This window comes from Arachis ipaensis, chromosome B6 (genome assembly GCF_059453495.1).
Source record: "Arachis ipaensis isolate K30076 ecotype BB chromosome B6, ASM5945349v1, whole genome shotgun sequence".
NCBI classification, from domain to species: domain Eukaryota; kingdom Viridiplantae; phylum Streptophyta; class Magnoliopsida; order Fabales; family Fabaceae; genus Arachis; species Arachis ipaensis.
The window spans coordinates 16768953-16879517 of NC_142441.1; the positions used below are offsets into that span (position 1 = coordinate 16768953).

General features: G+C 34.5%; 8 protein-coding genes across 15 annotated transcripts; 5 read left to right on the forward strand and 3 right to left on the reverse strand.

Moving 5' to 3' along the window:
- The first annotated feature begins 13757 nt into the window (after positions 1-13757).
- Positions 13758-18354, forward strand: FLK (RNA-binding KH domain-containing protein). 4 transcript variants are annotated; one of them, XM_088490279.1, is made up of 8 exons: positions 13805-13892; positions 14014-14439; positions 15290-15460; positions 16326-16578; positions 16868-17016; positions 17093-17374; positions 17466-17660; positions 17866-18354. In XM_088490279.1, the coding sequence occupies exons 4-8, from the start codon at positions 16329-16331 to the stop codon at positions 18058-18060; spliced, it is 1071 nt and encodes a 356-aa protein (XP_088346405.1). In that variant the 5' UTR covers positions 13805-13892; positions 14014-14439; positions 15290-15460; positions 16326-16328; the 3' UTR covers positions 18061-18354. The 4 variants fall into 4 exon arrangements, with proteins under 4 accessions (XP_088346403.1, XP_088346404.1, XP_088346405.1 ...); XM_088490280.1 differs by having other exon boundaries at positions 14017-14439; XM_088490277.1 differs by lacking the exon at positions 15290-15460 and having other exon boundaries at positions 13758-13892.
- Positions 18355-19492: 1138 nt separating this feature from the next.
- Positions 19493-23614, forward strand: LOC107645797 (myosin-binding protein 1). Its single transcript, XM_016349913.3, has 4 exons — positions 19493-19725; positions 20082-21174; positions 21444-22952; positions 23146-23614. Exons 2-3 carry the CDS (start codon positions 20160-20162, stop codon positions 22937-22939), a joined length of 2511 nt encoding a protein of 836 aa, XP_016205399.1. The 5' UTR covers positions 19493-19725; positions 20082-20159; the 3' UTR covers positions 22940-22952; positions 23146-23614.
- On the forward strand, positions 23209-31285 carry LOC110263192 (uncharacterized). Its single transcript, XM_021104103.2, has 3 exons — positions 23209-23264; positions 30704-30976; positions 31058-31285. Exons 2-3 carry the CDS (start codon positions 30746-30748, stop codon positions 31283-31285), a joined length of 459 nt encoding a protein of 152 aa, XP_020959762.1. The 5' UTR covers positions 23209-23264; positions 30704-30745.
- An 11744-nt stretch (positions 31286-43029) lies between these two features.
- On the forward strand, positions 43030-45948 carry AN3 (SSXT family protein). 2 transcript variants are annotated; one of them, XM_088491732.1, is made up of 5 exons: positions 43030-43168; positions 43251-43496; positions 44323-44399; positions 44820-44904; positions 45112-45948. In XM_088491732.1, the coding sequence occupies exons 2-5, from the start codon at positions 43416-43418 to the stop codon at positions 45544-45546; spliced, it is 678 nt and encodes a 225-aa protein (XP_088347858.1). In that variant the 5' UTR covers positions 43030-43168; positions 43251-43415; the 3' UTR covers positions 45547-45948. The 2 variants fall into 2 exon arrangements, with proteins under 2 accessions (XP_088347858.1, XP_088347857.1); XM_088491731.1 differs by lacking the exon at positions 43030-43168 and having other exon boundaries at positions 43271-43649.
- A 12041-nt stretch (positions 45949-57989) lies between these two features.
- On the reverse strand, positions 57990-59443 carry LOC107646446 (uncharacterized). Its single transcript, XM_088490462.1, has 3 exons — positions 58923-59443; positions 58387-58730; positions 57990-58255 (listed from the first exon to the last, which is right to left on the reverse strand). Exons 1-3 carry the CDS (start codon positions 59441-59443, stop codon positions 57990-57992), a joined length of 1131 nt encoding a protein of 376 aa, XP_088346588.1.
- A 17546-nt stretch (positions 59444-76989) lies between these two features.
- Positions 76990-85769, forward strand: LOC107647992 (myosin-11-like). Of its 3 annotated transcripts, none has more exons than XM_088489740.1 (36): positions 76990-77127; positions 77218-77361; positions 77452-77597; positions 77684-77840; positions 77945-78163; positions 78248-78397; positions 78484-78620; positions 78709-78855; positions 78934-79035; positions 79152-79209; positions 79300-79401; positions 79485-79522; positions 79693-79819; positions 79900-80070; positions 80224-80355; positions 80483-80592; positions 80712-80772; positions 80924-81101; positions 81211-81416; positions 81504-81623; positions 82027-82125; positions 82244-82465; positions 82615-82754; positions 82856-82967; positions 83084-83166; positions 83254-83479; positions 83579-83734; positions 83822-84028; positions 84165-84308; positions 84418-84488; positions 84590-84689; positions 84795-84851; positions 84948-85004; positions 85086-85166; positions 85265-85347; positions 85464-85769. In XM_088489740.1, exons 1-36 carry the CDS (start codon positions 76990-76992, stop codon positions 85585-85587), a joined length of 4605 nt encoding a protein of 1534 aa, XP_088345866.1. In that variant the 3' UTR covers positions 85588-85769. The 3 variants fall into 3 exon arrangements, with proteins under 3 accessions (XP_088345866.1, XP_016207510.2, XP_088345867.1); XM_016352024.3 differs by having other exon boundaries at positions 83084-83128; positions 83225-83479; XM_088489741.1 differs by lacking the exon at positions 83084-83166 and having other exon boundaries at positions 83228-83479.
- Positions 85770-86315: 546 nt separating this feature from the next.
- Positions 86316-88504, reverse strand: LOC107645795 (F-box protein At5g03970). 2 transcript variants are annotated; one of them, XM_088489742.1, is made up of 2 exons: positions 88363-88504; positions 86316-87741 (listed from the first exon to the last, which is right to left on the reverse strand). In XM_088489742.1, exon 2 carries the CDS (start codon positions 87704-87706, stop codon positions 86495-86497), a length of 1212 nt encoding a protein of 403 aa, XP_088345868.1. In that variant the 5' UTR covers positions 87707-87741; positions 88363-88504; the 3' UTR covers positions 86316-86494. The 2 variants fall into 2 exon arrangements, with proteins under 2 accessions (XP_088345868.1, XP_016205397.1); XM_016349911.3 differs by having other exon boundaries at positions 86316-87748.
- Positions 88505-105358: 16854 nt separating this feature from the next.
- On the reverse strand, positions 105359-109580 carry LOC107645793 (inositol phosphorylceramide glucuronosyltransferase 1). The gene is made up of 10 exons (XM_016349910.3): positions 109061-109580; positions 108850-108970; positions 108378-108563; positions 108071-108234; positions 107577-107684; positions 107296-107433; positions 107075-107203; positions 106578-106863; positions 106334-106457; positions 105359-105939 (listed from the first exon to the last, which is right to left on the reverse strand). Exons 1-10 carry the CDS (start codon positions 109295-109297, stop codon positions 105798-105800), a joined length of 1635 nt encoding a protein of 544 aa, XP_016205396.1. The 5' UTR covers positions 109298-109580; the 3' UTR covers positions 105359-105797.
- Between the last annotated feature and the right edge of the window lie 985 nt (positions 109581-110565).

Consider the following 110565-nt stretch of genomic DNA (forward strand, 5'->3'; position numbering starts at 1 on the left):
CATATAAAGTTCGCTCGTGTTAACATTTTTTGTGTGTGAGTATCGGTAATTCGATGTTTTAATTTCTTCACGGGCTCCTAGTTATGATATTATTCTTCTATACCCATACATATATTTTTCTTTTAGGTGTCATAATGTCTTACCACCTTTGATTTACTACTTAAGCGTAAGGCTCTGTGTAGTAGGGTGTTACACCCAGCGGGCCAGCGTTTTTTTTTTTTTTTTTTTTGTCAGGACCATTTTTTTTACAAATTTCTATTACGTTATTCATCTAAAAGAGGACGAAGATGATAATGGAAGATGTTCTAAGTTATATTTTGAATAATGTTTTATGTTTGATTGATTATAAACTTGAAGATGTTTAATTATATATTTTGGACAATATTTGTTTTACTTTGGACAATATTAGTTTTATTATTTTGTTAAAAAAACTTGGTTTATAATTATGTTTATTACATATTCATAATTATAAAGACTTTAATGTTTATGAATTTAGAAATTTTAATTTTTTATGTCTTTATAAATTATAAATTTATTGAAATAATTGTAAAATTATATATATTGTTTAATATTTAATGATTTATAAAAAAAAGATTTGGCGGGTTTAGCCTGCTAGCCCACCATTAAGTGGGATAGGAAAAAAAATTCAAGACCGTCTCACTAGGTGAGACGGGGCAGACTTTTCCGTTTGTCACCACTAATTATGCAGGTGCTATAATGTACATCCATATTTACTCTATTACAACATCATTCATAATTTAATTATTGTGTCTATCATTGTTCTCCCTTTCCTTAGTCCTTCGATTGCCTTTTAGCACTATTTTATCTATGTCTCTCTTCTTATATTGGCTCGATTTTTTCATGCAGACCACTAATAAAATGTGTCCTGCACTCTGTATTGCAATTTCAAATTTTTGAAAGAATATTTTTAATGGTGCAAAATTTGTTGTATAAAAAATAATTTTTCTATCTTCAGTTGTTATTTTTCCCAGTTCCCACACCACCAATCTTATGCCAACCCCTCTGCCTCTGCAGCAACCCAACTCAACAAAACAATAGGAACAATAATAGAAAAGGAAGAGGAAGATAATAAAACGAGTAAGGCGATGACGACAGAAAAAGAGAAAGAAATTAGAAAGTCGGCGGCAGTCAGATTTAGAAGGCTACGCAGAGGCATAGGTGATAATGCAAGACAAATCCAAAAAGTAACACGAGGTGAAAGTAGATGTGAAAATGACTACCTGAAAAGAGGCGCAGAGAGGAAGAGGGAGGAGGAGGAGGGGCGGCGACGATGCTCGAAAACGAGAGCGGAGTGGAAGAGGCTGAAGGAGGAGGTAGATGTATGTGGAAGAGAAAGTAGCATTACACGGTGGAAGAAGAGATATGATGGAGAAGGAAAAGGAAGCAGTGACAGAGGAGAAAAATAGAGGAGAGTAAACGAAGTTAAAGGTAAAAATTGGAATTAAAATGTTGATTAATAGTTGACCATCTAAAATTTAACGGTAAGGGTAAAATTGAAAGTTTTTTTAAATGTTAAAGATAAAATTGAATTGAATTAAACGTTAAGAATATTTTTAAAAAATTTCGAAAACGCTAAACACAAAAAAATACTTTACTATAATTTATTTTTTATAAAAAATTATATTATATTAACTTATCATACTAACATCCAATTATATTTTATCATATAAATAAAAGTTAGATAATAGATAAAGAATAAAAAATATAAAATTTGGTTGTTTTTATCTGTATCTATTAATATATAATAAGAGTAATAATAGGTTAGTTAATTGACAAGTGTCATGACTAAATACTTGACAAGTGCCAGGTTTATTTGGTTGACAAGTGGCACAGATAAAACAAAGATCTAAAAGTCATTTCAATTATTTGTGATGGATAAAAATATAATATGCTTTATTTTTATTATTTTAATATTAATTCAAAACTAATGCTAAAAATGATTATTTGTTTGATTGTTTTCAATACACTATTTAAAAAGAATGATTTAGTTGATTGCAATCTTTCTCCTTTTGATATCAGAATTTGAAAACAAATTATAAGTGCTATCTTTTCTTTTTAAGTGCACAGATTTAATTTAGGTTTAAAAATCGATTCTTTCCTAGATTCTCTCTATCCCTCCTCTTTTTTTTCTTACGCTCTCTTTCTCTCTAATTGAGTACACAAATGGAGTGGTGACCAACAAGAAAGAAGAAGCAAAGAGCTCACTGCTGATGGAAGTAGTAATAGTGACTGCTGATAATATAAAAAGGAGAGAGAGAAAGAGAAAAGGAAGAAAAAGAGGTAGAACGAAGCAGAGAAGAAGAAAACAATAGAGTGACGAGAGAGAAAGGAAGAGGAGTGAGGTGGCGATGGTGATAGAGGCGACGCTATTAGATCGTAGAACAGCGTCACAGTCGCTCCTTTATTGACGGCAGCGGCGGCAGGTGCTGCGAATGCATCAAAGCAGTTCGCGGATGTCGTTGTACATTGGGAATCTGGACCCTGAGGTTGATGAGAATCTCTACGATTTGTTCGACCAGGTTGGACAAGTAGTTTCAATTTGTTTTTTTCCCACCCTTTTCTTAAAATTATTTTTGTTTTGTTTCGTTTATTTGAGTTTATTTTTTCTTTTTCTATGATTGTGTGTATAAACAAATGGAGTGTCATTTAATTAGGACTTTTATTATCATTGTGGAATAATTTCCAAGTTTTACTCTTTGTTGTTCATTTTTGAAGCTGCAGATACAGTTGATTTAGGAAGTTCTCCAGATGTTGTTGCAGAACGAAAACGGCCCATTAGATTTTTATGCTAAAAGAAGAGAAGAGAAGAGAAAATGCTTAGTCCACGGATGGAGGCATTTGGTTTAGGCAGTGACTTGACCACTTGCTGGTCGCCCAGTTGAGGTTACATTAATTTCCAGTAAGTATAGATGATTTGTGTGTGAACTACTTTGGTAAGAATAATGCCTTGAGACGAAGACAAATTTTTTGTGTTTTTATGTGTTTGAATTAAGAAAAAATAGGTTGAAAGCAATCTTTTCTGATTGGGATTGTCCATGATTCCTTTAAAAGAAGATGTTAGTGTAGTAATTTTATCTAATATCAACAAACTAGAAGAATTGATTTTCGATCATTGGAATATGCAAAATAGATCATCTGTGGTTTCTAATTGTGGAACTTAGGTAAACTTAAATAGTAAAACTCAACTCAAAATCGATTCAGTGAGTAAACATGTAAATTGAGGAGTGCTAAGGGCCAACAAATTTTGTAATTTGTATCAATGAATTAGTCATTATTAGTGTTTTTAATAGTGTGAAATTACATCTAATAGTATATGATTGCTTACTTTCTTTTTGCTGGTTAAGTGCTGGCCAGATTTTAATAAAACTATTGGCCCCATAGACTTTCTCCAATTTAGAATTTGATACCCTTTCAGTATCCACTACATCATTGTAGCTACAAGTTGTGGCTGTTTGTATATATTTCTTAATCAGAACTAATGAATGATCTAATTTGTATTGCTATTTTCAATCCAATACTAATTACTTGAAAGAGGATTTGAAGTGTGTGACTGTCGAAAACAAAAAATTGACTGAAATGCTCTTTTTGTGTTTGCTGAAATAATTTCATCTCTAGATTTATTATTGTCTTTTAATTTTCTAAAACTTTTCCTTACAATTCTAGAATTAGAAGTAGATGGCATCCAGGTTGTGTTTGTTGAAGTAGATCTCAATTTTCTTCTCTTTTGCTGAAAAACTTAGTTATTGCACAGTCATCTTTGACATAAATGTTCATAGACTTAAATATTAGTCTCCCAACTATGTTTATATATTTTTTGAAAGTTTATATAATTTTGCTTTGGCTTACTCTTGAATATTGGAAAGTTATATTTTTATTTAAGATAACAATATAAGAAAATAGAAAAAAAAAAGGACCCTTTTTTTCCTCCTATCTTTATTATGCATGTGTTCTACTATATTATCTTAATTGTGTGTTTTTACCTAAAATGACATTTAGTACAATTGATTCTGGAACCAAAATTTTAGAATTTTTGGCCTTGCATGAGAATGATGATAACACCACAATATATCATTTACTTCTCTTAACAATCATCAGGTACAAACATTACTTTTAATTTTGTTAATTTTTTTGTCTTTTAATTTATGTTATTTTAGACCATAGATTAGTATTAGTGTTATTATTATTTTGGGATTTTGAAAAAGTAAAAATTTTTATTTGAAATGCATAATAATTTTTGTATTATCTATAAACCTAAAGCAAGACATTTATTACTATTAACACCAAAAAGAACATAATAATAATTATGTGCTAAAAAATTAGGGTGGTAAGTTTAGTGTTAGTCGCAATTTTATAATGTTGGTGTTTTTTTGCTTTTTTTTTTTTATTGTATTTAAGTTTTTAGTAAATTTTAAAACTCACTTATTCCAATAGTATTTAATTATTTATGTATGTGATGGCAATTATTTATATATATATATATATATATATATATATATATATATGAACTTTTAACAATAAGTATTTAAGGTACTAAGGAGATAGGTTTTTTCATGTGCACTTATGAAAGTAATATTTTTTTATTGAATTTGGATTCTCTAAATTTTCAATTTTTATTTTAGAGGGTAAAGTGTGATCTTCTACCTTTAAATAGTTTCTCTCTCAAATTTACTCTTGGTCCTAGTGAAAGATCACACTTTACTCTTTAAAGTAAAATTCAAAATTTAGAGAATTCAAATCCTTTTTTATTGGGATTGTCCATGGTTCTTTTAAAAGAAGAGATTCACTTAGTAGTTGCATCTATAAATCAAGGACGGATTCATATTCCTGGGTAGGGGGGGGGAAGTGCCCCAATAGAGTAAAATTTTTTTAACTAATACATAGTAACAAGTTTTATTTGCCCTCATTATATAATTAAATTTGACCCCACTATAATTGAACTTCACTCATCAACTTTAATTATGTAAAAACAAATGGTAATTCAAGATTCAAATGACTTTGTTACAATAACCTTTAAAAAGGAGTGAAATAATTATAGATTTGTTATTTTATAATTGCAACTAATAAATAAATTTAAAATTTTAAAAAAATCTGTTTATATATATATATATATATATATATATATATATATATATATATATATATATATATTTGTTCAAAATAGAGGTAACTACTAATTTAGTATCCAAAAGATTTAGGCACAGATAAAAATAATTCTTAAATAATTTAAAAATTGCGATAACAATAACTAATACATATTATATTTATTAAAAGTGACAAAAAATTTTCATATTTAACAAATGACATGTCTATTTAATATAAATTGTTTTGTCAATATTTGAATAAATATTTAGAAGATTCACAAAAATATTTAAAGCAAAATTTGATCTCTAAATATTTTTTTATTTTTCAAAAAAAATTAGTCATTCACAATTAAAAAATTTTTAAAAAATTCCCTTGACATAAAATTATAAATTTTTGAGAATGAAAAGATCTTATTTTTTAATATTACTTGCAAAAAATTGCATCAAAATATGACATCTAAAGTCTTTTTTTTAGAATATATATATAATGTATATTTAGTTCTTCGAGACTTATTTGTTGTTAACACCTTTTAGAATTGTTTTTTGTTAGCGATGTAAATTTTTTAATACTATTTTGATTGTTTACTCGTTTAAAATAATATGTTTCAAAATATTATTCTCTTTTCTATAAATTACCGCTAGATTAGCATTTTTATTTTAAAATAATAAAAATATTTGGTAGTCAATAAAATTTACTCCAATATTTATTAGATTTGATTACAAATATATAAAATTATTCTGTTAAATTAATTTTAAATTAAATAAATTATCTTATTAAACTAATTTTAACATTAAATTAAGAATGACTAATAAAAATATTAATCTTATATTGACTATTAAATAAAAAATGGTTAAATAAATAATATAATAATAAAAAAATAAATTAAAATAACACTGTTTATTTATTGGTGCTTTGTTTTAAAGTTAACTTTAGTTTTTTCTGTGACAACATCAGTTGATTTTTTTTAATATGAATATTATAAAGAATCGATTTCATAATCGTATGAGAGATGAATTTTTAAATGATTATTTAACAATATATATAAAAAGAGAGATATTTAATTATATTGACAATAAAAATTTTAATTTATATATTATTATTTAAATTATTATTTTAGTATTTTAATTTGTTGGTTAAATAATTTAAAGACTAATTACATTTTTAATAATAAAATATAATTATAAAAATTATTATCATATTATTTATATGTTACCTTCACTCACAAAATTTTCATTGTTGTCTATTAATAATAATTTAATGCAATATAAGATAAGGTTATCAAAAGTGCATTAGCTATTTTTATTGTTTATAACTTTCAATTTCACCTCAATAGTATAAATGAATTAGAGATGTAAGAAATATTAATTTCCTCTCTTTTTGATAATTATTAATCATCTATGTTCGATCATGAGTGTTGATACAGTTGTTACCATAAGTATAAATCGGCTTGATGAGTTATAACTCGGCCAAGCCATTATAAGTCGTCTCTAACGTTACAAATCGGCCATTTATTCAAATAATACTACTCAATAAAAACGACAATAAAAAAGGGTAACGGTGGATACTCAGTTATAAAAAAGTAAGACATCATATCCTCAAGAGACACAAGAAATACAAAATACTGACTTAGGCATCGGAGTGCCTTTTGCAGGTACACTCTCCTGTGCTCACGCTATTTGCAACGTGGAATACCTTTGGACGAAAAGCTCAGATCCTTCAAGTTTAAAGCCCGACATTGAAGATAATATCTCGGCGATAACTTCTAGGAACCAAAGTCAAGACCAGATATCCACCCAAGAACAATTGGCGCACACCGTATGACCGTGTACGAAAAACCCTTCCTACTTATCGGTCTCAAAATTTCCCGCATTAATCCATGGCCGACGCGCCACCTCCTACCCCATCCAAACTTCTTCGGATGGTAACGAAACTTCAGCAAGCAAACCAACGTATGGCGGAAGCCAACCAGCGTATGACCAAAGAAAATCAAAGAATGGCCAACCAAATTGCCGAGCTAGCCAATGCTCGGGTTGAGAATAATAATAATCGCCGTGAACACCTCGAAGATGAAGAACATCAGTCCGGTCTGATACACATATCTGAAACCCCTCGGAATGATGAAGATGGGCAACCACGTGATGAAGGAGCTCAGCAGAATGATGAGACTCGGCACAATAGGAAAACCCAGCCAGAAAATGAAAATGCCGAGCCTGAAAACTCTGTTGGACCTTTTACACCCGACGTGATGAACTTTGAGCTGCCTAGGAGGTTCACTCTGCTGACAACTCTAACCCCTTATGATGGGTTGGGAGATCCAAAGACATACATCAAAAAATTCAGATCCATAATGATCGTAAACGGTGCTTCTGATAAAGTTTTATGCCGTTGCTTTCCTTCTTATTTAGATGGTCCTGCACTTGATTGGTTTTGTTCTTTACCTACAGATTCAATTTCTCGTTTTCAAGAATTAGCAACACTCTTCGAGGATCATTTTGCTGGCTCTGCTATTTATTTGCATGACTCTGATTACTTGAACACCATCAAACAAGGGCCGAACGAGAGCCTCAAAGACTACATGACCCGCTTCACAAAGGTGGCCATGACTATACCAGATCTCCATCCCGAGGTACATTTACATGCCATTAAGAGCGGTCTTCGGCCAGGCAAGTTCCAGGAGTCTATTACTGTCGCCAAACCAAAAACCCTAGCCGAGTTTTGGGAGAAGGCAAAAGGGCAGATTGACATTGAAGAGTTACGGCAAGCTCGGAAATCAGACAAGAGCCAATACAAGGAAGATGACAAGCCTCGGGAAAATAAGAGAGGCTTCAAATTAACCCCACGCTATGAGAACTACACCCAGTTTAATACAAGAGGGACGACATCATCAAGGAAATACTCAACTCTAAGCTGATCAAACCACCTCGCAAGGTCGGCACTTATCAAGATGCAAAAAATGTAGACAAATCAAAATATTGTATCTTCCATCAAAAGCACGGACATACCACTGATGAATGTATCATTGCGAAGGACTTGCTAGAGCGCCTAGCTCGGCAGGGCCACCTGGACAAATACATCGGCAGCCATATGCAACAACGTCCCCCTTTCTCAGCTGACAACACCTCGGCGGGACAACACTCCCGAGATAAAGATAAAGCAACCTCAAGTCACCCCAACCAACCGTGAGGGATAATTAACTGTATTTCCGGTGGTTTTACAGGTGGAGGCCCCACAAGTTCAGCACGAAAGCGTTCATACCGAGCTATGTTCTCGATTGAAGGTGGTTCTGCCTGGGATCTAGCACCACCACATCTTCCGCAGATGACATTCTAGGCATCCGACCTTAGTACGAACACTCCAAACCTGGACGACCCGGTGGTGATTACTATTCAATTAGGCGACCTTCTGGTACGCAAAATACTATTGGATCTGGGAAGTAGTGCGGACGTTCTCTTATATTCCACCTTCCAGAAGATGAAGCTTAGCGACAAGATCCTCCAACCTTCCACCGGGGACCTGGTCGGTTTTTCAGGAGAACGCGTCCCTGTACTAGGGTCTGTGTGGTTAAAAACCACACTAGGTGAGCATCCCTTATCTAAAACCTATGATGTACAATATTTAGTAGTTGACTGCTTTAGCCCATATAATCTGATACTTGGCCGCCCTTTCTTGAACAAATTCGGTTCCATAGTTTCTACAATTCATCTCTGTGTAAAGTTTCATGTGCAGGATGATATTGTCGCCACCATTCACAGTGATCATAAAGAAACTTGCCAATGTTATAATACGAGCCTCAAGTATACGAGCCTACCTACAGCAACACAAGTGAACAACATCAGCAGTTTCGGCGAATTACCAGCACTATCCAATCTCGACCCTAGAGCCGAGTTCCTTGAAAGGCCAACACCTACAGAAGATTTACAGAAAATATATTTTGACACTGGCTCACAAAAATTTACTTATGTAGGTACAACTCTTAGCCTCGAGGAGAAGAGCAGGCTCCAAAAGTTTTTGTCCCAACATGCTGACCTGTTTGCTTGGACACCCGCTGATATGCCTCGGATTGATCCCTCGGTTATCTCTCACAAGTTGGCGTTAGACCCCTCAATAAAGCCTATAGCTCAGAAAAAAAAGGAACTTGGGAGACAAAAAAAGGCAAGCCTCCTTGGAGGAAACCAGAAAGCTACTTCATGCTGGTTTCATCAGGGAAATTCGGTTCACCACTTGGCTTGCAAACGTGGTGATGGTAAAAAAACAAAATGCTAAATGGCGGATGTGTGTTGACTTCACTGATTTCAATAAAGCATGCCCAAAAGACGCTTACCCTCTACCTTCTATTGATTGCCTAGTTGACAATGCATCATGTTACCAAACTTTGAGTTTTATGGATGCATATTCTGGTTATAACCAGATTCTCATGCACCCATCCGATCAAAATAAAACTGCTTTCATTACTGCACATGGTAATTACTACTATAAGGTTATGCCTTTTGGACTTAAAAATGCAGGTGCAACCTATCAATGGGTTATGGACAAAGTCTTTGCCCACCAAATCGGCAGAAACTTGGAGGTGTACGTTGATGACATGGTTGCAAAAACTAAGGTCGGTGATGACCATCTAACTGATCTTATAGAAATCTTCGGTCAAGTCCGACGATACAATATGCGGCTGAACCCGGAGAAATGTGCTTTCGGAGTGCAAGGAGGCAAATTCCTCGGATTCCTGTTAACAAACCGGAGAATTAAGGCAAATCCAGAAAAATGCCAAGCTATATTAGAAATGGCGAGCCCACGGACCATCAAAGAAGTACAACGCCTCATAGGGAGACTTGCCACTCTCTCAAGATTTTTACCATGCTTAGCATCTAAATCATTTCATTTTTTCCAAACACGTAAAAAGAAAAACAATTTTCTTTGAAATGAGGAATGTGAGGCAGCATTTTTAAAACTGAAAACAACAATTTCAAAGCCTCCGATTTTACAAAAACCTCTTCCAGGCGAAGAGCTTTATTTATATCTGTCTGTTACTGACTGGGCTGTAAGTTCTATGCTTGTTATAGAAAGACAAAAGGTACAACAACCGATCTATTTTATCAGTAAATCACTACAAAATGCCGAACTCCGGTATCCGAAGATTGAAAAGTTGGCGCTGGCACTAATTTTCACAGCTCGTCGTCTACGACCTTACTTCCAAAGCCATATAATCAATGTACGAACTAACCAACCTTTAAGACAAGTGTTATACAAGCCCGAACTGGCTGGCCGACTTATTAAATGGTTGGTGGAACTCTCCGAGTTCGATATTCGATATAAGAGCCGAGGGTCAATCAAGTCACAACATCTTGCCGATTTCCTTGCTGAATTTACTGAACCAGATCCAACAAATAGCTCAGCTGCGTGGACACTCTATTTTGACGGAGCATCCAACTTTCAAGGATGTGGAGCAAGGGTCATTCTAGAGGATGGAAATGGTTTTGTTTTGGAACAATCCTTGCACTTGTCATTCAAGGCAAGCAATAATCAATCCGAGTATGAGGCATTAATCGCCGGTCTAAAGCTCGCAGCCAATTTGAACATCTCCGAACTAAAGGTATATTGTGATTCTTTGCTTGTCGTCCAACAAGTAAATAATATTTACCAGGTAAAAGATTCTCTATTAGCAAAATACCTGGATACTATGAAAGGGTTAATTTCAAAATTCTCTAAATTCGAGTTACATCACATACCTCGGAAAAATAATCACCGAGCAGATAGTTTGTCTAAACTTGCAAGCTCCCAAACACCTACTTCTTCTCTATACCAATCTACACTACTTACACCCAGTGTAACTTTAGCTGAGGTTTTAAGTTTAACGCAGGGAGATGACTGGAGACAACCTTACATAGAATATATACAATCTGGAATCATCCCAGCCGATATCACAAATATAACAAAATTTAAGAGACAGTCATCTTTCTTTCTTATATACGATAACTGTTTGTATAGGTGAGGTTTCTCTCGACCTTTGTTGAAATGTCTTTGCAGGAACGAAGCCGACCTAGCACTCGGTGAGGCCCACAAAGGTATCTGCGGTACACATATTGGCGCCCGAAGCTCATCCTCAAAACTACTGCGTGCAGGTTTTTATTGGCCGACAATACAAAAGGATAGCGCTGAGAAAGTTAAAACATGCCAAAATTGTTAAATGCACGGAACCATCACACATATGTCTGCGAAATTTCTGCACAGTTCTGAGGTAACTTGGCCGTTCCATCAGTGAGGGATTGATATTCTCGGCCCTTTCCCATTAGCTCCTGGCCAGGTAAAATTCTTGATAGTTGCAATTGATTACTTTTTCAAATGGATAGAAGCACAACCACTGGCAAAGATAACATCCCAACAAATGATCTCCTTTGTCTGGAAAAGTATTATCTGTCGGTTCGGCATACCTCGGCACATTATCACTGATAATGGTCGCCAGTTTGCCGATAACAAATTCACTTCTTTCTTGCAAAATCTCAAAATCAAACAACATTTTTCATCAGTTGAATACCCACAGACGAACGGATTAGCAGAAGCTGCAAACAAGATCATCTTACATACACTAAGGAAAAAGCTCGACGAGGCAAAGGGCCTCTGGTCCGAACTAATCCCTGAAGTAATATGGGGATACAACACAATTGTACATTCAACAACCGGCGAGACGCCTTTTAGATTGGTGTATGGCTCAGAAGTAATGATCTCAGTGGAGATCTCTCAATCCTCAATCCGAGCACAAATTGTCGACGTTGAAACATCAGACCAATCCAGAAGGCACGACCTTGATACCATTGAAGAAGTTCAACTCTCAGTGGCAATCCGTCACCGAGCTATGCAACAACATATAGCTCGACAATATAACAAGAAGCTTCAACCAAGAAGATTTCATCTCCACGACTTAGTATTGAGGAAAACCGAGCAAGCCAGAAAACCTTCAAGCCACGGGAAACTGGCAGCTATGATACGACCGTTACCATAAGTATAAATCGGCTTTATGAGCTATAACTCGGCCAAGCCGTTATAAGTCATCTCTAACATTACAAATCGGCCATTTATTCAAATAATACCACTTAATGAAAACGACGATAAAAAAGGGTAACGATTGATACTCGGTTATAAAAAGGTAAGACATCATATCCTCAAGAGACACAAGAAATACACAATACTGATTTAAGTATCGAAGTGTCTTTTGCAGGTACACTCCCCTATGCTCACGCTATTTGCAACGTGGAATACCTTTGGACGAAAAGCTCAGATCCTTCAAGTTTAAAGCTCGGCGTTGAAGATAATATCTCGGCCACAACTTCTAAGAACCGAAGTCAAGTCCAGATATCCACCCAAGAACAAGTGCTTTTATTTGATTCAATTTGGTACATTTTATTATATCCTACAAATATGATATATCTCTATGTAAATGTGGATTTTGCCTCAAATTTTATTTCATTTTATTTTTTTTTGTTAAAGGGTAATCATATTAATGGAGTGTAAGATTTAAACATGATGGCCTTTTTTGGAAGCAAAATCATAGTCATTTATATATGGAAAATTTTAATTTGAATGTCTTTCATTCTTGATAATTGTTGTTTTTATTTCGGACTATGAAAGTACTTTATTTATTCATGGACAATGTATTGGATGTTTGAACGTGAGCCCAAACCATTTATTTATTTTAAAATATTTTATATGAAAATTAATGTGTTTGAAATCATTGTTGTATTTTTGTTTGAAAATTTTTTTTTTGAGGTTAAAATATTGGTTATAGAATGATTTATGTTTTGTTATATATTCATATATGAGCTTCTTTGTGTATAGATTAAGAAAATAAAATAAAATAGATTTGTGAAAAAATATGCTCCAGAATTGGAGAACATATTAGAAAAATATTATGAAAAAATGTGTTTTAAAAGTTATCATTTAAAAAAAATTTTATTAAAAATAACTAAATTAATAATTTAATTTGTATATTAAATAAATTAACTGTTTTAATAAATATATTAATTTTTTTATAAAAAATTATACATAAATACAACAAAGTACATTAAATACATGATTTGTGCGTAATGCGGGCTAAACATTAGAGATATAATAATATAACTAAATATCATTTAGTTAGTATTTATTATTTATATAGTTACAATAATATAAATTATTTTTATTAAAATTTTAAACACAAAAACATAATAGCTTTTACATATAAGTGAAATTTGTTAATATAGACTAGAAAAATGATAAGATTATTTAGTCTAAAAAATAAATAATAAAATAGTTTTATATACTGTACAATAAATTTTTATGCACAAAAATTTGTTCAAATAAAAAGTAATAACTATTAATATAAATGATCATGTATCAACAAATTTTTATAATAGATTAACATTTAACTCACGCGTAGCGCGGATCTTACATTAGTAACATTATTAATCGTGAATAAATTTAAATGTATTTCATAAAAAAATTAATATTTTATGAATAAATGTTTTTATTAAGTTTGGTTAATATTTTTTAATTAATATCTGTTATTTTTTTAAAATCTTAAATTTGAATTTTAAATATTTAATCTTTCAAAAAAATAAATTAAAAAATAATTTTATACTTATTGGTCTTTATTAAAGTATTTTAATTAATCAATAAAATATAATATTGTTAGAAGAGTTCGAGAAGATATATAATAGTAATACCCAAGAATTGCGCCACACTCTCTCTCCAAAACCCCAAACCCTAGATTCCCCAATTCCATCCCTCTTGTCGTAATTCTACCTCAGCTCGTAACCAAGGTAGTTTTAAACAACACCACTCACTTCTATTCTTTTGTTGATGACAATGAGCTAGCTGGCATTTCTTTTTCTCGCATCTGATTTTTCTCCAAATTTATTTACGATATTGTTTGTGTTGTAGTAGTGGAATCAGTGAAACCCTATGGCTGATGCTGAAGTTGATCAGAACATAGAGGAACATGAGGAGGAGGAAGAAGAGGAAGAGGAAGAACAAGACCAAGACCAAGACCAAGTGATAGAGAACGTGGAGCATGAGGAAAACGAAGGGCAGGAGGTGGCGGAGGAGGAGCCCGTCGCGGAGGCTGCAGCAGCACCACCACCACCACCAGAAGTAGCAGCACCAGCAGGGGGAACTGGTGGTGATGGCGGCGGCGGCGAGAAGAAGTGGCCCGGGTGGCCAGGCGAGAGTGTGTTCCGTATGTTAGTTCCTGCGCAGAAGGTTGGAGGTATTATTGGACGTAAAGGAGAGTTCATTAAGAAGATTGTGGAGGAGACACGTGCTCGCATTAAGATTCTTGATGGTCCTCCTGGAACTTCTGAAAGGGCTGTAAGTAATCCTAATTTCCCTTCTATCAATTGGAAGTATAATAAGTTGAATGCATGCTGGTGACTCGTTAAGCTCAAGCTTCTTTATTATTGCCCTGGAAGGATGGTTTTGTTGTTGCTTAAGCTAATTGCTATTGATGGAGAACTATTGATATGGATCTCTTCTTTGTTCTTTCTGATGTTTTCCTTGCTCCATTTGGTTGATGATATTGGTTATTAGAGCAGTTGATGGGTGATGATATTATCTAATTTTTTACCATGGATTTTACTAGTGATTGTGGTTATTGCCTGCATGTTGCAATTATAAATTCAGGTTTATCATTTTTTAATATTTTTACTTGATTTAATATATATACCAGAAAAAAAGAAAGAAAGAAAAAAGAGTGTGAATTGACATGTAACTATGTAACTTTGTAAGACTCTAGATAAATTACGTAATCTGCCACCCAAACTGCTTCTAAGTACTTAGAATATAAATAATGGGCAAAAAACACAGTTCATTTACATACTACAAGCATTGTTCTTTTGGAAGAAATGGAACATTATCCAATGTGATTGAAAGTTTGCCAAAGATGTTAGAGAGGAGAACAGAGTGTGGCTCTGTCTCCTTGTCAATCTTTAATAAAAAATTTCAGTCTTATGTTTTAGTAGGTAGATGTTTACATGAAAGTATAAAAACAACCAAGAAAATTCACCAATAGCTTGCATGGTCAAAGGGGTAACCTTGCTTAAATGTACTACAATAGTAAAGAAACCAATACAAAGCAAATGAAGCGAATTCCAAAAAGAAGAATGCTGGCAAGAATCCCTAAAATATTAATTTAATTCTAACAGAAAATGAATCTGTGCAGGTTCAATGTCCCAATTTTAAAGGCAACGACTCAATCATCATTTAGATCCCAATCTTGAAGAACCAAAGATCCAGATGCAAGGATCAGCTTTGAGCGTTGCAAAGTGCTGAAAAGTTTATTTATTTGTAGACATTTTGTACCAAAGTAGCATGAAGCTCTGCATTTCATCTGGTAAATTCAGAACCTCGATGATTGATGTCTTGCCTCAAGCAGATTGCAAGCAATGAAAAAACAGCTTATTGCCAGCTCTTATACAATATTAAAATCACCATGTATTAAAACTGAAGTATTTTTATTATCATACATATTATTAAAAGAAAAGGATTAAAAAACTACCTAAGTTCTAACTATATCAATCAATTTTCCTCTTAACACACAGAGCTTCCCTATGTATTAATGATTTTAGTTTTTCATAGTAGTTCTTCAATAGAAATCCTTGCCATACTGATCTATTACAAGCTAAAATGCATTATTCTAAACCAAGACTTGGTCATTGAAGAATTAGAAGGCACTTCCACTTTGACATGTGTCTTACATCTTGTGTTATGTTACAAATTAGTGGTAAACTATAAAGATTATTTTCCACTATGAGACTTCAACCTTTTGCAAGCTTTGGATTTAGTAAAATGTAAAATATTAGCTGGTTTAGTTGATCAAACAAAAATAGTAACTTTTTTTTCTTAATGGAACATTAGGGGTTATTCCATACATTGGTAGAGGGAAGGGATATCATAAATATGGTTGAGGAAGGTTGTTCCTTCTGGTATTTTGCTGACAAGTGAGGATAGTTAAGGATTAGTTGGGAAAGAAAATATACTAGAAGGTGGATCAGCCATTGTTCTAAATCCTCTAAACTATTGAAATTTTATCATTGAAAATCGTTTCTTGTATGCTTTTGTCTTGAGATTTTAGGTGGCATGCAACATGCTTGGGGTTGGTGTGTTTTATTGTTGGTTAAAGATATATATATATTTTCCTTTTTTTGCAAGCATTGGACAGAATGTTTAGGATGATGATTTTTGTTCACGTTGATCAGGTAATGGTATCAGGAAAAGACGAGCCTGATTCATCTCTTCCTCCTGCTGTGGATGGCTTATTGAGAGTTCATAAGAGGCTTCTTGATGGTTTAGAGAATGATTTCTCCCATGCTTCTTCAGGTGTGGCCGGGAAGGTTTCTACAAAAATATTGGTGCCAGCATCACAAGCAGGAAGTTTAATTGGGAAGCAAGGAGGAACTGTAAAATCTATCCAAGAAGCATCAAATTGTATAGTTAGGGTTCTTGGAGCAGGTTCTCGTTATATTTCTTAAAATTTTTGTTAATTATTATTATTATTATTATTATTATTATTATTATTATTATTATTATTATTATGTGTTGTTGCGTAATTATGTTTCTTCTGCCCCCACCGCCCACCCAAAAAAAAAAAAAATTCAAAACAAAAGAATTCTTTCTATCCATGAACTTTTATGGTGGTTTCTCACATATTTGCTGTGTTTTTTCCTTTAATCCTTGGTTAGGCTGTGACATTTTCTAGTTGCTAAGCATATGGTTGTCTACTTGTCTTACTATTTTGCAGAAGACCTTCCTGTTTTTGCTCTTCAAGATGATAGGGTGGTTGAAGTACTAGGGGATCCCACTGGGGTTCACAAGGCAATTGAACTTATTGCATCCCATCTAAAGAAGTTTTTAGTTGATCGCTCTGTAATTCCAATTTTTGAAATGAATGTAAGTGTGTGATTTTATCCGAATAATTTATCGTTTTGACAAACTGAGGCATTTACATAAACTGTTATTTCTCCAGATGCAAATGGCAAATCCTCATCGAGTGGAGCACATGCCACCTCACCAATCATGGGGTCCACCTCAGGGTCTTCCTCCAAATGCCGGTGGAGGTCCTGGTTTTGTACCTACTCCTCAATACATGCCACCTCCGCGACCACTTGATAGTTACTATCCCCCAGCTGAAATCCCACCTCCAGTGGAGAAACAGCCCCATCACGGTATATCTGCCTATGGAAGAGATTCTTCAATAGGTGTTCATGCGTCTTCAAATACTCAATCTGCACCTTCTATAGTGACTCAGGTACCTACTAATTGCAAATTTGGTCTCTTGCACTCTCCAAAAGTGAATACATCTTTTTGTTGACCTCAATTTGCACTTGCTATTTTGTCAGATCACACAGCAAATGCAAATTCCCCTATCTTATGCCGATGCTGTTATTGGAACAGCTGGAGCAAATATAAGTTACATTAGACGGGCTAGTGGAGCTACGGTTACTATACAAGAAACAAGAGGTGTTCCGGGAGAGATGACAGTTGAAATTAGTGGAACCGCTTCTCAAGTCCAAACTGCCCAGCAATTGATACAGGTAATCCTCCTTATCCTGCATTTAACGGTTTAATTTACGCACCCAAATTCAGACCACGTGGGAGCTTTGTACATTATAGGTCATCTTTTTGGTTTCAAGTAAAAGATATTCTAAGCTTGGGGATAATCTTGCTTGATTTATAAGTATTTTAACCTAATTAATTTGCATGGCAATCAAGCAACGTGATTATGAATTTGTGGTGCAGAATTTTATGGCGGAAGCTGGAGCACCAACAGCGGCGGCAGCAGCAACAGGGCAGCAGCCACAAACAGGGGGACCTGGTGCAGATCAAGGATATAATTCTTATCAGGCTCATAGTTCTGTTTATGCATCTCCACCATCCAACCAAGGCCATACCGGAGGCTATGGCTCAGTTTATGGTGCGAACTATGGCTACTGAGCTGAGCAGTTCTACAAAATCTGCTCATTGTTGAAAGTGTAGAATGCCGGGAACTGATTGATGTAATAATTTGACGAACAAGGACGCTCTGCTAAATTATGCTTCTTTTTCTTCCTCCCTCCATTTTTCTGAATCCTTATGAATGTGATTTTTGTATGGCGCTAGCTTTCTGTTTGTAATTCTAGTCATTTGGAAATACTACACACACTATCCATGGCCTGATGTATTATTTACTTGTTTTGGAAAGTTGGTGCACCTATGACCATATGATGATACTTGCTCTGCGTCAATTAAGTGCAATTTCTTTCAAGGGGTCCATAATTACGTACTAGATAAATATAAAGTCATTGATATTTGCACTTACACAACAATAGACGCCTAAATTTAAAGCCAGAAACTCTAAATAAAGAGATACGTCATAATTCTAGAATGAGTATAATAATTCAGTAAATAAGAACATAAACCATAATTGTGATTCTTGAAAACGCCAAGTCAACAAGTTCTTCGGTCGGTATTACTATGATTAGATTAGTCACAGTCACAGCTCACATTGCTAAAGTTCACGCCGACCATCTACATATAGCCGACATATCTGATATCTAATCTCTCTCGGCTTTCACCTTACCATTACTTCCTTACACGCTTATTCATTATTATAATTAATATAAAGTTATAACACATACAAATAATAACGGAACAATTATTTAATCTCTTGAAATTATTCAATTAAACGTGTTCTTAAGTGTTTTCTGCATTTTTTAAAAAATATGGAAATATTGTAATATATTCAAGCTCACTCGCTCACTTGCATGATTTGACCTTTTTCTTTAAACCTTTTACATAGTTTTAACTAAAATATACGTGTCATGGTATGTTCTGATCTCTTATTCCGTAAATATTGATATGATTGGAATGGAAGATGGAAAGGGATGGGCCACCCGTAACTGCTTTGTTACTTTCGGGAATGTTCTCTGTTCATAGATAGCTATAGCCTAAGGTTCCTTGTTTTCTAATCTTCCATGCGCCAGAAATGAGACATTAAAATAACAAAAATATTATTCTTATATTAAAATTAGTTATTAATATATTTATATATAAATATATATTTTTTAAAATTTTTAATATATATTTATATTTTAATATATATTTTATATTATTAATTAATTTTTAGTGATAATTTTAGTGTAAACGTACCATAATATTAAAACAAATAAGATTAGAGAAGAATAAAATTGGTGCTCCAATCCTTTTTCTTTTCATTATAATATTGTTACTACTATTATTTATTTTCTGATACAATTACCAAAATGGGACATAAGAGATAACTCCTAGTCAATGTTTTTCCGGGGTAGTTCCGGTATTTGAATATCTCTCTCTCTCCCCCTCTCTCTCTCTACACTCTTGAAGACCCTTTTTGTCTTTGTCGGCTTGTTTTATTTTTCAACAAGAAAGTAAATGTGTGTGTGCGTGGATTTACGTTGGAAAGCTTCAAACTTTGTGTTTGATTCTTTTTGGTTTACTTTGTTGATTATTTTCTACATCACTAAGCTCCAACCATCGCCACATACTAAGTGTTGATACCCTCTTGATGCCTCTGAATCTGATTGGACTCAACATTTACACATACATATATGACACATAATAATTACTAATCACTACAATAAGGTATTTATCATACTTCTCTGATGTTATATTCTTTCAGTTTCTGTAATAAATATAACTCCTTTGTTGATGTGATTCTCTATCTCTCATAATTATTCATTTATCTATTATCTTGTATGTAACGTTTATACTGTTTAAAGTTTCTGCAGCTGATCATAGTTGTATGATTTATAATAATAATGACTTCTTTTTCTTCAGGGTTTTCTGGATATTGATTCGTTTGTTTCTAATTTAGCATCTCAATGGGACTGTTTAGTGTTCATTGTATATCAAATTATCAATCAATATCGTGTAATTTTGATCTTATAGTATGCTGAACAATCCTTCTATGTTCTAACTTTTTTTTTTTGTGCAATCAGTTTTGTCTTTTGCCTTGAAATTTGGTATCAAGTTTGATCTGTTTCAACTTTCAAGAAATTGGTTGCTCCCTTGATTCAATGGCGTCTTCTGGATTGTCAACTGCCATGTTATCCAGAAATTTTAGCACATCATTGGCATCGGCATTGCTGGAATGGTTTCTGATCTTTTTCCTTTTTGTTGATGCTGTATTTTCTTATGTCATTACAAAGTTTGCTAGTTACTGCAAATTGCAAACCCCATGCCTCTTTTGTTCAAGACTTGATCATGTGTTAGGAAAGCAGAAAACAGGATTCTATTGGGAATTGATCTGCAGTGCTCATAAATTGGAGATTTCTTCATTGGTTCTTTGTCGCGCGCATGATAAGCTTGTTAATGTTCAAGGAATTTGCCAAAACTGCCTCTTTTCTCTTGCTAACATCAATAAAACCAATGCTGAAAATTGCAACTTAGTAGGTAAATTTGGGGATGAATCTGCCTCCAGGTTTGATCAGGATCCATTACTTGGTGACCGGATTGAAACACGGTGTTCTTGTTGCAATGAGCAAAGGATTTTCAATTCTTATGATGAAAGATTGGCTTTCAGTAAGTCAATTGAGTCTGAAGTTGTGGATCTTGATGAGTTGGAAGCTGTTAGAGACAGTTTACATGACAAGAAAAGGAGAGCAAAACCATCAGTATCATTCAGAGTTGCAAACCTTAGAAATAGCCAGCTTGACCCTTTGTCTCATGTAGGTTATACAGAAGTCAAGGTTACTTCTGATACTGAGTCTGAATCTGAACTTCCCTTATCCGAAGATGACGATACCAATATACCAGTTTCTGTAACGGATGATACCAAGGAAGATGTAAAACTTCCATGTGAAGACATAGAGCCTACCATCATTGATTTAAATAAGGCTTCAGGGAAGCCCAGGAGTTTAGCTCCTCCACTTGAGCCATTACTATCAGAGCCGGAAATTCAGTTAGAAAATACGGATACTCATGCTATTAAATCTGTATCAGAAGCAATGGGAAGTGAGAATAATGACGAAGAACTTGATTGGCAACAGGCTGAAAAAAATGCTGATGCTACCACAGTATCAAAGGAAAGCTGTAAGTTATTCTCAGCTTTTAGTTTTCTGTACCATGGAACTCTTCTGTTTGAATGATTTAGGAGTGCATCACAATTTGTTAGCTGATGAAGGATTGAAGATGAATAGTTTATAGCCTACTTTAACCAAATCATTTTTCTGAATGAATAAAATAGTCAGTAACTCTATATTCATTTTTTATATCTAAAAGTTTTAATGTCTAATTATATTAGGCCATAAGTTCATGATTTTTGGTACTTACATTGAACATTTTGTGCAATACTTTTATAGATGAATTGACAACAAATGAAGTTGGGCTAGCATCTGATAAAAGATCTGCCATGGATTGTGAGGAAATCATCAAGTCAGGCAATAAGCAAACAACATCCGAAGCAGGTTCCGAACCAAACCCGGTTTCTAGTGACAGTTTTCAGCAAAATCCCATTATATTGGATCTGGGTGATGCTTATAAGCTAGCTGTTGGTAACAAAGGAAGACAGTTATCCGGCATGCTTGCTGAACAATGGCTTGGTAAAGATTCTACAAGAGTTAGCGAAGATTTGAAGATGATGTTGTCACAATTCTCTGCTACTCGAGGAACTGATCTGTCTATGAACGATATCAGTCCCAGATTGTCTATAAACAGCGACGAAATGAAGAATTCTGATGTTTCTAACTCTACCGGAATGCAGATACTTCAAAAGATGATATCACTCGAGCGAAATGAGTCCGGCTTGTCTCTGGATGGAAGCATTGTGAGTGAAATTGAAGGTGAAAGCGCGGTTGACAGACTAAAACGGCAAGTTGATCATGACAGGAAACTGATGAGTGCTTTGTATAAAGAGCTGGAGGAAGAAAGAAATGCTTCTGCAGTTGCTGCTAATCAAGCACTAGCCATGATCACAAGGCTGCAGGAAGAAAAGGCAGCATTACATATGGAAGCCTTGCAGTATTTAAGAGTGATGGATGAGCAGTCAGAGTATGATACCGACGCTTTGCAAAAGGCGAACGATGCTATTTCTGAGAAGGACAGAGAGATTGAGGAATTGGAAGCAAAGCTTGATTTTTATAGGAAGAAATTCCCTGATGAATCAATGAATGAAAATGTTTTGGTGACAAACTTTGAGATGAAGGTGAAGGATATTGGATTGGATAACTCACAATGTTCTGCCATCGAAAGCGAAGAAAGTATTCTTGGAAAATCAGTTACTGAAAATCCTATTATATCTGACAAAGCTCAAGAGTTAGTCACTTCTTTGGAGGGGAAAAATGTTCAACTTGTGAAAAATTCATCATTGAAGTTTCAAGAGGAAAGGCTGTATATTTCGGACCGGTTGAAGAAGCTGGAGAAGCAAGTTTACCTTTTCTTGAATATGCATCACTCAGAGGAGAAGTGCATCAATTCTGAAAGTTCTGGAAAGGAATCCCCAGTAAACTGCGAAAAGTTAGACCGCAGTGTTGTGATGCCAGATTCTGTTTCCATATTAAAAATGAATTCAGATGCCAAGGATTGTGATTACTTCTCATCCAAGGAACCTAAAGATTTTGACGAAAATGGTGATTCCCCTTTGCTCTGTGGAAATAATGATTTAGCTTCAACTGGAAATGTGATTCATAATTTCGTTGGAAGGCTTCAAATTCTTGAGGCAGACCTGAGTTTTCTTGAGCATAGTATGAACTTACTAAGCAATGGAAATGAAGGACTTAAATTGTTAAAGGAAATAGCTGATCATCTGCAACAGTTACGTCGGATCGGGATTAGAGAAATTGATCAACTCGATGCTTGATGTTGTATTTAAGGTTAGGAATTATTGTTAACTATTGCACAAGAAATCAAAGCATTTCCTTTTTATCCCTTTAAATTAGTTACATTGCTGCATACTGCTTTTCTAAATTAACTTGTGCATGGTAAATATGTGGTTTGACTTATATCAAAGTTTTAGGCATGATATAGAAAATATTTGACCCATGGTTTTTTTTAAACATTTTACAGATTCATAGAGCAGTGCTCAGTGATCAGGAGGAAGGTAAATTGTACATTAGTAAACCAGGTTACCAGAGACTGGTTGCAACTGTACAGTAACAATAGCTTGCTTCCACTCACAAAATAAGGTAAAATAGAAACAGGATTTCAAATTATATATGGAGAGCTTTTTATTTATTTATTTTGTTTCTCATTTGTCCCCTGCATTTTTTTTATTTGGGGTTAGCTTTCATGGAGCATTTTGCTCCACTGAGTTTGCATGGTTTTCATGTAGGAGAAAATTTTTATACTGCAGTTTTGACATTTGTAAAAGATAACATGTACGTAAGAGTGATCGTTTTGTGTATCTCCCGTATTCTTGTATCAATGCGAGTATTTTAGAGGAATGTGACCTAAAATTAGTATGCTATGTATTGTTGTTTTCACGTGGACAAATCATGTTAATACACGTGACACTATCGTTTGCTTTGACTTGTCAGTGTTATTTACCCACACTTTGTTCTGATGTGTCACTGATTATCTACGTCAGCATAATTCTAGGACCAAATTTAAGAAAAGGATCTTCTCCAGTTTTTTTAACAATTGATAGAATACAGTGTGATCTATCACCTTTGATTCTATGAGTGGGACCAGAAATAAATAAGAGAGAGAACAATAAATAGTTAGATTAAACACTAGATATCATCCAGTTTTTTTTTCACCGAAAAAGATCCACTTCCTCAAATTTAAACTTGAGTGAAAATTGAGAGACTCAGTTTTTGAAGTCTCGTTGCATGAAATGAAATACCAAGATTATTTTCCATCAATTGATTCGTCCAAATTCAATTTAATCAATCCAACATATGCGAGTGACAATTTAAAGTGAGAATATAAAAATGTTTAAATTAATATGCTAAACTATAATTGATTCATTGAGATACATCATTACTTTCACCTCAAAGTACTCGATCTTTTATTTTTCTATTATGACCACTGTCTCTAACTGGTCAACTCATTACTCATCATCAAAACAGTTCAACAAGTCTGTCAATTAAGCCCTATAAATATACTCCACAACCATGATAAATCTGTCGCTTAATTTTCATCATCATCCCTACTTGCTTATAACATAAGAAAGGTGTGTATTGTGTTGAGAACAACAAACACGACATCCCTTAAGTAAAGATTTTTTTTTTTGTGTTTGTTTGTTTTTGTATAAACTTTTTTTTATTTATTTTATGCTATTTTTTACTTTTAAGATTTATAAAGAATTGGACTTTAAATTTTTTGAATATAGAATTTTGATATTATGTTATGATATTATTTACCCTAAAAATTTAAACTAATAAAAAGAGGATAATATGAATAGTAATACAAGAAGCAAGAACTACTGCATACATTATTAACAGAACTGAAGAAGAAGGAATTACATGTTCCTGATTTATTGTTGTTGGAGTCAAAGCCAAGGCCCAAGGGGACCCACAGGTCAAACCCAAATTAACTTTGCAGGCCACTTTCTTCTCAAATTTGTACCACCTTCCAATTAAATTCATCATCATCATACCATAACATACATATGCATATACATACCCCATTCATTATTCATTTCTCTGTATTTGATGACAGTTTCTGCTATATACACTTTGAAGCTCCGCATAGAGGATTATGAAATATACTTATTGGTATTTGTACTTTAGGTAGGTGTCAAATTCTTCTTGCATCATGGATGATGCTTCATCCATGCTTATAATTGTAGTATGTAATTGACTTTCACTTTTAATTCATTCCTACTTTAATTTGTGAAGAAAAGTGAACGTTGACTTTCTTATATTATAAGGATGTTTTCGAGTATTTTAAAAATATTAATGTTTTAGTAATTTTGACGATTAATTTTTGTTATAAAATATATAATTGAAATTAATGATTAAAATTATTAAAACATTAATATTTCTGAAAATATTTAAAATATTTTCTATATTATATTTTATATATTATAATATAAGAAATGATATTTATACTAATTTTTATGTATACTTATATATATTATTTTATGGTATAAAAAATAATTTCTTTTCATTTATTATCAATTATTTTAATTTTAAAGATAAAAAGTCTATGTAAAAAAATATACATATAATATTTTTCGATATATATTTGAATACATTGGGCCAACTTCTCATGTAGTCAAACTTGTCAATATCTGCCTACTAATAATAAATGTTTACTACGAGTGGACCATTTCAGTTTTTTCACTCTGCCTACACTGCTACACACAAAATGTTACTTGAGGTCAATAGAACAGGTTACACACATGTATATATTTTGATACACATATTGCAGCCTACTTTGATAGTAGTAAACTAAATTAGAGGGGGAACCTGCAAGCTATACATCAAATTTGTATTGAATTACATTGATTCTATTAAATATATACTGCAGCTTATCATGGTGAGGTAATGCTGGTTGCAAATATATTAATTAATTAGGGTCAAGCTAATATAGCTAAGTAGTTATTGTTGGGGTGATAAGAAAATGTACTTGTAAATTCATATCTTGATAGATGTCATTTGGCTCCCCTAGATATTCCTTTTATGACACATGCATGAGATGAGAGTTTTCCAACAACCTAACCACGTACACAGTACTGCACTGTTTTTTTCCGTTGTACTGTTTCCAACTAATTTCCTTCACCATGCTCGGGCTAATTTTTTGTGGATATTGAAAAAAATTTGGTATAACACTAAATTATTAAATTTTATGGTGTTTTTTAAAATTTTGGAAGCGAAACAATACGCTCTTTGCATATTGTATATTTTAAGTAGGAATGTATTATTTTTGCATCTAAAATTTTAAAAACACAATAAAATTTAAGAACTAATTGTTACACAAAATTTTATCAATATCTAAAAAAATATATGCCATACTTACTGCTTTCTTTTATTATTTATAAACTATTAGCTACATTGTCAAAATGTACCTTATCGAATTTGTTACCAAAAAAAAAAAAAAAGTTCTATTAGCTAGGTAGACAATGAAGAGTGTGGACAATATGAACAATAGGCTGTACTTCAGGTCTAGTAAAACAAAAAATATTCTACCCTATTTATCCACCATAATTCTAATCTCTTACCTTCCACTTTTTTCTTCTTTTATGGCAGCCGCTTCACTCCTCCTTCCATGTCGCGCTGTCACCAATGCATCTCACCACCGCTGCGCCTTAGCTTCTTCTCTAATGCGTCGCACGCCGCCTCTGCACCTTCTTCCCCCATGCGTCGCGCCGTTTCTGTTCTCCCTGCAAGTGACGCTGCCGCTGCGCGCCTTCTTCTATCCTCTATGACGTCGCACCGTCGCCGAGCCTGAGGCCTTGTTCCGCCGTTACTCCAACACTGCACCTCTGCCCTTGCTTTCACGCTGTTGTGTTGTATCGTCGCCACTTCCATCGCGTGCCGCTTTGCTTCGTTCACCCAAATTGTATGATCCAAATAAATATCTACATTTTTTTTAAAAGAATCATCCGCATACATAGTAAAATGAACATCCTACGGAACATGTGCATGCAGAATCAAGCAAATCAAGTAACCATGAAAGATTGATTCGCTGACAAAAGTAACCATGAAAGATCAAAACTCCTCAGATACCCACAATTGATTTGCTCCGTTTGTCAAATGTGACCAAACGTTAATAAAATGTTCTTAAATTATACAATGTGTCCACATTCATTGCAACGTGGCAAAAGAATGCCTTACGTGGATTTTTTTTTGTTAAAATTAAAATTGCATTTATTTAGTTTAATAAAAAAAACGTTACTCTTTCAAGCATTGAAAATAGAAGAACAGAAAGAGGTGTTACCCCTCCCTTTTTGAGCGTGAAATCAATCATGCCTTAACAGAGTAGTTTTTCATCTTCTTCTTCTCTAGCTTAATCCCATTGTGCTCTGATTCCATTCCTGCGACGACATTGGAGAAGGAGGTTGCTGCTTCTCCAGCACCCCGTGTTTAGAGGCGATTTCTGTCACACTTGAAGGCTTTATGAGGTAATACTTTTATGAACTAAGTCATTCGATGATTGTAACCTCTAAGTTATAAGAGTTGTTCGTTCGATGTGAAAAAATTTGTTCTGTTGTTGTGGTTGTTTTTGATAGGGTTTGGATTTGTGGTAACTTCATTGTACTCTTGTTCCTCTCTTTAAGCTATATAATTTTTTATGATTCGAATATTGTGGTAATTATTCTTCTTGAAATCAAATTGATAGTGAAATTAGGTACCATGATGGTTAGGGTTTGAGTAACTTGGAGTTTGTGAGATTGCCACTAATGGTGGATTTTTTATTCTTTTGCGTAGATGGCTACACTACATATCACTTTGAAGATATATCACAGAGAAAAATTTGAGAGAACAAAAGATGGAAAAACTATGAATGTAGGTGGAGAGAAATCTGAAATTCGAAGGGTCAATGTTGATACTCTTAATGGTTTTTTATCAATGACCTCCTTAGAGATATAGGATACACCATGATCAATGAATGCTATTGGTTAGTGCCTGGAATGGAGCTTAATGGTGGTTTAAAGTTATTGAGGAGTGATAGAGACATAATAGAGATGTATGAAGCTGCATTAAGGAATGATAGTAGGATTTGTGTATACACTGAGCACCTAATAAGCTAGCCAGAAGTTGTTGAAGAGGGTGGTGGTAATGTTGCATCTCCTTCAAAGGGGAGAAAAAAGAGTTGTGCAAAGAAGACTCCAACTCCTAGAAAAAAGAAGGTTACGAAGATGGCCAACACAACTGATCATCCCAAAGCCCAGCCCACCACACAGTCAGGTACCAGGCCCAATAGCCAACTCAATCAAAGTCCCAATATACAACCCAATACTCAGCCCAATACACAAGCAAAGACATCATTATCACAAGGCAGAATTTTTTTAGCCAACCCACCACAACCATAAGACAGTCTAGTAATCCCATACAGCAACAAGAAGCCACAAATACCTTAAATTCACAACACAATTCTAGTTCTCACTGTCCTTTTCATGCTGCCCCAACAACAACACCAGAGATACTGACACAATATATACCCCAACCTTGTAATGAACTCCAATCTAAATCCTATCATGTACAGGATTCTAATTCTATTACTCAGCCCCAACCACCACCATCAACAAGTCAAAATGCTGAACACAATTAAGGTCCATCTCAATATAAAGTAAGAGAAGCGGCCAAGAAGTAGAACAAGAGGAGCACTAGCAGACCTGAACCTACTGGACAAACTTTTAAATAGAACTCAGATCCTAAAAAGGCTCCAAGTATTTTTGTGCCAGTTGATGAGGCTGAAGAATATTCAGATCTTGAACCAGGATTACACTATTATAAGTCTGAGGAGCTTTAAAGTTGTGCATATTCGGATGAGGAACAACCAGAGGTCTTCCCACAAGGTATTTACTAATATTTTTTAGTGTTCCTTTGATTATTAGTAAGTTAGAAGTTAGAATAATAATTTAATTTTTTTTCTGAATTGAGCAATTGTGTGCAAATTATTGTATGATGAATATTAACTAATGAGTGTTGTTCATATATGATTATTTAAGTCAAAATTCAAAGAAAGTTGCCTAGATCAGAGTTATACTACACATCAGTTATTATCCACTACAACTATTTTTGTGCAGCATGTTATTTATAATACTTTTGGTAATCATATGCTTCAATTTGTCCTACTACATAGGTAATGCTGATGCACCGGTTGGACAAGTTAGGCTTGAAGTAGGTATGGAGTTTGAATCTTTAGAGCAATTTAAGAGGGCGGTGAGAAAGTTTAATATCAACTTAGGGAGGAGTATTTTTTTTCCAAGAGTGAAGGTGTTGTGTTGGGATGAGAACTGTCCTTGGCAGATATACTGTGCTAAGAGGAATTATCCCCTGAGATATCAAGTGAAAACATTTGTGAACGAGCATACTTGTTGCGTGCATAATCGGTCTGCTAATGGAAAGTGGGTTGTAGATGAGTTGGAGCAGCAAATTAGGGTGCAGCCAATGATGACTGTTCGAGAGGCTAAGGATTACTTTAAGAAAGAGTATGATATTTTCTTGAGTGAAAGAAAAATTTATAGATTGATGGCAAAGGCAAAATAAAGAATTGAAGATAGTGAGATAGCACAATATGCAAGACTCCGAGATTATGCCATAAAAATTTTAACTACCAACCCAGAATCCACTGTCAATATATGCACCACACCAATACCAGATTCAACTGTGTTGTTCAGAAGAATATATATTTGCCTAGATGCGTGTAAAAAGGGCTTCCTTGCTGGATGCAGACCATTTATTAACTTGGATGGGACCTTCTTGAGAGGATACTATGGTGGACAACTGTTGACGACTGTTAGTCAAGATGCGAATAATCACATTTACCCCATCGCATATGCTATTGTGGATTCGGAAATCAAAGACAACTGGAAATGGTTTCTTCAACTTTTGCAAGAAGATTTGGGTGATCAGAGGAATAACTATTGGACATTTATGTCAGATCAACAAAAGGTACAACATTTAAAGTGTTTATACATTTTCTTGCATATAAACATGTCACCTGAAATCACAAAGTGTTTATACATTTTTTCAGGGTCTTATTCCAACTCTAGAAGTTATGCCGGGGGCACATCACAGGTATTGTGCCATGCATATATGGCACAATTTCACCAAAGCACAGACCTCAAGGTTACAGTTTGGGTGTGTGCAAGGAGCACCACCCCCAAGACTTTGCAGCAGCCATGACAACAATCAGAAAACTAAACGCACATGCTTGGGAGTATTTGAGCCGCATTCCACCAAAACAATGGTCAAGATCCCACTTTAGTGAATAGCCAAAGGTGGATAATATTACCAACAACAATAGTGAAATTTTTAACTCTAAGTGTAAGAATTTTAGGGGAAAGCCAATCATTACCCTCCTGAAAGAGATAAGGTGTTATGTTATGAGAATCTTGGCTAGAAATAAGAAGGAGTTGAGGGGATACAATGGATGGCTTTGTCCAGTACAACAGAGTAGATTGGAAAAAAATAAGAAAGATAGCAGTAGTTAGAGGCCATTCTGGACAGGGGATGATGCTGGAAATATCTTTGAGATTCAATGCTTACCTATGAAAGTAAGTGTTGATCTCAGAAAGCATACTTGTACTTGTAGATTATGGCAGCTCACTGGCATACCCTGTAAGCATGCATGTGCAGTATTGGCACATCAAAATAGAAGGGCTGAAGATGTTGCACACACGGCTAACAATTGGTGCTTACAATGCAACATACCAATTTTTGGTTCAGCCGGTGCCTAATTAAGAATATTGGCAACAGCTAGACACTATACTAATTTTGCCTTTACATTACAAACGGCCTATCGAGGGGCCCACTAAGAAGAGAGACACCACTAGGGATGCTCCCAAAGTTAACCCAGACCCTTACAGGACAAAGAGAAAATATGGTCAAATAAAATGCAAATATTGTTTGAAGGTTTGTGAAATATTGTTCACCATAACAATTGTTAGGGATATTTGTCTGTGAATATTTGTGTTGTAAACTATTATAAAATCTCAATTATTATACAGGAAGGGAACAATTTTAGAAGTTGCAAGGCTAAAAAGGAAGCCATGGCAGCAGCTGCTACTGTTGCAGATGCTACAGCACATGGTCAAAACTTTTCTGCAGCAACAATTGCACATGTACCAGTACCACCTGCTTATGTAGCACAGGATGAGGATGATGAAAGACTGGCTGAGATGTATTGGGAGGAAACCTTAGAGGATGCAGAGACAGAGGCAGCCTTGGATGCTGCAGCAGCTGAATTTGAGGCATCTTTGGGTGCTGGAACCCAACCACAGGTAAAATATAAATTTGTTAATTGCTTAAACATTTTTTGAGCTATTAAGTTTACTTACATTCATGTCTAATTTAATTTATAGGCCACTACCACATTGAATCCATCTCCTAATATACCACATATACCGCAAGTACCACCACCAATTAGGCCACCAACCACAAAAATAAAGAGAACAAAGAGATCCACCAAGAGGCCTCCTCCATCACAAGTTCAGACCCCTGTGACTCAGGCTCCAACTTTGAACACTCTTCAGCAGCCATCCAATGCATCTGTTAGGCCACCTACTGTGTCCCCACATACAATGCAATGAGCCAGTGCAGGCACAACTTCCAGGTTTGTACAGTTTATGCCAACACCAAAATCACACCTTACACCAACATGGCCAGTTCCTAGATTCAAACCACCCAGACCATTTACTACTATGCCAGGCACAGTCTATGGATTATCCAGTGGGAGCAGCAACTCAACACCAAATAAAAATAAATTGAAAATTTTTATCTTTTTTGAAATCTATATTTATGTAATTTACCTCAATACTTTACTGATAAGGATCAGTTATGTTTACTATTTTTATTTTGGATTATCATGTCATGTTCGTATGCTACATACAATACTTAAACAGTTATTGATGTACCTTTTTAGAACCTTATGAATGCTTATGAGTGCTTATGATTATGCTAATACATATTATATTATGATATTGATGTTATTATGATTAACTAATTTCTCAGCTCAGAATGCTTAAATAATGTTAGAAAAGAATAACAATTATTGAGAATAGTGATAGAATAAAAAAGCAAGAAATAACAAATATATCATCCCATTCAAACATGAATTACATTGTTCTTCATTGATAGAAAACAATCATGTACCAATCACTTGTACATGACTATTACAAGCAAAAAAAAGCGTAAATTGCAGAAACAATCCTAAAGATACGGACACAAGCCATACTCTCATAACTTTGATTTTACCTTCAATCTTCTTCTCAACCTTCATGGCCATGTTAACATTTCTCTCCCTGTGGTCTGTTGGAGCAATTGTCACATCTTGATTAGCAACACCACATTCATGCTCATTCAGTCTTCTAATCAAACACCTTGCCAAATTTTGCCTACCCCATCAATTTCATCAACCCAAACAAAATAATGGAAATCTCGACTCTACAGAAGCCAAAAAAATCAAAATATCAGAGATGCATAGGAACCCTATACTTGTCTAATTATCATAAATAATGTTTCATACCTTCGAAAAGGGGCAACGAATGAACCATCTTTCATGATTAGTAACCGTCAAAGATTCCAACAAAATAACATACTCACCACAGTGACATCTTCCATCCATAATTTTCTTCTTCTTCATCTTCGAATGTGAAGCTCCTGAAAATCTGCTTTCTTCGCTTGTAGTTACCTCTCTCCTTGACATTGCTCAAACAAGAATACAATGAAGTTACCACAAATCCAAACCCTATCAGAAACAACCACAACAACAGAACAAATTTTTTCACATCGAACGAACAACTCTTATAACTTAGAGGTTAAAATCATCGAATGACTTAGTTCATAAAAGTATTACCTCATAGAGCCTTCAAGTGTGACAAAGATCGTCTCTAAACACGGGGTGCTGGAGAAGCAGCAACCTCCTTCTCCAATGTCGTCGCAGGAATGGAATCAGAGCACAATGGGATTACGCTAGAGAAGATGATGAAAAACTGCTCTGTTAAGACATGATTGATTTCGCGCTCAAAAGGGAGGGGTAACACCTCTTTCTGTTCTTCTATTTTCAGAAGGAGTAACGTTTTTTTTTTAATAAACTAAATAAATACAATTTTAATTTTAACAAAAAAAAAATCCACGTAAGGCATCTTTTGTCAAGTTGCAATGGATGTGAACACATTGTATAATTTAACAACATTTTATTAATGTTTGGTCACATTTGACAAATGGAGCAAATTAATTGTGGATATCTGAGGAGTTTTTATCTTTCATGGTTACTTTTGTTAGCGAATCAATCTTTCATGGTTACTTTTGGTGGTTTAGTCATTTTTTTTAAAATTACTTATGTGAAACAGTTTAATCTCTTTATCACTTACAATAAAATATTTAACATATGTGTTGGACAATAACTTTCAATCAAATTATGTTATAAGACAATTAGATTCTTAACAAATGTCAATATAAAACAAATAAGATTTCTTTAGAAAAGAACTAATTCGTCTCGAAAAAGTCTAAAATAATAAAAATTTATTGAAAATCAAAATGTCCAATTTAAATTTTTTTAAGAATTAATTTGGATGTTGACTTAAAAAATATAACAAGCTTTATAAGTTAGTAAATTATAATTGGATGAAGGATTTATTAATAATTTTTTATTCAAAAATCATATATCAAGCCAAATTTAGCAATTTCAGTATGAAAAATAAGACACTTGAAAACTGGCCTATTTATAAATCACTGACCACACCTATTGTAATGTCTCAATATTTTTTTTTAAGTACACATGTCTCAACACATTCGAAATAGTAGTATAAGTGTGTAACCTCATCTCGTCATTCAATGTTGAATGTGGAAAGGAGGCAGAAAGTGTCAAAACAATGTGGGGGCATCTAGCTCCAACAAGTCACATGCCAAAGCGCAGAGCAAGTGAGCCAAAACAATGTATAGTACCACACATATATATAATTGCAACCTCATTTAAGAACAACCCTCAAATACTTACCTAGCTAGCTACAGCATAAACCAACAAGTGTGTTATTGAAAACAAAACCATATTGGCATAGTAGTAGTGTTAACAACACGAAAACGAAATGCGTCAAATAAGAAATTCAAAAAACTATTAAAGCGTGCTATCAACACTCAACACACACTCTACTACTGCCTTAGATAGCTGTCATCTTATTACAACATTCTTGTATTATAATCTACTCAACGTGTTCTTCTATTATACTCTTCACTTTTTATTTTCATTACGTGTTCCTTTGCTTTTTAAAAATACTACATACATAATTAATGCTTATACAACTTGTTCAGCAATACTTGGATTGGGCGAGGTTAATTTGTAAGAGAACGAAAGCTTCCAATCAAGTATAAGAGTAAAGTGACCCAAAAAAAATTATCAATAAAATTTTTTAAAACAATTCTAATTATGGAGATTAATTTAAAAATAATGTATTCATATTTATTATTCTGACGAACTTTACTTTATTAGTTTTTTTTAAGAATTAATTTATTTAAAATATAAATTTTAAAAAATTTATTTATTATTTTATTCCAAATATAATATATGAGTCGGCTGAAAGTGATACATGTCATCTTATATTTATAGTGTATAAGGACTTCATATATATTCTTGTCAAATTTAACGGGATGTAATCAGAATTGAATATATTACAATCCATTTAATGCATTTAGGCCTATATAGAAAATGTCTCACGTCCAAAATAAAAGAAAAAATGTCTTAGACGTAGTTGAAAATATTTAACCTTAACATACAAACTATTTTTACTAAATAAGTGTATGTAATACGTTTAATGGTTACATTATGGTAAGTAATTAATATTTATACAGTATTTTGTACAGATATTTTATTTTAGTATGGACGTACTTTACCTATGTGGTCCGTAATTTTCTGTCGGCACTCTTCTCAATGATATTGTACTACGTACAGTGCTCAACTGTTATTTAACAACGGACTTTGTAAGAATTCTTTCTTGGTACAAACAAGGCTTTCCTCTGTTCACTCAACTATTTTCTTTTTTTGGTAAACTTACCAGCTTTTTGCACCAAATGCACAGCTCAAGAAAAGTAGTAACTTTTAAAAACTGTGTCAAACCTATTTCTGTACGATTAATAATAGTTATTTTAAAATAGAAAAATATTAAATGGTTAATATATTTTTATATGTATCAGACTCGTATTCTTTATTAAGTAAAAAGTGTTGTATTTTTTGTTAATTAAATAAAAAGTTAACTACTAAAAATGTTGTTGAATTATTTTGGCGTTGACATGAATAACCTCTAGATTTTTAATGAGAAAATTATCTTTAATAATATTAAAAACATGCCAAAAGTATCCAACTGTAAAGAGAAATGTATTTTATTAATAGAATTGGCTAGTGTGGCAAATAGGCTTCAATTATAAATTCTAATCCTAATTGAATCTCAACAAGAATTCTAATTCCCAAATTAGCCTCCAATTCTCTATTATCGCGATGCCTGATGAGCGGATATTTTATACGCTTTTTGACATCATTTTCATATAGTTTTTAATATGTTTTATTTAAGTTTTATTAAGTTTTCATAGGTTTTAGTGCAAAATTCACATTTTTGGATTCTACTTTGAGTTTGTGTGTTTTTATGCAATTTCAGGCATTTTCTGGCTGAAATTGGGGAGCTGGAGCAAAAGTCTGATTCAGAAGAAGAGAAAGCACTGTAAATGCTGTCCAAATCTGACCTCCTTGCATTCGAAAGAGCTTTTCTGGAGTTACCGAAGTCCAAATGGAGCGTTCTCAATGGCTATGGAAAGCCAACATCCAGAGTTTTTCAGCAATGTATAATAGTCCATACTTTGCTTCAGAATTGAAGGCCCAAAACTGGCGTTCAACGCCAACCTCTTGCCATTTTTTGGCATCCAACGCCCAAAGGAGAAGAGATCAGCGTCCAACGCCTATAAAGGACTCTCTAACCAGCGTTCAACGCCCTAGAGGCTTCCTAGCACGTGGATCTCAATCAAGCTCAGCCCTAAAAGACTGTTTTACTCTTCTTATATAATCCTTAGTCATTAGTCTAGTATTTATTTGAGAACTTTTACACTTTTTAGACCTTTATGCCATATTTTCGAATTTCATCTTGTATTTTCTATCAGTATGAGTTTCTAAACCTCCAAGGTTGAGGGGAGGAACTCTGCTGAATTTTATGGATTAATAAAGTATTACTGTTCTATCTCAATTCGTGTTTAATTCTCTATTCTAAGATGTATATCCGTTCTTCAGCATTACGAATGCATTGAACCGGCACAAGGTTATCTCATTCTACAGGGGTTCAGAGTGAGTCTTTCATCGGACAATGATGAACCACCCGTTTGATCATACATCTCTTAGACGGCTAATTCATGACTTCGTTGGGGACTTCTCGAGACACCAGTTTAGCCGAGGTACGGGGAGATTAGAGTCTTTGTGGTAAAGGCTAGAACCAAAGGCGCAACATTTCCTGATCCGGAGGATTCGACCTTGTATGTGGCGTTTTGAGTAGGATCACCAAGAAGGATAAACTGCAAGAGCTTCACCTTCAATCAGACTGGATCCGCACTAACCCCGGGGTTCAGATCTAGAGGAGTATTAGCGATCTCTCAAACAGACGTTAATCACATACAGCCTGCCATAGAAGAAATAATTCACAGTTGAGAAAGACAATAAGACCGGATTAATCCAGAAAAACAAAGCATCTCCAAGTCTTAACCATCTTCTTATCATTGCAAACACATCAACCTAGTAACGTTTTATTTATTTTCTTTTCATGCAAATTAAACAAACAAACAACTCTTCTATCCGCCTGACTAAGATCTACAAGATAACTATAGCTTGCTTCAAATCACAATCCTCGTGGGATCGACCCTGCTCACTCAGGTATTACTTGGACGACTCAGTGCACTTGCTGGTTCAGTTGTACGAAGTATGGGATTCGTGCACCAACGCCATAGCCATTGTTGCTGCTAGAGCTTCATCTTGTTCTTTCATCAGCGCATTTATCGTCTTCTTCTTCTTCTCCCAAATATGCGTCATTGTCCTCTCCTTCTCTTTGCACCACTGTTCTATTCTTTTCCTCCCCACGCCAAAGCCACAGTCACTTTCAGCACTATAAAAAATAAAAAATTACAACACAACAACCCCGGCCCAACATAAAAACTAACAACCACCACAACACACAACCATCAACAAAAAGCCAAAACCACAGCAAGCTACGAGTCAAAGAAGAAAAGGACTACCATAACTAGAACGTGAGCACGATAGATCTGGAATGCGACGGTCAACAGAATAAGAAAAAGAGGAGTGCTAGGAGACCAGTAGGTTTTGTGATTTGTAGCCATCAATTAGTCATCATTAATGTTTTTAATGGCGTAGATTACATCTAATGGTGTGAGATTACTTTTTTTTTTGCTGGTTAAATGCTGGCCGATTTTTAATAAAAGTGCTGGCCTCATAAACTTTCTCTAAGAAAAAATCATGACATCCAGAACTAGAAGATGAGTATGACTGCTGGTGGAGGTTAGCACAAAGTGAAAACGGCAGTAACAAGAAGAGGAAGCCGACGAGAAGGCAACGACGATGGTAGAGCTTCGACAAACCGAGTGAAATCATGAGTTCAGGCTCACAGAGAGGAAGAATGACAGAACTGACGGTTGGATGAGGGAAGAAATCGAAGAAGACATCAGCTGATTGGGAGAAGATAAGAATGGTGGCGGTGGAACTAGTAGAGCAGAGGATTTGATTTTATTATGATTTGGGAAATTAATTAGAATTTTGAATTAGGAAAATTAGAGAAATTGAGAATTTTAAGAATTTTTTTAACAGGACATTCATAAAAATAAATGCCATATTTGCATCTTCATTTGCCACGTCAGCTAATTCTGTTAATGGAACACATCTCTCTTTACAGATGGTACTTTTGACACGTTTGTAATATTATTAAGGACATTTTTGTCGTTAGCAAAAGTGAAAGTTATTTATGTCAACGTCAAAATAATTTTCAGGGGCGTTTTTGATAGTTAATCCTTATAAATAAATTTTAACTTTTTATTTATTATATTTTATATCAATGATTCGAATTTAATTTAAAGAGGACAAAAAACTCGCACACACGAATATCCGTGGAGATTACCCACGACAGGAGGGGGAGTATGGGACCCGCAAACCCCCCCCCCCCCCACAGGAATGAGGATCTGTTCCGCGAATAAATGAGAACGGAAGTAGGGATTGAAGTACCTACTTTGTGAAAACCAGTAAAATCCATACGAAGAAGAGTTTACTTAAATGCCTTATATATATGTGTATAGTTATGTAATCCTAATTCATTTCTAGTATTTGTGAAAAAAATTTCTATTTTATTTTATTTTAATTTGTATACTAGATATTTTGAATGTTTGTTGATTATATTAAATTTATGTTGAAATTATATTTTAATTTAATATGTTTGGTGAATTGTATTAGATTTGTTTATGATTGTGTTAATTTTTTAAAAATTTTTCTAAGAACTTAATATCCATGAGTACCTATGGGTATGTATCCGTCTTTCGCAGGAAAAAATAAACGGGACCTATAACAGAAATGAGATGGGAACGAGATATTTTACTAAATGGGGATGGAGCGAGGGAGGGGTCTCTGCCCATGGAGATTCATTGTAATTCCTACCTGGATTTAAAGTTTAAAGTAAAGTATATTTTTGTTCTATAAATTTGTCAAAAGTTTTTAAAATACTATTAAATTTTATTTTGTTTTAATTTTGTGTCATAAATTTTTGATTTGTAAAAAATATATCCTTAACAGCAATTTTTGTTTGAAAAAGTTTATGATCAGTCTAACAAAAATGATGACAACTATATTTGGCTTGTTTGTATTGAAGATTGTTTTTGTGTAATTGTTGCTAAATTGGTCTTAAGTTTTTTGAAAAATTAGTTATCAGAAGTATTTTTTATACAAATTAAAAAAATTTAGGATAAAAATGAAACAAAATAAAATTTAGGGATATTTTAAAAATTTTTAACAAATTTTAATGACAAAAAAATTACTTTATCGTAAAATTTAAAAATTAGGATTTAAAATTTAAAATTTAGAATTTATAAAAAATTTAAAGATTAAAGTTTAAGATTTAGGGTTTAAAATTTAAGATTTTAAATTTAGATTTTAAAGTTGAATGACTGCTACACTTATATTTTTTGAAGCGCATTAGAATTACTGTTTGTATTATATTCAAAATAATATTAATAAATTCTCTATTTTTATTAAAATATTAGTCATATTTATTTTTTTTGTTTTAATATATTAGTGAATTTGAGTATTCTTTTTTTTTCTTATACAATAAACATACATGTGAACATACTATTAAAAAATAAAATAGAATAAGATTTTTTTTATATTCTAAAATATCTATGAATTTTTTTTACATAGTAACATTTATTAATGTGAAAAAATTAAAAAGTAGAATAAAAAGTTTTTCAAGAATTATTGAGTGCAGTTAAAATTAGGATGAGAGGATGATGGGGGGAGGACCTACATATACAGAGTGGGGAAAAGCAAAGAATGGATGGAGAAGACAGAATTGAAATTTAAGCAGAGAAAACAATTGAGAGTTGAGACATCCTAACCACCCATCATGTTTGAAGAACTGAAACACCTTGCCTTAGTCATCATCGTTATTTGATTCTATTCATGGTCAATACTTACTCAATACAATACAGTGTGTAGTACTCAGAACAACCATTATATTGCATATGGCATCTTGTAATAATAATAATAATAATGATAATAATTCAAAATCATATTATTTTTGTTTGGTTTCACAAGAATAATAAAATGGATGATTTTGGGAATGGAATGAGAGTGAGAGGGGCAAAGCATGCATCAAGCATGTATGAATTAATGTACATTAGTTGTTGGGGGGTTGCAGTTATATGTGTGACCCACATATGATATGTTATATGTATGGGTTCTGAGTTCTGAGTTCTGAGGGCTAAAGACGCGAGTTTGAGTTGAGTTCAGTTTGACCTTTGTATATATTCATGATTCATATTAATAATACAGTTGGATATTGACTGGACAACACTCTCTTCTATCTATTACAAAATCTATCATGTGAACCCTTTTGGGTCCCATTTTCATCTCCAAATTAAATGAAATGAAATGTAATGTGATTTTCGCCATGCTTATCCAATGTCCTTTCTGCCAAACCAACATTCACTACCCAATTATATTATTCTCTTCCCTCTCTATTCTCCTTAATCTTATTCTCAGCTAATCCACTACTGTTAATCCTGTTTTGCTATTGCTACACTACTAGAAACTCAATTTGTTAAAAGTTCTTTTAATAAACATTTCGTTTCAAACACAATGTAAAGAATCTAAATTAAAGATAAACAAAACAATAACTTCTTATCCAACCAAATTGGATACATAAATTAAAGAATGAAAAATGCTATTTGTGTGTTAAGTAGCAAGCGTGAAAAATGTAAAGAAGAGTAAAGAATTTTGAGAAAAGGACAAATAGGTCTCTAACCTTTTGTCGTGCGGATATTTTTGTTCTTGACCATTGAAAAATATTCTTAAGTCTCTGATCTTCACAAAACTTGGATGGATCAGTCCCTGACGGAGGCATTTGGACGGATCAGTCCCTGACAGAGGCATTTGGACGGAGGGACTGATCCGTCCAAGTTTTGTGAAGGTCAATGACTTAAAAGTATTTTTCAATAGTCAGGGACAAAAATGTCTGCGAGACAAAAGGTCAGGGACCTATTTGTCCTTTTTTCAAGAATTTATAAGATAAAAATTTTTTGCTAAGTTATCGTGTGCATGTGTGGAATATATTTCAGATATCGACACTCGTTCGTCTGTTGTGTGTAACTGTGTCTTAATAAAATATAAAAAAAATTATTTCGGACATACTTAAACACACTTAAATACCATCACATGTCATTGTATCCAACGTTATTCTTAACATGTATTTTTAAAATAAATTTACAAATAGTATATATTATTATTTATTAAAATAAAAAATACTTTAAATACTTTATATAATTAAAATAAGATTTTGAAAATAAATAAAAAAATTATTTTATATTTTAATATTAATAAAATATCAAAATATCGTTACGATTTATCTAAAAGACACTTTATATTTTATATATAAATGTATTCCATATATTCTAAAAAGATTTCAAAATTCCTGTGTCAATGTGTCCATTAATTTAATATTTTAAGATTTTAAATTGGTTACGATGTCTATTGTTTAACTTATTTTTAATATAAAATATTAAATGATATTATTACATTAGGTATTTTTTATACCGAATACTTTTAATTTTTTTATTATTATTTCTTATTATTGATCTATATTTCATATAAATCTACTCTTGCGATTAGATTTTATCTTTTTTTTCTTTGTATATCCAAATTATTTATGATAGTCAAATTATATATTTTCTAAAATATATATTAATATTAAATAATAAATATGATTTTAAAATATATACAAATATTTCTCATATAAAGCCTTTGTTTCAGAGTTGAAAGAAGATATACACTCTTTTCATAATAAATTTATCTGAAGCAATTTTTTTTTATATAATGAAAATCTTGAAAACTTCTCTTTTTCTTTTTAATAAGAGTAAAATATTGTTTTTGTTTTTAACGTTTGGGATAAATTTTAAAGTTATTTCTAACGTTTCAATTGTCATATTCACTCATATTTAAGTCCACAACGTTTTAAAATTGACTCAATGTTATCTTGCCATTAGGGATCCGTTAACAAAATTGACGGCGTGACAAAATTGAGACGATTTTGAAATGTTAGGGACTTAAATAGGACGAAAACGTTAGGAACAAAAACGATACATAAAAATAAATTTTAATTTAATTTTATCTTTCAATAATATTAATTTTTTACTGTACATAGTATTCAATTATTTTTTAATTACATCTAAATAAATTACACTTAATCACATTACTTTCATTTTAGATAAATTTATTTTTTTTATAATTTTAAAGAATTTTGATACATTAGAGACAAAAAGTATAATTTATATTTTATTATTTATATATTATTTTTTCTTTCTGTAAGTTTATATACTAGTCTTCTACAAACATTTCTTCATAACTAAAAATCTTTAAGAGTAAAATTATAAAAAAAATTAATTTATTTAAAATAAAAGTAATATGAAGTATAATTTACTTAGATGTGATTAAAAATAATTGAATACTATGTATAGTAAAAAATTAATATTATTGAAAGATAAAATTAAAATTTATTTCTATGTATCATTTTTGTCCACAACATTTTCGTCCTATTTAAGTTTGTAACGTTTCAAAATCGTCTCAATTTTGTCCCACCGTCAATTCTGTTAATGAATCTCTAACGACAAGACAATATTGAGTCAATTTTAAAACATTAGAGACTTAAATAGAACAATTAAAACATTAAAAACAACTTTAAAACTTATCCTAAATATTAGGACAAAAATAATACTTTAGTCTTTTTAATAAAAACCTCTCACAGTATAAACTTAGAAAGTTTCTTTTTATAATATACAGTACTACATAAAATTTCATTTTACCGTGTATATTGACAAATTAAGGGTCAACGTAGTTTGACTGCTCCCACACTCTACAGTAGTTATTATCAAGTCACATTCAAATTCGTTAAAATTAAATAGTCCTATAAAAAAGTTGAACATCACTGTATAACAAATGGTTACGTTTCCTTGATTGGTAAATGAGAAATGCAGCTGTAAGCTTAGCTAAGCTCCATTATTAACAGTTTTAAAATTTACTTTGTACTGCAATTCTCAGAAATTTATTGTAGATGGTATTGATAAGATAAGAATGTGTAGAGAGAGATAACGGAGGAGGAGAACAATGATTTGCACGAAGGTCAAGGAACGTGAGCGGAGATAACGAGAGTGTGACAGCGCGTCGGGGGAAGAGCGCGTGACGTAATGAGTGAGAAGGCATAGGAATCTGCTTACGCAAGTCCAACGTCATGTACATTAATAGGTCAGATCAAACTGGACAAATCCACCACCCTCCGCCCATTGCCATCTTTAATTCACAACGCCCAACGCCAAATATCAAACACTATCGTCCTTTTGTTTATTTATAAATATTTATTTTAATATTATATTTTTGAATTAAAAATTAAAAATTAATTATTAAATTATTAAAAGTTAAAAACAATAATTACTATAAAATAAAAAATTGAAGTTAATTTAAAACGGAGAAATGTTTTAATAAAAAATAAAAAATAATTATATTTAGAAATGTGGATTGAGAGAAGATGTTTTGAAGGGTCCATGTCTGAGATCACGTGAGGTACTTTGAGGGACACGGAGTTCAAGAGAGAGTGAAAAAGCAAACAAAAATCACAGCTCCAAACCCAATGCACCAAAACCTACCTTGTTCCGTGTGGTAGCATCAATTTTCAATAGCCGAGGTGCTCGGATAATAAACCCACTTACATTACATTACATTACATTACCACTGCGTTTTTATTTCTTTCTTTCTCTTTGCTGCAGGTGGTGGGGTGTCCCTGTGCTTCTTCTGCTTCTGCCTTTCTGTGTTCTCTGCTCTCTTCACCTTTCTTTTGGACCCAGGAAAACTAAATAAAAGAAAAGAAAGTCTTCCTGTATATATATATATATATATATAAACAAGTTAGCGGGTGTTATCAAAATAAAAATATGCAGCAGCACCTGATGCAGATGCAGCCCATGATGGCAGCTTACTATCCCAACAACGTCACCACTGATCACATTCAACAGGTTCTCTTCTCTTCTCTTGATTCTTCTACCTCCCCACCACTCAAACGCCACCTTTCTTTCTTCTCTTGTGGAAGGGGTGGCATCCCTTTCTTGGTTGTGGTCAGGTTCAGGTTCAGGCTCAGTCTCAGGAGGGTTTGTTTTGTCTCAGCTTTGGTGGGTCTTTTCTTTGTATGCCACTTTTGGTCTTGTGTTGTGTTGTGCTTTCTCTTTTAATAAATACTCTCTCTTTCTCTTCTTTATTCTGCTTCTGCTAACTTCTTTTTCATTGTCAGCTTCTGTTACCACTTACTACTTGTTGGTATTGGTTCTGCTTTCTGGGTCTTGTTCCTTCTTGCCCCCCTTTCTTTCTTTTCCACCACCACCCACCACCCTTGCTTCATGTGTTTACATATATATGACGTGTCCTTCTCTCACTCTTCAGTTTAGATCATATCTAAATCCAAACATAGACGATCATCATCATCATTAACCTTGTCTATATATCTTTGACATACCACTTTCATTATTATTATTATTAATTTGTAGTTATAATCTTTTTTACTAATGGAATGATTTGTTCTAATAATAGGACATCTACTTCATAAATACAACAAGATGAAAAAGTGAAAAAAAAAAAGGGTTTGTTACATCACATATCTTAAAAGGCTTTTTATCCTTCCTTGTGGTTTACACTTTATTATATGTATCTTGAGATAAAATACTAGATGGATAACACACATAGTAGCAACTAACAAGGACGTTTTGTTTTGTTTTATTTGTTTCTCTCCTTTGCTTCTATTTTCGCTGCATTTATATCGTATGATATCATTCTTTTGAATTCATGCAGTACCTGGATGAGAACAAGTCCTTGATTCTTAAGATTGTGGAAAGCCAAAGTTCTGGCAAGCTCAGCGAGTGTGCTGAGTAAGAATCACTAATACTCTAATCATCTATTATGTTTGCTAAGTGCTACCACCAATCTATTATTGTATTGTTCAAGAAATAACCTTGCCAACAACTAAGACATTAGCATATGATGGAAAAGTTTTAGGTATCAGTTCTTCATTCACTGTGATATGACCGATTCAATAATGGCACCAATGATGTGTTTGAAATTATTAGCATCTTGGTCGCCACTTTCTATAGTATGTTGTATATGCTGCACACCTATGAGCTACCCTATGAATATAAATGGACCATCAATTACAATTACACTATTGGTTAATTAGTTTTGGATTCTGTTTAGGTTTTTGTTGAATGCTTTCTCTCACTCTCTAGTCTCTAGGTATTCTACATAATTATTAATCTTCGTCAATCCTGTGATCCTGGTTTATAATAATTCAGGAACCAAGCAAGGCTACAGCGAAATCTAATGTACCTAGCAGCAATAGCTGATTCTCAACCACAACCACCTACCATGGCTGGCCAGGTACATTCATATTGAACTATTAATATATGTGATCATAATTTAATGATGAGTAATGCTAGATCTTTTTCAGCTAACATCACCAATTTTTTAAAAATTATTTTGTTTATCTTAAAATTTAGATTCTGAATCTATCTTAAATAATAAACCTAAACGGCAAAACTGGCTAACTGAATATTGGTTCCATGTATTTTCTCTTTAATGATGTAGTACCCGGGAAGTGGGATGATGCAGCAGGGAGGACACTACGTGCAGGCTCAGCAGGCGGCGGCGGCGGCGGCGCAGCAGATGACACAGCAGCAGCTAATGGCGGCACGCTCCTCCCTCTTGTATGCGCAGCAGCAGCCATACGCTGCGCTCCAACAGCAAGGCCTCCACGGCCAACTCGGCATGAGTAGTTCAGGTGGTGGTGGTGGTCTACACATGCTGCACGGCGAAGCCAGCAGCGGAAACATGGGAGGAGGAGGAGGAGGGTACCCTGACTTCGTGAGAGGCTCCGGTGCAGAGGGCAGGAGCATAATTGGAAGCAGCAGCAGCAAGCAAGAAATGGGTGAAGGGCGAGGTGGCGGTGGTGGTGGTGGAAGCTCTAGTGGACACACCGGGGAAGGTGGTGAAACAATGTACCTCAAATCTGCTGATGAATGATCATGGGAGTCATGGCAATTCAACTACCTAGGCTTCTTTTTTTTTAGTTTATTAATTAGTTAGGAGAAGAAGAAGGTACGCAATGAATGGAAGATTAAATTATCAGTAGTAGTAGTAGTAGTAGCCTCTAGCTAGGTTGGAAAAAGCCAAAAGACTTGTGTGTTTGAAGAAGAATGTTTGGCTTTTAATCTTTCTTGTGATTTATGGGAACTGGGAATGAAGGCTAAAAAAACAATCGACATAGAGAGTGTGTTTCAAAGACCACTTTTAATTTGCCTTGACTTTTCTACCATACTTGCAACATAAATGAAATGAAATAAATGCATGCCTTCACTGAGTTTATGTATGCTGTGCTGTAACCACACGAATTAAGATTATAAATTAAAATTTTTTTGTCCAAAATATATAAAATTTTATTTTTTGTATTAATAGTAAATTTAATGTGTTTACATGTTAGTTAAATTCTAAGATATTTTGTGGTCACAAGTCAGAAGACATAAAAAAAAAAAAAGCAAGAAAGCTGGCTCTTCCAAATTGAGGGCTGAGTTTGACTCAGCATTGAATGGGTTTGGTGTTTTCTTGTGGGAGAGATCAGAGGTGCACATTAAAAACCATTGGGTGCTACTAAAACTTTTCTGTTTCTGTATTTTGATATTTGAACCAATTTTCCGTTAACGTATATTTTTGTGGTGGCAAGTTTATGGGAGTCGGTGGTATACTGGTGTTAGCGGTGATCAGAAATATGTCTGGTGTCTCGTCTTTTTATAAGTGTTGATTTCACTAAAATATGAAAAAGCTCGGCAGCTTCATTTTGAAACTGACTTCCTTTTAAGCAACGGTAAATGTGAACAATAAAAAATCTTGAAATGAATTACATAAAAAATCTCTCTACCTAAATTTTATATGGAGAAAATCTTGAAAGTTAACCCCTCTTAACTAACATCATAGCTAATATTTATACTTAAAATTGAACAATAAAAAATATCTAAAATTAAAAACAATAAAACATCCAAACTCAAGTAAAAAAATATTTGAAAGTCAAATAAAATAAAATCAAGTTATAGAATTGAGGATTTATAAATTATGGTTTAGAATTTAGATTCATTTAGAATTTAGGGTGGCTAGAGGTGATGACCGTGACTAGCGACCACGGTGGTTAGTGGTTTATAGTAGTGGATGAAATTATGATATAGAAATTAAAGAAAAGGGAAAAATAAGAAAAAATGATAAAAGTAGTTTCAAATAATAGAAAAGTAGTATAGGTAAATAATTTTTAATTAATCAACTTTAAACAACTGTAATTAATAATTAATAATTTTTTATTTTTTAAAAATAAAATTTAAATAATTACTCATTAATTAATATAAAATACAGTTCAAAAATACTTGTTGACTTATTGTTATTGGTTATCTAACGAGATTGTCAACAAATTTATGATTATTTTTCTGTAATGTTGGATGAACTTGGCCAATTAGTTGTTGATTTCTTAGCACTATTTTTCTACATATAAACTATTGATATAAAGTATAATAAATAAAAAAATTTAGGTAACATATGTCTTAAAAGATATACGATAAATTTATTATTAATTTTTTCTAAATTTTTTAGTTTAATTTAACAAATACATAACAAAGATTTTGAAAATTTAAATTTTATATTTTTTTATAAAAGATTTTTCAATTAGTAGTTTTATTATATAACCTAAAAATACATATTAGCTAAATCTTAAATAAAAAATCAAAATTTGTTAATTGATAAAATACAATATTCTTTAGTTAGTAAATATTATTTAAGGATGAGCCAACTGAGGAGTATAGATCACCTACTATTATATGTTTTATTTTGGGCAATTTACGCATCTAAATTGTTTGATCCCCAATATTACGCAAATACATTGTTTCAGTTTTTAATACGCAAATGCATTGTTTCTATATTTTATGTAAACCGCTACTGTCAGTAGCGGTTTACGTGTGAGTGTGTGTGTGTGTGTAAACCGCTGCTGGCAGCAGCGGTTTACGTGAGTGTGTGCGTGTGTGTAAACCGCTACAGCCAGTAGCGGTTTACGTGTGATGGTTTGCCTATATAAACCGTGGTTGCAGCCGCGGATTATGTGTTTAGAAGGTTTGAGGAGTTTTCTAGAGAGAGGAAATTGTAGAGAGAAGTCAGAGCAAGTTGTGAGCGGCCCCGAGGTTCCTCAGCGGCGACTTCTGGCGAGTTATCATGGCAGGCAGGAACCTGTACCGACTGAACGGCGTTGCGCATATTGCCGGTTCTATTGGTGACGAGGTTAGTTAATATTTATTTTTTTTCTAGTCTTTGCATATCTTAGTCAGAAAAACGGTAGGTTAGGTAGACGAATTAGAATTTATAGATTAGTCGTTGTATCCTGAATTTAGGGTTCGCATGCTAGGATGTTAGTTCACTAATCTTGGTTTAGTGTTTTTAGTTTTTCTTGGTTAGTTATAGTTATGCCTAGTTACCTGAAATTTAATTCCATTCAATGAATGTTATGCCCGCTAATTAATGTTGGTTTAGTTTAGGGAACGGGATAGTTGACATTAGTGAATTATTATAGTTTGTTTAGGATATTTGTATGATATGAAGTTTTAAATTTTAAATCTTTACAATATTTTAAAATTTCTGGATGTTAATAAGTAAATTATTTGTGTTGTTATTTTCCCTATCGTGAGTAGGAAATTTTTTTTAAATATTATATAGGAGAATTTGCTGATGGTTTAAGGTATTCGTATTCGGTTAGATATGGAAATCTGTTTAAGGATAGGAGAATTTAATTGGACTCTGTTTTCGTTTGTTGTTCTGTGCAGCTCAATAGGTGTATATACAGTGTGAGGCGGCAACAGAATATGCCCATGCATGAAAGGATCATCCCGTATTTAGAGCGGGCTGGATTGTACCATTTGGCTAGGCTAAATAGCCAATGGTTCTGGTTGGATGAGCCACTCGTTAGTGCGTTCGTTGAGAGGTGGCGTCCTGAGACGCATACGTTCCACATGCCTTTCGGAGAATGCACAGTGACATTGCAGGATGTGGCATTTTAGCTAGGGCTTCCTGTGGATGGGGAGGCTGTGAGTGGTTGCCTTGGTGAGTTTGAGACATACATGGAGGGTGGCCGACCAGCTTGGGAGTGGTTTGAGGACCTATTCGGTGAGCGGCCCCCACCGAATAAGGTCAAGCAGATGACAGTACACTTTACATGGTTCCACGAGAGGTTTAGGGTGCTACCACCAGATGCGAGCGAGGAGACTGTCCGCATCTACGCACGGGCCTACATCATGATGCTGTTATCGACTCAGTTATTTGGGGACAAGAGTGCGAACCGGGTTCATATACGATGGTTGCCATTTGTGGCAAACCTTGATGGCATGAGGAGGTATAGCTGGGGTTCGGCCGCTTTGGCGTGGCTGTACCGATGTATGTGTCGGGTAGCGAACAGAAATGTGACTAATCTTGCGGGCCCGCTCCAGTTACTTCAGAGTTGGATATTCTGGCGGTTTCCGTCTCTTAGGCCGGCCGGGTTTGAGGTTTTCTCTTTCCCGCTGGCATCAAGGTATGGGTTATGCTTTTTTAAGTTTAACAAATTTATTGGGCATATTTTAAATTTTGTGTCTCATATGACTTTAATTTAGGTGGTCTGCCTACTTACCTCCTAATGATGGAAAGGAGCAGAGGGTCATTAGGTATCGGCTTGCATTGGATCGACTGACCGCTCGTGATGTAAGTTTTATAGCAGCAAGAGTTTTACTTTTTGTTTGATCTCTATTCGTGACTAGATATATACTTGTTATTGTAGTCCTTGATGAGTTCTTAAATTTCAGATTGTGTGGGAGCCCTACTCCGCAAGGTGGAGTACAACATATCCCCGAGGATGCTTTGAACGTAGACTGGCTGCATGCTAAGGACGGTAGGGGTGGCGATAGGTGGTTTCCCCACTACTATCGAAAATGGCATGAGCATTGGGAGAACCGACTTGATGCCGTCATTTCCGTTGAGCGAGTGGCAGATCCTGGCCCATCTGCAGATTACCTAGATTGGTGGTACCGAGAGGCTCAGCGGTTCCTTAGCCCTGGGGCTGCATTTGCCGATCCTAGAGGCACCCAGATACCTCCGGAGGCATATCAGAGAGGATCCTCTCAGGTTCCACGCAGATCACAGCTACCTGATATGCCGGACAACCGTCGTGTTGAGAGACGCCGTCGTGTTGGTACTAGGGACACTGGTCGAGAGTGGAGGTGGTTACATGATGCCATGCAGGAGGATGACGCAGGCGGAGATGCTAGAGATGAGGTCGATCACCGTGTTTGTCGGGCTAATGCCAGACGTGGGAGAACTCTGGATGATACACAGCACGCAGGCGGAGTTAGTGGGACCGCAGCGACTGAGGCTGGAGGGGATACATTCACTAGCAGAGCTTATTCTCAGATGCCGGAGTTCACACCGACCATGACTATGGATTTAGATGATCAGCTGGTTAGTCCACGGTTTTATGCAGACTTTGCTGAGTTGATTAGGGATGATGCTGGCACGTCGAATGTGCAGTTTGGTGGCCAGTCTTACCAGCAGCAGATGCCGGATGTGCAGATGGAGACCGGAGCTTACCAGCCACATATGACGGAGATGCATTCCCAGCCACATGATTATCAGGGTCAGTATGGGGTAGATCTGAACGTGCCTGCAGGTAGTCCGTTGGATACTTGGTTTACTATGGGGGGCACCCCCCAGTCCACGTTCGGGTTAGACCCTCCACGTGATGATGTTGGACAGGAGGCAGCCCGACCGACTCGAGTCAGACGTCCAGCTCGATGTGGGACAGGATCTCATCTCCTTGGTGACTTTCATGATGTTGCGAGGGATGATCGCGATGGTTAGCACCATGTGTTGTTGTTTTTTATTTCTCGCTATGTAGTTTATTTTCTGATTTAGGACTTTTATGTTTTTTATATTTGGATGACTGTTATTTTGGGTACTTGTTACTTTATGTTTTATGCCCGTTGGACCTTATGTTTAGTCTTGTTGGAAGGACTTTTATATTGTTCAGTTTTTACTTTATGATTAGGTTGAGACAGTCTATTCTTTATCGATCTATTAGCTAAGATGGAAATTAAGCACAATATCTCTAGAAAAGTGAAACACAACTACCGATATTATCATTAACAAGACAAAACAAAAAGACTAAAAACTCATAACTGATAAACGAAAAGACTAAAAACAAATAACTTAAAACTCATAACAAGCAGACACGCTTGTTATCACGGAAACTACGACAAACGAAATAAGTAAAGATAAATCTACATCCCACTAGTAGATCCTCACTGAGGGCAAACCCGTCGGGTATGACCGGGCTGCCTGCACAGACCACACCTCTTAGGTCGGCTGGTGTCGGCTTCGTCCATGTTGTTGCGGATGCGGGTGGACCGTGGTCGTCCTTCTCTAGCCCTTCTCATGCCCGGATCGGGTATAACCGTCGGCCCGTCATATGGTGGCCAAAGCCCCTCTGGAATACATGGTGAAAAGGACATCTCATACACCTTAAAGACCTCAGACATGATGTACACCTCATCAACATAAGTTGCCCAATCTAGGCGTGACTGCGCACAGCATGCGAGGGCATGGCAGCAGGGGTAGTGCAGCGCCTGGAAGTATCCACAATCGCAGGTGCGATCCCTCAGAGAAACCTGATAGCTACCCAAAGAGAATTTCCCGGTGGGAGTCGTCTCAGCCACAGTATAGTCAAGCTTATGCCTATCAAACACTGTCACCGTGAAGCACCTCGATTCCTTCAGATTACGCTCAATGGCCTTAACTACTGCCTGTGAAAACCGGTGCCCGGACCCTAACTGTGCCTCTGCCGTCTGCCCACGGACAACAAACAACTCGGCCAGCCGGAGATATGTCGACTTAACCAGAGACGTCACCGGGAGGTTTCTTGTGCCCTTCAAGACAGAGTTCACACACTCAGAGATGTTGGTGGTCATGTGACCGTATCTTCTCCCACCATCCTTATGCTGTGTCCACCTCTCATAAGGCATTTTGTTTGCCCATTCACACATGGCCGGGTTCTCCGTCCTCATTATATCAAACCAATAGTCAAATTCTGCTTCCGTCTTCGCATACGCGGCATTTACCAACCACCTCCGCGCATCTTGCCCCTTGAAAGTGAGGGCAAAATTTGCAGCAACATGCCGAATACAAAATGCCCAATAAGCATGGGGGGGTTGCCAACCACTATCGGGGCTCTCTAATGCAGCCTTGATGCCGTTGTGTCTGTCAGAGATCACGAGAATACCTTGCTGTGGAGTGACATGCCTTCTAAGGTTCGATAGAAAGTACGACCAAGAATCTGCGTTCTCTCCCTCCACAAGTGCAAACCCAACAGGCAAAATGTTCGAGTTACCATCCTGTGCGATCGCCAACAACAACGTCCCGCCATATTTGCCATACAGGTGTGTGCCGTCGATGCTTATCAGCGGCTTACAGTGGCGGAAAGCCTCAATACACGGAGGAAACGTCCAGAACATCCGATGAAAGAAAACTCTATCCTCGTCAACTTGGTCACCCACCCTAACCGGGGACGTCTTCAATAGAGCAATCGAACCTTCCATCGTGCATGTGACTCCAAGGATCCACCGAGGCAGATCTGCATATGACTCCTCCCAATCACCATATATTTGCGCTACTGCCTTCTGCTTCGCCAACCACACCTTTCGATAACTAGGCATGAATCCATAAGTCGCCTCCGTGGCCTCTTGCAACACCTTAATAGACACCGACGCATCAGCTCGAACCAATGGATAGATTCTCGCACAGATAACATGATAATCAAGCTGCTTGTGGTCGCTTGATATCGATGTGGCCATACACGTGTGTGGACCGTTGTACCTCCTAACCTCCCATGTGCCCTTCCTTTTCCGCATGACTATCCGAATCAACCACGTGCACCCGTTACCAAACTCCTTGCATCTCCCTTGGTATTTCAGGTTGTCGGACTCCATAACCTTGTACTCAACTCCACGCCGAATACTGTAATCCTTCACACTCAACACGGCTTCCTCTTTACTCTGGAAGGATTGGCCAATCTGAAATTCAGACATATTTGTCCCATCATGCATCCCCTGCCCCTCGAATGTTGCATCAGCATTCTGCTGTTGGCCGAAGGCTTCCAAGTTCAAAGAAGAGAGGTGGGGAGGGTACTCCTGTGTTGCAGAACCGGAACATCCATGGGCTGAACGTCCGCCTCTTCGAATATCATCATCACTGTCCCCACCAATATCGACAGGCTCCTCATCCAAATCATCGTCAAACAGTGCATTCTCAACCCGATCCGGTCTGGCATCGCATTCAAAATCAGGAACAACAGGACCTACATATGCATGAATAGCCCCAGCACGTTCGGGCTCCGGATTCGGAACTGCCACTGCTACCACAGGCATCGATGTTGAGGCACCACCGGCTGGGATCGACTGAGGATTAGGGGCCGATGCACCTGAGCTATCCACACCATCTTCCAACTTCGCAAACAGCTCAGTTACCCTCACCTCCGGAAAACTACGCCTGCAGTGAAACAAGACATGCAAGTCTTCATCCGACCCGATCACGAAGGTCTCATATCTCACACCAGTTGAGACAACATCAATGGGAATCTTGTAAAATAATTTTTTTACCCACTTCGTCCCACACACACCGAGCTTCCGTAATATGCTTTGCTTAATCTCCGCCAACGTATTCGAAGATCGGATAAAAACACTAAGTGGTTCTCTATCTGTGAATTTTACACCATGCCTTTTGCTCTTTTGAATTTTTCCAGAGCAGTGAACCAGAGCCACAAAACTATCCTCTCCCTCCATTTGTGAATAACAATCTACTTCTTCACATTTGGTCCCTCTATGGTTTATATAGGCAGCCCCATTCAGACACACACACGTAAACCGCTACTGGCAGTAGCGGTTTACACACACGCACACACTCACCTAAACCGCTGCTGCCAGCAGCGGTTTACACACGAACTTACACGTAAAGTAGCGGTTTACACACACACTCACACGTAAACCGCTACTGGCAGTAGCGGTTTACATAAAATATAGAAACAATGCATTTGCGTATTAAAAACTGAAACAATGTATTTGCGTAATATTGAGGATCAAACAATTTAGTTGCGTAAATTGCCCTTTTATTTTTATACCTATCACAAAAAGAGTTCAATTATAAAAAGTTCATTATTCTTAGTTAGCCGACTTTTTGAAATTATTTTTATCCGAAATTTTAAATAGTAAATTCTAAATCTTAAATTCTCACTATAAATTTTAAATCTATAAAAAAAATTAGAATTAACAAATAATTATATACAAAAAAATTAATATTAACTAATAAAGAGTTTATTGCTTATTATTTTATAAAAAATAAATGACTTATATTTATGTCTACGGTAAAATATAGTAGTTACTCTCATAAAAAAAAATTTATATAAAAATAATATTACTAATTATTAGATAATTTAAATTAAATATCAAATTATTTAATAATTTGTAATATTATTTACACACAAAAATATTTTTATAAAATTAGTCAACATTAAACTTTATATATCGTCAATATAAAAATATTAGTTACAATTCGTTTGTCAAAATCCCTCAAAAAATCAAAAAGCTCTTATCTTGTATCTATCACTCGCTTGAAGCTGAGATAACTTATTTCCATTGATTATTCATCTTTCAATATAGTCTTATCGAAGTACCAATTATTATGTAATGTTAATTTTGATGTATATTCCATCCTAAAGTGTTAATTAAAGTCAAGTCTCGTAATTAGTAGGAAAAGCAAAGCCAGTAGCATTGGTTATTTAGTTTGGTACTCTAAGTAGATAAACTTTTAATTCAGCGAAAATTAATATTCAAGTAATATAGAGTAAAGAAAAACTCAAACACATAAATAAGAACAAAACAATTTAATTTGAATTTATAAAAATATTATGTGGATGAGAATGATAGATTAATGAAATGTTTGTTAATGTGTTATATCAAAAATAATATTTTCACAAATTATCATTGAACTCTTCGATAAATTTAAATTCTGATCTGATTTTAAATGTCAAAAATATTATTTTATTGATCAAGTTATTAGCATATATTAGATTCAACTATTTATGTACTCAAAATTCTAAGTACAACTTGAAAAACGTATGCTATAGAAATCATAATGGTACAAATATATTTACGAAAACAAATCTTTCAAAAACTATTTTTACATTATTAGATATAATTGTAGTTTATAAAGATTTGGCAGTACTCTAGATATTCTAATATCACAATGACGCAAACGGATTCAGAAAAAAAAAAATCAAATATTCCTTTCACCCCCTCATTTCAGTTTCATTTACATCTTTTAATTTTTGGGCAAATCACTATGGTAAGCTAAGGGTAGAAGGAAATTACGCAAATCAGCCAATTGAAAAATTGGTTCATGAATCCACCAATGCACATTATTATATAGTTCGAATTAGCTTGCTTCGAACTCAATTTACATGTAATTCGAATCACATATATTCGAACTACACGCACGCACACACTCACTCATTCGAATCAACCTGATTCGAATTACACAAAACTTAATTCAAATCAGGGTGATTCGAATTACACCCAAGGACGAAACCCTAAGTAATTCGAATCAGGTTGATTCGAATTACTTGTTTGTTAGCTCTAGTAGTAATTCGAATTGGGATGTTTCGAATTACACTTGGTTCACCTATAAAAGGAGTTCGAACTACCCTCATTCGAATCACTTTTCCAAACTCATACCTTACAAAATCCCAGAGAAAACGACCTAGATTCACTCCGACAAAGGCTCGAGCAGGATACTGAGGCGATGGGGGATGATCCGGAAAGACTATATCGTTTGGATGGAGTTGCTCATATAGCCGGGGTCATCAACGACGATGTTAGTAGTTAAAGTTGTTTTTTTAGTGATTTGTTTTAGTGGTTTTGCAAGTGGTTTTGTAAGTGATTTTGCATGTGGTTTATTATATTGGTTTATGTTAGTGGTTTATGTTAGTAGTTTAGGAAGTGGTTTTGTAAGTGATTTTGCATGTGGTCTATTGTAGTGGTTTATGTTAGTAATTTTGCAAGTGGTTCTGTAAGTGATTTTGCATGTGGTTTATTTTAGTGGTTTATGTTAGTGGATTATGTTAGTAGATTATGTTAGTGATTTTGCATGTGGTTTATGTTAGTAGTTTTGCATATGATCTACTTTAGTAGTTTTGTTTGTGGTTTTGTTGGTGGTTTATGTTAGCGATTTTGTTAGTGGTTTCGGAAGTGGTTTATGTTAGTGGTTTTGTTAGTGGTTTATTTTGGTGGATTTGTTAGTGGTTTTTTTAATGGTTTTGCATGTGGTCTTTGTTAGTGGTTTATGTTAGTTTTTTCTGTTAGTGGATTATGTTGTTAGTGGTTTTGTAAGTGGTTTTAATTATGCGATCCATCATATGCGCAGCCCCAGCGATGCATCTCGAGCATGCGACGGCAGCAGGGCATGCGACTCGACGAGAGGTACGTTTCGTACTTACAGATGGCCGGATTATACCATCTTGCGAGATTGAACGATAGATGGTTCAGATTGGATGAGCCCCTTGTCAGTGCTTTTGTCGAGCGGTGGCGTCCGGAGACGCACACATTCCACATGCCATTCGGGGAGTGCACGATCACACTACAGGACGTGGCGTACCAGTTGGGGTTGCCGGTCGATGGACGTTATGTCAGTGGTTGCTTGACGGATTTCCAGATATACATCCAGGGTAGCCGTCCAGCGTGGGTGTGGTTCTAGGAGTTGCTTGGAGTGTTACCTCCTACAAACCAAATTTAGAAGTTTGCAGTGAACTGCACCTGGTTCCAGGAGACCTTTAGAGAGTGCCCCGAGGCAGCCGACGAGGAGACAGTGAGGCGCTATGCTCGTGCCTATATCATGATGCTGTTGGGCACTCAGCTGTTTGCCGACAAGTCCGGCAACCGTATTCACATTAGATGGCTACCCTACGTGGCTAGGCTTGAGGAGATGGGTGGCTACAGCTAGGGGTCGGCAAGACTAGCGTGGTTGTACCGGTGCATGTGCCGAGTGGCCAACAGACATGTGGTGAAGTTAGTTGGCCCGTTGCAGTTACTTCAGTCTTGGATCTTTTGGCGCTTTCCTAGGTTTAGACCTGCTGGGTATGATACGTTTAGCTGGCCCTTGGCCTCGAGGTACTGTTGTTGGACTTTTCTATTTCGAGTTAAATTATTTTGTTCCATGTCCGCCTATAATGTTATACTATTATATCACACTTTTCTTTCGCTATAACACCGATGTGAGTTGCAAGTGGTCAGGTCACAATCCTTCCGCTATCGAGAAGGGACCTCGAGTGTAGATGTGGAGGCTGAGGATAGACCTGTTACAGGCTGGGGATGTGAGTATACTAACCGCTTATGTTTAGTTAAATAACGTTTCATACTTCGGTTCACGAGGTGACCTAACATTGTTGATATGTATTTGCAGTTTATTTGGATGCCGTATAGCTCTCCCGATATCCTTAAGGTTGTGCATCCGGAGGTGTTGGAGCCTCGTCATACGGCGTTATGGCGGTGTGTGACTTCATTGATATATTTCGCCGTCATAGAGTGGCATCAGATTGATCGGGTGCTACCGCAGTTCGGCGGAGTACAGCCCCGTCCCAGCCCGCCCTGAACATCGACTTCTTGATGTCGAAGGATGGCAGAGGTGGTGATCATTGGTTCTCGTACAGTTTGCATTTCTGGCATCTTCATTGGGAGAGCCGTGCGGATCACGTTCTCCGGTTTGATGTTGTCGCAAACCCAGGTCCCTCACATGACTTCTTGGATTGGTGGCGTCAGCATGGTAAGATGTTCTTTTCACCAGAGATGTACCTTGGGGATCCGAGATCCGTGCCTATTCTTGTTGAGGTGATGCAGAGGGGTGCCGGACAAGTTCCTGAGATGGACCGTGTTGTCGACGTTCCAGATAGGCGTCGGGTTGAGCGGAGAGCTCGTTTCGGGACTTATGTTGTATGACTTATGTTTATAATCAATGTTGTATGTTAGCTTGCTTTGTTTATTTAAGTTATGTATGTGTAGGATCCTAGTTGTATTTTGTTATTTATGTTACGTACCTTATTGACTTATCGTGTATCAGTTACTTTGAAAATTGGTGTACCTTATTTATTTAAGTTATTTAGATATTTTGCTTCTCGTGTAGCAGTTACTTTCAAGATTGCATTATTGCCTTATTTATTTTAGTTAATTTGATATTTCACTTCAGAAACGGAACACATTGATTAATTAATAACCCACACGAAGTACATCACACTCGGAGATATTTGTTGTCATGTGACCAAATCTCCAACCCTCATCCCAATGTTGTGTCCACAATGAATACTCAATCCGGTTCGCCTACTCACACATGGCAGGGTCTTCAGATCGCAGAATATCAAACCAGTAATTGAACTCCACCTCAGTCTTAGCATAGGCTGCATTCACAAGAAGCCTCTTTGCGTCCTTGCCCTTGAAGGTCAGGGCAAAATTTGCTGCGACATGTCGAATGCAGAATGCACGGTAGGCAGCTGGAGGTAGCCATCCTCCGTCCGGAGCCTCAAGGGTAGCCTTGATGCCGTTATGCCTGTCTGATATAACCAGCAGACCGGTTGCGGGGTCACGTGCTGACGCAGGTGGGAGAGAAAGAAGGACCAGGACTCGGCATTCTCACCCTCAACCAGTGCAAATGCAACAGGCAGAATGTTGGAGTTCCCGTCCTATGCAATCGCGATGAGCAACGTTCTCCCATACTTGCCATACAGATGGATTCCGTCAATACTGACCAAGGACTTGCAATGACGGAATGCCTCAATACATGGTGGAAACGTCCAGAACAGTCGGTGAAAATAAGCTTGCGACTCGTCCACCTGACCCCCAACTCGAACAGGGCTCGTCCTAAGGACTGCAACAGTACCAGGCATCGTCAGCTGAACTCCTAACACCCACCTAGGGAGCTTGTTGTACGACTCATCCCAATCACCATAGATGTGGGCAACGGCCTTCTGCTTCGCCAGCCAAACCCTCCTGTACGTCAGCCTGAACCCAAAATGTGCTGCCGTCGTATTCAGGAGCACCTTGATGCTGACGAATGCATCAACCCTAACCATTGGCATGATGAATGCCGAGGTCACATGATAATCCAAACTCCTGTGGTCGCTGGAGATGGACGTCGCGAGACACGTATGCGGTCCGTTGTACCGTTTGACCTCCCAAATGCCCTTGCGCTGCCGGAGACTAAGCATAATCAACCATGTGCACCCATTCCCAAACTCAAAACACTTTCCAACATACTGGCGATAGTCAGACTCCACCACCTTGTACTGTACCCCGCGTCGGATGCTGTACGTCTTCACACTTAACACAGCCTCGTCTTTATCCTGAAACTCTGTCAGACCTGCAGACCCTTCGGCATCTCTAGCACCAAATCCAGCAGGCTCCCCAGGAACCCCCTTCTGCCTCATGGCATCCAAGTCCAAAGATGAAAAGTGCGGAGGGTACTGTTGTGTGCCAGAGCTAGAACCACTTCCTGCCCCAGCTGGCTCACTCGCTCCAATATCATCGCCACTGTCATCAGCAATGATATCCGGCTCCACATCATCATCGTCTGAATCATCCAACAATGCATCTCCCAGACCAGCCGGTGCAGCACACTGTAAAGAGGTCGGCACACTATCCCCTATTCCAACCTCGCCCCCTCCACTATAGTTGAGATCAGTAGCGAACGAAGGGGAGGCGACAGGCTCGACCAGAGGTTCATACACAGGGACGGATGAAGATGCGCTAGCAAGTCTGGAACTAGAACCGGCTACCATGCCTACAGTGGGGGTATTCCAGTTCGAACCCCCCGAGCTGGATACCACATCAACTAACTTCGCCAGTTCAAGTGTCCTAACTTCGGGAAACTACCGACGACAATGAAACATGACCTGCAAGTCCTCATCACTCCTGATCATGAAACAATCATACTTCACGATTTCTTGCAGCACCGAGATTGAAATGCGATAGAAAAACTTCTTAACCCGTTTCACGCCTTCCAGACCAAGTTTCTGTAGTACAAAATTAACTAGGTCATCATAGCTCGTCGTAGGCCTCATAAAAATACTGAGAGGATCCTTATCGGTGAACTTCACACCGGACCGTGTTTTTCTCTTAATCGATTCTCTGTGGTGAACCAACACTACAAAACTCTCATCACTAGCCATTTTTTCACTCTAATGAGATCAATTCACGTTCACACCTTATTTATACACGTTTGGTCCTATATAATTCGAACCAGCCTAATTCGAACTATACATTGTGTAATTCGAATCAGCCAGTTTCAAATTACTTGGGATTGCGTGCTGAGGAGTAATTCGAATCACCCTGATTCGAATTACTGTGTGTTTGTAATTCGAATCAGGCCGATTCGAATTAGTATGTGTTTGCGTGTGTGTATAGTTCGAGTCGATTTGATTCGAATTATATGTAAATGGAGTTCGAATTGACCTGATTCGAACTACATAAAAACCTGCATTGGTTGATTCATAAACCAGATTTTAGTTTTGTGGATTTGTGTAAAATTTTCATCTCCTTAATTTAATTAAGTGATTTGTCCTTAATTTTTTCTTTAGTTTTTTTTTGTAGTTTTTCTTTCGGTTTCTTTTTCTTCCTTTATTTTTCCTTTCTCTTATTCATTTTTATTTATGCATTTTTTTATTTTTATCTTTTTATTTTTATTGTAATTTTTAATTAAAATTTATTATTAATTTATATTTCAGTTCTTTTTTTTGCTTTTTTTTTATCTTAAAATTTTTTATTGATATTATTTTTTACTTGTAAACTCAATGTTTAATAGACGGTTATTTATATTGACCGACTTACAAAAAAATCTGCATAACATAATGATAATTAAAAAATTATATATTATTTAGTAATATTAAGTTTGAATTGTATTATATTGGTTCTAAAATTCACCGTGAGCAGTGACATCCAAAGAACTTTTTATTTTTAATATTGGAGTGGTAGTGGTATTTTTTTAAAATATGGATTGTTGGGGTGTTATACTTAAATGTGAAATCGTTTAATTAGAGAAGTAAAAATTAGACCGTCTAATTTATTAGAGGTACAGAAATCGGACCATCCGACTTGTGGTACATAAATCGGACCGTTCGATTTGTAGAGGTACAGAAATCGGACCGTCCGATTTGTGTTTAAAAAAATTAAAAAATTTGAGGTACAAAAATTGGACCCTCTGATTTATATACTTTCCACAATTTTAAAAAATATAAAAAATAACAATGTTAAGGTATATCACCACTTCTACTCTCATAACAAAAAAAAATTAGCCACATCCAAATTCGCACATATACTAGGAACTCAAAAAAAAACACATAAAAATGGTAAGGATGAACAGTTTTTACTAATTTCAGTTAGTATTATAAATATTAAATTATTTTTAACAATTTTTTTATTATTAATTTATATATATTTAAATTCTGATAAATATAGATATAAATTATATTAATTTATATTTATAAATTTTAATAAATATAAGTATAAATTATTTGTTTTATGTGTATAAATTTTTATAAATATGAATATAAATAATTATTAGTTAAAATCAATTAATTATAATTTAAATGACATAGTTTTTCCATTCACACTTAAAAATTTTGGATTCCTCGTTACTTTGGAAGAAAAAAAAAAGATTATTAATCAAATATTGATTCAAAATGATAATATTACTAGCTATGTAACATTGTTGAAACGACATTGATTCGATTACAAACGACATACATGTATATATATATATATATATATATATATATCCCATGGCATGATATAGAAGCTAAGTAAGTAGTGATTACTAAGTAGAATCAATTTGGAACCCAAAACAGATTCATAGAAGAAGGTGGTGAGTGGAAAAGTGATGATGGAGCAAGGAAGCAAGAATGTTGTTGTTGTTGATGATGATGATCCAAGAATATTGGCATGGCGTTCTGATCATCCGATTCGGATTTGGATTCCTTACCAGTGAGTTGGTGAACAAGTGATCGAAACTGAGAAGCATGGCATGTCCTCATCAACACCGGCCTCGATATATATGTTACCTTAACAACTCCTCCTCCTTTGCCTTTTACCCTCTTCCATGGCTCCTCCATTATTCCATAATCATTATTATTTTGTCTCACCTTTCCCATTTTTTCCTCTAAATCTATGTTAAGTGAGTGAGCAAGATACATACCACGCTTTGCCTTTATATATAGCCTTCCAAAGACGAGGCTTCCAAGAAACAACGTGTGTAGAATTTCTCCAATTAGAAACAAGATGAGATAAGACAAATGTGGAAAAACTCAATCGATTCAATTGACCTGCAAAAATAAGAGTTACATATACATCTACTTGTTTATTTGTATTATCATTTTTTAATTCTTAATATTTTTTATTTTTTAAATTTTGTGAAAAATAAAAATAATAAAATTTCATTTTTTTAGTTTTTTTTTATAACATCTTAAAAACTAAAAATAATAGTTAAAAATAAAAATAAAAATAAAAATACAAATCAAACTCACCCTTTGTTGCGTTGGACGACTACCTTAAGATCAAGCACACTAAAGTGTGATACTTAGCTAGTTAGCTTTCACTATTAATTATTATTATAATATTACATTATTATTGGAGGCTGCCTTATTTTATTTGTTCTAAAATGACTGCGGTCCAGTCATCTATATAGTCGCTCTCGGATGATTTTTTTTTATTATTAACTTTATTTACGTTTGCTGCAGTTGCTCGCTGTTTAAACTTTAAACCTTCCCCGTCACCAAAAAAAAAAAAAAAAAAAAAACTTTAAACCTTCTCCTTCCACATTGTTTATTTTTTTTTTTTGGTGACTTTCCACATTGTTTATTTGATTATATTAGATTATTATCCTCTGTAAAAATGGTTCACCTAGCGGCTAATTTTTTTTTATACGAAAAAAATTAATGTGTAATACATAGTTATTATGGTATTTTTTAATATAAAACTAATTTTATTTTCAATTATTATTGAATAAATTAGAGATTCAGATTTATTAAAATGATAAAAAAAATAAAATTTGAGAATTTAATTTGAATAAAATAAATAAATCTAAAAATTAGATTTATATATTAAAAATTTTAAAAAATTAAGGTACATAAATCTAAAAGTCAGATTTATATTTTAAATAACAAATTTATTAATTCGATTTGTATTCTCTACGTCTTGATGAAATACATCATATTCCAACAATATTACAACACATCGTCACATTTCCAATATTAAAAATAAGGAAAAGCATCAACTAGTCGTCTAGTCCCTTCCATTTATGTATGTGGTTGTGTTTTAATTCAATATTATGGGTATATATCATTTTGTTATGATACAAGCATACTATATGTGTACGATAAATAGAATGAGTAAAAGAAATTAATTTTGAATTAATTATATGAATGGTTTTTATTAGAAAATTATTTTTTAATTTAATTTTTTTGAAAGATTTAAGATTTAGAGTTATAACTTAGAGTATAAATTTAAATTTTAAAATCAAAAATAATTTTAAAAATATTAATTAATATATAAAAAATTACTCTAAAAAACTGTTAAAAAATTTTATTTACTAAAAAAATTTTAATACTAAAATTATTAAAAAAATTATTTTATATAGTATTTAAAAAGAATGACTAATTTTTTTAAATAAATATATCCTTCAATTATTTTTTATCTATCTTTTTGTCATAAACGTATTATCTTTCTAACTGCTTATCAAATTCAAATCCTTATTAATATATTCTTTCATCAATGACATAGGTATACATAGAAAAGATCTCATTCTTCTTAAGAGCTTTACAATTTAGAAAGAAAAAAAAAAGACAGTAGAATCACTGGGCTATTAGCATAAGAGCTTCCTGTATTTGTCCATTCATTCTTTCATCCTTCTCTCTTAACTATACTCGTTAGTAATAATAAATTAATTAATCAACATAGATATATAAGATGGTAAACGACTGAACGGCGGTGACATGAGAGGTTATATTAATTAATTAATTTTGTGTTTGAATGTCTTCAAGGACTTTTCTCCTTCTTTTTATTCATAGACTTCTTTGAAGCTTCCAAGGCCAAGGCCATTGCATTGTCATTGCCTGATCTGGAGAATAAGGGTTCACTGTTAAAGAAAAACACCAGATTTGGAAGTATCTTTAAAAAAATAAGTTAATTTATACAATTAATCACTCTTAATTAAATTAAGATAGTGAACTCACAAATAATAAATATTACAAATTTAAAAGTAATGACTATCATAATAGAATATAAATTAAAATATAAAATATACATTAAAAATAAATTAAATTACATATATTTATACATACATAAATATATAATAATTAATTTTTGTGTGCAAATAGAATTTTTAATTTGTCTATTTATAAAAAAGATTTGGTTTTTCTCTTTAAATATTACAAAAATTAATCTTTTGTAATAATTTTAATAGTAAAATTTTTTTTTAATAATTAAATCTTTTTATAGTTCTTTTTAATAATTTTTCCTTGATACTCAAACTAAAAAAAAAATTAACACCCTAGTTGAATTCTGATATACAATGTGATGAATATCATTCTTTTTCTACTGTCGAGTTAAATTTATCCTTAACTAATTACTAGTTAGCGTATAAGAAAAAACCAAGGTACTATATGTTATTTATTTCTTTTGATTATAGATTAAGATTACACGCGCGAGAGTAAACATTTGAATTCAATGTTGATGCACAAAATCAACATATAGATCATGGTGACTTTAATTTATATTTAGTGATGACTCATGTGAGTAAAAGTAGTAGTGCTCGTGGTGCGACTCTAAGAAATTAAAATTAAGTATGAGTTGTGTTATTTGTACTATTATTTTGATATACTTATACTTTTGTCTATATATTTTATTTTTTATTTAAAGGTGGATATGATGAAAAAAATATATAATAAATATGGAATTTTTTTAAATAAATAAAATAAATATTTTATTTATCGAAATGCATCGCTTCTTTTATCTCGTTTACACACGAGATAAGGGCAAATAGAAATAAAGTGTATATATCGTTTATAATGTAATCGAGATACGTGTAATCTTAATTCGTTTACACTGTAAACTAAATAAGAGAATAATTATGACATTTACAGTGTAAAGGAGATATGTAAAGACCAATTTTCAGCAGCTATAAAAGGATGTGCAACCCTTTGTATTCTTTACAAACATTTCATTACTTCTTTTCTACCTATTTCTTCCGAAAATAAGCCAAAATGTCTAGTAGCTAGTAGTGGATATTTGGTTGTAAGTGTGTATTGGAATTGTCGTATGAGAAATAGTGATAATAGAGTGATATTTGAGTGTGAGAATCCCATTCTATTGCGTACTCGGCCAATAAGTTCTTTGTTCAAATTGAAGAGTCTGATATTGGGTAGCATCGGTGGTAACGGGAGAAAAGAGATCGGAAGGGTGGGGTATAGGTTGCTAGCACCGATGGAAAACAGAGTTTTTCAGTTTCGTCTGTTTTGCCTCCATGGTGACAAGCATGTGCGCCTGATGTTTGACATCTATGGGAGAATCATGGCGGAGTAAGAGATGGAGCTTTCTGCGGAGGTTAGTGACGACGGTGGCGGTAGATTTGGCTTGTCAGACTTCGTCCAGGATGACCCACCTCTCGCACCACCACCGATTCGTGTTGCTAGTCTAGTGGAAGACATGGACGTCGACGGTGAGAATTTCAACGAGGAGTAAGTTGCAGATAACAACGAGTGCGATTCTTCTGAGGATGATGATGAGGAGGAGTTTGTACCAGATACCCTGGTTGAGGCATCACGTAGGTATCTTCTACCTGCTCCGCACTCAATTTCGGCCTTGTCATTTGTACCAAGTCACTACAGTACGTTGGATCTGGACGTGATGCAAGAGAAGAATCAATTTTTCAACACGGATGAAGACGATTACAACTTAGACGATGGTGTGGAGTTTAGGGTTGGCCACAGATTCAAAAACAGAGATGCAGTAATGTAAGGTGTGAAGAATTACAACATTCGCAAAAGTACTGAATACCGAGTAATGGAGTCGGATCGATTAAAGTACCATGTGCGTTGCCGATAATATGCAGCAGGCTGCTCTTGGAGTCTCCATATTGCTCTCCCACAGAATCTCGGATACTGGTAAGTTAAAATTTCTTTGTGTTCTATATTCTAATTGTCATTGTCATGCTTGTTGAACCTGTTTACCACTGTTATTCTATTTCGCTAGGGAGGTGCATAGGATAGGAGGAGCACACACGTGTTCACCGATAGTTAAACAGCAGTCTTATCTGCCATATCATCCTCCTGTTGATACAATCTAACCCATCTATCAGCATCTCTGTCCTAAAAGGCGTAATTAGGCAAAGCTATCACTTCAAACCTTCGTACAGAAAGGTCTGGATGGCGAAGTAAAAGATAATTGCGCAAATATACAATGACTGGGAGGAGTCGTACAATAATGTGTTGAGGTTGCTACAAGCCCTGTAGAGTTGTTGACCGGATCCCGTAGCACTGGATGCTCGCCATTGAATTGGCACTTCACACGATCGGCTTAGTAGAATTCCACTATGTTTAAGCAAACGAGGGGGATAACAGACATCCATGTCCCCCACTCTGCCTCCTCCTTCAGCCATAGCAGGCAGATATCCTGCAGTGCAGGGGTCATCGTACGGCGTCTACGTGAACTACAACGGACGCATTGAAAGAAGTGTTAGTGACAGTTGCTATAAAAGTTTGACTAATCTATACAACTTAACCAAATAAAAGGGTAACTCGCTTACCTCATCCCAGAGTAACTGATTTAACTCCCGACATCATCGCATGACTCTCTACTCGTGTTTGTCACTGCTCTGCTGTGTCATGCCCATCAACATGTGGACATTTACAAGATCAACCACCATTCAATCAATCTGTCATAATATTGTTATGCGAAAAATGAAGAATAGTAAAAACCAAACTAAACAGTTACCTCGCAGCCATAGGGTACATTTAAATTTGTCGTTTAGCTGGACACCACTTAGGAAACCTCTGGTATATCCAAGATACCAGCAGAGGAGTGCAGCTTGTGATGTCTGTGGTGGAGCGGTGGCCGCAGAACATAGCAAATGGTATGTTCATGCTAGCACCACAGATCTCCAAGACAGAGATTGACACCTCTGAAAGTCATCCAGTATTGGGAGCCACCAGAGATGAACCTGATTATTGGACTTATCAGTCATCAAGTAACCCCGATCATCAACAGTATGTAGCACCTCGTATACTGTCGGAGAGTGGCTGGATCATCAGTATCGAGCGGCATTTGTTAGACACACTTTCGAAGCTATGTCAGCTTCAGGGAGAAAGACTCCTTCCTCAAAGCTCCCTGCTGCTAGACTACAGTAGGCTTGATACCGAGTAGCTTCTCAACCAACTTCCAGGCCCCGGTTCCGTACCATGTGTGAAAGTCATGAAAGTAACCACCCACAGACTCTCCATTAGTGCGCAGTTCGAAGTGGTATGCGATGTCCTATAGGGTGATCGTACATTCACCCCATGTCAGGTGAAAATTGTGGGTCTTTAGACACCAATACTTAACAAATGCCATGATCAAGGAGTTGTCGAACACAAAATCTCTGAGTGGCAACGCGTCACCGAACCCAGCCTCCTTTAGGTACGGGACAATAGCATTTGGTGGTGAGAGTGTGTGACTCACTTTCCTCGGATAAAGTAGGAGAGACCTCTGGTAAACAATAAAAAAATTGACTTAGGAATTAATTTGACTTATAAGTAAATTATTTAAGCAAATAACTTCAAACATTTAAATTATAAATTTATTTATATAAAAAATTTTACTTAAATAATGAAAATGTTTAGTAAAATAATGAACTTAAACGCTTGTATGATATAATGCAAATGAAAATATTTCGTAAGATAACTAGTGACTACACTAAAAAATATCTATTTTATTTAATTTAAGTAAAATCATTTAGTTAAATAGTGAATAACAAAATTCATTTTACATCTCCTATATATGGTAGATTAAGTGAAAAAATTTACTTAAATAATCAATAAGTACACCATCAACTTGATAACTTCGTTTAAGTAGCAAAAAAATTTAAGAAAAAACCATTTACTTAAATATTTATTAAATACAAATATAAGCATTTCGCTACTTAATTAAGTTTATTAGAAATTGTTAATAACCTTAATTAATAACTAAATTAATAAATATATGCTTAATAATAACTTAGATGAAAGAAAAACAAACCTAAACAAATATTTAACTAACATCTATTTTAAAGTATGCCTAACATCATACCCTAACATTTAAACTACTCCTAACTATATATTTATTTGGTTAACATATACTATATATTACCTCTATAAAAGTACCCTAAGTATGGCAACACATCTATACTTTAAGATAAGCATAAAATGAAAAACAACACCAACCTCAAAGTCAGCTGCCCCTGCAATGTGCCAAGTCGCGTTCAGTCTGTTAATGTCTCCATCGTGATTATCAATGCGCGCCATATTCTTTAAGTAATTTGAAAATATGATTAAAAAAGGGTAAAAATGGGAGAAAATGACAAAAAATAGAAGTCAAAAATTCTTATTCAAGGCTGTAGACGAGATGCATATATATAGGCATCCTCCACTCTTTTCTCGTTTACAGTGTAAACGAGATAAGGACTTTACACAACACGTGTATAAATGTGCTACGGCCACATCGTCTCGTGCTTTATCTCGTTTACAGTGTAAACGAGATACTTATAATCTTATTTCGTTTAAACTGTAAATGAGACAAGAGAAACGACACATTTTGATAAAAATGTTTTAAATTATTTATTTCGATAAAATATTATTTTATTTATTTAAAAAAATCTATAAATATGCGCTATTTTCTAAAAAAAAAAATACTTTAAAGTGTATTTAAAAAATAAAAGAAAATATTGTAAGTATCTTATCTATTCAGAAGCACGTGAGATCATACAGAAGAAGCATCTGAATTCAATGTTCAACGTTTCCTCTTTGTCGTATGTAGTAGGAGACTTCTTTATCTTTATGCATATATAGTGTTCAAACATTTAATTCATATTTAAGTGTAGTAGTTATCTGTAACGACACAAAAGGTTAAGCTGATTGATCAACTGTGTATAGTGTGTCCCATGAAGTATGAATGATTTATTTGAGTAATTTCTAGAAGGTGTTAAATGATGGCTTTTTTTTTTATTTAAATTAAATAAATTTAATATTTACTTATAAAATATTTATTAATTTAAATTAGTGTTACATATTTTGGGTATTGGGACACAAAAATTATAAAAAATACAATCTAGTGGCTCAATATACGGGATAAGTAACCGTGTTTGAAAATAAATAAATTAATTGTATCTAAGATATATGCTCGAACAGTTAGAACTTGGTGGAGATTAACTGCAAAAAAAAAAAAGAGGACTATCTGGAAGAGATGGGACAAATTGTGCACAAATAAGAAAGATGGAGGGTTGGAATTTAAAGACTTCTACCACTAAAACACGACTCAGCTAGCAAAACAAGTTTGGAGAGTACATCAAAATTCGAAGGTTTTGTGAGTCAAGATCTTAAAAGCTATATACTTTCTTGATCAAGAGTTCCGGGAGAAGTGAATCCAAAAAAAGAAGAAACATGGATATGGGAAAAGTTTGCCGCAGGACAGAGACTTTCTAAAGAGGAATGGAAAGTGGAGCTTAGGCTCAGGTGCAAGAGTGGATATGTATAAGAAGGTGGAATTTCCCGTTTCCGTAGAATTTTCATTATAATTAAAGTATTACATACAACAATTTCTTAGGATTCACTCAATCATTTTTTTTCTCAAGTTCTTATCTAACTTGACTTGGTTATACTAATACCTAACTCTTCACTTTAAGTGCTAACCCAACTTAGAAAAGGACACCTCACAGGTATAAGACACAAGATATATAAAACAACCTAAAGAAATCTGAAATCACTCTAAGTTTTTCTCTCAAGTGTTTCACTCAACCTTTTGTCACTTATAAGCTTTTTATTGAATTCTCTCTTTCAGCCTTTTACCTCTCTAAAAAATTACAGAAAGATATACATTGAAAATGAAATATAAACTATAAAACATGAAAGAGATTGATGCATTAACAACCTCTATTACTATCAGTTGAACCGAATTCAGCTAACTTTGATTAAGTTCTTGATCTTGGTGGAACGCTTCTTTAACTTAGAAAACACTATCCAAAATGGTGAACTCTTCTCAGGAAAGCTCTCTTCAAACACTCTCCGATTCTAGTTCTTTCTCCTTGTCTTTAAAAAAATAAAATTTTTCCTTTTGTACCTCTTTTCATATTTTTCTTTTTGATTTCTTCCGAGTCAACTCTTTGAGCTGTGTGCCTCCCCAACTTGTCATTTCACTATCTTCAGTTAACCCCCAAATTAGAGATTTTAAAGCTGGTCCTTTTTGCTTGACCGAAGACCTCAGAGTAACAAGGAAAAAGTTGTTCAGTGGTAAATCCAAATTCAAATCCTTGAGATAGTGCTTTGTCCCCAAGAAACAATTTGAACCTTTGATTCACAGCAGTGATTATCAGAAAACACTTTCTCCATTTATCTCAAATTAGAGTTGCAGAGATTTGGAGAAGGAGTAAAGAAAATAAATTGCATACAAATAGAAATAAATCACATTTATCCTCTGACTTAGCTTAGCTTGCTTTGATTTGGGTGATTAGACATTAGCTTTTGTGATTTAACTTTCTCTCTCTTTCTTCTTTGGTGAATAAACAAGAAGGATGAAGCTCTCTTCTTTCTTTTTGATTCTGACCAAAGCAAGCTTGTGAGCGTTGGCCTTGGAATGCTTCTACTTGGTGGAATTTTCTTAGACTTGGGTTGGATTTATTTTTCATTCATCCCAACTGATTTCTCTGCATTATTTCTTTGAGCTTTGTTAGATAGAGAACCCATTAAAAGTCTTATTTATGTTTTTATCTGTTTGGGCTGCTGCATCTTTGATTTTGGCCTGCAACACTAATCAAATGCAATCAAAACTAATTGGGTGTTTAATCCAATATATCAATGTTTGTCATCATCAATTAAGTTAGATATGTTCTTAATTCTACAAAAATTTAGAGCCAAAACGCTATGAGGATGCTGTCACTCAACCCTGTTGGTAAGAAGATATTAAAGTTGAACTCCTTGTTTTGGAAGAAAACAAAACATGGAGGCTAACCTCTTTACCTGCTGGTAAAAGAGCTATCGGTTGCAATTGGGTGTTTCGTGTAAAGTATCACCTAGATGGAATAGTAGAGTAACACAAGGCACGTCTAGTTGCCAAGGGATTCATACAGGTAGTAGGGGTGGATTATAAGGACACCTCCATGCAAAAAAAAACTTACTAACGCAAATTGGGTACTCTAAGAGTTGTTCTGGCTGTTGCTGCTGTTAAGGGTTGGTACCTAAAGTAAATTGACGTGAATACTGCCTTCTTACATCGTGAGCTTGATGAGGATGTGTATATGAAGGTGCCTCCAGGTTTAGAAGCCACACCTGGCCAAGTTTGCAAGCTTGAAAAATTCTTCTACGGGTTGAAGCAGACGAGCAGACAATAGAATTGCAAGCTCAAATCTATTCTTCTTGAGCTGAATTTTACTCAATACAAGTTCGATTATAGCCTGCTCATCAAATCTATAGCACTTGGTTTCACGGCTGTCTTGGTGTATATGGAGTTATGGACGACTTAGTGTTGGCAGGAAATGATTTATATGAGATCGAGTTGGTTAAAAGTGTACTTCATGACAGATTTCAAATCAAGGACATAGGGATTTAAAGTATTTTCTTGAATTGGAGGTGGCACGATCTAAGAGTGGCATTGTGCTGTATCAATGGAAGTACGTCCTTGACTTGCTTAGGAAAATTGGATTCGAGAATTGCAAACCTGCTACCACATCTATCAACTATGGGGTTAAACTCAGCAAGGATGTTGGGGAATTACTCACAGACTCTACTCCAAATCGAAGGATCATAGGCAAACTTCTACATCTTTCCAATACTAGACCTGATATAAGCTATGCTATTGGGAAGCTGAGTCAATTCTTGGATTGTGCAACTACTGAACACCTAAAAGCTGTGCATAGATTACTTCGCTATGTCAAAGGTTCTCCTGCTACTGGCTTGTTTTTTTCTGTCTGATGCAACTTACGGGATTCTTTGACTCAAACTGGGCAGGTTGTCCTGATTCCCGTTTCTGCTTATTGCTTCTACCTTGGTCCTTCTCTGGTTACTTGGAAGAGCAAGAAGCAACTCACAGTTATAGCTTCTTCTTCTGAAGCTGAGTATTGAGCGCTAGCATTAGCTACACAGGAAGCTCAGTGGCTGAGCTATGTTCTTAAGGATCAGTGTGCCACTTCAAAAATCCATCAACTTGTATTGTGATAAAAATTCTGCCATCTACATTGCTACAAATAAGTGTTTCATTAACGCACTGAGCACATTGAGGCAGACTGCCATATCGTGACAAATTACAGGAACACTTGATTCATCTTTTGCCCATCTCTGCTGACAACTAAACTGCTGATATTCTCATCAAACCACTTGCTCCTGGTCCTTTTGCTGCAGTTTACTTGAACCTCTTCTCTCCTAATACTCCATCTTTACGGGAGGTGTTACTTTTTTATACTGGTTGTTGATTATTATTTAATAGAAAATTAGAAATTGTTACTGCTGTTAGTATAGCTTCTTTGCTTAGTTAGGCAGTTTGTTAATTTGTTGAGGTCTGTTATCATTAGTTTTACTGAGCTGTACAAAATTAATTAGAATAATATATCTATATATATAGTTGTTATTAGCATTATAACGAGTGTAATTCTTTATTAATGTAAGTTTATTACTCATTTTCACCTCAGTTTTTTTAGTTATGTGTTCTTCTTCACAAACACATCAAATTTTCACACATCCTTTTTGTTATTGACGAAAAATTTGTCAAAAAATTCATCCATACCTTTGTGGGATTAAATTTGTTAAAAGTATTTTTTTATAATATATAATAATGTTGTTCCATCTCACTCGTAATAGAATTAGATAAAAGCTATAACGATAATAATGATGAGAACGAAGATAATACTCAAAATTATAACTCACATTTTTTATGTTTTATTAGATATAATATCTCCAAATACATGGTTTTATATTTAGAATAGATTTATTTGTTTTTAGTATTTTTTTCCTAGATTGTTAAGATGATTAATTTGTTTGTTTTTTGAATTATTATAAATATTTTAATTTACGTTTGATTTTTATTGAAAATTAGATAAAAATTTATCATAATTAAACTTATATTTATTTTATATGAAAATATGTTTATTTTGTGATTAAAAGCCTAAAAGAAAAAATATATTCTACCTATTGAATAAATTTACTGACAAATAAAAAAATTATTAACATTTTTCTAAAATAAATTATCGACAAAAAATTTAAAGAAACTTGCTATACATATAAGTTTTTTTGGCATACAAGTCAACCCAACTCCAACAAAAATAACTTTCAATTTAAAGAGCATGTAAACATGTGCTTCCTCAACTTTGAATAGCGTGAAATAAGAAACGGTTCTTCTTCAACGTTTGTATTTCACGTTCTTCCTCCTGCTCTTTCTCCTTCTTCTTCTTTTTTGCTTTCTTCCTCATTTTTCTTCGCATTGCTTCTTCTTCTTCGGGTTTTCATCCCCATCGTAGTTTTTTTTATTGTTGTTATTATTGTTGCATTTTTTTCTCCTTCTCTTTCTATTGATTTTGCAATATTATGTATTTTTTTCTTCTTTGTTTAATTTTTTCTCCCAAGAAGAATTATAAGAAAACGAAATAAGAAGATGAGGAAGAAGAAGCAGTAGAAGATGAGAATGAGAAAGAGGAAGAAGAAGAGTTTTGAATTATGCAGAACTTATCAGAATAAAAATACACCCAAATATCTTCATGTTACACCCAAATATCTCCGTGTTACACCCAAATTTGCTGCAAATACAGAAAAATATTTTTTCTAATACTGCATTTTTTCTTCTTTTTTCCTTATTTCTTTCTTTCTTTTAGTTAAATGAATGTAAGTTCATCCTCTTCCAAGTAATTTTGTAACATTATGTGTTTCTTTTTCTTCTTTGTTTGATATTTTTATTTTTATTCTTGTTAAGAGAGTAAAATAAGAAGAAACTTGAGAAGGTAAAACAAAAAAAAAATAAATAAAAAAAAAGAAAAAAGAAGATGGTAATGATGATAAAAAAATAGTAGAAGATGAGGAGGGGGAAGATGAAGAGTTTTGAATTATGCAAAATTTATCAGAATAAAAATACACCTAAAATTCTTAAAATACACCAAAATATCTTTGTGTTGCACCCAAATATTTTTGTGTTACACCAAAATTTGCTGCAAATACAGAAAAATGTTTTTTCTAATGCTGCATTTTTTTTCTTCTTTTTTTTCCTTATTTCTTTCTTTCTTTTAGTTAAATGAATGTAAGTTCATCATCTTCCAAGTAATTTTGCAGCATTATGTATGTGTTTTTTCTTCTTCTTCTTTGTTTGATTTTTTTGTTTTTATTTTTGTTAAGAGAGTAAAACAAGAAGAAACTTGAGAAGGTAAAACTAAAAGAAAAAGATGAATAAAAATAAAAAAGATGGTGATGATGATAAAAAAAAAGAAGCAGTAGAAGATGATGGGAAGGAAGAGAAATAATTTTGAATTATGCAGAACCAGAATAAAAATACATCCAAAATTTTTAAAATATACCCAAATATTTTCGTGTTATACCCAAATATCTCCGTGTTATATCCATATTTGCTATAAATACAGAAAAATATTTTCTTTAATGTTACATTTTTTTCTTCTGAATTGAACCACACCTTAGCTACTTGATTAGATTCAAAACAATAAAAGGAAGAGAAGAAATTTCAATGAAAAGAAAAAAGGAAAAAGAGGAGGAGGAGGAAGGAGTGGTGTTGATGACGACGATAACGAAGAAGAAGAATATACAATAAAAACATAAAATGTATGAATATAAATAATTTATAAAGACTTATATAAAAAAAATATTTGTATGTGAAAAATACTTTAAATTTGAAACGTTTGACTTTATTAATTAGCGATAAAAAAATTTATCGAAAAATTTGCTGCTGGTTATCGACTATCTATCAAAAAGTTTGATGTATTTAGCCAAATGGGTGAGGCAATTATCGAAGTAAAATTTGTCAGTAACTAAAAAAATCCGTGAATAAATTATTGCCAAACAAGGCTTTTATTAACAGACGAAATCCCTCACTGATTAAAAATCTGTCCGTATATCCATCTATAACATGTTGTTTTGTGGTTGTGTATACATCACAAATCAGGTATATATTTTGTTATTTTGATTAAATAAATCGTATGTACTTACCATGCATATACCATAAATATCTCTTATAAAAACAAAGGAAAAGTACATGGAATCAAAAGGTGATCAGCCAAAAAGTAAACAAAACCGTTTAATTAGAATCATTTTTGAATAATATGTTTGAAAACTGCTCCTGGGATCACGGAGCACAAACCAAAACCCAATTTTTCATGGAATCCAAACACATTTTGGCTGGTTTTTGGCTGATATGCTTTTGGTTCCCTAGTTGTTCTCAAAAACAAATTGGAGGCTATTTATTTTATCAGATTATACAATTGCATTTACATTAAAGGGTAGCTGTTACTTGAAGCAAAATTTTGGGCCAGATAGAAAATAATTGTCAAAATATTTTTGATATGGACTCCATTTAAGATAAATTTGTCTAATCTCATCTCTCTGATTTGGGTAATATTGCCAAATTTAAAGTCGTTTTTCAAGATCTCGTTCCAAAAAATTAAGGTTAAAGTCATCAGATGTAACTTTTTGAACTTTTGAAGGTTATATCTCACTTTCTTCGTTATTCATTAAAGTAGAAGAACTATCTACATGTGTTGATATTGTAAAAGTTATATGTTCTCCTTCTTAAATATTAGCCTTTCTCTTAAAAAATGTATCAATTCTTTGATTTTTCATTATTATTTTATATAAAAATTTAAATATATATCCTGTAAAATATGTAAAGAAGTTAGAAGGACAAATATTAAAATTTATAATTATTAAATTTTTTTTATCAATTTATACAAATACAATAATATTAATACTTATTGAATATTCTATTATTTTTTATCATATAAAAAAATTAAATTATATAAATAGTAAAATATAAAATAATATTAAATTAAATAAATAAAAAATATCTAATTTTTTTATATTTGAACTTAAAGATAGAGAGAGTATTGTTTATTGAACTTATTAGATACTTTAAATCATAGTAAAGCATTTAAGTCAATTGAACTATTTTTTATCTTTTGAAAAAGTACTACTAAGTTTTTTATAAAAAAATTTGGGGGGTCATGGCCCCGTTGTCTACACTAAATTCCGCCACTGACTGTTATACTAACACATATTATTCATCAATCAAATAGTTTATCACAAAGTATACATTATTTTTCAAACTAAATTATTATTATTATTATTATTATCAACAGACATTTAATTACCTCTTTATTATCTACTAGCTAGCTAGTATGTAAAGAAATATACATATATATAAATACAAATATATGAGTTAAATGTTAAAAAGATAAAAATATAATAGGAACATAAAACATAAAAGTCAAACAGAACGAATATAATTTTATTTTAAAACTTCATTCATATTTTAATAACATATTTTCATCATAATAAAAATTCTTGTAAAAATAAATTTAAGAAAAAAAGCTAGGTCAAAAGTAAAATAGGAATATTTGAAAAAAAAAAATTTGTGTTATGTTGCTTGTATATATAAACACACAAGATTGTAGATAATTTACGCATGTAATAGATGAATATTTTAGTATGAAAATCTTATATAACAATAAATTGAATATTTGAATGGATTTATATATGACAGAGAGACGAATTATTCTGTTAGAGAGAAAGAGAAAGAGAAAGAGATCGATAAGAATTGTAGCCACAAGTTGGCGAAAGGGAAGGAAAGGGAAGAAGATCGAAGGTGGTGTTGGCGAAGTTACAGGGCCTCCCATCCTTTGAACAATGTGGCCACTCACTCACTCATTCACAATCCAAACTTACTACCACTTCATTCCACACTACGTTACATCATCTTCAACACTTTACATAACATGATGATAACAATTAATACTCCTTATTAGCCCTTCCCACTTTGCACCTCAATAATGGTACGTTATCGATCTATTTTCTTCTTTCTCTTTCTATGCATGCATGCATGCATGCATGCATGATCTGATCTGTTTTGCATGATGCAGGGGACTCCAGTGAATATCATTGTGGGGTCTCACGTCTGGGTTGAAGATCCAGATGAAGCTTGGCTCGATGGACAGGTTTCTAAAATCACTGGCAAGGATGTTGAAGTCGCCACATCCAATGGAAAGAAGGTTCCTATCTTTCTTTCTTTCTTTCTTTCTTTCGTTTACTTAATTATTATTCTTTTTCTCTAACCACAACCATGCATGCATGGACCTCAGATTACTGCAAAGTTATCAAAGATATATCCCAAGGATATGGAAGCTCCTGCTGGCGGAGTGGATGATATGACCAAGCTCTCGTATTTGCACGAGCCTGGAGTCTTGCAGAACTTGAAAAGTAGATATGAATTGAATGAAATATATGTAAGTAATAATAATTAAGGCTTTCAATTTCTATTCGTCATCGATCAATAAGAATTAAGATCTATATCTATATTGTTGTTGCCATGGCAGACATACACTGGAAACATTCTGATTGCTATAAATCCATTCCAAAGGCTACCTCACATTTACGATGCACACATGATGCAACAATACAAGGGAGCACCGTTTGGTGAATTAAGCCCTCATGTATTTGCCGTTGCTGATGTTGCTTACAGGTATGTTACGTACCTAATTAATCATCACAATTGGATTTATATTCTGTATAATTCGGTGGTGATTTCATGAATTTGTTATCAATCAGGGCTATGATTAACGAAGGAAAAAGCAATTCAATTCTTGTCAGTGGAGAAAGTGGAGCCGGTAAAACTGAAACTACGAAAATGCTTATGCGATACCTTGCTTATTTAGGAGGAAGGGCTGCCACCGAAGGAAGAACAGTTGAACAGCAAGTTCTTGAAGTACGATGCAAATAAACCACTCGTTTTTTCTTTTTCTTTTTTTTTTTTTTATGTTTGAATTTTGACTCATTTGGGGATTTTGAATAAACTGGATCTAAGTGCAGTCAAATCCAGTTTTAGAAGCCTTTGGAAATGCTAAAACTGTGAGGAACAACAATTCGAGTCGATTTGGTAAATTCGTTGAGATCCAATTTGATAAGAATGGAAGAATCTCAGGAGCAGCCATTAGAACATACCTTCTAGAAAGATCTAGGGTTTGTCAAGTAAATGATCCTGAACGCAATTACCACTGCTTCTATCTTCTCTGTGCTGCACCGCAGGAGGTAACTTGCGCCCCACTTAATCTACTTATAGTTGCTATGATTCGCTTCATTATGTAAACTCGTTGCAATTTCTTCTGCTAACAGGAAGTTGAGAAATACAAATTAGGACATCCTAAAACATTTCATTACCTTAATCAGTCAAAATGTTATGAACTGGCCGATATAAGCGATGCTCGCGAGTATCTTGCCACTAGAAGAGCTATGGACATTGTTGGAATAAGCCAAAAGGATCAGGTATCTATAATGTATCTCTTTTTGGAAAGAATGAATTTGGCTTCTTGACAGAACAATTTGAATCATTATCATTGCGTCTTTGCCAGGAAGCAATTTTCAGAGTAGTTGCTGCTATTCTTCATCTTGGTAACATTGCGTTTACCAAAGGAAAGGAAGCTGATTCATCTGTTCCAAAAGATGATAACGCCAAATTCCACCTGAAAACCACTGCTGAGCTTCTCATGTAAGATTGAGTTATTACTCCTATGTCAACTTGATTCTCAATCACTTTTAAGATGATTTTAGTTATACTGTATTTTTCACTTGATCAGGTGTGATCTTGCTGGTTTGGAAGATGCATTAGTGAAGCGTGTGATGATCACCCCAGAGGAAGTTATTAAACGGAGCCTCGATCCGCAAAGCGCAGCAATAAGCAGAGATGGCTTGGCGAAAACAATATATTCTAGACTCTTTGACTGGTAATTAAGAAAAAAAAAATATAATCAAATTCTAGCTATTCAAAACCTGCTCCACTAATGTGTTTAATTTGTTACTAGGTTGGTGGACAAGATTAACAATTCGATCGGACAAGACGCGACTTCTAAATGTTTGATTGGAGTCCTTGATATTTATGGCTTTGAAAGCTTTAAAACCAACAGGTAATATGTAGTTTTAGAAGTGCATCCACTAGACTTCATTAATGGAAGATATTGAAAGCACCCTATGCTTGTTTTCAATTCTTTGTAACTCATTTTCAGCCTATCATGCTCTGCAGCTTTGAGCAGTTTTGCATTAATTTCACAAATGAGAAGTTGCAGCAACATTTCAATCAGGCAAAGTCTCAGACCACAATAACCACTTCTAGAAAAAATGCTTACGACTATTATAACCCTTCTTAATTTGGTTTTGATTATGAATTTCAGCACGTATTTAAAATGGAACAAGAAGAATATACAAAGGAGGAGATCAATTGGAGCTACATTGAATTTGTTGACAACCAAGATGTTTTGGACCTTATTGAAAAGGTTGTTTTTGTTTTTCTCTTCTTACACTTCACTTATTGAGTTTATAAGCAGTCAATTTAAATAAAGCCTTTTTTCATTTGCAGAAACCTGGTGGAATCATTGCTCTCCTTGATGAAGCTTGGTAAGACATTGTTTTTTATATAAGTTCATGGCTTGCTATGGTGATTCTGTATTCGTTTTTGGTGGCAAAAATAATTTGATCCATTGTTGTCTGTGCTTTGAATCTGAAGTTCCAAATTACATAACATGTCCAATTGATTTTTCGTTCTCACTTTTCCCCTGGTTTTTCAGCATGTTTCCAAAGTCAACACATGAAACGTTTTCAAACAAACTGTATCAGACATTTAAGAATCATAAGCGCTTCATTAAGCCAAAATTGTCTCGGACAGATTTCACTATTTCTCATTATGCAGGCGAGGTATGACTTATTCTCATATCAGAAGCTTCAGCAAAGTGAGACATTTTTTCTTCTTAATGCTAACTGTCCTTAATATGCAGGTACAATACCAGTCTGATCAATTTCTAGACAAAAACAAGGATTATGTTGTCCCTGAGTATCAAGATTTGCTGGGTGCTTCCAAATGTTCTTTTGTAGCTGGCCTTTTTCCTCCACTTCCAGAAGAGACATCAAAATCTTCCAAATTTTCTTCAATTGGTTCTCGCTTTAAGGTATCACTCTTGTTCTAGTTTTCATTATCAAAATTTTGGACACTGTTACCTTTTATTGCATCGATATATGTATAAGATCATGTCAGTTCTATCAAAATAGAGCTGTAGATATGGAAGCTAATAAACCTTGTGTTGGTATCCTGAATGGTGCAGCTACAACTGCAGTCACTGATGGATACATTAAACTCTACAGAGCCTCATTACATTAGATGTGTGAAACCAAACAACCTCCTGAAGCCTGCAATTTTTGAGAATCAAAACATTATGCAACAACTTCGTTGTGGTGTGAGTATGCTTTGATTGTTCTCTTTTTATCTCCTTCCTTGAATGATGATTTGTACAAATATAAATCCATAGTTTCTTCATGATTTTAGCCTTTCTTCAGAGTTGTCTCTAACTGTTTTCCCTGCAGGGTGTTTTAGAGGCAATCAGAATTAGTTGCGCGGGCTACCCTACTCGGCGTGCTTTCTTTGAATTTATGCATCGGTTTAGCCTCCTCGCCCCGGAGATCGCAGATTCACAGTAAGAACTCTTGTAGCATATCTTTTGTGTCAGAACCGAAGATTTGGAATTGATGTTTCCAGATACTTTTCTACCAAAGACAATATTGTTGATCTGCTATGTTTTTTCACCTGTGGCAGCCACGATGAGAAGGTTGTTTGCCAAAAGATTCTAGAAAAAATGGGGCTTGCTGGATATCAGGTACTTCCATATGTTTCATAATTCATAGTGCCTTTTTCACCTATAAGTCTATACATGAATATTATCAAGACTATTGTACAATCATAAAAAAGGCATATGTTTAATTGACATTTATGGCCGGACTTCATTTTATTGTTGTCAACTGTTGTAGATTGGAAAAACAAAGGTATTCCTAAGGGCAGGTCAGATGGCTGAACTAGATGCTCGTAGGGCTCAAGTACTCAGCAATGCAGCAAAAACTATCCAACGGCGTGTACGAACCTATCAAGCTCGACAACATTATCTTTCATTGCGGACGAAGACGATATTCGTGCAGTCTGTGTGCAGAGGTGAGGTGTTTTACAAGTTAAACAGCTAAACCGTTTTTTTATGATAGGTGCAATATCCTATGGTTAAGCAATAATGTATACACGTTAATAAGCCTGACACATTGTGCAGCAAACCTTGCATGCAAACTTTATCAGAACATGAGGAGGAAAGCAGCTGCAATAAAAATTCAGAAGCATGCTCGCAGATATGAAGCTAGGAAATCATATAGGAAACTCCACGCATCAGTTCTTACCTTACAAACAGCTTTAAGGGCTGTGGCATCCCTTAAAGAGTTCAAGTTTAGAAAACAGACTAAAGCCTCAATCATTATTCAGGTATGATTTGAGTTGGACTATTGTAATGTCTATCAGGACCGGCCACAAGCACGATCAGTTTTTAAAATCTCTGTCCAAATATGGCAGGCTCGTTATAGGTGCCACAGAGCTTCTAAATATTACAAGAGGCTTAAGGTAGGAGCAATAGTCGCACAATGCAGATGGAGGGGGAAGATGGCCAGGAGAGAACTCAGGAAACTGAAGATGGTAAGTTTCTCTAACTATGTTCTTATGTTGTACATGAAACATGTGAAACAGATGCAAAATAAAGCTTGTAGTGAACAACAGAAGGGAATATCAAATCCCTATGGGCATCATCTGAATGTCAAGCATCATTTCTGTGCTCCCAGATCTTTTAGTTCCTCTTATTGGTGGTTGTTGTACATGAAACATGTGAAACAGATGCAAAATAAAGCTTGTAGTGAACAACAGAAGGGAATATCAAATCCCTATGGGCATCATCTGAATGTCAAGCATCATTTCTGTGCTCCCAGATCTTTTAGTTCCTCTTATTGGTGGTTTTTTGAATGGCTAAAAATGAAATAGTTAAGCTTCTTATCTTTTTTTTTTCCTACTCTAAGTTGACATATCTTTTGATTTGCATGATTAGGCTGCAAGAGAAACTGGTGCACTTCAAGAAGCAAAGGACAAACTTGAGAAAAGGGTGGAGGAACTCACCTGGCGTCTCCAACTAGAAAAAAGTTTGCGGGTGAGAGTGTTGTTTGTTTTGCAATTAGATATAAGTTGGTGGACTTTGTTATTTTTTGATATCTTTACAAAATCATGCATACTATAACTCCTGAAGAAAACTATGTTGAATTCTGCAGACCAACCTCGAAGAGTCTAAAGCACAAGAGATATCGAAACTGCAGAATTCATTACAGGAGATGCAGGGTAAACTTGATGAAACCAATGCTCTGCTTGTCAAGGAGCGAGAGAATGTAAAGAAGGTTACCATCGAAGCAACTCCGGTTATCCAAGAAAAGGAGGTTATTGTTGAAGACACTGCAAAGATTGACGCACTAACAGCGGAAGTTGAGAGGCTAAAGGTAACCATGTTCAACATTTCAAATCTTTTACTACTCTTATAGACTAATTTGATATCATCTTATGCTCATAGTGATATACTTAAGTTCATGTAGGTGCCTAATGATTATCACAACTAATTTGTGTTGCCTGTGCCTTTATCTTTGAACAGACTTCCCTTGAGACGGAAAAACAGAAAGCTGATGAATTTGAAAAGAAATATAATGAAATCCAAGTTTCGAGTGAAGAAAAGACTCACAAATTAGAAGACACAGAGAAGAAGGTTCGTCAGCTCCAAGAATCACTACACAGGTAATACAAATAATGAACAGTAGAATCAATGTTAATATCATGTGACTCATATTCATCCTTAAGTTTTTGAGAAGACTAAATCCTCATAATTGTTTGATTAGGCTGGAAGAGAAGATTCATAATTTAGAATCAGAGAATCAAGTTCTACGTCAACAAGCTCTGTCCATGTCTCCTAACAAGTTCCTCTCAGGCCGCTCCAGATCAATTATGCAGGTGTCCTTTTAATGAACTTACGAACCACCATACAGGATTAACAATAAGAATCTTTTAAGTTGGTTTAAATAACTTTTTGCTAATATAGTTTTTTTTTTTAAATTTTGTTTTGATAGAGAGTTGAGAGTGGACATATTGCAGTGGAGTCTAAGCCATCTTTGGTAACTGAATTTATTCAAATCATTGTTACTTTTTTTAGGTATATTATGCATATGTGGATTTTTAACTTGTTCTCTATCTTCTTATGAACTATCCAGGAGATGCATAGTCCATCAATGAACCACAGAGAATCCTCTGAAATGGAGGATAAGCCACAGAAGTCATTGAATGAGAAACAGCAAGAGAATCAAGAGTTGCTCATTAGATGCGTTGCACAACATTTAGGCTTTGCTGGAAATAGACCAATTGCAGCCTGTATCATATACAAATGCCTATTGCATTGGAGATCGTTTGAAGTTGAGCGTACCAGTGTTTTCGATCGCATAATCCAAACTATTGGGCATGCAATTGAGGTGTGAAATGTATCAATTTTCATGTGCTACATTTATCTTCCAAACTTCCTCTTCTTTCTCAGCAGATTTCATTTCACTGACATTTTTATATGGCTTCAGACACAGGAGAACAATGATGTCTTGGCTTATTGGTTATCCAATGCTTCTACGCTTCTCTTGTTACTCCAGCGCACCCTTAAAGCGAGTGGTGCAGCTGGAATGGCTCCTCAACGCCGTCGTTCTTCATCAGCAACTCTTTTTGGAAGGATGACACAAGTAAGTGTAACTTCTCAGTCTAACAGATTTTAACATTTTGCTTCTTCAGATCAGCATGGTGATTTATTTTCCTATATTTTGTTTCAGAGTTTCCGTGGAGCACCGGGGGGAGTGAACCTTTCCCTCATCAATGGTGGCATGAATGGTGGAGTGGATGCATTAAGACAAGTTGAAGCCAAGTACCCAGCTTTGCTTTTCAAACAGCAGCTTACAGCTTATGTGGAAAAGATATATGGAATGATCAGAGATAATTTGAAGAAAGAAATTTCTCCTTTGCTTGGATTGTGCATTCAGGTTTGATGATTTCTTCATTCACTAGTTTCTATGTACATGTCTATCATGCATGCATGCGTTCACAAGCTCATAAAGCTTTTTCATTTGCAAAGTTTCCTCTCAAAGGGTAACTGTTTTTAAATGCAATATGAGACAGGCACCAAGAACATCCAGAGCAAGCTTGGTTAAGGGATCATCACGTTCAGTTGCAAACACCGAAGCCCAGAAAGCCTTGATTGCACATTGGCAAGGGATAGTTAAGAGCCTTGGAAACTTCTTAAATACTCTAAAAGCAAATCATGTTAGTACAACAACATTTTGCCCCCGTGTTATGTATGCTTTATTTATTTTATGTTACTTTATTAAACTAGCTTGCTTTAAATTTTCCGATTTTGTTTTCATTTTGGCAGGTTCCTCCATTCTTGGTTCGTAAGGTGTTCACCCAAATTTTTTCATTCATTAACGTCCAACTTTTCAACAGGTTAGTTTGTTCTGTTTTCCATTGTTTTGTGGTAGTTTTCTGTTCTTCGAATCAGAATTCAGGTTTAATGCCTTGTGTATTCATTTGTTTTTCCTTTACAGTCTTCTCTTAAGACGAGAGTGCTGCTCATTTAGCAACGGAGAATATGTGAAAGCTGGTTTGGCTGAATTGGAGCATTGGTGTTATAAAGCAACAGATGAGGTGCATTAACTATTTCACATTGTTTTTTTGTTATACTACACAGTTCTTTTATATATATACTTAATACCTCTCCCTCCATATTTCTCTTGGGGGAAAAAAATGCAGTATGCAGGCTCAGCTTGGGATGAACTCAAACATATAAGACAGGCTATAGGATTTCTGGTATCTATATATATATTTCTATCCTATATTGGCTATGAACCATGTGAATAGAAGTTAAGAATTCAGTACTAATATTTTATGCCGTTACTAATTTAGGTCATACATCAAAAACCAAAGAAAACGCTGGATGAAATAAGTCATGACCTATGTCCTGTAAGTGAATACTTTCTCTTTCTACTTATAAATTCACTTTTTCCAAATACCTGGCTATAATTGTGAATTTTCTATTTGTAGGTACTTAGTATACAACAGTTATATCGAATAAGTACTATGTACTGGGATGACAAGTATGGCACACACAGTGTGTCCCCTGATGTAAGTTCTTACAGCAAACTATTTCTTAAACTAAGTCCACAATTCAAGTATAAAACTATGTTGAACTTTTCTGTTTCAATTTTTTTCTTTTCATCTAGGTCATATCCAATATGAGAGTGTTGATGACTGAAGATTCAAATAATGCCGTTAGTAATTCATTCCTGTTGGATGATGATTCAAGGTATGCCATATTTTGTTCGGCAATGTCATAGATCTGATTATTTCTAGTCGCAAACATATGAGATAATTTTTTACAATACCTTTGCCATTAACCGTTTGGAAGTATCTACTTTGCAGCATTCCATTTTCTGTTGATGACATATCAAAGTCGATGGAACAGATGGATATATCTGATATAGAGCCCCCACCATTAATCCGTGAGAATTCTGGCTTTAGCTTCTTGTTGCCACGCGCAGACTGATGGAGGGATGCTGATTTATTTTTTGATTTAACATACGTAATTTATTTATTAGTTGTTTCTTAAAAGGGAGACATAGTGCAGATCTTACGTTTTGGTTTTGCAGCAGCTAGATTTTGGGGGTGTGGTTAAAAGGCTTGTGACAATTTTTGCCTTCACCATCTCCTTTTTATTTGGACTTTTCACTTGTCAGCACATTTTCTTAGAATAAGATTTTGTAACTAGAAAATATAGGAATTTCACCAAAATGCAGTAATGACTAATGAATTCAAAAAGTTGCATATTATGGCATTGTGTCAGATCTAACTGATTCACATTCTCATTTCTTTTCAGTGCTTTCTTGTTAGGTGTTTTTAGCTTATGACTATAAAGTTGCCAATAATGCAGTAGATTAAGCCCTTCTAAACATATATATTAAACTAGTCCTATTAATAGGTTTTTTTATATAAATGAATCTGAGAACTATCTATATTACAATCTTGAGCACAATTGACCAATGAAAAAGTTTGATGTTGTAAGGCTATCAGTTTTATATAGATGAAAATCACACAAGATAAGCTGCTGTCAGCAAACAAAACCAGATTCCATATTGCATTCAAGTAACCAAAAATGGGGGTGAAAAAGCATTCCCCTATATTCATCTTTAAAAGAGCATAAGTTTAAAGTTGTTAGTGAGTTGCAACTGTTTCATCTGCAATTTTTCTATGCTGAGAAAGAACAGAATGACGATCTTAGAAGTAATAACTTCTCACTTTCTTGTTTAACAGCAGCATGGAGCCAGATACACCTACCTACCAATAAATTAATGTCTTTAATTTTCCTAATCCACATAAAAACAAAAGGACAAACATAGTCATTGCATCTATCTATTCACAAAGAGCGGTTTATCACTACAGAAGTGATTTCCACCTTATTCAGATAAAGAAGATACTGGCCAAGCTGGTAGAAAGCAAGGAACTACTTTGCTTGATTCCCATGAAATGGCAGCTCCACGACCTTGGTAGTTTACTGGTTCTACCATTTTGTTCCCCAAATCACATAGAAAAATGCTCGACCCGGATCTGATGAAGACAGTTCTAGAATTCCGAGGAAGAAATGATAGTATCTGAGCTTCTTTAGACTGTGTACTCAAAGGTGGATTCTTCTTCCATATCACTTTGAAATTTAGTTTCCACCTTTGAACCCACTTATACTTCAGCCGAGTGCAGTTGCAGTAAAGGGAAGGGTTGTCACTTTCCTTCTCCAGTACCCATATCTCCAGACCCAAGTTACTGCTCTGACCATATTGCAAAAGACCATCAGAAGACTCCCCAAGAACACATTCTTCGTATTCATGTGATAAAGTACCCGATGGTAGTTTAACCAATGCTATATACCTGTCGCCAAGACGTGGATCATAAACAGCAATTTTTCCCCACATTGCAAACCAGTGTACAACCCCACCAACCACCATACCAACTGTCCTTGGGCGCAGTGCAAAAGATGTAGAGCACATCAAAGTGGATTGCTTCCATTTTCCTGTTTTTGACGAGTAAGTTTCGATGGAAACAGTGTTGCGTTCCCTAAGTTTGCATTCACACTTAGCACGGATCACCTTGTAACAGAGGTCATCATCAAAGGATTCCTCAACAATCAATGCCATGCACAGAGTTTTGTAGAACTGCTGGGGTTCCGGGAGTTGATATTTCTTCTTGGTCATGGTATTATACACAAAATATGTCTTTGGATGGCGACCGGAAAGAATAATGCCATTGGAACAATCAATGAAGTAGCCAAGTTGTTTGAGGATTCCAGAAAGCTTGAAATCATCACCCTCTTCACATGTGGATAAGAACGGCAGGGCGGGCTCCCAGTTAGGGCGACGGTAGCCATCTCGGGGTCTTCCAAGATACAAAAAGTTGCATACAAAGAAACCCAGAAGTCGAAAATCCTGTCCCCACTTCCTCAAGTAGCAACGGCGAAATGAAGAACTGCTTACCACACGCAGCCATCTTTTTGATACAAGAATGAGTTTGTGAACAGTTGACGGCGGCAAACGAAGCAATATATCATGCAAGATGTCATCACAGTTGAGCACAGCATAAACGCTATTGCAACTCTTCTTATCCATTTCCATTCCCATTCATGTCAAAGCAAGTTATCTCCGAGCATACCTATCTGCATCCTATTAAGAGCTTAAAATTAGTACACTATAGACACATCTCAAATACTTAAACAGATAATGGCGTGCTTAAACGCATTCAATGTCATTCAAACCCATTTTAATGAAACTACTAAACGCACTACTCATCATCAGATAAATTAACTTCATCAGCTTATAGTGTATGAATATTGAATTCTACAATGAAAAATGTGCCAGAAAATATCATCCTTTCATCACTATTTACGAGATCATTCATAATCACATGACAGAAAAAATAGGATCACACAGCAGTTAGCAGGTAAAGAACCTTGCCCTCCCACCTTTCTGAAACTACGAGGTTAAGAATACGACGAATACGAAGCAGTAGTTAATAGCACAAAATTTTCAGTGAAGCCAAATCATAAAGATAAATTTTTGTAGCTTCGATTCTGAAACCCTCATCTTCCAGACCAACCCACCTAATTGGAAAACTAATGAATACATTCAAAGCATTTGGTTAAACGATTTTTGAACATTGAATCAAATATCAGAATCGGAAAAAAAAACTTTGAAATCTAAAACAGATAACGAAATGGAAAGCAGAAAGATTAAATGAAAAAAGAGAAGAGAGGGTAAAGGGTAAACAGTATAAACACCTCAATCATTTCATTTGTGTCTTCGGAGTTCAGAGTTGGGAGTGTGAGTACTGAGAGCACTGAGCAGTGAACGGTGCTTCAGCTGCATGCACTGTTGTCGTTTCACCATCAAACCCAGCACGCTCGTTTCCAATTCCAAATCATATATATATATACGAAGAAATCACGCTTTTCTTATTCGTTTTTTTTTTCTCGTACACTAAATGGGCCATATTTGGGCTTTAGTTCATCAATTTAGGTTTAGGCCTGGGTCTCATTCAAGGTCTTAATGGGCCGTACAATAGACTGGACCGCAAGACCTTTTCTTGTCATACAATCATAGAATTTTTATTTCTCCGAACCAAAAGCAAAACATATTATTTTCAAGGTAACGTGACAAATGATTAACAACCAAATTTGTAATAATTTTCTGTTGTATATATTTTATACATTGCAACGAGAAAATCATCTTCCATAATTGGTTGCAGTTCCTTCTCCGCCTTCTCGTTAATGAGCTCGGTGAATGAAGAGCTGAGAAATGCTATCACCCTTAACTTGTGCATTATATATCAATTTTGAAGGCACTGTGAACGAAATTAAACACACACATTTTCTATTTTAATTTCGTTATCGCTATGTCACTATAAATTAATGTAAAACATATATGTTTTTAATTTTGATCACCTGTGAAATTATATTGTTCCTTAATTTCGCAAGTTTAGTTAATGATATCGGTGTTTATATCATAGTCCAAATAATTAAAATCATGGCCTAAAAGAGTTGGTCTATTTTTAATGGATCTAGTGCAAGCTGTCTAGATTTAAGGAGATCAGTCTAAAAGATATATGGGTTAATCTACCAGAATTATTCAGATATAGGTACCACGATTTGTGTCCAACTCAATTTGTACAAAAACAAAGACATCTCAACGGTACTAACGTGCATGCCTATAAACTCGTCCAGTATTTGAAATGTGGGATAACAATAATTCCCTAAATAAGGAAAAATAACTATCCACCATTGTAAGTGGGAGAGTTCCAGAGTGATGGTCAAACCATCGTCCCAGTTGTATAAGTACTTTGTCACACTCATGTATCTTTCAACTCCATTCTACTAAAAACCTGTTTAAATTCTTGCTAATTTAAGCATCGGAGTCCCTTGAAGGTACTCCTATCCGCCGTTCTGCAGCTGACGTGAAGTTATCTTAAACACCTTCACCACCATCTCTAGCCTCATTACTCAAGGACCAATTGCCTATAGTTCGTTTCAGGTATGTGTTGGAATATTAACGCCGTTGTCGAGGACCTGGAGCTCAACCATTGATAATGGACGAATTGCGTCCAACTTCAGATAAAAAAACAGAGACCACCGCATTGACGATCAAACATTCTCTATTCACCATAACAGCTTGAAAGACAAAAGGGAATGTAGTGGACATGGAGTGAGTTCTCAAATTCGCATCCCTAGAGAATCAGGAAATCGAAATACTGCCGAGATCATGGGACTCTTCCATGATCATCAAGGTCGACTCAAACTACTAAAATCGAGTTAGAACAATGAAGAGAATCGGAGAGATAACTACGAAAAAAGCTATGAAATGGAAGATAAGCTAAAGAAAGTGGAAACCGAGCTAAGGGAAAAAAGATGTCGGGATGACAAAGACCCAGTCTTCACTAGAGGAGTGATCCTTCCTCTAAAGAGATCATGTGCTCAAAGGTCCCATGAAATTTCAAATATCCCAACTTGGATCTCTATGATGGATCTACTTATCTACGTAACCATCACAACAACTTTAAAAATCATCATTACTTGGTCGACGCATCTGACACAACCCGATATAAAGCCTTCCCAACAATTCTCACCAAGGCGGTGATGAAGTAAAAGACAAAACAAAGCATGCTACAAGTTTTTTTTGGAGTAAAACAAGAAACAGGAGAATCCCTAAGGGCCTATATGAAAAGATTCAATAAAACCTGCTTGGAGATACAGAGTCTACCAACAAAAGCAGTTATCGTGGGGCTCGTCAATTGCCTCAGGGATAGTCCCTTTCTTAAAGTCACTCTCGAAAAGACACCCAACTTCATTGTTCGAAGTACAAGAAAGGGCGAAAAAATTCTTCAATCTGGAAGAAATTGTCCAGATCATGAAGCCTCAGCAAGGTTGGCAAAATGACTACCAAATAAAAAACAAAGAAAAAGACCAAAAAATAATATGGGAGTACAAAGATTGAGAAAGATCGTTAGATCCCATAAGCACCCCAAATCGATATGTCCACATCATCACGAAAGAACTTGCTGAAGGCAGAACAACTTAGTTGTCTCGAACAAGATATCTCAAAGAAGTCTACCAGGTCGGAAAAGGTTGTATAGTACCCGGCCTTTACACTATAACCTTTGTACCAGAAGATATCAAAGGTAGGGCCTCCGGCCACAATGATCCCTAGGTGATAACAATAATCCTATCCAACGCCAACCTCCACAAAACATTGGTGGACCCTAGGAGTTCTACAGATATCCTCCTCAATCCTGCCTTTGACGAGCTCATATTAGAAGAAAATGACTTAAAGGTGTACCTAAGCACTATATTCGAATTACATCGATCTCACCTCTTGGGTACATAAGCCTTTTTACCCAAGGTTCTGAAAACCAGTTCGAACCGGTCGATCGAACTGGGAATCGGTGACTAAAGCGAATCGGGTAATAGGGATAACCGCCTCTCTCAAAAATCAAACCAAAATCGTTAAACCAGTCGAGAATTGGCCAGTCCGACCGAACCGGGACCCGGCTGGTTTTTAATTAAAAAAAACTCCATACGATGTCGTTTCACCAATTAAAAAAAAAACAAAACCCTAACTTCCCTAGTCCCCTCAGCACTCTGGCCTCTCTCAACCAATCAACTCCAAAACTGCACTTGTCGAAGAAAAACTTGAGAAAGTTGCAACCTCCATCTCGTTGTCGTTCTTCAACCAGTCAGCCATCGCTGCCATAACATCTAGTCCACTGCGTCCGTACTACTCTGGCTTCGTTGCAAAGCATCAGCTCGACAATTGTTCATCGTGCTTCCACCTATGTTTTGCCGAGCTTCCGCCTCTATTTTGTCGTGCATCCGCGATCATTTCGCTGTGTTTCTGCCACTTCTCTAGCCGTCGTCTTTCAGTCTCTATTCAGCCTTTGTTCTGCCGTTGTTCAGCCTTCTTTCTGCCACTGTTCAGCCATCTCTGTTACATTTTGAAGTTCCAGCTCCTTCTCCCTCTTTTGTTGAATTTTAGAACATATGAAAACTTCTGGTTATTTCTTTCCTTCTTCTTATTCTTTCTTTATTAATTGTTTAACAAATAAGTTATTGTTTTATTTATTAGGATGCTGTTGTAGTTCTTGTTTTGTTGTTAGTTTGTTGTATTTAAAGCTTTAATTGTTCTTCTTGTTATTATAATTTTCAGTTTATGTTTTTGATCTTATTAACTTATTAATTTTGTTAAATTATTGGCATGACGCTGGTTTTGACCCTGTGATTGTTAGGTTGTTGCGTTGTACTTCACCTTGTGATTGTTGGTTTGCTGTTCTTAATCTTGATCTTATCATTGTTGTTTTTATTTTTGTTCACCTTATTGATCTTAATTCATTATTCTTGTTATTGGTTGCTTTTAACTAAGTTTTGTTGTTAGACAGATGATAGTATCAATCAATTTGATTAAATGATATCTGATCAGTAATTTTTATTTTTTATTTTCAGTTATGGATTATAGTATTAATTAAGATGCAACAAGGGATAACAATGTATTGACCGAGAAAATATTAGGCTATGTTAGACTTTTGAGTTGTATGGTAATATAATTTACAGATAATAATACTAATCATGTTTGGTTGTTTTTTTTTTATTTGACTTTTGAGTTTGTATTTAGATGAGATTATAACATTGTGGTTAATGTAATACTTTTAATTTGGATGACATTTTAAAGTTTACATTAGACTATAATTATGTTTTAGTATGTTTATTTATATCTTATTTAATATTTTATTATAAAACAGTTATTTCGATTAAATCACGGTTAAATCGGTTAAACCAGTAAATCAGTGAACTAGTAGATAAAGTGGTTCGATGACCGGTTTAGTTTTCAAAACCTTGTTTATACCACCTTCGGCAAAAGACCTAAAGTCTATACCGTCAGTGTTGATTACATGGTGGTAGACATCCTATCTACCTACAATGCATTAATAGGTCGGACAATACTAAACTAACTAACTGCAGTACTATCCACTATCCTCATATATGCATGAAGTTTTCAACAAAAGAGGGGATAACCACCATTTATGAAGATCAACAGTTGAGGCATAAATGCTATAATAAAAATTTTAACTTTAGAAATAGTCCCACAAGCAAAGAAGTCATCACGTTAGAATCAATAATCCTAAAGGGGGTAAATGAAGAAAGCCTCAAGATTAGACTTTACCATGAGGTTGAAAACCTCCAAGATTACAGAGAAAAATCCAATCTCTTTCTCGAGGTACGACCACGAGAAAAAGATTCCAAGCAAAAAATGGTTATAAAATACAATAAGAAGGTCATATGAAGAAGTTTTTCAATTAGCGATCTCGCCCAGATCCGAAATGACATCGGGCCAAAATCAAGCGAAGCAAAGCTAGCGGCAAAATGGAAGGATCCCAACAAATTCACTCAAAGGCTTGGAAAAGAGTCACTACAAAATATCTGACTTGCTCGAAACAATCTACCTAGATCGTACAATGTCTACAACTATAGAGATGCTACAGTTATAAAGTGAACCTTACCCCTTGATGCACTATTTTCCTGACTTCAAGGCTTTACTGAAGGAATTTTTAACAAGCCATCAAAATGAGGACTAGGAGTTCCACTTGTAAAAAGCTCTTAGTAGCAACTGGCTATCTATTGTAATTGCTTTCAATGATTAATAAAGCAAGTGATCTACATTTCTATAAGTCTTCATTTAATCCGACCTACACAATTAGAACTCATGCTAAAAAAAGCGCAAAAATAGTTGCACCGACTTTGAAAGTCGAGGCTATGAAGCGACGAGGTCTGAGTTCAATGACGTATTGTATAAACGAATCGAAGTGAAACTGAAATCGTAAAAAATCCTATAAACCACAACTTGTATGAAAAATGAGTTAGGAAAAAGTTGAAAATGACAAGTCAAAAGCATGCAAGTTGAAGCATGCATCATAAAAGCTAATAAAGCCCTAAAAAGGGTAAAAGCAAAAATGACAAGAAAAGCAATCCTCCAACCAAACAACTCGTACAAAAATGAGTCGAAAAGGAAAGAAAGGATTGTAAAAAGTTTCAATAATCCTCCAATTAAAACAACTCGTACCAAATGAGATAATGAAGTCCGAGAGGACAAATTAAAAGCTTAGAAGTGAAAAGCATGCGGTAAAAGAAATAAGTGATGAGGTCGTCCACAAGATACACTACAAGTCGGAAGCGTGCGACTTTCAAAAGCACGCACAACACTTAGCGAAATTAAATCTAACAAAGCTATTCAACAATGGATGTAACATAAAAGCGTGCAAACAAAAGCAACATTACTTAGTAGAATTGAAGTCAAAAGCTCCCAACAAAGAGGATAAATATCCAAAATATTGTAGTATCTTTGTTCAAAAGCCCACAACTCAGGCAACATACACAAAAAGGAAAGAATAAAGAAAAAGCTAAGAAGCAATAACAACATCAGAAGGAACAACCTCGGATGGGAGGTCGACAGTAGAGACCTCGAGAGTTCTGTCTTCAGACTCAGAAACACCTAACTCAATGGCATCAGAGGTCAAAGGATCCACGATTTGGCCATCCACCATGACCTTGTCTAGGTTAATCAAAGAAATGTCCAAGTTGGACACCAACATTCTAACCTAAGCCTTCAAATTTTCACAGTATCATCCAATCTCTTTACAGAGTCATATTCAAGTTGTTCATAATCTCCTTTCATCTTTTTCTAATCTTTCTTCAACTTAATATCATCGTAAAGTCATACTCTCTCCGATTCGACCTTATTTTGAGTCTCAACTTTCACATCTCGGGCTTCGTCACTCTCCTTAATCATCTTTCTTAGATCAACATTATCCGATCTCACAGTGTTACATTTAGCTTTAAGTTAGACATTCTCTTTCTTAAGAACCTCAACTTTAGATCGAATGTCAGAAAGCTCAGATTGCAAGGCATTGGGAAGAGATTCTTTAAACTTTTTTTGAATAGCCCTACATATACCCGAATTGCAAATTCTACTCTTTATCAATATCTCTAAGTTCTTCTCCATCCCCAAGTCATTTACAGCTATGTTGTTGTCCGACATAATATACTCATTAGAAAAGCCTATAGAATCAAAGTGAGGGTCGAAAAAGTTACCGTACTTGTTGCTGAGATTTTTTCCTTTTCGAGAATTCCCTTGATCGGACCCTTTGTCTGACTCATGAAACTTGGAAACTGGGGGAGGCTTTGGAACAATCTTGGTAATTTGAAGGTCGGGTTCTGTTTCACCAATGGGTAAATAAGAGGGTGCCAACTCGGAAGAAGAAGTAGTACCCAACTGATCGTCGACCTTCTGAATTTCGAGCTGAGCTTGGCATTGAGATAATTTTTTCTTGGAAGCTTTCAACTTCTTATACGCCTCAGATGAGCTGACCATTCTCTCTCTACAAAAAAGGAGAACCTACTTCAGAAGGCATATACACAAAAGAAACAAGCCATAGTCTACAAAAGTCTACCTAGCTCAGTTTAGACATCTTCGAACATCTCAACCATTGTCACTTCTTTCTTAGTAAGATCCTCTAAGTCATAACGAATGATCTCAGGTTCAGAGTTCCTATAAAGATGGAACATGTACTTGGACTTCTTATTCAACCAAAATGCCCAGGAATCTTTTCGGGATTGCAACTTACAATAATATTTTTTAAAATCATGAAAAGAGTCTTCAAAGATAGTAAACACTTTCCAACCTTGTTGAGCTTGGAAAGAAGTCTATTGCTATCTTTTGGAAAAACTGAAAGGCTTGGTCAGATGAAAAAAATAGAAGAAAACTTAAAAAAAAAAAAATAGGAAGTCGGAAGGCTTGACATAGGACTTGGTAGCCATGCATAAAAGCCCAAGAGTTGGGATGAAACTGAGTTGGGACAACCTTACAAGCGAAAAGGACATCCATTTCAAAGTCAAAAAATGAGACCTTATTACCTAATCTATTGATGAAACATTCATAGACATAAAAAAAAGTGGGGATCCAAGTTGTTGATAAGAAGGTAGAACACCCTCTCCTCGGGTTAAGAGGCCAATAGATTGTAATTTTTCTCTTTATTCCTATCACTACAAAAGGTATGGATAAGTCAAAACTTTTCTAAAGTTTCTCTATCCATAACCGAGAGAGCTCCTAAAAGGTTGTATCTACCCACATTACGCTCTCAAGCACATTAGGAGGCATTCTAAACGCTACAAACCGAGACACGGAGGTCGGGCACCTACAAAAGGAAAAACACGACTAACATAACTGGTAAAAGAGGCCAGTCTCATCAACAATCCAAGACAAAAGATGAAAACTATTCATCTACACTTCATTCAACAATGGCAGCACGCAAAACACTCAACATAGTAAACACATATTGTAACACCCTACCACACAGGGCTTTACGCCTAGGACGTAAATCAGAGGTGGCGAGGCGATACAATCTCTAAAAAAAAAATACTTATATAATATAGTTGAAAGAAATTGTAACTAGGAGCCTTGAAAAGAAGCTAAACAAAATCGTAACAGAAGTCGCGTCACACTCGTACGGATAAGCTTAAAACAGACAAAAAGATCAAAGAGAAGGATAAGTTATATACATAAGGACCGGAGTTCCAAAAATATACAAATATCAAGCTCCAGACTTGACCTGTGAATCTAAGGCCGGCCAGAGTGTGTATATATATATATATATAACCCAAAATATAACTCAAACTATAATATGAACTCCTGTTTCTCCATATCAACCTCTAAAAGGGACATAAAACATAAATACAGGGCGGAGAATCTATTTACATATATATACATAAACAAAATACAAACACTAAGTCCCAAAATAGTTCTTCACTTCCAAGAATTTCCAGAATGCTCAACGAGGTGCCTCTCGACCTGTATCTGAAAAACAGTAGAAATATGTATAAATGAGAACCGGGGGTTCTCAGTATGGTAAAGGTGCCTGCATAGTTAATATAAAAGGTCTCGAAAAAGCCAGAAGCAATCTTAGAACTTCGACACTCAGGTTAAAACTTAAGATCCAACTAAACCAGAAATTAGGTAAAAGTATCTAAGGTGTTCAAGTTCTAATCTAACGTTAACCTGCATTTCACTTCTTGTCCCCTCCAACCCTCCGAATCACCGGTGGAACTACTCTCAGCGTCACCTCTGCCAGCATGAGGGGTCTCTCAATTGTAAAGACAAACAAGACAAGCAAAAAAAAAAACACAGATAGAATACAATTATAGCAAGTAGGACAAATAGCAGATATCATGGCTAATGAATTAGGCAAACTAAAGTAATGCACACTCAAGTAAAACATATAAATGTATATGATGTATGCATATCCTATGGTTGATGATATAATCTGTTGGTTATATAGCCAGCCCGACATGTTCTAGTAGCTAACCTTGGACAGAAACACCACCTCGCAGAGCAAGTGGGTCTGAACCACTACTACTTTATACTATCCAGGCGGGTGTTTACGAACTCAACACAGAGCAAGTGGAATAATCACTACTGCTGTTATTGTTCAGGCGTCACAATCACTTACCTAGGACAAGTGAGACAAACCACTACTACTGCTATTGCCCAGATATCTCAATCACTGATCCAGGACAAGTGGGACAAACTACTACTACTGCCACTACCAGGTATCTCATTCACAAAAATTCATTCTCAATATCATTTCAATTCATTCATAATCATTCAAATTCATAATCAAACTCAGTTCTCATCATTCTTCTTCTCCATCTCTTACCCGGAGCAAGTGGATAACGCCACTGCATCTTACTCGGTATCTCAACATATCTCTCAATCAGATTCAATTTCATGTTCAAGTTCATCCTCCACCTTACTCCACTTCCTTCATAGTCAATAACATCATTAAATATCTCTTAATTCAATAACATTTCATTATTATTATCATTATCTTTATCAATTACTTCTTACTCAATATTTTATTATCACTCTGCAAATTCTTCTCAATATTTTCTTAACTCATTCAACCTATTCACCCTTGTTCTAAAGCTTAAAAACTCACTAACAGAACCTAAACAAGGGTTAAAGGGGTTTGGAAAGTTTGAGAAATGGTTTAAAACTTATAATCAACATTTTCAGACAACAGGGGTTTCGCGTACACATAGCATATCTGCGTACGCGGAAGTGCGCGTATGCGTCACTTATCCAAAATTAATTTATTGGTTAATTATTTACTAATTACCCCAAATTTGCACATATGGCTATGACAATGACGGTGCCACCGCACCAAAGGTAGCACCATTATCTCTGACGGGTAAGAATCCCACAACACAATTAGCCATAACCAGAAAAAAAAGGCAACTAAAAGGGAAAAAAATCATTATTTTTATTTGGAATTATTTTTTTTAACATCCATTCATCTTCAAAGCATTAGCATTATAAGAACATCAATTAGACAAAACAACAAGCAATAACAAAAATACAATGAGAAAGAAAATGGAGACTAACCTGAAAGATAAAAGATGAAGAACACTTAATGAAATCAGAAGATACAATGACAATGAAGATGAAAAAATAAAGAATGTTACAAGTTTTTCAAAAAATTGAAGAATATGAAGAATGAGAAGAAAATTGCTATAAATAAATGGCTAACAGGAATAAAAAGATCATCTCATTCTGATTTGAAAGATGAACACAATTACCAAAGCAATGAAAAAGCACGCGAACAGCTGAAATGATACACATATCAATCACGTCGAGATTTCTGACGACTTGGAGCTACAAATCACGTTGAGAATACGACTTCAACCCTGAAGGCTCCAACTCCAACCAACCGATCTGTATGAATCAAAACAACTCGGGATGGATAGTCGAACAACTATTCGACTCAGTAAAATTGCGACTTGTTAGCTTAAACAACCAATTCTTGCTCGAGATCTAACTTCTCCAAATTCGACCTCGAACAGGCACACTGTTCATACCGTGGCCCAAATAGTTAGTCGTGGCCCAAAAGAGCTGGTCCATCCTTAATGGACTCAGTGTAAGTTGTCCAAATCCAAGGAGATCAATTTAAAAACTACACGGGTTAACCTACCCAACTTACTTGGGGCACGAGTACCACGACCCATGTTCGACCTGACTTGTACAGAAAAAAAGACATCTCAATTGCACTAATGTGCATGCCTATAAACTCCCTATTATTTGAAATGTAGGATAACAATAATTTTCTAAACATGAAAAAATAATAACTACTCATCATTATAGATATGAGAATTTTAAAGTGATAGTCAAATTATCATCTCAATTGTATAAATATTCTGTCACACTCAAATATCTCTCAACTCTATTTTACTAAAAATCTAATTAAACACTTACTAATTTAAATATTGAAATCCTTTGTAAGTACCTCACTTGCCATTTTAGAGCTGACGTCAAATTATCTTAAATACCTCTACTGTTTCAGATAGGCCTTGAAACAATCAAATTACCTGCAAAATCGATATATAATATAAAAAATCACGTAATTGCTTCTGCTGTCATTCAAATTGAGAAATATAGAATATTTTAAATAGAAAAAAAAAACGTTTTTTTAATGTCCGTACAGGATCCATGATACATATCTTGTTATTGGATATTAGCTTTCTGTAAAGTAAAACACTATATTGAGTAAAATAACATTTTGTACATAATGGAAGCATGCTAAATTGCAATGAATTTGGATAAGAATGAATATTTAATGAAAAGGTCTACCCTACTAGCAGTTGCAAAGTATTAAAACAGGCTTAATGGTGAGCCACTGGATAGTGAATAGTCAATAGTGGTCACTCAAATAATCAAATTTGGGTCTACCATAATCCCATTAATCTATTATTAGTATTATTAACTAACTTGAGATTAAAAGGTACTCCATAATTGTTTGTGTAGATATTAGCTAGCTAGGGAATAACCGTACTCTTATAACAGCAGCAACCAGGGTACGGTTCATACAGTTTCATAATACTTTTATTTCTCTATATAAAGATTCACTTTTTCATTTTTATGGGAGAGACAACCAATTCACTTGATCCATTTGTAAAAGAGAGCGATTCTCCAACTCATTCTCAATTTAAATTGTACTTTACAATCGTTTATTTTATTCGAGTCTTTTAATTAATTTTCCATTCTTGTTCAATGGAGTTGGTATTATTGTTAAAAATGTCAAAAAATCTTGAATCAAATAGCTTCTATTCAGCATTAGGTTATCTGCGTCGGTGTGAGTTCTTGCTTCATTGAAAATTACTAAATGGTTAATTAATTTCTTATGATCAATTTAATTATGCGACAAAAGTAGGTATACATAACAATGAAATGAAATGAAATTATTGGTGCGTATGTGCTCTTTGCTTTAGTCATCAACTGACAAGAGAATTGGCCAGGTAAGGTCCACCATGTTGATGCATCAAAATATCCATGCCACTTGTCCAACATCAGTATGCTGGCAGCACATACCATTATTTATTTATTTTAATTTTTAATTTTTTATGATAAAAGATAAATTGTTTATATTTTATATTATTACTAATAATTTTTTTTAACGAAAGAAAAAAAAAATTGAACATGTAACTTCTTAAATTAGTATAGAAGATTATGTCATTTGAGTTATAATTCATGTCATATTATTACTAATAGTTAATACCATAAATAAAGAGTGTACATATATAATATAGACGAAAAGTAGTACATAAAATATTTTTTGAATATTAAATAATTAACTATTTTGATTTTAATTTTAAAGTATTTCTACCTTCAAGTACTGTTGCTGTTAAGAAACAATTCCGCTAACTGTCTTTCTAGAATCTGAATCTTGGTTCTCTTCTTGAGAGTGGAATTCTACTACACTTTAACCTTCGTTGGTTCAATAAATATGTCGATATTATTAGAAAAACTAGTTTATATATAGTTAAGTACATTTAAACTACTACCTGCTGCATTATGCTCTCTTTCTTAATAATTTTTAGTAATTTGTTTTCGTTTAGTGGGGTCCGTTACCACAGATTCCAGTCCAATAATGAATGTAGCAGGTAGATTCTAATTGCTAATTGGAATATTCCTTTCCACTTATCCTAATCCTCTAGGGTATAGGAACCTGATTTGGTTATTTTCAAAGACAGACCATAGTTTGAAATGTCAAATGCATGATTTTAATTATATACTTCAAAATTTACGCATATATTTAATTATATAATTATAGCAGCAAAAACAACTGTTTTTTATATTAACAGTTTAAATCATCATTTAAAAAAATAAATATATTAACAAGTAAATCAAACATCACCTCATAATTTAAAAAAAAAAAATGATGAAAACAACAACTATGTGATAACTAATAATGTAATGCGGCCACGTAGATGAGATTGTTTGTATGTTGTTTAGCCCTATATATATGAGCATGGTTCATGGTATCATCCGTCTGTGCTCCTTGTACTTAGTATATCATCGTACTAAGAAATCTTTGCCTTGTTGGGATATATCATATATGATTCCCAACAAATCCAATAATCTTTATTTGCCATGAACATGGCGGTGTAATTGTTGCTGCAGCAGCAGAAAGAGAGAAAGAAGAAGATGAGAAGAGCAGCATTCAAGTGTTTACTGCTACGGATTCTGGGGTTGTTGGAGCCGTGGCCAAATATATATAACAGCACCACAAAGATAAGAGAGTAGTGATGATCTGACATTTGACCTTTGACCTGGGGGTTCTGTTCTGCCCTCTGATCTAGGCAAGTCTGATGCTTGGCTTTTATTTAAATAATTGAATTGATTTCCATCTCACATCTCTCTTGGAGAGGATGATCTATCATGATGGTCATTAATTAATTTTCTCATTTTATTGTCTTTTGAGCAAGTTTATCATTCCCAGAACTATATATGTAAGATATGTTGTGTTTACCAAAAGAAATTAAATGAACTCAAGTCTCTTATCTTCCTTATTAATTCTTGTTCAATTCAGTTCTTATTATATACATAGTAATTGTATCAAATTTTAACATAGATACAGCGATGCCTCTAGTTAATATGGTTAAACGAATCAAGACGAAATACAAGCTAGATTCATACATTTACATACTGCATAAATTACTGTTAGTAAAAAAGATTTCAATTTTTAGAATTTAATAAATGCATTTAAAAAATTAGATTTAGTATACTTTTGTAGAAACATTGTGTAGGAACTTTAATATATAACAGCATTCACATAATACATGATAGAGAGGAATAGTACTGGTGAGTTTTTGTCGGTTACTTGATTCAGTTTCTAGTAGCCAGGAATTTCAATGGCAGAGTGCTCACCACGTTCAGGAGGGCCTCAAGGCTCATGAATTATGAGTACTGTTTGATTCTAACGGATTAAATGCATTAAATAAATCAAATCTGCCTAATGCCTATAATTCACAAAACTCAGGAATTTTAGGAACTAATTAAAAAGCTAGCTAAGTCGGTTGAGTCTATAGTAGACACTTTAGATCGTGTTTGTTTTTTGCGACTGCGGGCGAAAAATTAGGATTAAGTATTGTATTTGATGAATAGAGACTGAAACTAAAATTTTAATTTTGGAATATAAATATTAATTTTTTTAATATTTTTAAAAAGTGAAGATACATAAATTAAAATATTTAAATATAAAAATTAAAATTTTAATAATATTTTTTTAAATTATTCTTATTAAAATTTTTAAATTTTAAGTTTATCTTTTAATTTAAACTAAACATGATACTAAAACATAATTCAATTTTATATTTTTTATATTAAACACATTATAAAAATTTAATTTAATTTTTATTTTTCGGTATTAATCTCTCTTTTTTGCTCTTAGAGGATGAAGACATATCCTGCGTTAGTACCACATGTCCTCATCTTATTACAACACATCACCTTTAATTAAACAAGATTAATGGTATGTTACTATACAAGTGCTGTTTAATGATAAACATCTAATTAAAGTTAACACTAGTTGAACCAACTTGAGTTAGTCGTATGATTAATTTATTCGTCTATTTAAATAAGTATTGAGAGTTTAAATTTTATTTTGTGTATACAGTAATTTATTGATTAACGATAACTTTTAAATAAAATTTAGATCCATAATAAATTAATGTTTAATTTATTAAACTAAAAAATATCGTAGACAAAAAAAAATTAACATTAGTTATAGTTGATGTGTGATACTTCGCTATGACCTTCAAGAATCAAGATAGGTATAATATAATAATTATGGTGCAAACATTGTTTTATTAATTAATTATATAATATTAAATAATTAATTATATTACGTGTATATTAAAATTAGTTATTAAAATTAATTATTAGTATAAAATATATTTAAAATATAAATATATATTAAAAATAAATTAAACTAAATATATATTTATATATAAATATATTAACAACCGATTTTAGTGTACAAGTAATATTTTTGTTAGATAATTAAAATGCTAAGCTGGTGTATGTGCCCCACCTGAGGAAAGAGATGCGCACCAACCAAACAACATTAAAAAAAGTGATATAAAACCGGCCATCATATCTAATTTCTATTAGCTTTTGTGACTCATCAAATGCCATAAAACGACAAACCAAAACGTGATGACTCTTTTAATCTTATTATTGTTTGCTGATAACTTCAATGGCAGTTGGATTAATTAAACTGACCAAGACGCATAATTCATAATGCGATTTTAGTGTGAACCACTTGAGATATTCTCAACTTGTTTGTGTTTACTTCAACAATGAGGGCAATTGAAAAGATAATCTTTGTTTAATATAGAAATAAATAGAAGTGGCTGTTACACTAAAACTGAAAGATATATAAATATAGTGAATTACTATTTTGGTATCCAAAGATTTAGGTATTGACTAAAAAAATTCTAAAAGATGTAATTGAAATAACTTTTGAATATTTTGAAAATAAGATGAAATGATCAATATATATTTTTTTATAAGTGACAAAAAAATTTTTTATTTATCAAATAACTTATCTATTTAAGCCAAATTTTTGTGGTAATATTTAAATGAATATTTAGGAAATGCACAAAAAAATTCGAAACAAAATTTGATCTCTACATTTTTTTTATTTTTTAAAATAATATGATCATTCACAAAATATGTTTTTAAAAAATTTACTTAATATAAAATTATCAAAATTTTAGAATAAAAAGATATATTTTTTAGTAATGCTTACAAAAAATTGTATTAAAATCTGATTTCTGAAGTCTTGTTTTAGAATATATATTTAATATTTAGTTCGTTTTATCGCGTTTTAAAATCTCTCATAAAGCTTATTTATTGAGTTTACAGTTTACTCAATATAATGACGATGAATCAGTTTGGTTTCTTTGTGCTAGTTCCACTTATTCTCCATTGTAATTCCACTCTCATAGATAGATTGTGAATGTCAGATTGACGTGGGACATTGCCACAAAGATGGAGCAGAAAAAAGCATATAGCCAAAAGAAACAAATTGACCCTCTTTTTTAGAGAAAAAGGCATAGATAGATTGGTGAAAAGAACAAACAATGAACCTTAATATTTTTGCTTCAGACAAGCATTGATCTTGTAAATAATTGTAGATCTCTTCCATTCTTTTATTAACTTTTAGATTAGATATATGATATGATATAGAAAAGGGATATGAGTTGTAGCCAACTAGCATTACTCATTACTTGCCTTGTTAAGGCTTAACCAGCTCCAATTATCTTATAATTAATTATTATTTATCATTCAAAACCATCATTATTGGATAACACCGTGGCAACTTTCTTGAACTGAGCTGATTTCCTTACACGCATATGAAAATTGAGAAGTGTTCATACATAAGATGCAAAAGAAAAAAATGGGAATGTGAATTACCTCCAACTGCGACTGGTTCATTCCACTTTTTTCTGACATTTTAGGAACCTATCGTTAGAGTATCACTACTCAGTCCCAGCACATTTTTCAAGAGAAGAAAATCTCTGCTTAGAAGGAATCATTGTAACCAATAATAACTTGCTATTTGGTAAGTTATTATTAAAAATAAATAATTATATAAAATTTAAAATAATTAAATAATTATATTAAATAATTAAATAATAATTAAATTAATAATAATTATAATAAATAATTATAGTAAATAATTATTTTTCTATGTAATTAATAATTTATATTAATTATTTAAATAATAATTAATTAAATAATTAAATCATAATTAATTTGTTAATAATTATAATAATTAATTAGATTAAATAATTAAAATGCTAACACTTATATAATTAAATAATTAAATCATAATTAATTTATTAAATAAATTTTATTTTTAAAATTTAAAATACTAACCACATTATTAAAATTAGCCGTTGTGAAATTAGTCGTTGCAAAATTAACTGTTGCAAAACTAACTACATTATTAAAATTTATCAACTATAGAGCTTAATTATGTTTTTTTTTGTATTAATTAATTTTACAAATTAGTGTAATTCTGAATTATGTCTTGTGTATTATTGTTATATATGAATTTATTTAATATTAATATTTTTTAATAGTGAATTATTTTTAAATTTATAAATTTAAATTATATTATTAAAAAAATTAATTACATTAATTTTAAATATTTTAATTAATTAATTAAGTGAGACCATAACAGGAACTAAAATTAATTTTTCTTAATGGAGAAGAGAAAGATGTTTTGAGTTCCTATTTACTGTTTATGACGCAAAAACTGATGTGGAGTTACTTTTTATGACAGGTAGGCCACAAAGAGATGGTCTTAACCAATCCTATTTCAAGATCATATGAACAGAACAATCTCGCATTAAATGAATGTTAACCAAGGATAGCAGTTCTCAAGTCTCAATGCCATGCAATTTTCATTTTTCAATATATCGACACCTACCAAAGAATAATACTTCCTCCGATTCAAAATATTTGTCGTTTTAACTTTTTTGATATATTAAAAAATCAATGTACTTAGATGCTAAATAAGTCAAAATACATTAATTTTTTAATGTATCAGAAAAATCAAAGCGAAAGTGATTTTGAAACGGACGGTAGAATATATAAAATATAAAATAATACTACTACAACAGGACCTGAGCCAATACAACTGCTAGGTGACAAAATTTTTCTACATTACATTTGCCACTAACACCACTATGATGATACAAATATTTGCTGAATGAATGAAGCAAATTAATATCTACCACAGTCTACACCACCAATTCCTATGGTCAAATCAGCATAAGAAACAGAAAGTCCTGTTTCTAGCAATATCCCACTCTTCAAGGCCTTTCAGAAATGAACGGATGGCAAGATGTTCAGAAGCATATGTCATGAAAGATGCCAATATTATGCCCCCAACAACCATCAATCCTAACCTGTTAAAAGTATATAAGCATTACTTTAGTTTCATTAAAAAAAAAAAAAAGAATTGAGGGCAATGCTCATTTTCAACTTAAAAACTACTTAGAACTTAAAAGTAGCTGCTACTGCTATGCAATGAACCAACAAACTACAAATTACAGGAGAAGGCAACTACTAAGGGCTTGTTTGCTACTAACGGAGAAGGGATACTATGACATCTCTGAAAAGAGATAATATTGGTTGACAAACCACAACTCAAGCTGAATCTGATAAGAGTAATCAGAATCACCAAGACGAAATTGACATTGAAAAAAATTTCAAGTGTCTTAACTAGATCTATCATGATGGCTTACACTATGCATGCTTCTATTAGAGCTCTCCTTCTAAATAAGTTTAGTTCCAAGTTACCTAACAAACAGGGCAGTTATTCCAAAAACGAAAGGCAAAGATGGAGCTGCAATTGCCAGAAAGGCCATCCCTAAACCATAGAACCACGTAGTAGCATCACAAGATGAGGCTTGTCGTTGATGACCTGTAAATACCCCAAAAAGATAAAAAGATGTCAAAAAAATTTTTATATGGAATACAAATATTGAGATCAAAACTCAAAGAAAGATAATACAATAAATAAGCTTTGGTCATGAGGTCATACGTTTTCCTGAATCGTAATCAGAAGACCCAGGTTGCGACAAGGACGACACTGCTTTTGATGCCACAATCTTTCCCCACTGATAAATCAAATGGAGATAACCTCCAAATAATATAAAGAAAATTGTGAATGTCCATTCATACATCAAAAGTAAACCAGTCCATGGCATCACTTGCCGAGGAATAATCGCAAGAGCTATTCCTAGAGACACCACTGCAGCCATAAAACAGACACAGATGGAAATGCCTCCCAAATAGACAGGAACCTTGAACTGAGAACCATTTAAGAGCTGTTCAACACCACAGAAAAGGAATTTATTGAGTCAATTGTCAAATATACATAAATAATAAGTCTAAGCATTTTGAATAACAAGTTATAGACATTAAGACATAGACACAAGGCACAAATCACGATGACTTGTGCAGTATTTGGCATGTGAGAGCCTCGGATGAGAAAGATCCAAATTCCCATTCAGAAAACAGAGGACGTAAAAGGCTGACCTGATGGGACGAACTGATTGTTGATGTCGAAATACTAGTATATGTAAGTGGTCCAGTTGATCTAATCTTGTAATAATGGCGTCTGAAATGATCACATAGCGAGCTTCTACAAAATGAAGACCCTTGATTCTGCAGGAGATACAATATTCCGATACTTACTTTAAAGTCCATTTGCTCAATGCTTGAGATATAAAGAAAAATATTAGTCCATGATTGCTGACCTTTAGAAATGAATGGTAGAAGCAGATGAGAAGAGCACAGAGTGGTAGCAGAAAGAGAAACTTCACAAGAAAACTCTCTTTAGGATTTTGGCCCCCTCCCGTGCCAGGAAGGGATTCTGCAAGTTGTACTCTTATATCCTGCATAACCATAAAAGAAAAAGTCAGCATACTTTTATCACAAACTTCAAACTAAGCAGCATGGTACAGAGAAAAATGGGGAAGACAACAATTTTTCAAATATCATTAAAAGCGCAAAAGAGGATAGTAAGTTGCAGAAATACCTGCCAGACATCAACAGGTTTCAGAAGCCATGATGTCCACCAGTCCCAGGGCTTAAGAGGGCCAAGTGTGTAGTGAATCACACGGAGTTCATTCTCATCAACCATCCACTGAAAAAATATCATATTGATTAAATTATTGAACTAAAAATTCAAAAGCAGCACTAAATAACCTCTTGTCAATATGTCATTATTAATGTAGATCACCTGAATGGTATATATTATTTGAATTATTACAAAACATCTGGGGACAACAGGCCGCATATCGTTGATGAAATAAAAGTAATTAAACGTCAGGTGTATTGAAGTATAGGACTCTTCTAGACGAAATATAGATTACGGCATTAGGCAGATAAATGAAGCTGGTATGAATAAGGATATCAAATATCATTAAGTTAAGAGGGGGGAGAAGAAAAAGGGGCATATATTGCATGTGCCTTACTGACTCTATTACTTGAAAGGAATGTAACATCCTCTCATTACCTATATTCTAGTACCTTGTTAGCAAGCATGTAAAGACCAACATCAGCATTATACAGCGTTGAAAGTCGCTCCATTTGAGGAATGGGTCTGGACTTCAATGCCTCTGGGCTCAAATTTGGCTCAAAAACATGTGCATTTGGAAAATCAGAGTAATATGAATTGAGAAATCCTTGATCTCCTGTAAAGGGAGAAAGACAGAAGAAGATAACCGTTATCATGCTATCGAATTTGAACCGACTTCTCATATAGGTGTTTCCAACAGCGATATTCAAGGAACAAGTAATCATAGAATTTCAAATTGGTGTCTAAAAATTGTTTTACCTCCTGTATATGACGCAAGAGTCTTCACTTTGCTCATCATGTCATTAAAAAGGGTTTCAGATGGCTCCACCACCATGACTCCCGAATTCAACCTCTCAGAATGCTTCAGATTAGCACAGAATTTTTGACATTTGAATAGATCATCAATATTTTTTACCACAATAGTGTCCGCATCAAGATAAACAACTGCACATTCAAATTCAATACAAAAACAACAAATAAGCCATGCTCCGTATCCCACAATAAGAGAGGAAGCACAAATCCTTTAATATAAATTGCCAGCTCCAATTTGACTTAACTCAAAAGAAGCTAACAACATATTATTAAAAAAGGAAATGTTTCAAGATAATTAAACTTAATAGTAAAATACTAAATGGAAATTAACCCTAAATAGAAACTTTACAAGTTTCCTCCTTATTGTTGTAACCAGATAACACTAAACAATAACACAAAGCCCCCAAGAAAATGTTACCTTTCTTGTAGTTAGTCATGTTAAATATTTTGAGCTTTGTGTAGACGCCCCAAAATCTCTTTGGACGCACTCGATTAGGATTAGCCAGTAAACTAATCATCTCAACTATCCATCCATCAGCCTGCAGAGAAAAAAAAAATAATAATCAAAATAACATTTTGGGATTGATGACCAAAAATTAAGCAATTACGATGTGAAATGATTCACTTACCCTAAGAAGGTTTTTGGCATAATCGGAGACTCCATCGGAGACAAGAACGACCATGTCCTTGGTGGATCCAGTGTTACGTATGGATTTACCGAGAACTCGAACGCCCAACAAGAACTCATCACCGTAGAGAAGAGTGACATATGCCTCATCGGTCCTCACTGAAGCTCCCAATTGAACGAAAACCATCAAAATCACTATTAAACACGACCATGATGATGCCCTATGTGTTTTCATCATACCTCAAATCCCCGATCCTACTAGTGCTTCGAACTTGATGACAGTGAAATAAGTATAGGGGGAAAGAAAAAAGGGAAAAAATGTTGAAACTTGAAGTGAAAGGTGTTTGATTTGAGGAATATGTAGGTTATGTTCTTCTCATCTATGACCTTTCTTTCTTTCTTCCTTCCTTCTGGTGGTCTTCTCTGGCTGCGGCCTGCGTGCTTGCGAATTTTCTGATCCTCTGTGATCGGTTCCACGGGAATAAGCTGCACCGCCTTTGTTGATTTTCTTTTAAATGATAATATGATATATTGATTAATAAATTTGTTGGGATGTAGAAGATAAAATTTAAATTTTTAATATTTATATAAATGGATTAGTAAATTAATTATTTTAATTTATTTTTTAAATTATTTTTTTATTTTTTTTTATGTTTTTTTAAAGTTAAATTCTATTCAATTAAAAGAATAGAGTACAAAAATGAGATTTACTTAAAACATCAAGAGTAAAGGATAAATAGGTCCTTGATCTTTTTTTGCGGATATTTTCGTTCCCGAAAAATAGAAAATACATTCATGTTCCTGAACTCTGTAAAACGTGGACAAATATACCCCTCCGTTGAAGTCACCTCATTAAACTCGACGGAAAACGCTGATGTGGCTCCCGCGACGCTAAACTGGCCGTTATGGGATGACACGTGGACTGGAGCTTCTAAACAGAGGATGTATTAGTCCCCAGTCCACCAAAACGACGCCGTTCTTCCAATGAATTCAATATTTCAACACCCTTCTTCTCCGCCGCATTCAACTGCCGCCATTACCACCCTTCTTATGGCCTGCAAGACCATTCATCACCTCTACCAAGTCCACGCCTCCATCATCCAATGAGATCTAGAGCAAGATGACTTCATCATCTCCCGCTTCATTTTCTTTTCCGCCTCCTTTGCCGCTCTGCTTCATATTACACCGTCGTCTTCGACCGCGTCCTTGGCCCTTCCCCTTTCTCTGGAACTCACTCATCGGAGCCCACACCAAAGGAAGTTACTTTCTCGACGCCCTCTGTACTTTTATTCGCATGAAGGCACATGGGTCTCTTCCCGATAGGTACACTTACTCTTCTTTGATTAAGGCCTGTTCAAGAATGTGCAGATCCTGCGAAGGAAAATTGCTCCATGGCTCGGCGTTGAGGTGTGGGGTTGAAGGTGATATGTTTGTTGGAACCTGTTTGGTCGATATGCATGGGAAATGTGGAAAGATTGGTGATGCTCGTAAGGTGTTTGATGGAAT

Excerpts from the sequence above, each read along its gene's own strand:
- FLK (XM_088490277.1), top strand. The coding sequence starts at position 14,035 with ATGGCTGATGCTGAAGTTGATCAGAACATAGAGGAACATGAGGAGGAG. Across the intron at positions 14,440-16,325 it reads CTGGAACTTCTGAAAGGGCT|GTAATGGTATCAGGAAAAGA; the intron begins GTAAGTAATCCT and ends CACGTTGATCAG. Across the intron at positions 17,017-17,092 it reads TTCCAATTTTTGAAATGAAT|ATGCAAATGGCAAATCCTCA; the intron begins GTAAGTGTGTGA and ends TTATTTCTCCAG.
- LOC107645797 (XM_016349913.3), top strand. The coding sequence starts at position 20,160 with ATGGCGTCTTCTGGATTGTCAACTGCCATGTTATCCAGAAATTTTAGC. Across the intron at positions 21,175-21,443 it reads CACAGTATCAAAGGAAAGCT|ATGAATTGACAACAAATGAA; the intron begins GTAAGTTATTCT and ends ATACTTTTATAG.
- LOC110263192 (XM_021104103.2), top strand. The coding sequence starts at position 30,746 with ATGGCAGCAGCTGCTACTGTTGCAGATGCTACAGCACATGGTCAAAAC. Across the intron at positions 30,977-31,057 it reads GTGCTGGAACCCAACCACAG|GCCACTACCACATTGAATCC; the intron begins GTAAAATATAAA and ends TTTAATTTATAG.
- AN3 (XM_088491731.1), top strand. The coding sequence starts at position 43,416 with ATGCAGCAGCACCTGATGCAGATGCAGCCCATGATGGCAGCTTACTAT. Across the intron at positions 44,400-44,819 it reads AAGCTCAGCGAGTGTGCTGA|GAACCAAGCAAGGCTACAGC; the intron begins GTAAGAATCACT and ends ATAATAATTCAG. Across the intron at positions 44,905-45,111 it reads CACCTACCATGGCTGGCCAG|TACCCGGGAAGTGGGATGAT; the intron begins GTACATTCATAT and ends TTAATGATGTAG.
- LOC107646446 (XM_088490462.1), bottom strand. The coding sequence starts at position 59,443 with ATGGTAGCCGGTTCTAGTTCCAGACTTGCTAGCGCATCTTCATCCGTC. Across the intron at positions 58,731-58,922 it reads GTGGAGTCTGACTATCGCCA|GGTTGATGCATTCGTCAGCA; the intron begins GTATGTTGGAAA and ends GCCAATGGTTAG. Across the intron at positions 58,256-58,386 it reads TGACGGAATCCATCTGTATG|CACGTGACCCCGCAACCGGT; the intron begins GCAAGTATGGGA and ends CACCTGCGTCAG.
- LOC107647992 (XM_088489740.1), top strand. The coding sequence starts at position 76,990 with ATGATGCAGGGGACTCCAGTGAATATCATTGTGGGGTCTCACGTCTGG. Across the intron at positions 80,773-80,923 it reads TGGGGCTTGCTGGATATCAG|ATTGGAAAAACAAAGGTATT; the intron begins GTACTTCCATAT and ends CAACTGTTGTAG. Across the intron at positions 82,968-83,083 it reads GCTCCAGATCAATTATGCAG|AGAGTTGAGAGTGGACATAT; the intron begins GTGTCCTTTTAA and ends TTGTTTTGATAG.
- LOC107645795 (XM_088489742.1), bottom strand. The coding sequence starts at position 87,706 with ATGGGAATGGAAATGGATAAGAAGAGTTGCAATAGCGTTTATGCTGTG.
- LOC107645793 (XM_016349910.3), bottom strand. The coding sequence starts at position 109,297 with ATGATGAAAACACATAGGGCATCATCATGGTCGTGTTTAATAGTGATT. Across the intron at positions 108,564-108,849 it reads CATGACTAACTACAAGAAAG|TTGTTTATCTTGATGCGGAC; the intron begins GTAACATTTTCT and ends TTGAATGTGCAG. Across the intron at positions 105,940-106,333 it reads ATAACTGCCCTGTTTGTTAG|GTTAGGATTGATGGTTGTTG; the intron begins GTAACTTGGAAC and ends TACTTTTAACAG.